Source organism: Phodopus roborovskii, unplaced genomic scaffold, assembly GCF_943737965.1.
Source record: "Phodopus roborovskii unplaced genomic scaffold, PHOROB, whole genome shotgun sequence".
Taxonomy (NCBI): Eukaryota; Metazoa; Chordata; class Mammalia; order Rodentia; family Cricetidae; genus Phodopus; species Phodopus roborovskii.
In genome coordinates, this window is record NW_026126541.1 from 22,450,678 (window position 1) to 22,594,856 (window position 144,179).

General features: G+C 39.8%; 1 protein-coding gene across 2 annotated transcripts; it reads right to left on the reverse strand.

Annotated features, from left to right (window-relative positions):
* Window positions 1–13,106: 13,106 nt before the first annotated feature.
* On the reverse strand, window positions 13,107–83,033 carry Hectd2 (HECT domain E3 ubiquitin protein ligase 2). Of its 2 annotated transcripts, XM_051199594.1 has the most exons (21): window positions 82,793–83,033; window positions 70,608–70,737; window positions 55,019–55,157; window positions 54,077–54,179; window positions 52,276–52,365; window positions 50,491–50,555; window positions 37,918–37,963; window positions 36,135–36,244; window positions 34,463–34,611; window positions 33,760–33,883; window positions 31,377–31,473; window positions 27,864–27,971; window positions 26,857–26,989; window positions 25,675–25,763; window positions 22,646–22,804; window positions 20,554–20,628; window positions 19,778–19,865; window positions 19,586–19,692; window positions 18,124–18,239; window positions 17,550–17,693; window positions 13,107–14,363 (listed from the first exon to the last, which is right to left on the reverse strand). In XM_051199594.1, exons 1-21 carry the CDS (start codon window positions 82,928–82,930, stop codon window positions 14,243–14,245), a joined length of 2,331 nt encoding a protein of 776 aa, XP_051055551.1. In that variant the 5' UTR covers window positions 82,931–83,033; the 3' UTR covers window positions 13,107–14,242. The 2 variants fall into 2 exon arrangements, with proteins under 2 accessions (XP_051055551.1, XP_051055550.1); XM_051199593.1 differs by lacking the exons at window positions 70,608–70,737; window positions 82,793–83,033 and adding an exon at window positions 66,853–66,928.
* Window positions 83,034–144,179: the final 61,146 nt, after the last annotated feature.

Below are 144,179 nucleotides of genomic sequence, written 5' to 3' on the forward strand. Positions count from 1 at the left end.
TGCTTCTCTGCCTGCTGCCTGTAGCTCAGGATATAAAGCTCTCAGCTACTGCCCCAGGACCATGCCTGTCTGCTTCCTACCACGACAATCAGGTCCTTACTCTCTAAAACTATAGGCAAGCCCTCATTTTTAAATGCTTTCCTTTATAAGAGTTGCCTGGGTCATGGTGTCTTTTCATAGCAATAGAGCAGTAACTAAGACATCTCATGCCCTTCAGCAAGTCAGGTCCCCTTTGTGGTTCACATCTTCTAACATTCATAAAGCGATTCCTTGAATGAGTCGAGAGGAAGCATGGCGGTCTCTGGCACAGCTATTACCACCCCCCACCCCAGCCTCAGTTAAGCCTTGTCATGCACTGCACACACCAAGGCAGTCCCTTCTTGATCATGAGCCCTAAGCAACGCCAGGTCAGAAGACCCTCCAGGTGGACACCACAAGTCTGTCTGTGTTTACCATGCTGGCACAATCTCTGAATTCAGCCTCGCAGGGCAGCTGTGAGGATCAAGATGTTGTGCAAATGAGAACGAGATTGTTCATGCTGTTATAACACTCAAGGGCAAGACTGCAGTCCAGCTGGCAGAGGGACTGCCTTGAAGTGTGGGTGATGCCACCAGTTACTCACAGCTGAGCCTGTAAGCTGTCCACTGGGAAACAAGCACAGACACACAGTTTGCAATTCACAAGGCCAACAGGCTGAGTGTTCAAATTGGTTACACAAAGGAATATGCACAGAGTTTTGGCAAAATTGGACAGAGGAGCCTCATGATGAAAGGCCTCTGTAGGAGCTTCTGGTGCTGTGCTGTCTGCAGCTCCTATGAGAGCTTACCTTATGCCCAACATAGACCACTTAAGTTGGGGCCAGAGAAGCCCTGGCTATGTGAACTCCCTAGTTGGGACAGTTCCCAGTGCTCTGTGAGTGCAGTGTCCTGTTAACCACACTATAAGTTTGTTCTGTTTAGTCCTCCCAGTAACCTTGTTGGTTGGGTCCTGTTCACATTCTGATGGTATAGGTGATAATTAAGACAGAGCTAGCCTATAAGAAACTAGTACCTGGCCAACAGCTTTATATCAAATACAGAGTCTCTGTACGTTATTTGGGGCTGGCGCGGTGGTGGGCAAGACCGGCGATGGGCGGAAAAACATATTCCTTACATGTGTGTGTGTGTGTCTGTCTGTCTGTGTATATGGGTCCATACACCATGAAATAGGTATGGAAATCAGTTCTCTCTTTCCACCAGGTGGGTTCTTGGGGGGGGGGTCAAATGAAGATCCCCAAGTGAGCCAGTCCAATATAAAGTTGTGTGATGGGAGATGTCATTCTGTATATATGTTTCTTGTATTGGTTAATGAATAAAGCACTGTTGGCCAATAGGAAAGCAAGATAGGCAGGTCTAGGAGACAAGGGGGATTCGAGGAAGTAGTAGGGAGTCAGCATGGAGAGACTGGAGAGAACAAAGTCTACTCTCCAGTAAGATGAGACCACGTGGAAATACTTAGATTAATAGAAATGGGTTAATTCTTAAGACAGAGCTAGCCAATAAGAAACTAGTAACTGGCCATCAACATTATATCAAATACAGAGTCTCGGTGTGTTATTTGGGGCCACATGGTGGTAGGGCCGGCGGTGGGGGGAAAGCTACTCGTAACAGTTGTGGTTGAAAATATTAAGTCTTCATTCTCTATAATTAAACCATTATGCTTCTGTCAGAGGATAAAGCATCCCATGTGCAGTAGAAACACCACAGTTCATGACATACAGTAATCTCACATCTGAGTCCACGTGTCTCAGGCATTTGTTGACACTCTGTGATGTGACAGCCTGTGCCACAAGTGCTTGCCCAAAAGCAAGCCTGCAGTGATGTTATAGGATGCAACATATTTGAGGGCTTCCAGAAACACCTAAGACCCAACGCACATTTGATTCTGAATTTTTGGCCATTATGCTCTCAGAAAATTGAATAATGCTGATTTTTACTCCCTCCCCCCTGGGTCCAGTTAGTGACATGGTCCCTTATGGGATGGTGATCCACAGTTTAAGAAGCTGGACATTTCATTTCCCATACATAGATAATTTCAGACCGAAGACACTAAAAAGCAAGACTTCAAAAAGGAACTTTCCTCAAATGTCAGCCTTCGTCTTGGTGCCCTGTTTGAGAGCATTTCTATGGCCAGCACACTGGGATGCCCCAGTGAACGAGCTATGAGGGTTTCTCTGGCTCCCTCTTCTCCCTCACATGCATACACTTTTGTGGTCCTACCTCGAGTCCTGGTCTAGCTTAGCTTCTTCCATGCTCCTCTCCATAAGAGGAAGACAGCAAGATAGGCTGGTAGTGACAGTTTGAGTTTGAATTTGTGGCCCCAGCTTGTGTGTTGGAGGCTTGATTCCCATTACAGTGTTTCAAAGTAGAGACTGAGGGAAAGTGATTGAATCTTGAGGGTTCCGACCTCATCACATTTACTTTGTTGATGGATTCATAACTTGTACCACTGAGAGATGGTACAAATTTGGAGGTATGCTCTGACACACTTTGTTTCTGGTGTCTCCTCGTCTCTCCACTTCCTGGATGCCATGAGGGCAGCTTTCTTCTAGCATGCTCTTCTGCCATGATGTCTCTGCCTTACCACAGCTTAAAAGCAATGGAGCTATTGGGCTATGGACCGGAACTCCGAAACCATGAGCCCAAATAAACCCTTTCCCCCCTGAAGTTGGTTTGGCTGTAAATGCAGGCATTCTCCCAAGAGAGTCTTAGACCCCAGTGGCCATGAGATCACCTTTTTCCTTTGTGATCTTCCCCGTGAAGTCCTTGATGCTTATAGGAGCTGCTCAATGATAAAGCTTTAATGGGCTCAGGCTTTGTTTGTAAGTCTGTACTTGTCAAATGGGTCCTGGGGGGTGTAACACAGCAGCACATCACACCACTTGCTAGTGCTATGGTCCTGACCCTCCTCTCCTGGATGCCTTGTCCTGGCTGGGTGAGAGTAAGATGGCCACAGACCTCCAGCGGGGTCCAGGTAGAAAATGCCAGGTAGTCCCTACAGTCTCAGGTGGGCTGAACTGCCTTTCTGGGCATACTTCTGATCTCTGGTGATCACTGGGGCAAAAGCCTGAATCTTCTCATGCTGAGCTGTGTGGCCCTTGGGTTTCTTGGAATGTGTCTCTGCTTGGCGGGTGAGGGGACCGCTCCTGGTGATCTGGGGGAGATGTTCACACTTGTCTGCCCTGATGTTCTCCCTGGGTTCACAAATCATGACATCTTTTGTTAAAAGAATAGTCTGGCTGTATAAGGCTGCACTGGTAACACGGATGGTATGGCTTCGTAGTAGGACAGCCCAGTGGGCACAGGTGTGGCTATTACTGCCATGTCCTTCTCAGGAGCCCAAATCAGGTCCCAGGAAGACAACAGTATTCTGTCCTGGGCCATGGGCAGCTGAGCAGAAGGCACAGCTTCGCACAGCTTCGGGAGTCCCACCCTGGCTTCAATGGCAACCTTGTTTGCAGTTTGGTGACTCAGCTCTGGGCCTGAGGAAATGGCAGTGGAGGAAGGGCTTATTTGCTTTTCTCTTTTGAAAGGTCTAGATTCAGCCCTGAGAAGTAGGAACTGTTCTATTTTTTTTTTTTTAATGTACTGAAGTTTTCCCAAAGTAAACAAATGCTGGTTATTGATTACCTGACCTACATTTCTCGTGACTGCAGTGGCAGGTGGCACCTCTGCAGGGGAGGGCCTGGGAAGCAGTGATGGGAGACACCTGATCCCTCAATGAAAGCCAGAGTTCAGATGTGCCCCCAATCTCTGACACAAACAACAACCAGCCTAAGTATAGAGATTGTCTTCTCGGCACCCTGGGGATAGCAGAACACCTGAAATTAGTTTTCAAGCACTTCAGATACCATTTAATTAAAACGCTACCACAGGAATAATAGCAGCAAAGCTGTGGACCAATCGGAAAGATTCAGTATGGCACTACAGAGTGCCCCTTCCTTCTCACTGTGCCCATTGTGTCTTCAGCGGGAACGCGTGGACTAAAACCACTTTTGGTGGTGGGCACAACAGTGACTCCCAAATATGTCCAGCTATCAGTCTGTAGATTCTGTGACTGTTACATGGCAACTGTGCCTGTCTGCATGGCATTGAGTTTAGAACTTTGAGAAACTCTTAGGATCATCCAGGTGCTACCAGTGTCAACCAGTCTTATAAATAAGATAGCATGCACAAGAGACCGTGCTGGGTTTGAAGTGAAGGAAGGTGTCATGAGCCTAGGAACGTGGGCAACTTTTACGACTTAAAAAAGGAATCAGATTATCTGTAGAGCTTCCAAAAGGAAGGCAGCCTGTTCGAAACCCCAGTTTTTGCACTGTGAGACAAATTTTGCATTTATGATCTTCACAGCTCAAGGCTGAGAAATGGGTGTTGTTTTAAGTCCCAGAAGTAATGTGTTAAGAGTGGTAATAGGAAAATAATATGCCTTCATTCATTGGTCTTGCATGTGGAGCTGTCTTTTGATTTGCCCTTCTCCAAACCCAGATCTGAATTCAAAAGTTCTGCTTAGAGCCACGCACATTATGGTTCCTGATGACTAAACCAGCACTCTTGGTACTGAAACCAGTAACTCTGTGGGGATCTGGCAAAGTTCTCAGAATCAAGAAGAAAAGTAACAGGCACACCCACCTGACCTCCATATGCAAGGACCCCAGGGTGTATAGACTACAGACTTTTCAAAGATGCCAGGGAGGTAGATGGAGGTGATGCTTGTGTCTCCATGGTTGATCATGAAGGCTCTGGAAGTCACTTGCCTAAGGCCACAGAGTAGGCTAGGGCCGGAGCAAGGATGAGATGGTCTTTCTTCCCTGTTGCAGCTTAGTGGATGCACCTGAATTTACTCCCTCTGGTAACTCTATGAGACACAGCCATTATGGCCCATCAGAGGACCATCTGAAAGGTGAGATTTGCTTTGTCAGGACTATGGCAGTTTGACTGCTGCCTGATTCTTTTGTCACCTTCTTTTCATGGGTCTTGATTCCTAATACCTTTGTGTTTCCCTAGATTGATGGCAGCTTCTGTTTCCTGAGCATTCAGACTCATCTCGAGGGACAGGTGGGTCAGGGCAGTGTAAATGGAAGTGGTACATGCTATTTTGGGCTTGACTTCTCCATTATACTTTCTTCTTTAGCTCCCGGGATTGGGTCTTCAGAGATGCCCTACAGCAGTGGTTCCCAACCTTCCTAATGCTATGACTCTTTAATGCAGTTCCTCATGTTGTGGTGACCCCGAAAATAAAGTTATTTTCCTTGTTACTTTGTAACTGTAATTTTGCTACTTTTATGAATTGTATGAATTGATATATATGATGCTCTTAGGCTACTCCTGTCAAAGAGTCATTTAACCCCAAAAGGGTCACAGCCTGCAGGTTGAGAAATGCTGCCCTACAGCATGGTAGGCCTATAGGATGGAAGTAGCTGGGGTTAGGAAGAAGAGATGCCTTGCTAACTTGAGCATCCTTGCACAACTCTTACATGAGTTACAAATGAGCTTGCATTGTGCATAACCATCTGTTTGCTAGGTCAGCTAATCTATACTTGTCCCCTCATCTCATCTACCTCTTTAGATACAAATGGTGGAGTTCAAGAAAAGTGTCTCTAAATAGAGGGGGCACTCAAGGGCTTTCTATGGTAGACTTAGGTTTAAGTCAGAGATCCCCAGACCAGATGGTTACACAGAAGGACAATTCCTGGGGCAGCTTTTGTCGAGATAAACTCAATTAAAATGTAGTAAAATGCTACCAAGTTGTTATCAATTTAAACAGCAGTCCCCTGGGATGGGGGGGGGGGCAACAATCATAGAATAGGGATAGTAAGTTCTCATTCTAATAAAGAGGAGAATAAAAACTTCCCTCCCCTTTTCAATAGGCCAGGGATGGTGCAGAGTCAGTTCTCTTGCCTATGGAACCATCTATTCCTTTCAATAATTCACAGTGACAGATGGAAGACACATGGTATATAGCTATATACATTGTATGTAGCTAAAAGGTAGGTGGAGATCAAAGATGGGTGAGGGATGGTAGACATGTGTAGATAGGGAATACATTGCTGTCTAGGTGGATGTCTAGTGTATAGATATAGAAGACATGGAGGATAGAGACACTGGGGTCTGTTCTCATGGTTATGAAACTAGTACCTAGGGGTGGGGTGGGGGTAGGGGTGGGGCTGGGCATGGGTGACTACAAACTGCTGGAGACCTGGAGACCTGGCAGTGTGGTAGTCATGGAGATCAGACAGCTTCTCTACTCATCAAATAAGAAAAGACCCAATATAGCCCCAGAGATGGAGACGTCCTATGAAGACCCACATGACTCCAGAAGAGCAAGGGTAAGCATCCCTAAACCCAGCAAGGGTTCCTGAAGGAACCTTCTTTCCATGCCCTAACTAGGAACTCTCTCCAGACCATACAGTCCTCTCTTGAGCCTGTCCCCATTGCACCAGGGCATTGAGGGAAACTCTACATGTGAGGGTCACCAGGAAAGACTTCACAAAACTCTTGGGCTATGCCCCTATATCTTTAGTTATTTCTGTCACTTTTTAGCATCTAGAGTAGACATAGGAATACGACATCATTTGCTTATGCTGAGTAAAACAAAGGTATCTCTTGGGCTTGCAGCACCTGCAAAGAATTTTCTGTTTTTCAAGACAGGTCTCTCTATTTAGTCCTGGCTGTCCTGCAACTTGCTCTGTAGATTAGGCTGGTCTTGCACACAGAGATCTACCTGCCTCTACCTCTCTGTTGGGATTAAAGGCGTGCATTACCACTGTCCAGCCAGCAGAGTTCTTTAGCCACAAAACCAACCTATTGGCAAGAAGATTCACATGGGAGAGTAGCCCCATAAACCCCTCTGTCATCAAAACTTCTCATCATCCACGTACCATTCATTATACCTGAGGGCTCAGTACAAAATCTGATGAAAAAGTCTTCCACAACAGAAGCTTCCATAGCTACTGCACTATATCAACATAATGGATATACAGTATGCATGTATGTTTCTATGGTACTTATCCATTAAGAATGGATTTCCCGACTACGCTTTTTACTTATTGTTTCACTCCACTAAAATATAAGGCTAAAAAGGCAAACATCTAGAAAGTAGTGGGTAGTTTACATTTGATATTAAATAAAAATTTTAAAAGGTGAAAGGGTGTATAACCCCAGTGGCCATCATTAACTAAACGTGACAATCTTTTGGAACATGCACATGTACTTTCACACACATTTATACACACTCATACACATATGAACACTCAAAATTTGGGTCACACCAATTCCTCTGCTATACTTTTTGAAGTATGGGATGGCCACCTCCACCTACTGTTTTATTTGCTGAGTGAGCCACAAGGCAATTGAAGGTGGGCAGGTTAAGCCTCTAGAGTGGGGAGGTAGATTTACATTGATGGCAGTCAGGACAAGGGCTTCAGAAGGTATTTTCTTTAAAAAAAAAAAAAAGACTCATTTTGAATTATGTATCCATGTCTATATCAGAGTGTGGGTTTGTGCAGAGCATAGCGCCTACAGAGGCCAGAGAGGGAGGCATATCCCTTTGGAGCTAGAGTCATAGGAGGCTGTGAGCTGTTCAATATGGGTGCTGAGAAATGAGTTTGGGTCCTTTGCCAAAGCTAAGTGTTCTTAACTCCTGAGGCATCTCTCCAATCCACGGAAAGTATTTTCTTGAAGCTCCACACTAAGTCCTGAGGCGAGGGCAGGCATAGGTTTGTATGAGTCAATGCAGCAGGCTAATATTTTGAGGGAAGCCACTGAGCCATGTGGGTCTCTAGTTAATGTCACTGATTTACTGAATTGCACCTGTGTGGTCAAGAAGTCAGATCAGATTTTTCTGATTTGTGACTTTTCTGATCCCATACTATGTGAGATGTTTAGTGAGGACATAGGAAATACCTGTTCTTGAATTTGATGTGTACACACCTTACCAAATACATCTGAAAACACTCACACAGCCTGAGAAATGAGGACTGACAGGTAATATTTGCCTTTCGGCTAGATGCTTTGTTTGTGGGGTAGTGGTGAGTCAAGCTTAGCAGTAGAGAGTGAATTCTGGTTTGGGGAAATTACAGAAGAGACTGGAGTTGGGCTGGAGTGGACAGAAAATAGTTAGAAAGGAACAAAAATGATACCTAGGAGGCAGTAGGCTGAGTGGGAAATTGGAGAGTCAAATGAACACTAGAGATACCTTAGTATCACAGGGAGACAAACAATGGAAATCGAATTTTACCAAAGTTAACTATAGGCTTTAGGATAAAGAGTAAGCTGGCTATGGGTGGTTGAATGTCCCATGTAAACCGAGGAAGAGTCAAGGCTGAGACAACACAAAGACAAAGCTTGTTGACATGAAGGTCAAAGAAAAGGCAAAATAAGATCAATGTTCATAAGAATCTGGATAAAATAAGTTCAATGTTTATAAGCCATGAGAATCTGGATAAGATTGCTTGAGACAGAAATGATCAGGTAAAGAAAACACACTGGCAGTCTTTCCAATTCCCTATATTTAATGGGAAACATGGCACAAGATTGTCTTTGATACAGGCGCAACAACAGCAATGGCAGTATTAGCGATCCTAGGGAACACTTACCAGTTAGAAATAAAGGTAAGCCATTTGTAATGGCTAATCGTGGCTGAAATCAACTCAAAGACAAGCCTGTGGGTGGGCCTGTAAGGGTGTTTACTGGGATGATTAATGGAAGGGGGAAGACCCTCCTTCAGGAATGGGCAGCAGCTTCCAGTGGGTAGCCAGGTATGAAAGAGCCCCATGGGAAAAACAGTGGACTTCTGCCTATCCACCCTTGCTCCTTGCTGAATGCATCCACCCTGCTGCTGCCACTCCTGGGCCTTCCATTATGTACTAAAGACCAACAGCTTTTCAGGAACCCTCCAGGTTTTCAGCACCAGAATGAGTCATCTGGCCTTTGGATGGGTTATCAGTCTCTCCAGAGTACAGTCACTGTTGGACTACTTGTATCGTATAAGCCAATTCTCTGTAATATATATTCATCCTATTGGCTTGTTCTTTTAGAGAACCTAGTACATCATTCATAAACATATACTTGTATTATATAGCTGTATCTGATTTATTAATACTTGTAGAGTTTATTGAATTTATACTTTACACATATTGATATTGTATATTATGTGCATAAATACACATATATTTACATATAAATTTAACAACTATATTATATAGGCTGAGTATTTTAATTTACAGATAGTAAACTGAGGCTGTAACTGCTGTCAACAAAGGATTAATACCTAGAATAAAGAAGTAATTCCTAAAAACCAATAAATAAAAATGGGAAAAAAAATCTGAATGGCTTGTATAAATGGTGTTCAGTGTTGTTAACAAAGGCAAAATTAAACACAGTAGTCACATAAGCAAAACAAGAAAAACACACAACAACACCCCCATCTGCAAATCCCCTAAACATCCCACTGAAACCAAGTGCTAAGAATGTTGATCAACAAACTAAGGTGTGGCCATTTAAGAGACTATTCTGTGCATCAAGGTAGACGGATGACATCTAAGTGAATCATTAGGGGAACATCTAGGAAAGATAGTACCGATTAAAAAGTAGTTGTAGAAAGGCACAGTATCAGATAACTATGACTACTGTATACTGTACAGACACATCTACACATTACAAGCATAAAGATGACGTGGGAAGGATTCACTCAAACTAGAGGTTAAGGAGGGAACAAAGTGAAGAATATTATATATAGACTAGGGCACTCAGGGGCTGCAGAAGTGGTACCTGACTTTGATGCTTGGAACCCCCATAAAGGTGGGAGGAGAGAGCTGACTTATAAAGTTATCGTCTGACCTCCACATGTGTCTGTGGGCATGTGGGACCACACACACACACAATAATGATAAACAACGAGCATAAAAAGGAGCTTTAATCTCGCCTGTACTTTTTGTTTTGTTTAAAAAGTACTTGGCAAAAGTTAAGAGCAGCCAGACTGTGAAATCTCTGAAAATTTTCTTGTATATTTCAAATAATTCATTAAAGTACTCACTTTTCAACTTTTTAAGTCTGTTATACTGTATAAAGCAGCATTAAAAACTGTTGTGTAATATGGCATTGATGTAAGTTCTTTTTATTTTATATTTTTCTTATTTTACATATTGATCCCAGTTCCCTCTCCCTCCTTCTTTCCCTCCCTCCCACGGCCCCCCCCACCCTCCCATCCCATTGCTCCCCCCTCCACTCCACAGGGAGGGTGATGCCTTCCAGGAGGGGTCAACAAAATCTGTCAAGTCATTTGGAGTAGGGACTAGGCCCTCCCTCCTGCCTCAAGGTTAAGGGAGTATCCCTCCATGGGGAATGTGCTCCTAAAGTCTTTTCGCGCACCAGGGATACATCCTGGTTCCACTGTTAGACTCTTAAACCTGTGTGTAGAGTAGCATTCTCCTTATATATTTTTACGCTTCAAGAGCTTCTTGTGTTCTTTAAACTCTGGTTGAAACCAATGTATGGGACAAACCCCCAGCATGAGAGCTGGAGGGCTGAGAGGCTGTGGACTAAGATATAATCACCTCAGCACCATGCCACAGCCTTTCCAGGTGTGTACCATATGCCACACATTAACTGACTTCATTTTCCTTAAAAACTGAAGGTAGACTGGACATTTCCATGTTACAAATGATTTCTATTTTGCAATTGAGACATTGCAGTTAAACATAAGGTTAAACTGCCTTCAAAGCCAAGCACTGAAGTCTTGAGGACAGATGGCTAGCTCGTTTGACAGACCCATGTTCTCCTAAAAAACTCACCTTTGTCAGATCTCGGTTCAAACTGTAGCAACATAATGACTTAACAGAATCCACAATAGGAGCAGAGAGAAGGCTCAATGGTTGTAAAGGGCTTGCTGTGCAAGTTCAAAGACTAGTAAACACATCAGAGTGGAGGTACATCTGTAGCCCCAGTACTGGGAGAAAAGGGGGATCCCAGAGACTCATGGCCAGCCAGTCTACTGGAAATGGTGAGTTCCAGGGTCAGTGAGAGACCCTGTCTCAAAAATAAGGGGAAGTGTGATAAAGACACTTGACACTAACATATGCCTTCTGTTTCTTTGTGTCTCTCTCCCAACCCCAATACATAACTCCTAAAGGTCATTTATAAGGGGTCAAATGCCTAAATGTTAGAAGTAAATTTTTGTGCACATTGACTATCCACAGCATTCCCTCCTCATTTTCAGTATCTCCTCTCTTTCTTAAGTTTGGGCAATAAAGGCAGGAGAAAAAAGGTCAAAGGAATGGTTCTAAGGAAGAACACTGAATTTATGAAGTTGCCTATCTGCAGTCAATGAAATATTCTAGATGTCCACTTCTGGGTGTACTTCATTGCTACTATGTACTTATTTGGTAAGACATCTTATCTATGTGACCATTTGGTGGGGGATGTCCTTCTGTATATATGTTTCTCTTATTGGATGATGAATAAAACACTGTTTGGCCATCAGAGGCAGGAAGATAGGTGGGACTAGGAGATGTGGAGAACTCTGGGAAAGGTAGGCAGAGAGAGATCTCAAAGAGATGCCATGTAGGTCTGGGCATTCTCTGGTAAGCCAAGAGCATGTGGAAATACATAGATTAATAGAAATGGGTTAATAATTAAAAGCAAGCTAGCCAGTAAGAAGCCCTAGCCATTGGCTACCTGTTTTATAAATTAATATATGTCTCTGTGTGCTTATTTGGGGCTGAAGTGGCAGTGGGACCTGGTGGGACAAGAAACCTTCCAGCTACAACATTAAGATACTGGATATGTAGTCTCATAGTAAGAATATGCTAAGGCAACTGGTTATACTGCTTGTTAATTACATAGCTTTTGAAGCTGCATGTTTTAGAAATTTTCTTAATCACAACATCTTATAAAGAGCAGTATGATTTATATTTTAAACTTATTGTTTTAATTAATTAATTGTTCAGGGTTTAAAAAATGAAATGAAGCCTGACTAACTGTATAATTTTAATATTTGAAAATGTTTGTACACAAATTAACTTAATACAATACAGATTTGTACAAAAGGACTGCTAAAAACTTATCATACAGAAAAAAAAATAGGTCTTTTAAAAAAGGACAAGACATTTTATAAATACTAATAAACACTTTTCAATGCTTTAATTTACTATGGCAGATACAAAACTCAAGATATCATTAACAGATATACATTTAAAAAGCTACATGAATTTTCTAGCTGATTAAATTAAAATGTAACAGTAGTTGATTTTACTTTTAAAATGAGGTATTACATTGTAAACCAAAACAGCATAAATATATGACTTATTAATTAATGGTTATAAATTTCAACTTAATGAGACAACAGAAATCCCCAATATTTACGGACGTTGTCACTTAAATTTGGCTTGCTTGTGTACTTACTAAAAGTGACATATCTATCAATACACACACATCATTAGACATGCAGACCAAGCCAACACTATTTCCATGAGTCATCTCTAACAAATAAGAACTTTGTTTACATTTTACTTAAAACACTTAAATCTGGTTTCGTATACATAATTCTTTGTGCTTGTTAGTAGTAACCTACAGACATGGTACTTTCTAGTTCAAGCAGTGCAAGAGAGAAGCAGTTTTATTTGCATATGAATTAAAAACAATATATGAACCAAACCCAATGTGCCTTTAGCTTTCTGAGATTTTGAAGAACTATCCGTTTAGTATACTCAAATGGAAAAGTAGTCATTTGCGGTCTCAAGCGGCACAGGGAGGGAAGTTAGGTTCCAGCAGGTGTGGGCGGGTTTCAGAACTGTGGGCAAGCTGATGTGTTCCTGTACCCTTGAATTCTGCTGGTTGGGTGCAGGCAGCATAGCAATAAGGAAAGGCCTAGCTCGGAGAATATTTGGGCCAGGTATTAGTTGCACATGAATCATATGCTGGTTTCATTCTTATTGCAAATATTAACTTCAGAGTTTTCTGAAGAAAAGCTATCAAAGAATGAGAGAAGTCTTGAGATGGAAATGTTTGTAACATGCTAATAAAACTGCTTCATTCGCTATAACTTGAAAAAAAAACCTTGGGACTTATAAATGCAGTTTTTACATGCTACTTTATTAGAAGTAGAAAACAAGGGTACTTTTGAATTTACTATATTTAGAATCCAGTGAAAAACAAACATTTTAGCCAAAATTTCAAACTTCTCTTTTATACCAAGCACATCATTTTGACACAAATGTTTTTTATTGTATTTCACTTTTGTCAAATAACTTACCCCACATTTTCCAAAGATTAGAGTTTCCATATAACTGATGATCAGAAATATAGATAAGTTGTACATCAAAACATATAAAATGGCAGTTTTTTTTTGTGCTTGTAATTAATTAAGTAGTCAATGACTAGCTCAGTCTAATTTTCTCTAACTTGATTTTTAAGAAGAAATGACCATTGTAGAAACAGTACAGAATACTCAAGTAACCGATTTACTGCCAGGGAGCATGCTGACTAACAATACTTAAAAGAATATAACCTTGAATCCAATTGGTCTGAAAATACTCTTGTACAATCATCTTTATTGATTTGTAAAAGCTGTATACACATCTAAAACCCTAAATTTACTTTGTAAAAATAAATCTTTAGCAATAAATGGCACTATCAAAATCCCATGATTCTTAGGCTGTTATATAGTTATTTACATGCTTTTCAGCAACAGTTGAAAAGATCTTATAGGACCCCAAACCAATATATCAAAAGACCCTGTAAACTGCATTTGCAATTATACTGTTGTTTACCTTTGTATGAAAATATGGCTACATGCTTTATGGTAAAGATAATGTAGCTATCTGCTTTGCTACAGTGTGCTGCCAGCACACATTGCCACTGGGTTCTATCATGTCATAATGCATTCTTTACTGCATATGGCCATCCCAGTGGACACCTGTGATTACCCACATATGGAAAACAAAATGCTATAAAAAAGAGCACTGGACCCAGGCTTGTTTCTACCATATGCTCTTTTCTTTACTCTATTAATAAATTTCTGTTTTTTTTTAAATCATGCCTTCACTACACATATTTTGTATTTGAGTAAAATAAAAAAAAAACCCTCATAATTTTAAAAGTGGTGAGCTTTGTGAAAGTGTTTTGAAACAGAAAAATGAAAATGTTAAAGGCACAATAAGAGGGAAGTGAATGCTACATATAAAATATTGTATTTCAAGTCTTCTAGGTTACTCAAGTCCAAAACCTTCTGAATTTGAGATTCCAATTATCAGTTTCTGTTTCAGATCTTTTTTGCTCTTGTATGGGGGAAGGCAGAGTTGATTGAAGCAAGTGTGTGCCACAGGTAACCTGGGGAAAAATAAGTCTTTGAGGGATACTGTCTTAAAACACATACAAAAAATACTGAGACATTAAAAAACACTGCATATATTCAGATCTATTTTGCTGTCATGCATTGACTCAGTTCTTCTCTACTGGACAGATACTTATCAAATACTTAATTATCAAGTACATTCTAGATAGCAGGGACATGTGTACAGCATTCCTGCCTTCATTAAACTTCAATTTGAAAAGCATTTTGTTTGGAGTCAGACAGATGTGAATTTAAATACTGTTTCTCTCACTTACCAGCTGTGGAACTTTGTTCAAGTTGCCTAATGTCCTCAAATCTGTTTCCTCATGGATATGGTAAACTATGCACTTACATTAAAAGAATAAGACTGCAAGGTAGTAAACACCTAGCAGTATATTGTTAATAGTTCAGTCTTGATTGTCAGAAAGTCAAGAAAACTATTTTGGGCTTTCTTTCAAAGCTGTTGTTCTCTGCACATGAAGCCTTAGGTCCTTGAAATCTCTTGACTAGCGCCCACAACATTTTACCTGATGACAGTGTTATATCTTCATTCGAGTATCTGAAGGTATCTCAGATCCTTCTCTTCTGTTTTTTTAATGAATTCCACAGCATCACAATAGCTTTCACCAAAGTCAGTATGTAAAAATGGAGAATAAGCCAGAGAACACTTAAAGGAACTTTGTATGGTCAAAACTGATACCGAGAGACCTTACAAAAAGACAAACACTAGGTCAGGGGTTGTTTATGGAGCCTCTGGATTACCATTAGCACTGGAGCACACGTCTGATATGCATTGTTTCATTTGAAGCCCAAAGCAACCTACAACAGTTGCTATCCCAGTGTACGGATGAGGAAACCTAGACACGGGAATCTACAGATCAAGTATTCAAAGCTACAGAGCTGGAGAAGTTTGAGTTTCAAACCCAGGCTAGTGTGACTCCAAAACCAGTGCTATTTGCTAAGATGTAGAGCTTTGCCATTCAGACTCAACAGTATGAACACATCATCTTCAACAGTGTGCCTTATGGAAGAGATGAAAAAATTCTTAGTCAGAGGGAACACTGTCACTGTATTGGATGGAAATGTCATGCACCTTTGACAGTTATATTTAATCAATGTAAGGTTCCTGCTGGGACTCCAGAGTCAGAACTAAGCCATGTTAGCTCCTAAAATAATCTCTGAAGTAAAAATAATGGGAGACATTTATATTTAAGTTGCTATAAATATTCTAAAAAATTTATGTTGAACAAATAAATCTTCAAATGCAAAAACTTTTCTTGAAGTTTTCTCATTCCAGATCTTTTAATTACAATGCATACAGAAATTTCTTAATTGTATGTATGTATACACACACACACACACACACACAAACACACACACACACACACACACACACCTTTTCTTTGGCCAGGTTGGCTGTTAGGCAAGCCCCAGTGGTCTTCATATGCCCCCATCTTCCTCCAGCTCAAGGGTTATAAGCTAATGTGCCACATCTGGCTTTTTACCGGGAATATAAACTCAGATGTTTGTGCTTAACCTCTGGCCCTCAAGTATAATTTTGACATGGATTTAAATATTCATTCAATAAACATTCACTGCATGTGTGCCTACACAGCGAATAAGACACATAGGGCCTACCCTCTCTGACTTCAAGAGCTAAGTGACTACAATCTAACGTGAAACACAAAAAAAGGAATTTATCGAGAGAATGATGACTTTTTGGTGTCACAGAAGACAACATTATGGTGAATACCCAACTATGGTCATAGAACCTTCAACCAGTTATTGATGGAACCAGATGCAGAGATCCACAAGCAAGCACCGGGTTGAGCTCCAGGAATCCAGTTAAAGAGAGGAAGGAGGGAATACATGAGCAAGGGAGGTCAAGATCACATTAGAGAAATCTACAGGGACAGCTGAACCAAGCTCATGGAAACTCATGAACTCTGGACTGACAGCTGTGGAGCCTCCAGGGGACTGAACTAGGCCTTCCATATGTGGGGCAGTTGTGAAGCTTTGGATATCTGAGAGGCCCCTGGCTGCAGGACTAGAATCTATCCCTTGTGCATGAGCTAGCTTGTTGGAGCCCATTCCCTATGGTAGGATGCCATGCTCATCTTCAATGCAGGGGGAAGGGCTTGGTTCTGCCCCAACTTAGTGTGCCAGACTTTGCTGACTCCTCATGGGAGCCATTACATTGGGAGAGGAGTGGATGAGGAGGGGATTGGAAGGGAGGCAAGGTAGGGCAGGAGGAGGGGTGGGAGGGAGAACTGTGGTTAAAGGATCTTCATGAGAGGTAGCAAGCACATATCACATGCAAAGGAAACAAATCAAAGGAATGGAGGAAGTCAGGCAAAGTGTGTCTTAAGGATGATGCAAAACAGTGTGTGGGTATAAACAGAAATGATGGACTCTAGGAATGGAACTGATGGGGTAAAGCTACAATAAAGCTACTAATGCCCAGTGTGTTAGGGCCAGAGCAGTGTCATGGAAAAGAAGCTGCACAGGAACCTGGGCAGGAAGGCGGCCTTAACACAGCTGAATGAGGTGAAAAGTCACAGCACCAGGGTGGTGGCAACTGGGAAAACACAGGGCCAACTCAAGTTCTCAAATGGAAGGAATGAGATGGGAATTGAGAAAAGTTCAGTGTGTGAGCTATATTGTAATGGTTATAATGAGAGCTGTGTCTATTTCAAGCCACAGACTATTGGAGTAAGGGTAAAGAATACCAGCATTAACTACCCATTAACACCATGGTCTTTACCACTTCATATAAGCATGGGATTTAAAAGGTGGGGAGTACCAGGAGAACTTAAAGTACTAATACAATAGTTACCTCTGCCCCTTCCAAAAATCTCAACTTCATATATTTCCTAATAAAAAAACCATCTATATAAAACTGAGGGCTAGACAACATGCTACTACAAGGCAAGCGAGGTTCTTCTAAAAGAGACCACAGAGCAATCGTTGACCCAGGCATGTAAGAAGCAGATGGAAGGGGTGACCTGCAGTCCTGGGCCGTGTCAACTCTGCAGGGGGACATTCAGCCACAGTCTCTTCCATCTTAAGGTTCCATTGACCCTCAGGTATTTCACATAAAAATGACTTCAGACTAAAAGACTTTTGATTCCAAAATTAGTAATAAGCTATACATTAAAATAAAGTTATAATCCAGAGTTTACCAGTTAGTAGATGTTTCATTCTTTGAAATTTTAAAGTTCAAATCAGCCATCCCTCCCACAGGTACTCTGTCACTTCCTGTAGTGAAATGTAGCAACTTCTTCTGAAGATCAAGAGGAAATCCAAGCACAACATCCCAAAAGTATCTATAGAAGGAAATTTACACAGTGATGCAATCCTAATTAATTAGTGATACTAATAAAGTAAGCTCTGAGAAACCTTCTCTAATATGTGTTTGATAATAGTAAAAATAACATTTTATAGCATTATTTAACTAGTCTAACAGTGGGTAGCATAGAGCTCAGTTTTTGTTCTCTATATAATCTAAGTCTTATTTTTCAACATGGTGCCTGTAAAATTCTATTTATAAATTTAGCATATTTGAAAAAACTCTATACTTTGATAGAAAGTTATATAAGGGGATTGCTAAATGCATTCACATTTTAGTACTCCCTTATTTTTAGAAATGAACGAAGACAGGGTGGACTGCAGAATATTAACCTAAGAGTTCTAAGTTACACGAACAAGAAGCCACACTGGATTCTGTTCTCCCGCATCACAGCATCTGGAGCTCACCGTATAGTCGGGTCTGTTTTCGCATAGCCGTCATATTGAGTACTCCTCTGCAGAGCATGCATATCCAGCTCAGGACTTCCACAAACCAGAATTTCAACCTCTTCTGGACGAAGCAGCTGTCAATAATCATAAAAGCCATAATTTAAAATGACAGTCTTAAATGAAATTTGAACTGTTTTAATTGAAGAATCAAATAATAGAAATAAAAAAAAATGATTTTTGTTGAAGAAAATGCTTTTTGTTTATATTTTCCTACTGTAGTAAGGCATTTTATTTTAAGGGTTATATCTTACGAAGTGGTAATTAGTAGTTTGTAGAGAACAGAACCCAGCATGCAGCGACCTCATTCTTCTCCACCACGGGCGGAGCGCACCCATGTGTACAAGCTGGCTGCCCTGCCTGCCACGCTGTGGCTCCTGGGCACCGCAGAGCCTGCACTAGCCGGCCGTGTGTCGCTCACTAGCTCTCCACCTTTTAAGTGAGTTTGTTCTCACTTAGAGATTAGATCTGAGAAACAGAGAATACCATGCTATTTCATTTTTATTTTCCCTTTCTCCATCCTCCCACTACCGGAGTCATAAAAACGTAGTTACAGCTCAACAGCACTTTTCCAAAGGTACTTCTAGCAAACATGTTAGAGGTTATTCTAAACAATGGTTCTCAACCTTCTTAATGCTGCGACCCTTAATACAGTTCCTCATGTTGTGGTGACCCCCAACCATAAAGTTATTTTCGTTGCTCCTTCATGACTGTCATTTCGCTATTGTTATGAGCTGTAATGTAAACATCTGATATGCAGGGTATCAATATGTGACCCGTGAAAGGATCACTGGACCTAAAGGGCTTGTAATCCACAGCTTGAGAGCCGCTGTTCTAAAACAAGCCGTAAAGAACCAAGCTGCTTGCTCCTGCACCCAAATTAGCTTAATAGTCCATGTCTTTCTTCTTTAAAAACAATTCATATGAAAGGCTACTCTAATCATGATAAAACAGAAGGGAATACGAAAGGCGTGGTGGCATGTGCCTGGATATATGAGGTGAAGGAATCATATGATACTTAGAATACGGCATTCTAACTCTAGTTAGCACCATGAGTCCACCATGCTTCTGGAGAAGAGCTATAGACCCCAGGTTGCTGGGAACACATTCCTTACTCAGTGAGAAGGGATTTCCCCTGGAGCTAGGCACCGACTCTCCTTCTGTGCTCTGCTCCTGAGTTTCAATGTCCACTTACAGCTTTTAAAGTCCTCATTTAAGGCACAGCAGAAGGAACAAAGACCTGAAGTCACACTTTTCTCTCCCGAGAAGAAAGGCTGAAACAGCAGCACTACTGTCATTTCTAACTAGTTTTTAAAAGGAGAAAATATTTTCTAATCTAAAAAGCTCATCTACCAAGATACTTAAGGAGTTACCTGTTATACCATCACAAAACCTAACTGAAAGCTCAAAAATTTAAACTCACCATTAGGGCATTTGAAGCACACACACTATGAAATCCACAGTAAAATGCAGCAAACTGCTTATAGATGGATTTGTTCAAAAGGAAGTCTGTATAGAGTTGTACATATTCTGGAAAGCAATTTCACACCCGTTACATAGTCATAGTAAATGAAAAGTACTAATTCACTGCAATTAAAAACGACATCTAACTTACCTCTTCTATTCTGATTGGTAACTGGAATCTTATCACCCCCTGGCTTTAAGTTATAGGACTTAATTATTCCAAATTCTTCTTGAAAAACCTGATGGGCGATACCACGATATGTTTATTGGTACTGTTGATGAACACTGGGCTTCAGTGAGCAGATCTGTAGAACAGTTCTGTCCCTCCCTTTAAACACAAAACTGCCAAAAGCCTAAACTTTCTGTGACATTTATATATATATATATATATATATATATATATAAGAAGAGGTGTCATTCTCAGGTAAAAAAGCAGGTTCCTGTTAAATACAATGAAATACTTTAACGAAGCCCACAAAACTTGTATGGCAAGAGAGAGAAGTGGAAAGGAGTGTTTTGGTCTGGCTCATTAGCTTCTCCTAAACTTCCTGTGTAGAGGTGATGGAGTAGGCCAGTTTTGGTAAAAAGCAAACCAGTCACAGGAATATGCAACTGCTTAGCAGAGTGCCATGCCCTTGATGAATTCATTTCTGCATGCTCATTTGCACGTGTCTGTTCTACTGTCTCTATTACATTACTAGATTTGACCCTTTTCAAATGAACTGAGAGGGTCTTTCTGTGTGTCCCAGGCTGTCCACAAAAGCCCAGATTTTCCTGAGTGCCAGGACCCCTGCTGCACTACTACACAACACTTAAGATCCTATGTATGGACTGGTTCGCATTCATCCAATAGCAAGTGTTCAGTAACAAATGGCATTTTCATACTAAGAAGTACAGCCAACAAACAGAGTATGCTCTCATCAGTACCTGGAATGTTGAATAGAAATCTTCTTCAACATTGCCTTCATATGATAAGAGTTCCTTTAATCCATGAGCCAATTCCTGTAAGAACATGTGTGATCTGTCAACTAGCATTCCTTCAGATTGTAAGGAGGCAGACTGTGAGTCCCTTACCTGTGAGGCTACAGAGTAAACTCATATTTGAAAACAAATATTTGAGATATGATACTTGTTAATGATTTTTACCACCCACAACTTGGAAAAACTGAAGTTCATACAGGAGGAAATTACTTGGTTCACACTAGAGATCTAACCCTACGGCTCGTTCTTAAGCAAGCAGGTGTTGAGCTCGACTATGATTTCCAGTGTGATCCCTGGTTCTCGGCCACGTTACTGTTTATGGATCTGTAGTGCTTCACACAGACACACACACACACGTATGTGTGTGTGTGTGTACATATGTATATATATATATTTTCATATTCTTAAAAGTGTGCTACTATCTTAAGACACACTGTTTAAACATTAGTCATGCATTTCACATATGCTACGGGCTTACATTACACACTTTAGATATCATGTGCTCCTCCCAAGAAAAGCCTGAGTATGTTGTAAGAAAATATTTCTTCTTACAAGTTTAGTTATTTATGAATAAGATCATAAAAGTAGAACTGGCTCAATATTTAATTTTTTTCAAGCTTCATGAAAAATTACTTTTAGTCTATATTAAATTATTTGAAAAGATAAGTCATGTCATGGGTTGCAATAATCTTATATACTTTACATAATAAATTTCTATTCCATTAAAGGCACAGGACTGAGGGCCTTAGATCTGGCAGGATGGGGGTGATTTTTTCATGATTACTGCAATATGTATATGACCCATGACCACCAACTGTAAGAAAGACACAATGCAGTGGTAGCATACACAAAGAGACTGTGGAACTCTACCATCAGAAATGGATGGAGAGCAGGGCCCAGAACCTGACTGACAACACAATGCCTGCATTTCAACAAGGAATGATACTTCCAGCTCCACTCTCTGCTCCTCCTCCTGCAGGGTAATTGACCCTAATTCTTCCTAGTCGCCTGGGTCCTCATCTGGTACAGTGTCCACACCCCACATGGGAAGTCTTCCCATGACGCCAACAACAGGTCCTTCTCCTGGCATGATGTCTACAGGACCTGCTCTTGGAATGAGGCCTCCCATGGAGACCACATGCCCATAGTTCCCAAGTCTTCAATGATGAGACTGCCTGCTTGCCCCATGACGGTGCCTACTCATCCTGGCATGGCTTGACTGGATGGATAACAGCAGAGGGGCTCTTTATCAGTTTTCTGTTACTTGTTTGGTTTTGTCAGAAGATCACAGTGCTGCATCTGAGTGTTTTCTAGGGGTATGCCAAGGGAGACTTTTCCCCATTCCTAGCAAAGAGAATAGTCTTGCATGGGAGAAGTGGGATTAAAAAAAAAAAAGTAGTTTTCACTTGTATTGTAAAATGTGAAAATAAAATTGTTAATTTTTTTTAAAAATCTTGAAAACACACATTTTAATGCAAATCTAGGCTGGTAGAGATTTGATATGCCTATCACCATTAAAAAGATTTATTTTAAATTATGTGTATTTGTGTAAGCCTCTATATAAGCATGTGCACATGTGTGCTGGTGTCTGCAGAGGCCAGGTGTTGGATCCCCCAGAGGTGGCCTTACAGACAGTTGTCAACATTCTGATATGGGCACCAAGAATGAACCTGGGCATTCTGCAAGAGCAGTAAGTGCTCTTAACTGGTGAGACATCTTTCCAGTCCATCACTTGTTTTTATTAACTAAAATATCCTATTATTCAGATAAGGACATTAGTGCTCAGAGAGGTTACATACTCACCCAAATTCACAAAGCCAGTAAGTGGCATGGTCTGTATTCAAATAAATGATCATCAGACTTAAAAATCTGTTCTGTAAGCGCTTAAGTTCATTGCAAAATAGGTGACTATCTCCATTAGCAAGATGGAAAAGAGGTCTAAAAGGGAAGCTCTATTTTAAAGTAAGAATAGCATTAGAAGACTGTATGAAGAGGCATTTATCATTACATGACTACGATATGTTAGTAACATACTTACTGGCATAATCTGACACAAGTCATCAATGGTAACACTGCAGATGCCTACTGGTATATTCTGATCACTGGGTACGATGGGAGGGCTCAGCAATTTCTTGTAACAGCAGGGAGGAAAACGAATATCCAAGGTGATGCTGTTATAAACAGCTAGTCCCATGAGCTATGCATACTAAATGTTAAGTATTAACATAAAATCCATGACAACAAATGAGTTTTGAATTACGCATCTGTCTACTTCTTACATACTTCCTTCAGATCTAATGCTGACTTTCTAATTAGTCCAACACACCTTTCTTCTTTAATTTTTCTTTATTTACATACTATAATTCCTGATTAACAAAAACCATGGAAAATGTGTTCATTTAATACAGTTTAGTGATTTCAGGCATCACTATAAATTATTTAATATATAAAAATTGCTAAATTTAAGCAAGTGGTTTTATAAGCAGCACCAAGAATTCACTGCAGAATACAGCACTGATTTTAGAAATTGCCATATTTAGCCACTTAAAGCTCAAATATGACTATGTTAAAGGAGCTAGAATGAATAAGCATACAGATGTACAAATACTGCTAATGAGATAATAGTATAAGTAGACTCATAAAACTTGAAGGGCTCCAGTTCAGATATCTTATTTATTATAAAATTTGTCTACTCATATAGCTGAAGGTAACACCCATTTGCTCAAAGAGGGGGTTTAAATCAAATTTCTTAGTATTTAAACAGGCAGTTACCATATTAAAGTTACTTAAAAAGTAATTCATTTTAAAGATTCAAAGGAAACCCAAACACATGGGCCTAGCAAATTGCTGTAAACAATCTGGAATACTGTCAATCAATTTGCAAAGGCAGAATGAGGATGGCGACATAAGGAAACAGATACACTGTTTTCTAAGTCACCATGTAGGCTAGTGTGGAAGAAGAAAATACTGGAAATATTTCAAATATACTTATATAATCAGGGTAGTAGCAATGGTGATAACCATAATACAACAGTATTGTAATTTATAATTCTCTACTATGGCAATAGCTTCTGAACATTTTTCATTTAAAAATTTAGGTGCTAGATTCCTAAAGCCTAAAGAAATAGGCTTTGCTACAGAGCCCTCTCACAAACAGAAATACTTTATTTCACACTAAATCAACCAATTCTCGCTGAAACAGGGATAGGATAATTTTTCTATTGGTGTCACTGGAGTGACAGCCCTGTGCTGTCAACACCCTGAAAACTTACACTGTACTATATTGTCTCTACTCTCAGTTTCTATATCTTTTTTGGTATAGGCAATTTTACTTTCAAAATGTCACTGTATTAATGTTCTTGATATAATCTTTATAATAACTTACCATCATTATTTTGTGTTTTATTGCTCTATTTCTTATAAACACCTTATCATATTTAAAGATCTTACCATGCTGAAAAATAACTGTAATTATATACTAAATAATTGTGTGATTATAATTTTAGACACATTTGTTCAACCTGAGATATACATATAAGAACATGTTTCTTATGATCTTTTGGGTAGTAATTGAATAAAAACTACCAATATTGTGAAAGATGACTGCAGTTCACAATTTTATGAATTGTACAATTCCAAAAGTGTAATAGCTGACTTTATTAAAAATATTAGGAAGTCAAAATACATCTCTGAGCTATGACATAAGGACTGCAAGGAATAATAACCACAGGCATCAAGAAGTCCAAATAGGTCAAGTTAGTCAAAGGTACCAGGGACACACTCCAGTGAGAACTGTAAATGACGGAACACAGGAATCCATGCATTGTTCAGCATTCTTGGGTATCATGGAATCTTTTGCTTTGGACCTTGGATAGGGTAATCTATAAAACACTTTAAATTAACTTGCCTATCTCAATGTATAGTATTGTTTCTTGCTACTTTTTGTTTTGTTTACTCTATCATATACATCGTCAGAATTTAATCACAATTAATACAACATGGGCCTTAAGTGGGTAGCTGCTCAGTATTTCCCAAAAGTTCCAGTGTGATTGCTGCCTAATCCATAACAACTCAGCCTTCTATTACCTTCATTATCCTCTCAGCTTAAGTTCCTATCTTTTCCAGGAAGAATATAATACCACATCTTTTCCACCTCAGGACCACATCACACTTACTTTTATGCTAATCTTGGTTTTTAATGAAGTCACAAACCCTTTAGTACTTATCAATGCCATGCTGCATGGTCCTCTGACTGAGAATTAACCGCCCTACATTGACGGACATCTATTTGTTTAGATGCTAAACTTCTCAAAGTTGAATTTTTCTCTCTTAACCCACACATCTTCAGCACTTGATCATCTATTTTTTCTTCCTTTATTTCCCACAATTATATTTCTTGGAATTTAAAAAGCTAATGTACAAGACATCTTGTCTAATATCTAATGTCTCTTGAACTCTACCAATGAAGGAATAAATTACACAACATACCTGAGATAGAGATGACAGGATGGTAAATGGATTCATAAAATTAAAAAGTCACAAAATAATAATGTATGTTCTAAATATTGCCCATTGCATTTACTTTTTACTTTTTAGGGTCTCAGGATTTCAGGTACATTAAAAAAAATAGATTTAATTCTTGCAATTAATTTCAATTTAGTAAGCTGAGCAAACTGAGCACACAAACACAGACACACACAGACACACAGAAACACAGAAACACACACACACAAAACCAAGAACACAAAATACTTTATTACAAATGGAAAATACTGTAGATTTAAAAACAGTTTTATATTTTTGATATTTTGATATTAGTAATCATTTTGAGATGAGAGAGAAAAATGTTAAACTCAGCCATTTTTATTAATGTACTGAGCCTATGGCTATGGAGGTGTGATATTACATATTAGACAGATTAGGGAAAATCTAATTAATAAATTTGATAATGTTTAATTTTCTAAAACAACATTTTTCTAAAATACAGATTGAAAAACAAACAAAAAAAAATCTTAAAAAATATCCCTTAGTCTAGTAGCACCTCCTAGTGGAAAGTTTAAAGGATACAATTCCAACCAATCGGAATTCAGAATAGTTATCACATTTAAAGCTGCTAAACCAATGGCAGTTCGAATCCTTGTGGTATGTAAACATGCCTGCAAAGAGGAAACACAGTTTGTTCATAAGACAAAAAGCAATGGTAAAACATGATATCTACCAAAAGTAAATAATTCTAGCAACAGTTCTGTTACAAACCATCTTTTATGTTAAAAATTTCACATAATATATTTGCAAATCTTAGTAAAATATACACAGAAGGCATTTTACTTTTCTTTGATATTTTGAGTTGAGGATAAAAGGTATAAATAAATAACTTCATAAAACTATAGTTTTATAGCTTATGAGCAAAATAAATTTTGAGCATTATGTACATAAATACTTCAATCTATCTTTGCCAACTCTGTCTTATATCATCAGATTTTACATATGTACCTATGATATCTATAATATGTATGATTTGTGTACCCTATAAAAATAGAAATTCTCCTTTGAAGGAAAACATTCAATAGACACCAATAATTATGTAGGCAGTTTCTCTATACAAAATAAAATAAAATTTGAAGACTTTTGTCCTTAAAACAATTAACTTTTGTCTGTTTGTGCTATATACATGTGTGCACACATGTTTGTGTGTGTGTACCTGTGTGTTCACATGTTCATATGTGTATGGATGCTACAGTTTCATGTCAGGTGTCTTTCTCAGGCACGTTCTACCTTATTTCTGAAACAGGGTCTCCCACTGAATCTGGAGTTCACCAGTTAAGCTAGACTCATTGTCTAGCAAGCTCTAGGGACCTACCCATCTGTCTCCCCAGTGTTGGGACTACAGAGGAGTGATGCAACTTGCTTCTCACATGGATGCTGGGATCTAAGCTGAGACCCTCAGGCTCACATGGCCAGCACTTTACTGACTAACCATCTCCACAGAACACAGACTTCTATTTCTTAAAACAACTCACCATTTAATGAAAGAAACTTCACAAACTGTTGTAGAAGAAAACGATACACTTGTTTTAAAATACTGAATGTTCTTTACCTCAATGGCACACTTTTATGCATTTGGTTTATTTAAGAGATTTTCAGTTAACTCTGAACAAGTTCTTTATTTAAAACTCATGAAAATGTCAGGGCTGCTACTGGATTCCAACAAGCCCGGGGAGACACTGGTCACAAACATTACACACTCACCATAATCTGGATGGAAAATCTGGCGAATTAGAAGAAGGAACCATTCTTTGGTCAAGCCACCCATATCCAAACCAGCTTCACCTACAAATGTAACTTTCAACTTCTTCTTCAAGTCTGCTCTTTTCCGGGTTAACTATTTGAAGAAGTTATGTAGTAAGGGAGAATAAAGGGCAGTGAAAAGGAAATTCATTTATTTTTTAATTTGGGGAACAATATTACACAGACTTTAGCTTATTTTTACTTCCATAAACATCCATCCATCCATCCATCCATTCATCCATCCACCCATTCATTCATCCACCCATCCATCCATCCATCCATCCATCCATCCATCCATCCATCCATCCATCTATCCATCCACATGTTGCTAGACATGATAAGCTAGGTATTACTATATTTTATAGATTAGAAAAAAGAATTAGAGGTCAGATGCCTTAATGAAAGTTACAGTCCCCAACAATTAGAATGCATCCAAAATTTTAATTTAGTATATAATAATATAAAATAACTTTTTATGCCCACTTTCTTTTTCAGCACTACATTAAAAAATGACATGAACATATATATCAGTCACTATCTCATCTTAACTACATGATGGTCTGACTGCAGCATGTACATGCAGGAAACCTTGCAATATACATATATGGGTCAATGTTTGCAAGAATCTAAATATGTCCAATATACTCCTATAGGTCAGACCTGTAAGTTTATAGATGAGCAATCTGAGATCTGAAGAATTTAAAATGACTTGTTACACATCTAATCAGAAAGAAAGATGGGTGGGTCTAGAACCCAGGTAACATACTAAGAAACATGAATTATGCATTTAAGTAGCCTATATTAACTCCTCTAAGGACTTAATCAACTATTAATAAGCATTAAAATGAAATAAATCTTACTTATATAAAATTTAACTATATCAGAATTTTTGGAAGCATATATATTGACACAGAAATAATAACTTAATAAAATTTTAGCAATAAATGCCATTTTGGAATAAATTATACCTCATCAAGTGAGTCGCTAACCAGATGTGTCCGCCTTACTTTCATATTTAGGAATAACATGTTCATGTCAGGTCTTTGTCTTCGAGAAACTTTATCCACCAGACTTTGCTATTTAATAAGAAAGCAAACATTTTCACTTTTATTTAAACTATAACTTCATTTAAAACATATTAGTCAAGATAGCTCAACTCTTGATTATGCTATCTCTCATAAATAATCCATAGATGACTCATAAATCAACTACATACATTTAGCTTGTGAAACATTATTACTTTATTTTGGGACAATGGGAGCCAGTGGGCACCAAAATCTTGCTCAATTTTTATAGTGAGGAGGCTGCAATGCAATTTCCACAGGTCTAAAGTTTTCTGTGTAATAAAAGGGGGGCATTCAGCTGGGTGGTGGTGTCACAAGCCTTTAATCTAAGCAATTTAGGGAGGCAGAGGCAGGCAGATCTCTGTGAGTTCAAGGCCAGTCTGATCTACAAAGTGAGTTCTAGGGCAGCCAAAGCTACACAAAGAAACCCTGTATCAAAAAATCCAAAAAGGGGGAGAGCATTTAAACCAATTCAGGTATTTCTAATGATAAACCTGGGCTTAATCTATTTTAGATAGTGAATTTATTTGAAAAAGAATAGTCTAGAAAGTAAAGAATTAATGTATCTACAGATGTCAGAGACGTTAGCAATGTTCGGACCTTTTGCTTGACTAGATAGCTCCACTTTTGGGAAGTTTAAAGATTAGAAAAATATTTTAGTGGTGGATCTCTACACCTGCTTCCATCAGTTACTGGAAAAAGGCTCTATGATGGCAATTAGGGTAGCCATCAACCTGATTAACTCCTGGAGTCCAGTTGTAGAGAGGGAGAAACAATAATATGAGCAAAGGGGTCAAGACCATGATGGGGAAAACCCACAGAAACAACTGACCCAAGCAAGTGGGAGCTCCATGACTCTGGACTGACAGCCGGGGAACCTGCACAGGGCTGAACTAGACCCCCTGAATGTGGGTGACAGTTGGGGGGCCTGGGAAGTTTATGGGCCCACTATCAGTGAGACCAGTATTTATCCCTAGTGTATGATCTGGCTTCTTGGAGCCCATTCCCTACGGAGGGATAACTCTCTCAGCGTAGATACAGGGGAAGGTCTAGATCATGCCTCAAATGGTGACAGACTTTGATGTTTCCCCATGGAAGGCCTCACCCTCTCTGAGGATTGGATTGGGGGGGTGAGGTGGGGAGAAGGTAGGGGGAGTGGAAGGCGAGAACTGAGATTGGTATGTAAAATTAGATTCTTTTAAAAAATAAAAAAAAATTAAAAAATATTTTATTTCACAAGATATCCATAAAAATATTAGTCATACAAGCAAAGGTTAAGAATTAACCTAAGTAGATCTAGTTAATGGCATATAATGCAACTACTAAAAATGAGTAGGAAAACTATGCAAACAGTTCAAACAAGGATCAAAATTATGTATATAACACTGCCTTATCTCTGTTGACTTTAAAGACTACCGAAAGAAAATTTACCAAAATGTTAACAACAGATATACCGGGTGATACAGATATGAAGTATCTGAAAAAAATGAATTTTTTATGCTTCTTCAAAACTATAAGCACTGAGTATATAAAAACCAACATATCAAAATGTATAAGAAATATATGAATATAATATTTACTTATGTAGATAGTGATTACCAGACTATTTCACTGTCTTTGGTGACAATGAGGATGAATTCTGTGCAGATAAGAATGAATATTTTAGACATCTGAAGTATAGTAATTGCATGCCCAAATCTATAGAATTTGAGACTTCCTCCAGGCCTCTAATCTCCAATGTTAAACGCAGAAGCATTTTGCTTTTCTGGGTCCTGACTTACCAAGGAAGTCTGTGTTCCCGGACAGTGTCTATGTAACAGATCTTTTGCCTTACCCTTCTCTTCCTGTCTTTACCGCTAAGTAGCTGTCACATATCAACATTTACCCTGACGCTAATGGAGACAAGCTTAGCAGTTCTTTCCCCTGGAAACATGTATCTGCCACAAAAACGCCCCAAGTAAAAGAGGTCAAGGAAGGTAGAAATTTTGACAGTTTTATAGAACTTATTTCATTTTGCAATTTTAGACTATAGCATAAGCTGTGTCAAAAGAGTCACCATCATCAATTCAAGTGGCATGATAGGAAGAGCCTGTGAGAACTAACAATACCTCCTGAGTCTTTAGTCTCTACCCTCTCTCCTGCCCATGTTCTATGAAAACATATCTGCAGCTCTCCTTTCCAGTAGAAGAAATGCAGCACAGAATAACATATGATTCTTTAGGCATGAGTGGCATGGAACTGCTAGAGAAATCTGGATGAACTGGCCCTATCTATTTTACTCAAACTATAACAAACCACATAGCCAAAGTGGAAAAAAAAAAAGAAAAAAAAAAAAAAAAAAAAAGACATGTGACATAGAAATAATGCAACTAAGCCAAAATGTCCAGATGACTAGCCATACAGATTAACCCTTGAGCCAGTATCTGGTGTTGAATATATCCAATTAGACTCATTCTAATGGGGCTGTGTGGCTTTGGAATTCTCTTTGGAGCCATAGGTAATACAATTTCTTCTAATGTCCTCATACTCAATGCAAGCTGATTTTTGGGGCTTATCAGGCACCAAAACCTTTGTCCTTGTCCGTGAGAGAGAAAAAAAAAAATCTTGGAACTAAATTGCTGAATAAACAATTCTTATTTTTATATTTTGAAATATAATTTATACTTTGCTCTTATGCTCTTGAACAAGACATGGAAATAATTTGTTTACTCTGTTTCTTTCTATTTTAAGACTACAGCCAAGCTTTTCTTTAGTTTTTAAAAGTGTATAGAGTCTTGTTACACTGTAGGAGCCTGAGATGCACAAGTGTGTACATGAGCAGTCTGGCTCTTACTTCCTGTGCTATACTGAACACAGTGCTAGGTAGTACTGAGGCCCAGGAATAAACTTCATTTTGCTGCACAATTTTCCAAAAGTCTGTCCTATTTTTTTGTAGGTTTTCCATGCACTGAGAAGCAATAAAAATACTTGACTTTCTTTGAGCATATTTCTTAGACCTCTAAGACAAATACTTAGGGTTATATCATCTAATGTTTTGGTTGTTTCTGATTTTCACGAATTCCAGAGAATGCTATAGGGTGAGTGATTCGTGTTAACGCCCTTCTGGTCCATCATGATTTTCAGTGATACTTCTCTAGCTACCTGGAATAGTAGCTCTATATAAAATGAATTCCAACAAACTCTTCAATTTTGGGTCTATCAGAAACATTTCCACTGTATTTATAACATAATCAGACGCTGACTAGATGAGGGGTGTTCTATCACCCATATTGTGAACAGTTACCTTGTGGGAGTAATAACATAAATTATATTTTCAACAATTCCTGATTACACTAAAACAATCACAAGACATTTAACTTATTTATTATTTACTATATTGATTATAGTCAGCATAAATAGGTTTCATAGCTGGCTTACCCTTGCGATGCTTATCATCTGTTGTTCTGAGTCTCTCTGAATAATGATTTTTTTTGCAGCTATAGAAATAACGAATGGGTACTGACAGAAGGAAAACCTGCTCAACAAGCGAAAACAGAAAAGGCAAAATGGTGCATTTTTAGCAAAATTACACTAAGGGAATCTAAGGTACCCTCCTTGCATTATAAAACATTCCTTTTGTATGGTGTTTTGCCATTTACAAAAGATTTTATGTGCATGATTTTATATCCACAAACCTATGAAAAATCATTCCTAGAAGTGCAGTGCCTTAATTCTCTATAGGAAGCCACAGCTAACTTTCTAAATATGTGATAGTCACTTACATTATTCACACAAATCATTTCCATTTTCATAATCACCTATCATCTGTGAAAAACATGGCTAACAGCAGGATCAGGAGGCAAAAATGTTGAAGTTGGACAAAATATTTACATGTTCAAATGACTGTGAAATTTAATATTCAAGGACTATTTCTGATGTACAAACATCAGAAATAAAGAACTATAGCAATAATTATAGCATACAAAAGCAGTCAAATTTAAGAGCAATATAATAAAAAATTAGAAAAATGTTAGCAGTACTATCAATGATATAAAAATATGAAATGCACCTACATAAAGATATAACATTGTTATTCAAAGGGTATGGAAATAACCTGGCTCCCAGATCAGAGTTAAGTCTTACACTATATATGAAAGCAACAAACTACACATACATAAATGCATGTGGAAAGAATGAATACAGTAGCAGTGATACTTTGCGAGTTGGATTCCCACCAGAGGGGAATGCAGTGTAGGCTGGAGTAGAGCTCAGTGGCAGAAGTAACTGCAACAAATGCATCAATTTTGGTTGTAACTCATCAGAACATAAGAGGTGGTATATCTGTGACCACTGGTTGCAAAGAAGACATGAGAAAGAAGAGACAGCCCCATGTGCTGAGCATTAGATAGCTTTGATTCTGATTCCAAATTGATAATAAACACAACTTTCTAGCACTAGTAATAATAGTAGTAATAACAGTAGTAACTGAATGATTAAAGCTAACTAAAAGTCTAGAAATAAAAGAAAAAGCAATAAACTTAAAAAGAATATATGTTGGTTCATTATATACTTTAAAACAGTGCTTCTCAACCTTTGTCATTTTGGTACATACACATAAAAAAAAAAAAAAACAACCAAAAAACAAAAACAAACTATGTTCGTGAAATACCTAGATAGGCACCTCTGGGTCAGTAGTGATTTGCCCTGAGGTCCAGGTGCCATTCTAGATTCCGGCTGACTGCCAATGGCAGATGGGATCAACTGGAACACCTGTGGGGCACTGTTGGGACACTGCCCTGTGACTGGAAGGAGCTCTGTGTTAAAAGTGTCAAGGAAACAATGCAACTCTTAGTTGTTTTATGGCCACAATTATATAAAAAGATGAAGGAAAGCATCTTTGTAAAAGAAACTCTACCAAGAAAATATTCCTCTGACTGACTACAGTCTTGAGAAAAAGTTGCTTTTCAGTTTTGATTGTTCATATGAGCACTGAGATTTGATCAGAGGGCCATTATAAATTTTAGGCCAATTCTGGTAGAGTTCCTGGAAAGCTTAACCAATCCATGGGTTTATCTGGGCTCTATATCTATAATTATATCTCTTCACCTCCCTAAGAAAAAAGAAATCTGCACATTGCATGTTTGGGAAATAAATTATTTTTGGGATAGGACTGATAATTTAATCCAAATGTGGATAAAAAGTATAGAGCTTTCAAGAATTTTGCCAAGCAGTTTGAATATTGGTTGCATTAAATAAACTGTGAAGCTCCTTTTTCTGAAATATCTATTCTTTCTACAAATAATTCACAATCACTATCTGGGTGCAGACTAAGGGAGAAGGAGTGAATGCGCATTAAGTGGCCCAATGTGTGTGACAATGAAGTAGATTAAGCCCTGGTACATTATGTCCTCCAAGACAGTGTTTGTAAAGTAATCTGGAACATTCACAGCTATTCATTTGCAGTTCAGTTGCAGAACTGAAAATATTTATCTTCTAGTCCTTTAGAGAAAAAAAAAATAAGCAAGTTGCTCCTTGTGGTAGATGATAGCATATAGAGTAATAAGCTCCAAAGATATTGTATATCACTGAAGAACCATGCTGTTCTTGAAAAGACATTAATTAAAGCAAAACGATATTATCATGTGTATAAACTGAAAATGTAGCAAAAGTAAAACCCTGATGGACACAATGACATTTAAAGCTATGTATCTAAACAATATATGTTTCTATGTACAGGATTTATATTATTTATAATATAGACTTAAAATCCAGTTTTTATTTTAAACAGCATTTTGTTAGGTAGATGAGCTGTTGATCCTACCTGTGAGAATTTCCAAAGCTCTGCCAAGTATGATACTCTTCCATGAGATCAATGTGATCCAAGGTAGAATTATAGAAATCAGTGTAAGGAATAAGGGGGGGATGAATCAAATTGTTGGCAGTATCTGTGAAGAAAAATTTTCATATAGTGCTCTTTTCCAACATGGGATTCATTCTAATAATAAACACATTATTTAGTGTCTATTGGCCAGCTCTAATTTAACCTACTGTTTTAAATCCAATGAGTAAAGCTATTTTTAACACTGGTCAAAATGCAGCTATTCCTTACTTTAAAGAAAGCTTGTGATGAGGATCACAAAAGTATTTAGAGGAAAGTGCAGATGCTCATCTACTCATCATTTCCCCACCAGTGCTGTCTCTTGCAGGGCTCCTCAGGATTAGTGCAGGGCTTCTCAGGGTTAGTGCGAGCTCATGTTTTCTCAGGGATTAATACTTGGTGGGTCATATGTTCTTAAGACCATAATATAAAACACTGCAGACACAAAAGCTTTTTCCAGTTTGGTAAAACATTTGTAAATTTAAAAATTACATACTGTGAAATTCATAAACAAAACAGAAAATGATTTTTTTATTCAAAATAATGGTTTAATAGTTAAAGCTGCCCCTCTGGTACTCAGAGACCCTGAAGGTGTCTCTGCTACTTCTCAGGAGACAAGTGAGCGTGAGTGAACAGCAGAACCTACTGAGTAAAGCCAGCACTTTGGAGGCTGATGGGATCCACCAGGAACACTTTGTCAGAGGTGGAAATTCTTCCGGCTTTGCCGGAAACAGGCGCAGAGAAATGAACTGCAGGAGCCTCTCTACCAGCTGCTTGAATTTCTTCTGGGATAATCTGGTAAAGATTTAGAAATAATTCCAATCAAAATTTTCATTTACTTTGTCAAAATATTTGTTAGAGATCAAACTACATCCTATACACACAGAATATAGACTATTCATTCAATCCCTCAAATTATATTTATTAAGTTGACAACATTTCAAAAGATATGAAACCCTACCATGAATGCTACTTCTCACATAAGAAATGAACACTGAAATTACGGCAGTGTCATTTATATAATTTTACGGTTCTCGGTATTCACTCAGTTTCATTATTCACAGACCCTATACTTGAAGACTAATCTGGATGCTAACATTTATCCCTTACCCCACAGGTCAGCACTTGTGCTTTCGTGGCTGTTTGTGACATAAAACAATGGTGAGAACGCTGACTCGTCTGGCATGCCCAAATGAGGGTCAGCAAGGCAGTGCTAACACTGTCAGCTCTCAGATCGGAACCCAGTGTCCCTCTAGTGTAGTAACAGGGCTTTCATATTTTTTGTGCTTTTTTGATGATTCTGTTATTTCAAAACATGGTCCTCCAGGCAGGCATGACAGTGTACACCTGTAATTCCTATAAATGAGTTAGAGGTCTGTTGGGATACATGGTAAGCTCTAGGCCAGCCTGAGTTACAGAGAGCCTGTCTCAGAAACCAAAACCAAAACCCCAACTCCTACATCGTAACAATTAAGTACTGGCCAGTTCTGATGAGCAAAGATGTGATGCTTTACGATGTGGTGTGTTGTATAAAGAAAATGTGTGTGTTACAGCTGTACTGGCATGGCTTATAGTGCAATCATCATGATATCAATTTTACCGGGAAGTTTATGTGGGATGAAGTCAAGCATCAGCACTCACAAAGAGGATGCTCAGGGAGGGAGCAGACAGGACTGAATCAGAGGCACCTAATAAACCACCTCTGAGCAAAGGCTCAGTGATGTCTGCCGCCTTATCACTGACGGTGACTTTGTAAGCACAACTAGTGTGAATAATGAGAACCGACAGCATTTAAGTTAATTTGGAAATATTTTGCCCTTTTAGCTTTTACCCACCACAGAGAAAGGTCTGTTGATGTAAATATAGTTCTGAGGGGAAGAAGTAATATGCTTTTGCAATCTAGTATTTTTAATAAGGCAAAGAGACAGTATTACATATATAGTAAGATGTGTTAAATATTAACAGAGAGGAAATAAAAAGATACACAGTAAAACAATGGCTGAGTAAATCCAGTTGAGATGTATAAAAAAACCCCATAAATATGCTATATAAAAATCACAAGTGGTAGATATTTCAACAATTTTCACAAAAAACATGGTTACTTAATTAAAATCAGATTTTTATGTATCTTTTATGTATTACTGAAGTATACATTTTATAACTGGCTTTTGAAGCATTTCAAAGTATAAACATCATTCCTAAAAATCTTCAAAATATTCAAATATGATAAAGCTTTACAGTAGTTTATCATAAAATTAATAATATCACACTTAAAGCTGAGAGACTATGACAAGTCTTAATATTGCAGAATGGTTTACTTTTTAAGCCAGTGAACTAGGAAATGATGGTCAGCTTCCACTAGGGTAGCTATCTGTCGTAGCAAATGAGCATAGATGACGTATGTAGATGTGATATTAAATTGAGGATTCTGAAAAAGATATTAAAGATAAGTGTGTTAAAATTGTGTTAACAAGGAAACCATAAAGCTTAATGAGTTTTAAGTGGCAAATTCAGGAAGCTACATTTGAGCTTCTGCAGTTCTTTAAAAACAAGTGACTTGTTTATTGAAGCAAGACTAGTGTCACAGGCTTTGCACTTATGGCAGATCTAGGTCTGAGGGATGATCCTACCACATATTAGCTGTGTGCCATTAGGTACAATTTTAAAACTTTACTTTTCAATTTCCACAGCTGTAAGATGGAAATAACATCTACCTCAAGAGTTGTTTTGAGTTTTAAAAAAGAAAACACATATAAAGCACTTAGATTCATCTTTCATAAATGCTGGCAATCACTATTATCCAATTAAATAACAAGAAAATAATGTGGGTTTTCTTGACTTAAAAAAAAAAAAAAAGGAAAACGGATAAATGCTAGTTGTAAAACTTTTGCACGGGGAAATGAATCAGCTGTATATGTCACAAGAATAAACATGTACTCTGACCACTTTTCAGTGTTAAAGGACTGAAAAAATAATCTCAACTAAGCAAAACCCAATGATTATCTTTCTAAAGGCCCATGCTCTATGACATTTCAGAAATGTCTGTAAAAGTCACTATTGTTAAAGTCAGGTGCTGGCTGGAGAGATGGCCTGGTGGTTTAGAGTGCCTGCTGCCTTCCAGATGGCCTGAGTTTGGTTTCAGAACCCAGAGCTGTGTGCAATGCTAGTCCCGGGTATGTGGGTAGCCTTCATGGGCACTTCACGCATGCAGAATGCACACACATATACACAAATTAAAAAGTAAAACTACATCTTTAAATATTAACCCAACCACGATAATGATGAAAAAGAGAACACTGTTTTTTAAACTGACTGACAAGCAGGAGTGAAATTAGGTGCTGACCACTTACTCCAGCTACAGCTCTGGGAAAGGGTGATGTGTGGGCAGAGCTTACAGTTGCTTAACATACTGTTTTATTATAGCTGAGCTTCACGGTGTCATTTTCTCTCTCTGCATGTTTCCTGTTTTTCTTCCAGTTTTGATGCTTTTCTTATTTTTTTCTTTATCTTTCTCCTCATGCTTTCCCATTTTTTTTATTTTTTCTTTTGTCTTCCATGTTTCTTTTATTGAACATGATACTGATAATATCATAATACTGAGATAAACACTGGAACTTAATATCTTTATCTTTAAATGAGTTAATATACCCAAATAATTTGGTAAATTATAAAGAATGATGCAAATATGTTAAATATGATAACATACTTTTCCAAAATAATTCAAAATTAAAATTTGTTTTTTTATATTTTTGAATCTGCCTCTCTCTGATGAGGAAGCAAGCATCATTTTGCTTTGTAACAAATATAACAACTTTATGCTTCTACTACAATTCTAATAAACCTTACTGAAAAATATAGACAAGTTGGAAACTGAGGATATGGGAAAATTCTGCAGCCTGTCCCATCCATTAATTAAAGGAAAGAGTGTGAGTGGAGAGGGAAGTACATTCATTCTGTTTGTACCCAACACTGGAAAGTAGGCAAGAACTCACTTATAATTTAATACCTCACATAATTTAGCTTCTGAGGATTTGTTATAATGTTAGTCTTTGAGTTGCAAGTAACTATTACTCTAAAGAGTATTCAACAGTTCTCACTTACCTGTAACAGTATAAAATATGCTCTAAGATCATCTTTTGTTCGTGGGCTGAAACAGGAACATGCATGACTGATTACAGATGAATGCTTAATTTCATAGTATCTAACAAAGACATGACCATTACATGTGTTTGTAAGAACTGAGAAGCCAAAATGAATTTGAATGTACATGCATTATTCTTATTGACATAGTAGCATGTCTCTAGTAAGCTGAGAAAGTAGTAAGCTGGTTCTGAGTACCACTTATAGCCAAAGTTCCTCTGGAAAGCTGTAGCATTTTAAGGTAAAAGACTAAATATAGAGATGGTTAAAAGTGTAATAAATAATCAGCAATTTAAAAATATATTTTGTTTAACACAGATTATTTTTTCTTGTCTATTCATTAAAGAAAGAAACGGTGCTTCTGTTTATAGCCCACTCCTGGGGTGATAGAAATGTCTAAAACCCACAACAAGTAGGCTGATGGTGGATCCATGCCTCTCCTTCTGCTCCTCCAGATCCAATGTCACAGTCTCATCCTGAGCTCTGTAGCAGAAAACCTCCCTTTCATTTCTGACCCCACCCCCCAATGGATCACAATCTTCTCCAACCTCCCTTCCCCAACTTATCTCAGTATCCTAGCCCCTATCACCAGCAGGCATACCCTGGGAACACACAAGCTGAGCAGGTCAGGGAAACATCCACAGAAAATTTCCTACCAGGCAGCACTCAGCCACCACACTCTCCTAAAGTCCTGAGAAGAAACAGAAGCCAAGGAACAAAACATCCACCCAGCAAAGACAGATTCAGAAATCAGCACTTAGACCAGCAGTTTACAACCTGCGCTATGTGACCCCCTTTAGGTCAAATGACCCTTTCACAGTGGCCATAAAAGATATGCTGCATATCAGATATTTAATTATGATTCATAACAATAGCAAAAGTACAGTTATAAAGTAGCAATGGAAATAATTTTATGCTTGGGAGTCACCACAACATGAGGAACTATATTAAAGGGTCACAGCATTAGGACCTAAACCCTGTCCTAAATCTATAATCATCCCAATCCCAAATGCCTAAAAACCAACGTAAAAAACTCTCAATAACAGACAGAGCAGTATGTCTCCACTAGAGCTCAACCATCCTACCACAGCAGTCCTTGAATTTTTCCAATACAGCTGCAGCAGAAGAAAAAGATCCTAAAACTGTCTTATGAAGGTGATGTGTTTTTTAAAAGAGAAAATTAATAAATCCCTAAAAGAAATCCAGGAAAACACAAACAGTGTGAGGAAATGAATAAAATTTTTAAATATCTGAAAATGGGAATAGAGTCAATAAAGAAAACCCAAACTGAGGGAATTTCAGAAGTGAAAAAATTTAGGAATTCGAATAGGAACTAAAGAGGCAAGCTTCACTGACAGAATATAAGAGACGGAAGAAAGAATCTCAGATGTTTAGGATACAATAGAAGAAATGAAAGTGTCAAAGAAAATGTTAAATCTAGAAACAAAACAAAGCTAAAAAAAAAAAAAAAAAAAAACCTCCTGACACAAAGCATTCAGGAAATCTGAGATGCCATGAAAAGATCAAGCATAAAAATAATAGGAATAAAGGAAGGAGAATTCCAGTACAAAGGCTCAGAAAAAAAATTTTAAACAAAATTCTAGAAGAAAAATTTCCTAACCTGAAGGAGATGTCCCCTCAGCACATAATAATCAAAACACTAAATGTACAGAACAAAGAAAATTAAAAGCTGCAAGGGAAAAAAGACCAAGTAACATAACAGGCAGACCTATCAGAATCACAGCCAGTTTCTCAATGGAGACTCTAAAAGCCAGAAGGTCCTGGATAGATGTGCTGCATACTCTAAAAAACCACAGATGCCAGCTCAGACTATTATACCCAGCAAAACTCTCAATCACAATAGATGGAGAAAATAAGACATCCCATGACAAAGTCAAATTTAAGCAACATTTATATACAAATCCCTAATGGTGGTATTTTGTTTATGATCTAATAAAGCTTGCCTGAACCTAACAGAATAGAAAGTGGGGAATAGCCTTGAACTCACTGATGTAAGAGAAGACTTCTGGGACAAAACACTGATGGCACAGGCATTAAGATCAACAATTAATAAATAGGATCTCATGAAACTGAAAAGCTTTTATAAGGCAAAGGACAAGGTCACTGATATACAGTGGTAGTCTACAGAATGGGAAAAGATTTTTACTAACTCAACTTTTTATAGAGGGCTAATATCCAAAATACAGAAAGAGTTCATGAAAATTTATACATACATACATACATACATACATACATACATACATACATACATACAACTCAAAATATGGGGTATAGATCTAAATAGAATTATTGATAGAGGGAACTCAAGTGGCTGAGAAATACTTAAAAAGAAATGTTCAGTATCCTTAACCATTAGGGAAATGCAAATCAAAACTCACTTGAGATTTCATCTTACACCTGTCAGAATGGCTGATATTAATAAAGCAAGTGACAGTTCATGCTGGTGAGGGTGTGGAGTAAGGAGAACACTCCTCCATTGCTGGTGGGAGTGCAAACTTGTACAACCACTATGGAAATCAGTATGACTGAGGAAATCAGTTCCTTAGAAAGATTGGAATTGATCTACCTCAAGACCCAGCTACCCACTCTTGTGCTTATACCCGAAGGATGCTTCATCCTATCACATCCTAACACTTGCTCAAACATGTTCATTGCTGCTCTATTCATAATAGCCAGAAACTGGAAACAACTTCAATGTTCCTCAAAAGAAGAATGGATAAAGAAAATGTGGAACAGTTACACAGTGGAGTATTTCCCACCTATTTTTAAAAATGACATTATGAAATTTGCAAGCTAATGGATAGACAGAACTGGAAAAAAATCATCCTAAGTGAGGTAACCCAGACCCACAAAGATAAATATGATTTGTATTAGCTCATATCTGAATATTAGCCATTAAATAAATGGCAACCAATGATAGGAGATGTCATTCTGTAAATAATGTGTCTCTTATTGGTCATTGAATAAAGCACTGTTGGCCAAGATAGGTGGGACTAGAAGAGGTGAGCCTTCTGGGAAACATAGGATGGAGTTGTGATGTGATCTCAGGAGGAGAGGATGTGTGAGTCTGGTGTTCTCAGTAAGATAAGACCATGTAGAAACACTTACAGTGAAAGAAATGAGTTAATATTTAAGACAGAGCTAGCCAATAAGAAAACCTAATCACTGGCTAACAGCTTATAATTAATGTAGTATCTCGTGTGTTATTTTGGGGCTGAAGCAGTGGCGGGACCAGGCTGGCAGGGAAAGTGCTCGTAACAAACCAAGCTATAATCAGTAGACCCAGAAAGTATAGAAGAAAGGAGTATGGGGGTGGCAGTGGATTTCCCTTGGAGGGGAAAATAGATTTTATGAGTGGATTGGAGTGAGGGTAGGGGATGAGAACAGGAAGATAGGTGGGAAGGGGGAGAGGTAATGAGGTTGAGAGAGTGAATAGGGTGGAGATAGCTAGAATGGAAGGGCATATGAGGGGTGGTATGGAGTGGAAACTTCCTATAATACTGAAGGTAATCCTAATGAAGTCTCTAAATAATCAGGGAGAGGGAACTGCTACTAGTCATCTCTTGTCATCAAAGATTCCAGTGCCAGGACTGGGTTTCGTCTAATTGAATTGTTGGCTGAAAAGGTTCCATGGAAATTCCTAAACAACCCAAACTTTTTCCAAGACAATAAGATGTTCTTCACAAATTGATAGCAAGATCCCATTGATGAATAAAACAACATCTAAACAATTAATTGAACATAGAAAGGTCAAACTGGTGCCTACTTAAACGTTTATCTCCATGTTCTAGTACCTGTGACACAGGAAGGTACTCTGTAGGCTACCAAAAGAAAAACAAAAACACCAACTCAATTACAAACCCTTTAATATACACTCTGTCTTGCCTACAAAATATGTTAAGACAATGGTGACCCAAATCTTGTGGAAGTAACCAAATGATGTCGTGTTTGATTTAAGGACCACTACATGAGATGGAATCCATTCCTGACACTGGATGGGCAACCAAGAACCAGACTAGATAGTCCAGAGACCTAGGGTAAAACCAAACACTACTTGTCTTAAAAAAAAAAGAACAATAAAATTATTCCTAATGATATTCTGCTATACACATAGGTTGGTGCCTTATTCAGTCATCACCAGTCATCACTCCTGCAGCAGATGGGAATAAACAGAGACCTACATCCAGACACTACACAAAGCGAGAGAGACCTTGGAACACAGCTCTAAATAAATTATCTTCATCAAATCCCTCCCTTCAGAGTTCAGAGAACTCTATGGAAGAGTGGAGGAGACAGAGGGGATGGAGGACACCAGAACAAGGTTCTCTAAAACAACTGAGCAGAGATCATAAGAATCATAAGAATTCAGGAACTGAATTCAGAGCAATCACAGGGCCTACACATTTCTGCACCAAGACCTCTGCATACACACTACAGCTTCCAGTTCAGTACTTTTATGATGAGTCCTGAATGTGTAAAGGACTTGGTCTCTGATTCTTGTGCCTTCTCTTTGGTTCTTTATTCTCCTATTGGCTTGGCCTGTCCACCTTCAATATGATGATTTTTGCTTTATCTAATTCTATTTTGTTGTTATCTCCTAGGAGCCTGTTCTTTTCTAATGGCGGACAGAAAGGGAGTAGATCTGGATGGGAGAGGAGGTGGGGGACTGAGAGGTGTAGTGGGAGGGGAAACAGTATTCAGATTATACTGTATGAAAAAAAGAATCTATGCTTAATAAAAGGGGAATAAATGTCTATAAACCAATTCACATTTAGCTGCTAACTAAAAGAATTTTACTTTTTTCAGTGTTAATCTTGTTTTTAACATTATCAGTTTTGAAGGAGATTTTTAGTCTCAAATCTAACCAGTGTTTCTCACATATTCAAGGTTGATATTACACTGTTACAGATGCACAAAAGGAACTTTCTGATTTCAAAATGATTCATGAACATGAAATTATATATAATCCAAGATCCTTGACTGGATCCCAGATTAAAGGCAGAACTCAGATATTAAGGCTTTTGGTGGTATTAAAAGCTAATGAGTGGGAGTGTCTGAACTACCAGCTGGACAGCCCTGCTCTCTGGGACCTAGCTCCCTTGTGCCACACCCCCACATACCACACCCCCAGTGACCAGGCAGCAGTACCTTTCCCCACCCACCCCCACCATACCTGCTACATCAGCAACCACCTGGGCCACAGGCCCTACTTACAATTGGAGAAAGAGGCGAGTGCCTGTGATCTTGGCTAGACAGCTCTATTCACTTGTCCCTAGCCCCTGAGGGCACACCTTGTGCCCCATCCCCTCACACACCACAGCCCCAGTGACCAGGCAGCAGCATCCTCCCTGCCCAACCCCACCATTAGTGACTACTTGAGCAACTTGCCTCACCTACACCAGAGCCACAGGCCCCACCTGCACCTACTACAGGAAGAGATGGGTAGCCAGCAGGATAAGAGTACATTCAGCAACATTAAGTAAGAGCAATATAGCAGCACTAGAAACTAGTGGGTCTACAATAGCAGGACATGAACATCATAATGAAGATGAAGCAGAAGAAAACAACCTTAAAAATAACTTCATGGGAGACCTGGAGGCAGAACAAAGAAAGCATCCAGCATCTGTCTCCATTCCTTTCTTGGATCCACACCCACCAAGAGAGATGAGTACAGGGCTCCTCCTGCCTATCTTTCCTTGTTGGAGACCCCTGACCTGCGGCCTCCAGACCTATCCTGCCACTGAATTCCCCAGAGAGACCTGGAGGCAGAACAAAGCATCCAGCATCTGCCACCATTCCTATCTTGGACCCACACCCACCAGGAGAGGGAGAGACCCTACCTGTTCCCATTGAAGAAGAGATGGGAAGACAACAGTATAAGAACACAGTCAATAACAGAAAGACTTACATGACACCACCAGAGTCTAGGGATTCTACACCAGCAAGGCCTGAATATCCCAACACAGATGAAGCAGAAGAGAATGACCTTAAAAACAATGATAGAGGCCCTCAAACAGGAAATGAGAAAGCCCCTTAAAGAAATGGAAGAAAAGACAAACAAAACATTGGAAGAAATAGAGGAAAAGACAAACCAAAGCAATGTAAGGAATCAACAAATCTCTTAAAAAAAAAAAAAAAAAGCAAGGAAAGCCAAGAAAATGAAGGAAACAATTCAAACAGTTCAAGACCTGAAAACTGAAACAGAGACAATAAAAACACAAACTAAGGGATACTGGAAATAGAAAATCTGGGTAAATGAACAGGGACTACAGAAGCAAGCATAACCAACAGAATACAAGAGATGGAAGAGAGAATCTCAGGTGTTGAAGATAAACTAAAGGAAACAGAATCATCAACCAAAGAAAATCTTAAGTCCAACAAATCCTTAACACAAAATATCCAGGAAATATAAGACACTGTGAAAAGATCAAACTAAGAATAATAGGCATAGAAGAAGGTGAAGAAGCACAGCTCAGGAAAACATATTCAATAAAATCATAGAAGAAACCTTATCCAACTCAAAGAAGGATATGTCTATGAAGGTATAAGAAGCTTACAGAAAACTGAATAGACTGGACCAAAAAAAGTGCCTCACCATATAATAATAATAAAAACATTAAACATACAGAATAGTAAGGGCTAAAAGGAAAAAGGACAAGTAACATATAAAGGCAAACCTATCAAAATCACACCCAACTTCTCAATAAAAACTCTGAAAGCCATAAGGTTCGGGATAGATGTTCTACAAACTCTAAGAGACCACTGATGACAGCCCAGACTACTACACCCAGCAAAGTTTCCAATAACCATAGATGAAGAAAACAAGACACTTCATAACAAAACAAGATTTAAATAATACCCATCTACAAATTCAGCCCTACAGAAAGTACTAGAAGGAAAAGTCCAACCCTAGGACACAGGTCTGCGAACCTGTAACAGTGGCAGAAGTAGAAAGAGGGAAGTATAAGGCATAAGGCATAGGGCATGGTCTCATTTGAGCAGGTCTTTTTCTGGTGGGTCAGCAGATCTGGTAGGAAGGGCAGGGAAATGTTCAGCCATTCTTTGTATTTTGCTGTGTAACTGTTCCCTAATAAACACCCATTTATCATTTATCTTGGGTTTAGTGATATCATTACATTTTCACCTTCACCAGGAAGTTAGCTGCACCCAGGAAAACACAGCCAATAGATAACCTCACAGCAGCAAACCCCAAAGAAGGGCAATACACAAATACTACCATCACCACCACCTCAACCACCAAAAAAAAAAAAAAAAAAACCCAGGAATTAACAATCACTGGTCATTAATATCTCTTAATATCAATGGACTCAATTTGCCTCTAACAAGACACAGGATGTGTATGAAAACAGGACCCATCCTTCTGCTGCATACAAGATATACACCTCAACATCACAGACAGACATTACCTCAGAGTAAAGGGTTAGAAAAAGATTTTCTAATCAAATGGACCTAAGAAACAAGCTGGTGTAACTACCCTAATATCTAACAAAATAGACATCAAACTAAAATTAATCAAAAGAGATGGAGAATGTCATTTCATATTTACCACAGGAAGAAATCCAACAAGATTAAATCTCAATTCTGAACATCTATGCTCCAAAATACAAGGGCACACATATTTGTAAAAGAAACATTACTGAAGTTTAAACCACACATTAATCCTTATACACTAATAGTGGGAGACTTCAACATCCTACTCACCAATGAACATGTCAGCCAGACAGAAACTTAACAAGGGAACTAACAGATGTTATGACTCGAATGTACTTAACATATCGACCACTTACATGGTAGCAAAGCAAACCTCAGCAGATACAAAAAAATTGGAATAACCCCTGTATCTTAGAAGATCACCATGGGCTTAAAGTTAGAATTCAACAACAACACTAATTGTAGAAAGCCTACAAAATCATGGAAATTGAACAATGCTCAACTGAATCATCAATGGGTCAAGGAAGAAATAAAGAAATTAAAGAGTTCCTAGAATTCAATGAAAATGAAAGCACAGTATACCCAAATTTATGGGACACTATGAAAGCAGTACTACAAGGAAAGTTCATAGCACTAAATGCCTACATAATGAATGTGGAGAAAGCTCACACTATTGATGTAATAGCACACTTGAAAGTTCTAGAACAAAAAGAAGCAAACTCACCAGGAAGGAGTAGACACCAGAAAATAAAATCGAGGACTGAAATCAATAAAATAGAAACAAAAAAAAAATTACAAAGAATCAATGAAATAAAGAGTTGATTCTTCAAGAAAATGACAAGATAGACAAACACTTATTCAAACTAACTGAAAGACAGAGAAAGAATAACCAAATTAATAAAATCAGAAATGAAAAGGGCCATATAGTAAATAGTCACTGAGGAAATCCAAAGAATCATTAGGTCATACTTTGAAAGCTCCACAACATTGGAAAATGTAAAAGAAATGGACAATTTTCTGGATAGATAAATCACTAACAGGTAAAGATTTTAATTAGACCTATAATCCCTAATAAAATAGCAGTTATCAAAAATCTCTCTATCAAAAAAAAAAAAAAAAAAAAAAAAAAAAAAAAGAGCTCAGGGTCAGATGTTTTCAGCTCAGAATTCACCAGAATTTAAAGAAGATCTAATACTTCTCAAATTGTTTCACACCAAACTCTTTTTATGAGGCCACAGTTACCCTGATAACCAAACCACACAAAGACAAAACTAAAAAGATAATTGTAGATCAATCTCCCTGATGAACATTGATGCAAAAAAATACTCAATAAAATAGTATCAAACTGAATGCAAGAACACATCAAAAAATCATCCACCATGATCAAGTAGGCTTCATCCCAGAGATGCAGAGATGGTACAAACATAGGAAAATTGGTCAAGGTAATCCATTATATAAATAACTCAAAGAAAAAAACCCCACATGATTATCTCACTACATGCTGAAAAAACTTTTGACAAAATCCAACACCCCTTCATGATAAAAGTCTTGGAGAGATTAGGGATATAAGGAACCTACCTAAACATAATAAAGACAATATACAGTAAGTCAATTGCCAACATCAAACTAAATGGAGAGAAACTCAAAGTAATTCCACTAAAATCAGGAAAAAGACAAGGCCGTCCATTCTCTCCATATCTATTCAATATAGTACTGGAAGTTCTAGCTAGAGCATTAAGACAACAAAATGAGATCAAGGGGATAAAAACTGGAAAGGAAGATGTCAAACTTTCACTACTTGCAGGTGATATGATAGTTTACATAAATGACCCCAAAAACTCTACCAGGGAACTCCTATAGCTGAAAAACACCTTCAGTTATGTGTCAGGATACATGATTAACTAAGAAAAAAAAATCAGTAGCTCTCCTATATACAGATGATAAATAGGCTGAAAAAGAAATCAGAGAAACATCACCCCTTACCACAGCCATAAATAACATAAAATATCTTGGGGTAATTCTAACCAAATGGGTGAAAGACTGTATGACAAAAACTTTAAGTATTTAAAGAAAGAAATTGAAGAAGATACCAGAAAACGGAAATATCTCACATGCTCTTAAATAGGCAAGATCAACAGAGTAAAAATAGCAATCTTATCAAAAGCGATCTACAGATTCAATACAATCCCCATCAAAATCCCAACCTCAAAAGAACATTACTCAAATTCATATGGAAAAACAAAAAACCCAGGATAACCAAAACAATCCTGTACAATAAAGGAACTTCTAGAGGCATCACCATCCTTGACTTTAAGCTTTACTATAGAGCTATGGTAATTAAAACAACTCGGTATTGGCATAAAAACAAACACATGGATAAATGAAATCAAATTGAGGATCTTGATGTTATTCCACAAGCCTATGAACACCTGAGTTTTGACAAAGATGCCAAAAGTATACAATGGAAAAAAGAAAGCACTGTCAACAAATGGTGGTGGTATAACTGGATGTCAACATGTAGAAGAATGCAAATATATCCATATCTATTCTCATGCACAAAACTCAAGTCAAAATAGATAAAAAACCTTCACATAAATCCAGTTACACTGAACCTGACAGAAGAGAAAGTGGAAAGTTGACTTGAATACATGGACACAGTAGACCACTTCTTAAATACAACACCAGTAGCACAGACACCAAGAACAACAATTAATAAATGAAACTGAGAAGCTTCTGTAAAGCAAAGAACATGTTCAACAAGACAACATGGCAGCCTACAAAATGGGCAAAGATCTTCACCAATCCAACATCTTAGAGGGCTGATTTCCAAAATATTTAAATAACTCAAGAAACTAAACACCAAAATACCAAATAATATAACTTAAAAATGAGGTACAGATCAAAACAGAGAATTCTCAACAGAAGAAACTCAAATGGCCAAAAGACATTTAAGGAACTGCTCAACATTCTTAACCATCATGGAAATGCAACTCAAAACAACTCTGAAATACCATCTTACACTTGTCCGAATGGCTAAGATCAAAAACTCTGAGGACAGTTTATGTTGGAGATGATGTGGAATAAGGGGAACACTCCTCCACTGCTGGTGGGAGTGCAAACTTGTACAGCCATTTTGGTAATTAGTATGGAAGTTTTTCAGAAAATTGGGAATCAATCTACCTTAAGACCCAGCAATACCACTCTTGGGCACATACCCAAAGGATTCACAATCATACCACAAAAGATATTTGTTCAACTATTTTCATAGCAGCATTATTTGTTAATAGCCAGAACGCAGAAACAACCTAGATGCCCCTCAACTGAAGAATGAATAAAGAAAATGTGGTACATTTACACAATGGAGTATTACCTAGAGGTAGAAAACAATGACATCTTGAAACCTGCAGGCAAATGAATGGAACTAGAAAAAAACCACCCTGAGTGAGGTAACCCAGAGCCAGAAAAATGAACACAGTATGTACTCATTTATAAGTGGATATAAGACGTAAAGCAAAGGATAACCACGCTATGATCCACAACCCCAGACATGCTAGGTAAAAAGCAGGACCCCAAGAAGGACACACACAGAGGGCCCCAGGAAAGGCAAATAATTAAGATCTCCTGGACAAACTGGGAAGGGGAGTAGAAGGGAGGAGATGGGAACATTAGGGGCTCACCTTGAATTGGGCGAGGGATGGAGAGGGGGAACAATGAAAGAGATATATTGATAGAGGGAGTCATTATGGAGTTAAGGAGAAACCAGGTGCTAGGGAAGCCCCCATAAATCCTCAAGGATGACTCCAGCTAAGACTCCTAGCAATAATGGAAAGTGTGCCTGAACTGGCCTTCCCCTATAATCAGATTAGTGACTACCCTAATTGTCATCATAGAACCTATATCCAGTAACTAATGGAAGCAGATGCAGTGATCCACAGACAAGCATTGGGCTGAGGTCCTGGAGCTTACTTGAAGAGAGGGAGGAGGGATCATATCAGCAAGGGAAGGTCAAGATCACGATGGAGAAAACCACAGAGACAGCTGACATGAACTAGTGAGAGCTCATGGACTCTGACTGACAGCTGGGAATCCTTCATGGGACCAAACTAAGCCCTTTAAATATGGGTGATAATTATGTGGGTTGATCTGGGGGGGGGGCTGGCAGTGGGACCAGGACTCATCCTGGGTACATGAATGAGATTTTTTGAGCCCATTCCCTATGGTGGGATACCTTGTTCAACCTTGATATAGGGGGGAGGGGCTTGGTCCTGCCTCAACTTGGTATACCAGACTCCCCAACAGACTCCCCAACAGAAGCCTTACTCCCTTGAAGGAGTGGATTGGTATGGGGGATGAGGCAGGGGGTGGGAGAAGGCAAGGGAGAGGAACTGGGGCTAGTATGTAAAATGAAAAAAGTTAAATAAAAAATGTTTTGCAAAAGAAGAAAATCTGATGCGTGACTGGTGTATGCTTAGGATTTGGGTTTTTATCTATTGCGTTTGTCTCCAGTCTTTTCCACTCCACTTGGACTTCATCAAACTAGCAGTGTCACTTATGTTTACATGGGTTATTAGCACAGGCAACAGAAAGTATCTATGAGCTTGTCTTCTTATCATCTTCCTGATGATGTTTCTGTTGGCATGCTCAGGAAGGAGCCAAGGCTCAGTTTGGCCTGAGGTGCTTATCTGAGTTTTCTTCTGAGTAACAGGAGTTTTCTTTAAGGCTAGTAACTTATTTTTTGAGAAAATTTACTACCAAGAAGCCTAAGGGAACTGATTAGTACTCATCCAATATCTGCATAGCAATATATCTGTACACAAAAATATTTACATACAACTTTGAAAGATTCATTCATTTCCTTATGCTTATTCACTGATAACAAATCACAAATCTCAGCAAATTAAACAGCTTTGTTTCATGTATTCTATGATCTTTTCTCATACATGCCAATATTAAAGCTCATCTAAGATATTTTCCTAAGAGTGAAACATATTCACATATATTAAGGATACACAAGATAGATATCTAAGTCATCTATACAGATTAAATACAAGTTATAATTACCCTTTCCATTCTCGTAACAGGCTGTTAATGATTCCCTTCAATACTGACTTTTGAATATCTTGAGGCTGGAGGCAAAAGAAAATAATAATAATGGTTAGAACATTTTGTGATTTTTTTGACATTAATTTTACTTACAGATGTATTTGAATAATCATAAACAGAGTTAATGACTGTAGAATGTTTCCAAGAGCAGAATCTATTTCACACTTGAGAATTCCAGGAAGCATTAATGACAAAGATTATTATGAGGCTGCTCTGTGGGATAAGCAGAGCACAATCTGCAGAAATATATATGCTGATCCTTTGATGACTAACAACAATTTCATGTAACTGAAAGAGAATTTAATTTTTCTTTCCTTGAGAGGACAAAATCATGAACCCAAGTCCAACAGTATTGTGTTTATTAATTTAAAATGGTTGGCATATATTTTGGATATGTACACATAGATTCAAATATACTTTACTTTTTGTGCCAAAGGTTTCAGTATGCAATCCAGGCTGGTCTTGAACTTTTGCTCTTCCTCAGATTCTTAAGTGCTGGGATTACAAGTATGCACAATTATACCTGGCTATTTGTGATACACTTAATCCTAACAAGTTATGCTTGGTAATTTATCAAGTGCAACCAAGTTATGTTCTCTTAAAATTACATTTTTCTTTTGATATTATAATGTAATTACATTATTTCCCTTTTCCTTACTTCAAACCCTCCTCTATAGCCCTCTTAACTCACTTTCAAATTCATGGTTTCTTTTTTCACTAATTGTTACATGTGTATAATAACACACGCTCATACACACAGACACGTATAAACTGCTCAGTCCATATAATGTTATGTGTACATATGTTTTCAAGGATGAGCTTTGGAATTGAATAGCCAAATAAGTTTTTGCCCTAATACTTCAAACAAACAAGCAAAAACTATAGACCAATTGTTATCAACCTATGGGTCATGACTCCTTTGACAAACTTCTATCTCCAATACTGTATTAAAGAACTGTATTAAAAGGTTGCAGTATTAGGAAGGTTGAGAACCACTGGTATAGACCAATATCTCTCTTAAGCACAGATGTGAAACACTCAACAAAATATTCACAAATTGAGACAAAAATATACAAAAAGAATTATACACTATGGCTGTGTAGAATTTATTTCAACTTTTCAAGGCTTGTTTGACCATTGAAAATAAAAGTATATAATTAATAATATTAACAAAATAAAGAAAATTCTTAATTTCTACTCAAGATCTACTGTCTGAGATGGTATTATTAAGCACTTCCTGTGACTCAAAACTAAATTTTGAGAACCACATAAGTAATTTCCTTTCCCTTAAGTAAGTGGAACATGAGTTTAGAAAGTCTTTCTAAATACACACTGGAATCATAAGTATTTTCTGTTTCATTCTCAGTTAATTAGAAAACAAATGACCCAATTTTTTGAAAATTCCAACTCTATTTACCACAAAATTGTACTAGAATTTCTACTACAATTGCCACAAAGTGGCTACACTTAAAAGAGAGGAGGAGCTGAAGAGATGGCTCAGTGGTCAAGAACACTTGTTCCTCTCCCAGAGGACCCGAGCTCAGTCTCCAGCACTCACCGGAAGCTTAAAACTTCCTGTAGTTACAGTCCAGGGTACTCTTTTGGCTTCTGTGAGCACCCTTACACAAACAGCATGCATTCACAAAACATACATAAATTAAAAATCAAAACAATTAAAAAAAAAAACCTTAAAGAACAGACATAGAATTATACTATAGGAATATGTCCATAAACAATACTTACAGTGTTAAGTAAGGCATCAAATACAGCATTCACCAAATCAGCATTAACCCCAGAGTCCTCAATTGTATCAAATGAAGCAGTGGCATCTTTCTGTAAATTCAATTAGAGAATTAAATATGTTTGATATTTCATGAATTATTCTTAATAATATACGAACCATACTTTGTTTTTTAATAATCCCAACTAATCTTGCTGTGTGATGGTCCCTAAAATGTAATGAGTATATAAGGAAGGTTTTGTTTTTTAAAATTCAAAGAAATAAATAATAGTGAAATAAATAATATTTTGATGCACATGGTAGTTTGAATGTATTTGGCCCTCATAAACTCATAGGGAATGACACACACTTTTAATTCAGACCTTGAGGCTGGGAGGCACACCTTTAATCTGGGCTACACACTCTGTTGAAAGTGTATCATTGTGGGAGTGGTGCTGGAGGCCATGGGAGAACACAGCAGGTGACAATTAGTATTCAACAGGTCAACGTACCAGATGAATAACTCTGTGATGGGGAGCCCCACTTGGCAAAGACCATGAGGTCACTGATTGTGAATGACTGGTTGTTTCTGTCTGTTATTTCTCTCACGTGTCAGCTATGGGTATTTTTCCCACTGCTTGTATGTTTATCTCATGAAAATATTTCATCTGCTGGCCACACATATAGCTATGGATAATCAGGAAGGTGATTTCTGCTTAACTTGTATAATTCTGATGAATAGAAATATACTAAAATATTTTTCATTACTCAAACTAACATAGAAAAGTAATAGTATTCTCAGTCACAAAGACAGCAAATTTTAGATTTCAGAACAAATTCAAAGCAAACTGGCTGCCCCTGGAGACAAACTCACAGGACAATTTCCCAGGTATTTATTGTTGATATAAGGTCTGGCACAAGGCAACTTTAGTAGTTATAACTTTCTCAGCAATCAACTTTTTGTACGTACTCCCAACCCAAAGGTTCAGCCAACTAACTGTTCACTGTTTAAGTCCTGACTTCCAATGTTACGTTCTGTCTGGGAACCAACTGTGACTGCTCAGAGCTACCTGCTTACTTTACTCACCAGGCCTGATCAGCATGACCTACCTCCCTAGCCTGAGAAAAACTGTGTGATCAGTTTGGCTGTTTCTTCCTGTTTACTCCAGCAGTGCTGTGTGACCCTGAAAACGTGACCCACATCTGCCCAGCTTTGTGTAGAGGGAGCAGTAGGAGAGAAATGTGAGAGGGGTGTGTGCTCAAAGGGAGCTGTAGCTGAAAGTGCGGAAGCGGAAGCAGAGTATGACAAGTGGAGAGAGTGATCTGGAGCTGTATGGACAGACATGCTGCTGTGTGGAAATGGAGAGGTTTTTTAAAAAGATGAAGTAAAAGAGAAAGTTAACATCACAAAGTGTATGTTTCCTTGTTCATTCCTCAGACAGAAAAGTCTAGGCTTGATGCACTGGTGGGTTTTTAGCATACCCTGGGAGCGGTCTTCGAGTTGGCTCTATAAAGACTGCTTTAGGGTGGACTTTGAGGTCTTTTTCTCAAGCTTCACTCAGTGTGACAGTTAGTTGACTTCTGTTGCCTGCAAGATGTAGGACACTTGGCTACTTCTCCAGCACCATGCCTGCCCACATGCTGCCATGCTCCCCACTATGATGAACTGAAACTGTTTTCTTTGTAAGAGTCTCCTCACAGCAATAAAAACCTACGATAATACATATAATTAAAGAACACATGCTGTTTAAGTCAATACTAACTATAAAATAGAGTCTTGTTTTTTATTTAAAATTATAAATGAATTCATATATTATTCATTACCTTAAATGCAGCATTTAATTCTGGGAAGGAATCAAATGCTGTTATATAAAAAGTGTGTATTGTTTTCCAATTTCCTGTTGACTCAGCTTTTTCTAAATCTTCCCTAAAAAACAGCAAAACAAACAAAACCATGTATTAATCATAAGTGCAATGAAACAGCATTCAGCTAAAACAGCATTTCTTTTTAAAAATGAATGTCATATAATTTTAAATAATGACAACAATATAAATTTGTTACAGCTGATATAAAATAGCATATAAGTATACAGTTCTTAATTATTTTAAAATATTAATTCAGCTTTAACTTTTTTCATTTACCTATTTTTTTCCCTCAAGAGAGTCTTGTTCTGTAGTCCACATTGGTCTAAGATTTGGGGTGCTCCTGCCTCAGGCTTCTGAGTGCTAGATTTATTGACATGTACCATCATGTCCAGCTAGAACAATTCACCATTGGCATATGCCTTTACTCAGTCATCCCTTTCCCTTCACAGTCCAGCTTCTGGAGCGTTTGTAATTTACAGCTTGAGTCTCTCTACTTATTCTTGCCTTTGCATTTCAAATTATGGATTTTGATTTTCTGAGTGGTGATACCACTTTTATAGTATGGTTACACAGTAGATGAATTGTGTGTGTGTGTGTGTGTGTGTGTGTGTTTGTGTTTTAATGGTAGAATTCACTCTCTTATTGCCACCCATTTGGGCCAATACTGACTTAAGATCCTCTTAGTGCTTGCTTTCTTTTCTTACAACATATCTACTATCCATTATTCACACATTTATTTATAGCTTCAACTTGAGATAAGTTTTTGTGTCTTCACTTTTGTCTGGTATCTTATAACAATCTACAAGTTCAGCCAATTTTTCAGGTAAAGATGTTAAGCTATGTAAAGTACTGACATGCAGATCACTATCAGTCTACACAAAAGAGTGCGTTGGAACTTACTCAAAGTCTTTCACACTTTTGGGTTGACTAGGAAGGGTAGGTTCTGGAAGGGCTGGGACCTTCACTTCAGATGGTAATGCATCCATAGACATACGCTGTTTTTGTCTAACATCAAGACAAATTGGTGGTAGGTCTCTCACTGTGAAGTGAAAGAGAATATAATGCAATGAATCAAAACTTTTACAGATTAGCAAATATTAAGAGTAATCCAACATGGACAAAAAACAGTATTTTACAATGTGTTCATTTTGGGATCATATAACAAAACCCCATTTCAGTGAATGGCACTTCCCAGGCATTTCACTTCCAACAGCCATTAGACCATGTCTTCAGAGCTATATGACTATATCTTACATAAACAGTTTACTATCTACTTCCATTTCTCCCCAAAGCCATTTATCAATGAAGTATCTAGTTCTTTTTCTCTTCTTCCTTTTTAAAGGTGTCTTTCAAGGAGTATTTCAGTGAAATTTAATATTATTAATACTTATTAACTTCTTAGAAACATGCAAATCACTTATACATGTCCTCTATAATTTTTAAGTCTTAGTATGTTCTTATCAGTGTCCATAATAAGACCTTATACCCCTGTTCCCTTATTTTTGACTTTTGTCTTGACCCATGTTTGTTCTTTCAAGTGTTCTATTGTCTTCTTGAAGCAGTTACATATATTTAAGACCTTACTTATTGTGAACATGCATTTCTCATGTGCCTTCATGGTCATTCCTTAGTTCCTTGTTATAATAAAAATTTGTAATTGAAAATTACAAAATTTGATCATGATCCTTTGTGTTGCTAATTTTTACCTGCAAATGTTATTTTTGAGCTCTCAGAACCAAGTGCATCTCTGTCATTTGCTGTTTCTGTGTAAAATCTAAACAAATGGAAGCTTGCTTTCTGAGATCTCCTATTATTTTGAAACTCACTTATTCCAAGGTCCACCAAATTTGCTCCTGATATATTCTGCTCAGCAGCTAATACCAGGGAGAACTAACATTTTTGGTCATTTGTTCTGCTTATCTTCGGGGGTTTAAGGGGCATCTTATCAGTTAATTTTATTGTAAATTATGTTCATGATTTCAAACACTAATACATAGTTAACCTATGTTTTATGTAATGATTTAGGGACACCAAAAAGCTGTGCTGTTTCTGCTACTATAATCACATAATCTGGAACTTGGCCTTTAATTTTTATTTTTGAAAACACAAAATTCTCTCATAATTGCATTAGCTGATTTTATCTACTTTTCCTTTTAGTACTTTATATCTTTATAATTAACAAACTTGCAATCTAAATCTCTTCTAATGTATTTTTCTTCACTGAAGGATATGTAAATCCTAAGAACAATGTTCAGTAATCAGTAAATGACCATTAGGGTGCTGATGCCATCAATGAATTAATTTACTGATGAGATTTGAGTCGAATGGACTATTAGGAGGTAAGGCCTAACTACAGCAAGAAGGCTACTCTTTTAGTCATTGTTCTATGGTTGTAAAGAGACAAATGACCAGGGAACTCTTACAAAGGAAAGCATTTAATTGGAGCTTGCAAACAGTTTCAGAGTTTGTTCACTATAATGGTGGGGAGCATGGTAATATGCAGGTAGACATAGTGCTGGAGGAGTAGCTAAAGTTCTACGTTTGAATTTGCAGGCATCAGGAAGAGAGAGCCACTAGGCCTAGCTTTTGGACTTTTGAGACCTCAGAGTCCACCTCTAGTGACACACTTCCTTAAACAAGGCCATGCCTCCTAATCCTTTTAAATTGTACCTCTCCCTGGTGACCAAACATTCAAATCTATAAGCCTATGGGGGCCATTCTCATTCAAACCCCACCGGGACTTCCTGGAAGTGTGTGCCTTCAAAGGAGTGTATCTTATCCCCAGGCTCACTCTCTGTCTTTCACCCTCTAGCTTCCCTGAGGTGAGCAATTCTATTTCTCCATCTTTGTCCCATGTCTGACAAGAGACTGACCCAGTGATTCAAAATGAATCTTTCCTCTCTTCAAATTGCTTTTCTCAGGTTATTCCATCCTAGTTATAAAAAGATAACTAAGATAGTCTGTTTTAGAATAAATTTTCATATTAGAAGATAGAGTTTCCATCTTTTCATACTTTAGAGAGTATGGCTTTCAAGCGTGAAACCCTGATGGCTGAGCCCTCCTTAGAATCTGCAATGAAGCAGGCTGGGATAGGACATAAGCGTTTGATTTCTAACACGCTCTCAGGTGATGCTGATGCTACTTGTCTAGGAATTACACTGTGATGTACTATTCAGTGGTCTAGGAATTACACTGTGATGTACTATTCAGTGGTCTAGGAATTACACTGTGATGTACTATTCAGTGGTCTAGGAATTACACTGTGATGTACTATTCAATGATGTGAAGTGAGAAGAAAGTGATGCTGACAACATACAATAGATTATTACATTTATTTGTTTCCATAATTATTTTGAACTTCTTACTAAATATGTAAATATTAGATCTAGCAATTTGTAATGTAAAAAAAGATTTGATGAAAGTTTGATTTATTAGCAAGTAAAATGAAATATTTCCATAATGACTTCTTATATTTAGAATTTTTTATTAACAGGAGGGGGGCATTTTAGCAGAAAAGAAATAAACCCAGTCTTGTTACAATGATATTTTTATGGCGCTTCTAGTTTTTCTCATTCTTTACTAGGCTTATCCTACCCTATCCCTTCCCACATACTTTTCCCAACCTGGCTATAAACACCCACTATTAAACACAAACAGACTCATTCAAATGTAAATTAACTTATTCACAAACTAAGCCTATATGGATGTATTTTTTTTTATACCCACTCGTTTTTATTAATACCATGCTGAGGTAAAAGAGCAATGAAATCAAGTTAGTAAGAGGACTTGATTTTGGCAGAGCCCAAGAGAGGGGGTAGTCTTATATAAGAGAACTAGTAATGCTAAGACCAGGAAGATTGTCCTGTGAAGCTGTCAGAGCTTCTATTGGTTCTATTTTTTTAGTTTCAAAGGTAACTCGACTAAAAAAAAAAAAAAAAAAAAAAAAAACCCACAAAACTGCAAAATGTTAACATATAAGTTAATGAAATACAAGTTTGAAAGGGGCTGAATCCTGTGTGAAAGCCAAATTACAGGATGTGACATTCAGCTATTAAGGAAAGAAAAATAACAGCTCACAGCTGCTCCTATGTCCCAAATATCAAGGCATTGTTTCTAGAGATAGGCTTTCTGCCTTTACCCACAGATGGTTTATTAAAATTTAATTCAAAAGAGAAAACCAATAACTATGGTGATTAATTAAACCTCCTATTGATATCATAAATAGAACTGGAAAATCTCTGTCCTGACGTATGCAACTCTGCAATATAGGAAGCTATTGCAACACAATAAAAAAGCAAAATTGCATTTGCAAAAATCTGCCATTTAGGTTTCATTCAGTCAATACTTACTTGGGAACACTCTGTGCTAAATTGATAAGCAGTAATTATTTTCCTTCCTTTTAATAAACTGATGCCAATTTTACTTGGTTGCTTAGAAACAATAAGTAAAACACTTAGAGCTAATGTAAGAAGAACACAATCATGGTGAGGTCTGGTGGTATATTAAAATGTGTGTGGATTGTAATACAGTTTTATATAAAGGTATGAGATTATCAGCAAAATTTTGTCATGTCACTATTTCTGTTGGTTGACTCTGGTTGAAAATGGTGTATGTAGCTTTCAACAACTGCAGTAATCAAGTAATCAAAACTGATATTTTTATTGCCATATAAAGACTGTTCTTGCATAGCCATGAGATATAGCAAAAGTAGCTCTGAGATAAACAAGGGTGTCTATGTAGATTGTGTGTTCAAGAGACAGAACCTGGGTCTATGTGCTGCTGACAGGGAAGTAATGGCCTACAAAGAGTTGCTGCTTTTAATACAGAACAGCAAAATTTTATGCTCCAAGTTTCGTAAGTAATGGAAAAGCACAAACCTTGAAAACAATGAGCTGGATCTATCTATTGCTTCCTGAGTTACTGTTAACCTCAGATAGTCACTGAAGCTCTTGGAACCTCAGCTCTGACATAAAATGAATGAAATGGTCAGTCATTCCTAATGTTTCAGAGAACTTGGAAGGCCAATGTTACTGAATGGACTGCTTGACTGGGAGTAGCTCATCTTTTACTTAAGATACCAGCACTTTGGGAGGGAGGGAGAAGGAATTGGGATCGACATGTAAAATAAAATAAAAAAAATAATAAAATTAAAAAAAAAAGGTACCAGCACTTCAAGGTTCTTTATATTGTAACTATCTGTTTTCTGTTCTAGTGGCACACGCCTGGGAGAGCAGAGCCTAAAAATGAGGTGGGCTAAACCCTCTTGCTTCTAACAGGGAGGTGCTTAGTCTTACTTCAACTTGAGATGCCATGTTTTGTTGATATCCATAGGAGGCCTACCTTTTTTTGAATAGAAATGGATGAGGAGATATTACGGGCAGTTTTCCCGCTAGCCTGGTCCCAGAGCCATGTCAGTCCCAAAAAACACACAGAGATGCTGTATTAGATATGAAGCTGTTGGCCTGTTACTAGCATTTCTTATTGGCTACCTCTGTCTTAAATATTAAGCCATTTCTATTAATCTAAGTGTTTCCACATGGTTTTGTCTTACTGGAGAGAGGGTCGGACTTCTTTCAAGTCCTTACATCTTAACTCCTCTCCTACATCTCCCAGAATCTTCCTTGCCTCCTAGTTCTGCCTATCTTGCCTTCCTATTGGCCAACAGTGTTTTATTCATTAACCAATAAGAGAAACATATTTACAGAGTGCCATCTCCCATCAAGGAGAAGATTGAGGGGGTAGGGGGTCAGGGGAGGGACTTGGAGGAGAGGAGACAGGGGAAACTGAAGCCAAGGTGTAAAATAAATAAAATTTAAAAATTAAAATAAAAAAGATGGAATCTAGTTGCTATCCCTTTGAATATGGGCATCTTGATGAATTCCTGTCAATAAAATGTAGTATAAGACTTGACAGTAAAAGGACATACAAGTTTTGTTTGGCTTTCTCTTTGGGGATAGTCAGTCTTATAATTCAGTTACCATGCTGTACAGAAGCTAGGAAGCCTCTTAAAAAGGCCACATGTAGGTACCTAGTCCAAGTCCAATCTACAGTCCAAGATTCCAGGTACATTAATGTTCAGCAAGCCTTCAGGTGACCCTAGGTCCCTCATTTTTCAAGCAAATTCAGATGATTCTCAGGAGAAAAAAGATCCCTTTCCAAATTACACATTTATGAATTAAATAATAATTGACATTGTTTTAATAACTAAGTTTTGAGGTGGCTGTTACAATGCAAATAGATAATGGTAAATGTAACATTGTGCAAATCATATTTCAGAATTTCATGACTCATCTTTTAAACAAAGGGAGCTGAAGGAATGACTCAGAGTTAGAGACAACTTGCTACTCTTGCAGAAGACCTGAATTTGGTTCCCAACACCCACATCTGGCAATCATAACTTTTCTGAGATGGTTCAAGGGGATAAGATACCCTTTTTTGGCCTCTGTGGGAACTTGCATGTATGTCGTGTACATATACATACACTTGGGTACACACATACACAATAGGTGTTTTTTTTTTTAAGGAACAAATGGATGCTTTTCAAGATAAACAGCCAATTGAGTAGCCTTTTAATTCTTCTCGAAATTCCATTAAAACTACAACAAAATGTTCTTTATTACTTTCATGATATAATTCTGCAGATTCAGAAGGAATAAGCCAAAGGGCTACCTAGACTCAAAGGTAAAAAGAATGCATGAACACTGACTTAGAAGATTCAAGACAGCTGAACACCAAGACTCAATGATGTAAGATAAAATGGAACTTGACTTACATTACTGAATTACTGAAGGAGACAGAATCTGGACATGGCCATTTAAATAGTGAGGCTGAAATAAGAAGAACTGAAGAGAAAACTAAAGACAAACTTAGAGCAATAGTGTCACTGGATCACCATCCCTCCTCCACTCCTAGTCCAACAGAAATGTGGAGACTTATATTCTTTGGAGAGAATAACAGGGGTACTTTGTACTGGGGAAATGTCAGACAGATGATATGATAAGCACAGCAAGAATAAGTAAGGGTAGTAAATAACTAATTACTAAATTCTAAAAACTATCAGTCAATTAGGAAAACACTTTCACCCCTGTCCTCAACAAATCACATACTCAGTTTGAGCTTTACTCCACAATGGCCTCCCTCACCCCACACCCCAGGGGAAGATCACACATTTTCACAATGGCCTCCCTCACCCCACACCTCTGGGGAAGATCACACATTTCCACAATGGCCTCCCTTACCCCACACCTCTGGGGAAGATCACACATTTCCACAATGGCCTCCCTCACCCCACACCCCAGGGGAAGATCACACATTTTCACAATGGCCTCCCTCACCCCACACCTCTGGGGAAGATCACACATTTCCACAATGGCCTCCCTCACCCCACACCCCAGGGGAAGATCACACATTTCCACAATGGCCTCCCTCACCCCACACCCCAGGGGAAGATCACACATTTCCACAATGGCCTCCCTTACCCCACACCTCTGGGGAAGATCACACATTTCCACAATGGCCTCCCTTTTGCATATTTCTTGAAGAATCTGACTTGCCTCAAAAGAAATAATGATGTTAATTAATGAGACTTCCCTGAACAGAAGAAGCCCACCCATATCACCTTATGATAAAGTTTAAAGTCAATAAACCTTAGCCATGCCTCAGATTTCAGCCTTTTGGTACTCTCCTGCAAATGATAAGCAGAAACTAAATATAAGCTTTTGATTGAATGTCTTCAAAGTGGAGGATAAGTGACAAAAATGAAGACAAATAAAATTGAATTAATCAAAATCCACAAAAAAGGAAGGGTAGAAACCCATTTTAGAAACCTACCACGATTTTTCTTCTGATGAATTAAAACAAAAATTATGACATAAAGTTCTGTTAAAAAAATATTCAGGGTATGACAAAGAATTCTTAACAACTAAAGGCACAATTAATGAAACTAAATACTCTATAGAAAGGACCTTCATGCTCCTGAGCATGGGGCAGCATGCCCACTATCCCAGCTATGCAGGAGGCTTAAGGAGAAGAGTCATAGATTTGGGTTAATCTAGACCACCTAGTATGCTGGAAACTCTACATTCAATCCCCCTCAATCCTCCATGATGGTGGGAGAGAGCGGGAGACAAGGCCTAGTATGCTGGAAACTCTACATTCAATCCCCCTCAATCCTCCATGATGGTGGGAGAGAGCGGGAGACAAGGCCTAGTATGCTGGAAACTCTACATTCAATCCCCCTCAATCTTCCATGATGGTGGGAGAGAGCGGGAGACAAGGCCTAGTATGCTGGAAACTCTACATTCAATCCCCCTCAATCCTCCATGATGGTGGGAGAGAGCGGGAGACAAGATAGGAAAGAATTATGGAAACCTCCCGAAGTACAGACCAAAAGTCAGGAAGGGAAGAGAAAGGTGAGGAGTGGGAAATAAATGGGAAAAGAGCAGTGAAAGGGGAGGGAGGCTCAGAAGCCCTGGCTTCTGAACTACAGGACATCTAGAGATGAAGGACAAGAAGCGGAGGGAGAAAACACCTACAAGCGTTTTCTAGAATTTAAATACAGGACCTGACACACAGAAAAGAACACACCATAACAGATGTATTTAAAAGGACCCCATCTAAGGCATACTACCCTGCAGTTTCAAACCCTGAGGGACAAAGGAATGGTTCTGCAAGTCTTCAGAAAGTAAGCTATGGAGACAAGGTAGAATCCCCAGAGACAGTTGTCTTAGAAAAAGGGCCAGAAATCATGGTGGTCCAAAGGAGAGCTTATTCTGCAGAGTGGACAGTGTATGTGGAGAATTAGAAATTTTTGACACTTGTTATCAAGATCTTGACTGCCTTGTGCTCTTATGAAACTGCAGACAGACTGAACAGGAAAACCCAGCACAGGCTTAATACTCTTGGGTGGCCTGCCAGGGTCAGGTCCCTGCATTCCTCCTCTAGTTCCACCATCTGAATGAGCTAATGATACTCAGGCTGCTCACACTTTTGTGCTCAGTACCCTGGGCATTGAAAAGGCCATGTGACTGCTAGATATCAAAGACATTGATCACACAATCACCCAAAGCTGTTCATTTCACAGGGTTCAGATGGAGGTAACTATAGACAAGGAGACAGTAGTAACGTCTGAGAAGGGCAATACGAATGGACTGGGCTCACTGAGGCCTGCTGGTACTGTTCTTGATTAAAGTGCTAGGCCTCAATTTAACCACTGCTATATTCAAAATTGTAACACATTTGAATTGAAAACATTGTGCTCTCAGTTGCTCATGAAATTTCAAGGGATAACAGAAATTCTGCTTTATCATAATCCCGTCTGCAATTCTGCACCATACAAATTTATACAGATGTAAACTTGTAGTGATATATAAAGCCTTTGTGTCTGGCTTAAAGCACAACGTATAATAAATCCTCTGCATTTGGCTCTGAGGAAATGTTTCAACAAAGCCTTTAGTATGTTTGGGTCTATCAGTAGAGGCTGAGAAATTGTTTTGAGACTGTTTGAAGCTTGAAGAAATGTCGTCTCTCTGGAGAATCTGCACTTGGTGCTATGTGAGAGCTTGTGGCTGCACCAACCTTGGTCTGAAGACATTCCTGGCAGCCCTGGACTTCTTACTTTTGATTATGGCTGCCACATCAATAGGGACTGAGATTTGTGTGGGTTGTCTGCTTTCATGGACTGTAAGAGCAAGATAACTTTGGAAGCTGGAATCTTCCCCAACCCTAATTAACTTTGTATATGTTTGAGTAAAGTAACTGGAACGAGGTAGCTTCTCTACTACATCACCTAAGACCATCAATAACAATATAAATGTAAAATTTTATTTATCACTTAATTTGCTGAACTTTATATGAGGTAGCCTCTCTACTCCGGCACCTTTTATAAGGCATGCAACTGAATGTTTTAAATGTTTTCTTTTCATGTATCCTTGTAACTTTTCAGGACAGCTTTTTATTACCTCATTTTACAGATGGGGAAATAAATAAAATGAGATCAAGTAACCTTTTTAGAATGGCAGTTTGTATATTACAGAGCCTGGATTCAAACCTAGAACAAAAAGCTATAAATCCTGGATTATTTCCACTGTTGAACAGTGGCCAGTCTTCTATCATGAATAAACCAAGGAGCAAAAAGGAGACCTACTTGAAAACAGGAGATAATAAATTATATTATGTTTCAAAAATCTCACCCCAACAAGAATGAAAATATCCTTCAAAGATCAATAAAAACCAATATCCTGGCAATTCCATCTTAAATTTTATTTATGTTATAAAATTTGGGGGCAGAAGACAGCTATGATCATTAAACAAAGGCCCACGAGGGTTAGGTGGTTAAGAGTGCACGGACAGTTGCAGGTAGTCAGCTGACAGTGTGAGCACCAGGCAAGGCATAAGGGAACAATCTGAAGGCTCCCTCTCTGAGTGCGGTTCTTGTGCTACTTTAGATTACTTCAGTTCTGGCATGAAGCAGAAACAGGGAAAGACCAGAGTAGATTAGTCATAACAGATGGTGTTTACATCACAGTCTATAAGAGTACTTTTCTGATCATTTAGCAAAAATAAAGCCAAAGGTGGGAGAAAGGAAGAAGGTGTGTGTGTGGGGGGAACCCTGTAAGTCATAGAACTTGAGCCATCAGAGCCAAATAAAGCAATGCATTCACTGGTTTTAGAGATGGACTTTTTTTTTTTTTTTTTTTTTTACCAAGTTCAGTGAAGTAGATGTAAAACTAAGCATGAGTAAAATGTTCTTTTAAGGACTTCATCATAAAAATACAAGTTATTTCTATAGACACTCATCTATAATGAAACAGAGGCTTCATACTAGATTGTCTACAGAAAAGATTAGAGAAGGATTTGATACCACAGTAGGGCAAACAGGCCAGCCTAGAAAAAGTGCCTCCTTTTCCTTTCCTTAATCAATACATTATCACCAAGTTCAGACTACATGGGTCATGGATGTTGGGCCCTAGAGACAGATTGAGATGAAAAACTCGAGAAATTTAGAAATACATATATGCCCAGATCTGACAGTCACACTTCCATGAGTATCTTCCAAATATTTTGTTGATGAACAAAATGGCATATGTATAGTCACTTGTAATACTGCCTCTGCTTAAAAAAGGTGGATACAACTTATTTTTTTAATGGGGTGTGAATAAAAGTGTACACCTAATATAATAGAATATAGTTGTAGAAAACAAGAATGATAACTCAAATAAAACAACTGAAAACAACGCAAGGTTGGACAATGTACATGTCGTTTAAGTGGGGAAATAATATATATAGGTTTATATTTACATAAAAGAATACAGGAGACAGAACAAAACAATGTGATAGTGACGCATACAAAGCTCCCTATTTTTATAGCTGTTTTTAAAAAAACTAGAATAACTCTACTAATATTTAAAAGAAAAGCCTCAGGGCAGATAAATTATAACTCTCAGCAGTTGCTCAGAGGAGGAAAAACAGAGAAAAGGAAAAGGCTGTGCTATTTGAGTTCAGCTGGCAGGGAGGTCAGCTGTGTGGTGGTAGGCAGCCACGTGGCTGGGAGGGAAGGGCTTGAGGAGTGAAGCCAAAGCACTGGAAGCCCAATGTGTTAGGAAGGATGCTTAGAAAAGAGAACAGGAAAAGGGAAAACTGCTTCCAAGTAACTCAGAAAAGCAGGCAGCCTTCTGAAGCTGGTGTCTGTGGTTCTGTAAGAGACTGCCTGCTGTGGGGGTAGGAATTCCAGGAAGAAGTACACTATCTCATTGGAGGGATGATTATTCTACCTTCTCTTTAGGACGGCTTAAGGTGAGTCTACTTTTGAATCACATACAGGTGACATTCAAATGGTTAATTCTGATCTAAAACCACAGCCCTTTCTCTCTCCAAAATATATACTTAAGGAGCAACGAACAATAAAAAAGTTAGGTAAACTAATGCAGCAAAATATTTTTTCAGCTACACGTTTCTCCAGGAATAGTTAAGAAAAGAAAATAACTAAGGCACTTATTTTAGCTTAGGGGAGGACAGTAGAGATTTAGTTTAAGATCAGTTCATGTTTAAAGGAAACCTGGAGTTTAGAGTCATTTGAGGCCTTGGAGACTTCTCAAGGTAGAAATCCTAAACTGGTATGTCCTTTGCTCTCCCCAATCAGAAAACCCTGTACTGGGTTTCCTCTAACCACTTATTTTGGTCTGCTCTTCAAACTGCTCCTAAATGGAAACTCTGTACATCAAATACATCACAGAGCCCTCATACAGAACTAATCACTGAGTTAAGACCACCTTTTCCTTTGGCTATTTCAGAGTGACAATGATGCATTTCTCAAGCAAGAACTCAAGAGCTCGTGTCACACCAAGGCTCTGCCAAGAATAAACTCATGAAATCTGTGGAGCTGGCTGGGAATGAAACACTGGCCTCCAGGTAAATAGGAGTTCTATCCACTCTTTCCTGAAATACCACAAAAGAAGAGATATTTCCAAGGGCTTGAGGAAGAACCACTTTGCTTTTTTTAAAAGCGTTTTGTGCTTTTTTTTTTTTTTTTAAGGTGTTTTAAGTGAGTCTAAAAGGGGGAAATAAAAAATAAAAAAATGTAGGGTTACCCACACAAGTCCACTCCTACTATACTTATCTTCTAGGTCTTTTTTTTTTTTTTTTTTTTTTTTTTTCGAGGATGCATCATCTCTAGCAGCCGTTATGGTAGGTAAAATACCTACTTTTTCAAAGGACAACCAACCTCATATGCTTACCTAGTCATGTCATCTACAGGGAGGAAAGGATCCCTCAGCTGTTAGATAACTCATGCTGGGCTTCCTCAGCTTCTCTTGGAGATCAGATGGGAGAAAAGCTGTTAAGAGAATACCTGGCCATAAAGGGGTAATAACTGCTAAGAATCAAACTTCGGGAGAAATAACCTTATGGACAATTGAGGGAGTCTTCTCAAGAAACCAAAGAATTATCAGAACACCTCCATACTGAAAACTTACTCCAATTCTCATTCAATAAGAAAAAATTCTTCCTGTAGTACCTATAAATGTGCGAACACACCAGGACTAAGTTGATATTCAGTCAGAATGGCCAGATGTCTAGATAGAGTTCTATTGAGGTAAGACCTAATCACCTAGAGTGCTATGTACAAAAATTCTAAGGCGACTGAGCTTGGGCTAAGTCCAGATTCCACAAGACTGGCTCCTATGAGAAGAAAACAGGCAAGAGGTGGGAATTCTGCTAGGTGGAACATTAAATTTAGAGTCAATGAATCTATCTACTCAAAAACCTGTAGGTACATGGGGTGCCAAGCCTAGTTCACAAATCAAAGTATCTGTACAAGAGACAGGCACGCACACACAGTACACAGGCACATGCAGGCTGAACACCCGTACATAAAACAAACATCCATAAAATAAAATAAAAAAGAAAGGACTAGGTAGAATCAGAGAATGGAGACTCAAAGGTTAAACAATTTAAACAAACAGTCCAAACGAAGGTTACCACTATCTATCATGTTTTGATTTCCTATCATTCTCCATAGCACACATTTCAGCTTTCTTAAGGTTTACCAGGTCTCTGCTGTGCTGAATTGTGTCCCTGTATCCTCTTAAATGGTATGTTGAAGTCCTAAACTGCAAACCTGTAGACTTGTCCTTAAAATAGGGAGACTATGCAGGTAGGCAAAAACCAATCACATCCCCTTAGGAATGGATCTTCCCACTGGCTGCAAAAGGCAAACCTGAAGAGACTGAAATCACAAAAAGATTCAAGGAAAGGACCCTGCTGATGACCTTGAAAGAGAAAGCTTCGGTATCACTGGGAAGGCACATGGCAGGAACTGTATGTCTATAACCTGACCCAGGAAAGATAATTGCAGACCAGTCTTACAAACAAAACAATCAATTTGCCAGCAACTAAGGGAGCTTGGAAAAGAATATCTGTGCAGAGTCCAGCCCAACCAACATCTTGATCTCATTCTTGAAAGGAGTCTAAGTATAAAACCTAGCTATAACCATTCAGATTTCTGACCTACAGAGCTGTGAGCTAATAAGTGAGTGCTGTTGTAAAACCATTAAATCACCACAATTCATTATGTAGCAATAGAAAACAAATATGAGATTTTATTTGACTATTTTGAGGGTTCAATAAAAATTCTTTCTAAATGATATAAATAAGTGTTATTATCCAGTTGATATTTCTAAACAGAAATCATTTTCCATAACTCATCTAATTAGTCTAATTTTCTTTCTTTCTTTCTCTATTTTTATAGCTTTGTCTTACTATGTTGTGGAATGGTATAAAATACATACCTCTCTGGGATAGGACCCATGTGTGATGAAACGTGTATGTGAGGGTGTGGGTGTAAATAAATCAGAGGAAGGAAGATGTTATCAAAGGTTAGTAAGTAAAGTGCTATGGATCTAACCTCTAAGACTATACAGTAGGCCTAATGTTAGCATGCACTGACAAACAGAAAATGTTTGTAAGAATAATTTATCACATATGTAGTTATTTTGTTTGACATCAAAATTTCACAGATTTGTTTTGTGTTTTCATAGTGTAAGGGACACGGAAGAAAACACAAAATAATTTATATTTTCTATGATACAATAAGTTATATAAGACTAGGTGGTGGTGGCCCACGCCTTTAGTCCCAGCACTCTGGAGACAGAAGCAGATTTCTGTGAGTAAGAGGCTAGTCTGGTCTACAGAGCTAGTTACAGGACATCCGGGACTAACACACACAAAAACCCTGTCTCAAAAAAAAGTTACATAAAGAAACACTAATAACATATACCTAACCCTCCTAATGGAAACTACTAACAGACCTGTGAGAGCCTTATAAAAGAATCGAAATATATGTTCAAAGTACAAAAGGTTTCATCCACTTCACTTCAAAATATGGGAATCGCCAGGCAGAGGCAACGGGCAGTGGCGGTGGTGACGCACACCTTTAATCCCAGCACTAGGAGGCAGAGGCAGGGGGATCTCTGTGAGTTAGAGGCCAGTGTGGTCTACAGAGTGAGTGCCAGGACAATCAGGGCTGTTACAAAGAGAAACCATGCCTAAAAATAATAATAATAATAATAATAATAATAATAATAATAATAATAATTTGGAGTCACAACCTGCCTTTCATTTTATAATTGCTTCTTTTAATTTTATAATGTACTATGGGCATTTCCCCCAGTTATTTTATATCCTTATAACATTATTTTTTAATAGAAGCACACTAAAAATACAAATTGATACAATTTAATTAACCGATCTACTGTTCCTACTATAAGCAATGCATCTTTTCCCTTCTATCTTTGTACACAGATGATGTTATTTCCTTAAACTAAACTCTTGCAAGTAGAATTACTAGGCTGGCAAGTATCTCTGCATAGTTAAATCTTCTGCATATTCTTTCAGTACTTTTATAATTAAAAATGGATTATTTTTGAGAGGTCTGCCAGTTGTTCTAATTATGCTTTTTGAGTAATTCAATACCATTTAAGGCATTCTGAGGGCAAGTGTCTCCTACATCCTTTTGGACATTTATTTGTATAAATCAAGTACAGAATGATTTTGCCAAGGATTCCTAAAGAACTGTTGAAATTATTAAATATGTAGAATAAACTGGGTGATGCTTCTATGGTTTTTCATTCAATTTTTTTTTTTTTTTTTTTTTTTTTGTCTTTTGATAGTTTCTTATTTTCTCTATATATGTCTTGCCTATTTCCTTTTTGGGTTTAGTTTTAGTATTTCATATACTTTCCTCCATGTTTTCTAATAATTTACTGCTCAAATACTGGCAGTATATTAAACATTTGTATCACATTTATATGCTGTCATGCACTGAGAATATGAGGTGCCCCCACAAATGACCATGTATTGAAGACTCAACCCTTAGGTGGTGACAATGCTGAGATGTGAATGGGTTGTGAATGTGTGAATTTCATCAATCCCTTAAATCCACCGGTGAGTTTATACTAAAGGGACTCTTAGAAGGTAGGGCACAAAGTAGATCACTGGAGGCATGACTTGATCCCTTCTTGACTCTTTCTCTCTGCTTCCCAGCTGCCATAAAATAATCAGCTATTGTTTCACATGCCCTCCCACTGCAAGTTCTATCCCATCACAGGCCTAGAAACATAGAACCAAGTAACCCTAAAGTAAAACCTCTAAAACCATGAGCCAAAATATAAATCTGTACTCATTCAGCTTGTTTCTCTCAGGTATTTTGTCACAATGTCAGAAAGGTTAATTCAAATGTATCATACAAAGATACATAAAATATATTTTACATATGTATCATATTCTACATATATTATAGCGCTTTCTCTAACCAAACTTTACTATTCATTACTTTTTAATTTTATTTTTACTCTAGATAACACCTAAAATTTTAAGGTTAAAAGTAATAATTGTCAATCGTTTTGTAAATATTTACATAGTCTATTGCTTAAAAACGCATTTTAAGTCATTTAATACTATAACACACTTCCAGCCAAGATACATAGACCATTACCATTCCTGATGTTAGGGAGAGCCAGATGGGTAGGTGAACTTCTATTTTCAGCAGCTTCTTTCTTCTGGGTAACTGTCGAAACAAAGCTGCTCAAACTGGAAATCTGGCTCTTGGATCCTCTGTCCAAGCCCTAAAAAAAAATCATTTAAAATTGTGACATAATGTCTCCTGACTGTAGTTAAGTAATTTTATTATAGGAAAGTGTTATCATAGATACTTAGATTTTATGACAGAAAGACGATGAAACTATTACATATGTAACTGACCAAATTCTCTTAGTATAATCAAACCCTGTCAATCATCTAAGTACTTACTGTTAGTATTCAGGCAACTCTACTGGCCTGTCTTTGGGGTTCTGACAGGATACACCCTCAGCTGTAGCCACTAAGAGCACCACCTGTGCACATTCACTGTGTTCCCTTAAAACAGGGCCCTGTCCACCTCCCATCCTTCTCTCTCTTTTTCTTTCCTTCTCTGTTTGTCCCTGGTCCTTTCTTCTACCCTGCTGCTCCTGTCTCTGGAGGCTGGTCTCTCTCCCTCCCCTTTCCCCCTTTGATGATCACTTTCTCTAATAAAAAAAAAAAAAAAAAAAAAACCCACTCTGCTTGAACCCTGTAGAATGGCATCTTTCTCTCCTGCACTGCTTTTCTTAAATTACAACACTTACAAACTGGTAAGATTTAGAAAGGGGACGGTGGTAATATATTTATTTCATAGTTATGACAGTTAACAAATTCTCCTCACAGAGTAGTTACTACTCCTTCCTTGTACACAATGTATACTCCATAAATCTTAACTATTTTAACTATGTATTTAGATAATACTGTTTTTATGAGCGCCAAATTTATAAGTTTTAATATTTTATGAACTACATTACAGGTTTATTAAATTTTTTTAATAATCATCTACTCCAACTTTAAAAATTCATATAAAATGGTAAATCCTTTAGTGTTGTTTTTTTCCAAGCATTATAATTAAATTGTGGGTATACCAGGATTAAAAAGTGTTCTAACCATGTAGGATCCCTTAGGTAGAGACCATAGAGCACTTAAAAAAACTATCCATTAACACATTTTCTACCCCAACAACTCCAAAAATTCTTAAAACATTTAATTAACTCATATTGTTATATATATATATATATATATTATAAACACACACACACACACACACACACACACACAGAACAATTAAGCAGCAGGGCTGACTTTAGGCCTTTTCTTAGGTCTTTGATCGTTATGAACGTATGTTTCCAGACCTTAGGTTGTTTTGTTTTGAGACAAGACCTCACTATGTATCCCTGCTGACCTGAAACTTGGTATATGGCTTAGACTGCCCTTGGACTCCTCCTGTCTCAGCCTCCCCAGTGTTGAGATCACAGATACACACCACCATACCCCACTTTTAAGCTCCCAGAATCTTGAGAATAGTAGTTAACTTCTTAATATACTTTGCTCACATCGTGTGTGCGTGCATGCATGCATGCGTGCGTGCGTGCGTGCGCGCGCGCGCGTGCGTGCGTGTGTGTGTGTGTGTGTGTGTGTGTGTGTGTGTGTGCAGCCTCAGGGAATCTGCTCTCTTCATCCACCATGTGGATGCAAAGTGAATGAACTCAAGTCAGCAGTCTCAGTGGCAAGCACCTTTACCCACAAAGCCATCTTCCCAGCCCAACATCTACTTTTTAATCTAACGGTAGTTTTATTTTCATAGTAGCAAAACAGTTTCTTTTTTTACTTCTTTAATTACTCACCAGATTAGTTTCATTTACCCTTTTAAAACCAATGTACACATAATACAGCAGAAGCATTTGTGCTCACCAAATATTCATGTGCTCTCTTCCTGTCCTTTTCTAGAGCCATCAATAACTCTGATGGGCTACACGTAGAAATAACATCTATCAGTTCTGGAAAGAAGTGTGGACACGTGTAAGACTGGTGGGGAATCCCAGCTCTCTGCTGTCTCCTAGCACTGTGGCAATACCAGATGATAAGAGCTGAGGTTCTGGATTATTCATGAGCTTGGGTCTTGAGTGATGGATTATACAGAGCAGAGCCACTTCTGATCCACAGGCTATACACAAACAATAATACAACTTTTCCCCCCTCAGACAGGGTTTCTCTGTGTAGCTTTGTAGACCATACTGCCCTCGAACTCACAGAGATCTGCCTGCATCTGCCTCCCAAGTGCTGGGATTAAAGGCATGCACCACTACCATCCAGCTAATAAAACTTTTTTTAAACACTGAAATTAAAAGAGCTCAAAGAAAATAAATTGGAGACACTACACACATAGTGTTTACATTTTTGGATATAAGCTACTTTGTAAATCTTATTTCATATGAAGCAAAAAAAAAAAAAAAAAAAAATCTAGGACAGCTAAAACAATCCTGTACAATAAAAGAACTTCCAGAGGTATCACCATCCCTGAATTCAAGCTGTACTACCAAGTTAAAGTAATAAAAACTACATGGTACTGGCATATAAACAGGCAAGTGGATCAATGGAATGGAATCAAAGACACAGACATAAATCCACACACATATGGACACCTGATTTTTGATAAAGAAGTCAGGAAAACACATGGGAAAAAGAAAGCAACTTCAAAAAATGGTGCTGGTCTAACTGGATATTGACATGTGGAAGAATGCAAATAGATCCATACTTATCAAACTGCACAAATCTGAGCTCCAAGTGGATCAAAGACCTCAGCAAAAAACCAGACACGCTGAACCGAATAGAAGTGAAAGTGGGGGACAGCCTTAAACATGCTGGCACAGGAAACAACGTCTGAACAGAACACCAATAGTACAAGTACTCAGAACAAAAATTAACAAATGAGACATCATGAAACAGAACAGCTTCTGTAAAGCAAGGGTCACTGTCAACAGGACAAAATGACAGCCTACAGAATGGGAAAAGATTTTCACCAACTCCACAACTGGGCTAATATCCAAAGCATATAAAGAACTCAAGAACTAGATAGACATCAGCAAACCAAATAATCCAACTAAACAATGGGGTGCACATCCAAACAGAATTCTCAACAGAGGAATCACAAATGGCTAAGAAATGCTTAAAGAAATGTTCAACATCCATAGTGATCAGGAAATGCAAATCAAAACTACTAGCAGGGGGACTGAAATTATAAAAATATTATACCCTTTCTTATGCTTAGACCTGCCACACATACTATAATTGACTTTCAGGATTTTGAGTCTTGTCTGGAGTTCTACCGAAGAACACTAGAGATGAAATTTTGGAATAGGGCCAGCCAGCCTGAAAACAGTGGGCTGTATGTGTTGAAGAATAGACAGCAGCAAGATACTCAACCAGCTGTTACAGACTGAAGCACAAAGAACCGGGGGTGGAGGGTGCAGGGGGTTGAACTTTAAAACTTCATTGAGAAAAAAAAATATACTCAAAATATTTCAACCTAGTAAATAATAGGATTCATTCTCTGGGCAGAGATGGCCCATGAATTTACTAAACAAGTTCATATTTCAAGCAGCAAAAAGTTTTATGTAGTAATTATAATTTTTATTTTGCTAGTACCAAACATGGGCCTCCACAGTTTTCTGACTACATACGCATGAAGGATATATGTAACATTACAATCTTAAGTAATATTGTACGACCCTCAGAATGAGGACTCTTCCAGGTTCGGTCTATACCCCAAGAACTCAATGTCCAGTCCAGCTGCTGCAAAATGCAAGAGGCTTTAATGAACAGGAAACGTTTGCGCAAACGGGCTCCTCCAGCGCACAGGCTAGAGAGAAGCCCCCTCCCATGGGCCCAGGTGTTTTTAAAGGCAAACCCACAAGCTTAGGGAGGGGGTGGGACCCTCTGTCCACTGAGTACATGACCCTTGGAGGCCGGACTCGCTATTAGGGTCAACAGTCCTTAGGGCCTCAGGGTGTGCTGATTAATTTTGTCTGGGCAAACCAGAGTTGCAGCTATCTCTTGTTTCCTATTCACCACCTGCTGACTCACAGGAAAGGAGGGGCAGTGTGAATTCTTCTTATCTCAGGGCCTTGTGAGAGGAAGCTAGCAAATTCCAAGGAACAGATATTGGTTTCCAGGTTAGTCCATCATTAACATTACTTTTTAGGTCTTTCAATATCAAAAAGTTAAATAGACAAATGCTTAGAATACCTACTCTGCTCATGTTAACATATAATGATGCATTTTCTTTTTCTTTTATAATGATGTATTTTCAACCTTATTTTCTTTGAATATTCGAGTCCTACTTTAAAAGTTTACTGAGGAACAATATGAGTCAAACTTCTAATTTCTTAAATCACATTTTTCTATTAGATGCCCTAAGTGGAAGTATTCAGGCTTCACTGATCACTTTTAAGTACTAATTTCTGTTGTGTATTTGATTTAGTGCCTCCAAAAACTGCCTTAGAAGATAAACATTTTTGCGTCTTCTAAGACAATAAAGGTATAATTGCCTCTGTTTCATCACACAATGCTATAAAATGGTTATATCTCCCCCTATCATACAGTCTCTGAAATAAAATATTTTAAATTGAATTTCTATGTCTGCAAATCCAACCTTCACTCTCAAGGAATCCAGAGTAGGCCACCTATAATAGATACAAGATAGATAGAAGAGTAAATGGTTTCCTGAGGTATTCAGTGAAGGTTATTATGTCAAACAAGTAGCAGGCAAATACATCTGTATGCTCTAAGTTAAATAAGCAATCCTTAGGATCTCTTGCTTGTCGATTTCCAAAACAAACTCTCCTAGCTACCAATCAGGAGCATATAAGATGTATGTGTATTCAGAATCCATAAAAGAACTATTTGGGGTCTTGATAGCAGATATGTTCTCTCTCTCTCTCTCTCTCTTTCTCTCTCTCTCTCTTTTAATTCTTTCCCTACAGTTAAGATGCTGGATTACAAAATACCAAGTACTAACTTTATATTTTTAAATCATGAATTTTCAGCTACTCTTAAGCTGTGAACTCTTTTTTTCTAAACTAAATAGCACCAGCCCTCAAGAAGAATTTTAATATGAACTGTATCCTTTAAAGGAGAGTAATAAAGATTTTGAAATAATTTCATTATTGCTTAATTGGCATAAGGTTCACTGAAGATACAATTTGACTTTTTTTCTTACAAGACTACAAGCTAGAACTAAAATTATTTTCCACAATAAAAGTCACAATGCAATCAATCTTAGAGACAACCAACCCTTAAAGGTACTAGCACTTAAGCACAGAACTTTAGTGCTCAGTTAACATCAGGAGGCAAGGTGGCCTCTGAGATTTATTCATGTGCTGCACACCACACACACACACACACACACAGAGTAAAGTTGCATAAAGATATTAGCCCTACACATGGAAATGCTTTGAGGCTTTATTTTTGTGTGCATGCCTGAGTGTGTCTGTGTAATTAATATGTGGGTATGTGTGTAGGTGTACAGAGGCAAGAAGAAGGCATCAGATCCCCTGGAGCTGCAGTCATAGGTCATTGTGAACCCTCCAACACGGGTGCTGGGAACTGAAATCCACTCCTCTGGAAGATGGCTCTGAACCACTGAGCCATCTCTCCAGACCCAAATATTATTTTTACAATAAGGTCACAATTCTACAACTAATTAATAAGAATCTTGTTGTTCTTTGGTTAAAAAAAAAAATCTAAATTAATACCAAGTTAACTTTATTGTACCTCTGATAACTAAATTTCAGCATAACTTTTCAATTCAGCCTAATCAGTAAAACTTCAATATATTTTATATTTAAAACATGCATTAATATTCATTCCAGTATTTGATCTCTTCTACCCCTGGGAATGGAACATGACTGGGAACACGCTGGGAAAGTGTTACACCACTGGGCTACATACTAGCCCAACTATATTCATTCTTAATATTTTAACTGCTATCTAAAATGTTACATAGATTTCTCTTAAGATAGGACTATCAACTTAAGAACAACTAATTATTTATTTAAGGCTCACTGTAAACATTTTTCCATACATTTAATTGTAATGCTAGAAAAAAGTAGGTGAAACTCAGAAATCAAAGCTTCTCAAAGCCTGCTCAGCTCTGCCCACCTCCTCATTCATCCATCTTTTTCTTCTCAACTCTAAAAATAAAGGGGATCCTTTTAAAACACAAGACCAAAAGAAGTTGCTATTTCTGGTAACACTACACTAATACCCCATCTGCAGCTATTTTTTCTTCTTCAAGAAGAAATTCATATGAAGTCTCACATATATCAGTGTTGGAGAGTTCAGAGTGCAGGGCATCCCTTAGCTCTGCGAGGATGGGGCAGGGATGCACTGGTAAAGGCAACAGATACAGAGCTTACATTTGATACAGAGGGCTGAGAAGAGATACCAAAGTAATAGGAATAGCAAGGGCTGGCTGACTTACAATTTCTCAATACAGAAGTAGATTTTCATGTGTATTATTTTAGATTTTATAATATTTTGTGAGTAGGGTACTATTATTATTTTCCTCACTATATCAACAAAGAATTACAAGTATCAAAGTGGTCTCACCCTTAACATTTTTCAGGCATTTTCTGGCTCACAATTTAGAAACACATTTTTCTTTGATTTAAATATAGTCAAATTATTTTTGCTTTATATCTTGGATTAAGCAAGAATGGGAGAATACGCAGATGTGCATTCTGGTTTTGCAGCCAAAATAAAAAAAAAAAAAAAAAAAAGAGGTTGAGAGACTTTATAATCCACTCAAAATTAGACACCCAGGATATGTATTTATAAAGCTACCATCTCTCTCTCTCTCTCTTTTTTTTTTTTTTACTGAAAACTCTTTAAGAACTATTTTAATCTCTCTGAGAGGTTATTTTTACTTTATCAGACTGTTTTGTTTTATATAGAATTTAATTACATATTCATAGCATAACATTAAACCCAAATGATCAAATATTCTAGAATATACTTTTTCCCCATACTATTCTATATTTGGAAACAAGTTTAAACATGTTGCTGGACCACATCCTCTTTTCCAAATTGGAAATGCTGCTTTAGGTAGAGGCTCTTTGTGCCACATGTTGCTGCCAGAGATGGATACGGGGAAAGAACATGCTTTTGAAACTACCTTAGTATCATTTTACTCTTTAGCAAGGTATAAGAAATCTGACTTAAATGTCTGTCCTGAAAAAATGGGATAATAACTTCTACATTGGGTTATTGTGTGATTGTTGTTGGTTGTGTTAACTGACTAAATGACACATGAAAGATGCATAGCACAGAGAGAGTATGCACTTAAGAGTTGTTATTATATACATTTCTGAGAGAAAGAGACAGGGAGGAGACAGAGGAGAGAGAGACAGAGAGAGACTTACTTATGTAGTCCCAACTCTCCTGGAATTCAAGAGACTGGTCTACTTCCCTCTCCCCACAGTGCTAGACTGAGAGCGCATACCACCACACCAGGTCACATATTTTTAAAATCTGTACTTTATTAAATTATGTAAGATATACTCACCATTATTTAGAATATAACAGACAAAAGGCTAAGGCAATTCCATATATAAGACTGTTCCAAATGCTAAGCATTATATACAACCACACACACACACACACACACACACACACACACACACACACACACAGAGTTTTGAAATCTTACTGAACTGCTTTTTGCCTTTTTTTTTCCTTCTGGGAAACTTTTTGTTTGATTTTCTTCACACTGTGTGGACTCTTCCACCCTGGACACTTTATTCTGTGCTCACCATCTCAAGCATGAACCACAGCCGTCCTTCCTTCACTTTCTTCCTCCTCCCTCCCCCAGTCTAACTATACACTACCAGGAATTTCATTATGCTGTTCTTCTATTCAAAGAGTTCCAAAGGCTTCCCATTAACCACAGGGGAAACGGCCGACTTCTCCAGCCCCCATGCATTTTTACTTACCTCCCACAAGTCCCCAGCACACTTCCCCTGGGCCTGTTTTATTACTCCCTAATTCTTCCCTTTAGGCTTGCTCATGTTTTTTTACCCACTGTTTACTTTGCATACTTGTTTTTGCTCATCCAGATCCTATCATTCCTTGAATGGCCAGCCAGCTTTTTTTAAAAAATTACTTTTATTTCAAGGCCTTTCTTCAGTTGTGCTCATAATGATATCCTACATTACAAACTGTTTCTGTTTCTGTAGCTTATTGTGATGCTTACATATTGATTTGTTCTTTATCCATTAGCCCCAAATCACCTGAGTCAGGACCTCATCAGTAAGCTTTGTCTTTCAGTGATAGGCAGTTCCATCTTGGTTCAAAGGTTCCAGTGACCCCATTTATACAGAACACAAACTTGTCATTCTCATCCTCCATATATACATTTTGTGTCTTCCATCAAACTCTTCTCTCATCTACTTGACACAATTCTTAGTCTTTTATTTGTGGGCAAAATTCCCTTTGAAATTCTAAACTAAAGAAGGAGATGTAACTCAGTGGTAGAATGTATGTGCACAAAGCCCCAAGTGATCCTCAGCAACACACACACACACACACACACACACACACACACACACACACACACACGGAGAGTTTAAATCGATTTCTCTTTACCTCCCCAGTTTATATGAAATTTACCTTTCTTGAACCAATTTTATTCCTTGGTATATCCTATTCCATGGAGAATCTCTCTCCTGTTCAGCTCATTAAATATCAAATCAAACTCATCCCCTCTTGCCTCAGTTAATTCTGCCTCTCCTTTAGAGTATTTTCTCCTTTTATGTTTTTCTAACATTGTATTAAATCAGTAATGAATTTATGACATTCATCCATGTCAACTTGTGAACCTTGGTGAATTCAGTATCTCCATCAGCAGCCCTTCACAGGCAAACACTACTTCAAATTCTTTATTACTCTCAGCTCTGGGCTTGCATCCCATCCACAGCACAAGGCGGAGTCTCCAATGCTGACAGTGCTCTGAGGGCTCTATCTGGGTTTCTTGAGCATCTCTCACAGGGTCACTGTAATAGCCATTCCTTTGAGCAGCACCACCCCAGCATCTCTCATGCAGCCACTATAACAGCCATTTCTAAGTAGTCTTGGCATGAGGGTGGAGTTTAAAAACACAGATCTTCTAATTCAGTGTGTACAGCATCAGTTTTCACTCTTAGCTATACCAAGGAGTTAAAAGAAAAATATAATGCCTCCACTTCATTCTCTGAATTTCTGATTTAAGGAGCTTGAAATGTTTCCCAGGGGATTTTATTGTGATTTCATCAAAGGCTGAAAACTAGGGTGGGTTGTAGGTTGGCCCTCACCGTGCAACCAAAGTAACTCTATGTGTCAGGGTCTTCTGAGTGCAGCTGCACTTGGCATTGAGGTAATTTCTCAGGTTCTAGCATTCTCTCTCCTATCCTACAAGGAGAAACTCATCCCCCCCCCCTTAAATCTTCAGAATAAACTTAAAATTTTAACCTTATTTAGGATCAACATAATTTGGTCTCTTCTTTGTTTTAGAGAGCTGTCACTCTTACTTGTTTCCACAGTCATAACCATGACACATTAATTTTCTGAAAAAGTCATGACTACAGGGCTACTTGAATTGAAACAAGCTCAACCTGGAAAGACAGAGCAAAAAGAATTACTAAAATGACACCTCCCCAAAGCTACTGATGTCAGTGAGGTTACTAAACAAACCTGGGTTCTGCTTAACGAATAAGGAGTCCAAAAACAACCTAAGAGGCAACCATCTTTCCCAGCCCACCATATTCCACCAAGCCTTTCCCCACTCACTGGAGAAGTCAGTCACCCTGTTGCCAGCTTCCCGGATCTTCAAGATCAGCCTGATTTTTCCTTAGGCCTCTTATTGTGATGCCCCAAAAAATTTCAGCTCTGAATATGTCCTTGACAGACAGACAGACAGACAGACACACACACACACACACACACACACACACACACACACACACACACACACACCTACCTACCTCTTAATGTGCCTTAAAGTGCCATTTAAATATCCAATAGCAGTACCAGGGTTGAAAGACCCTTTAAGTCACCACAGAAAATGTCTTCAGAGTCTCAAGTTTTTGATTCCAAACTGTTTTCTCCCTTAATATTTACTTAAAGATTTAAAATATTCTTAAACTACAGTCTTTTTTTTTTTTTTACTAGTCCACAATCCTGAAATAAATGTCTTTGCAATTCATTTGGTGGCAAAAACATGAATCTGACTTGAAATGATATGAGGCCTTATTCTATTTAGCACAATCAGACAATACATTTTCTACAATTTTTTAAATACCACTGATTTTGGGAAATTGGCTGGGAAGTCACTATAGGTATTACATGTAGTATATGTACTTAATGACTTTCTCAAAATCTGAAAAACTTGAAATTACAAAGATGTATGGGCTTCAGATATTACACATTAGACTTACATTCACACTGTTTCAACTTCTGTGATTTTTTTTTCATTACAAACCTTTCTTCCAGTTACATTGCTATAAATATAGATTTGAGGAAAGGTACTTGCCTTTAGAAACTAAAATCATTCATATAATTGCTTCTAAAAACAGATACATCTTTCTCCCTTAATAACCACCTTAGGAACAAAAACTGACGATGAGGTGATGGCTCAGCAGGAAAAATCACTTGCCCCCAGGTGTGGGGTACAAGTTCACCTCCTAGACATGGGGATCTGAGTTCACATCCTCAGAACCCAGGCAAAGATGAGTTCAGTGGTGTGTCTGTAATCCCAATACTCGTATAGATCAATACTAGTCAGTGATAAGAGAATCCTGGAAACCTGGTTTATGAAGATTCAGAAACAAGTGCCCTCGTCTCAAATAAGTTCAAAGATGAGGGCTGACACCAGAGGTTTTCCCCTGACCATTATACTCCCCGGCTCCCCCCCCAGACCCCCCCCCCCCGCACGCCAGACACACTCGCGCGCGTACACACACACACACACACACACACACACACACCCTAGACACATGTACACATTTGAATGACAAAACAAAACACATCGGTGTTAAGAAATCCTACTGAATAAACTCTGAAAACCCAGGGTACCACCAGTAGGAACCAGGACTAAAAATGGAATGACAAATTGCTTCACAGCATTTACCAAGGTAATCCCTAACCACAGCTGCAATTTACCAATCAGCTGTAGCCACGCTTTCAAATGTGTCACTGCTGTCCACGATTTGCTGCACTGACAGGATAAAAGAGTTGTCTTTAACAATTCTCAGTTATTACAGGCTTTAAACGTTTTTGAGAAACCTACCAAATCGTAAGCACTGACAGGATAAAAGAGTTGTCTTTAACAATTCTCAGTTATTACAGGCTTTAAACGTTTTTGAGAAACCTACCAAATCGTAACATTATTCCAATACTAACACTTTATAAAGAGGAGTGAGCTATTTTAGGTAAATTCTTAGTCATTTAAGAGGGCGGCTTGAAGAAACTAATTGCAAGTAGAAATTTAAAAATGTATAATATTCCCTAAACTTTTACTATTTTGTCATGTACAGATGTGTGACAAGTCATAATCTTTAAATACATGAAAGCAAACTTACCCAAAGTATTTAAATTAGTATGTCAAATAAAAATGTCAAAGTCAGAGAGGTTAAATGATTAGCAACCAGACTCACAACCACCAATAAAAACGGGGAAGGGAGAGAAGGGATGATGCCCCATGACATCATTTGGCAGTATGCAGTTTGAAGGCTGAGAGCGCCTTCCAAATAACCCTTGAAAATCCAGCTGGCAAATTACCCCTGTTAAGCATCGGTAACTGAGTTTTCAAAGAAGAAAAAGCCCCTCTCCTTTAAGTCACATGTCTGTACCACATGAAAAAAACCACAAATAAATAAAAATAAAAGCATCAGGAATGCATCTGCCTCCCACTACCCAGACAGTATAACCGAAAGGTCAGAATTAGGTGGAAACTCGCCTCGGAGTCTGCTCCATCTAAAGGGAGGAGAAAGGACAGAAAATAGGCAAGAAGCGAGAAGCGCTGCCTCGGCGCCCCCAGGGTAGGCTCTCCATCCCGGGGGACACAGTCACGGCCGCCCTCCAGACATCTAAGTGGGGAGCCAGACCCCAGAAAACAAGCGAACGCCCAGCGTCGGGCAGCGGACCACACTCCCCGAGTGTGCAAGGCAGGGCTGCCAAGTGTTGGCGCTTGCCCTCGAGGCGCGCCTTCCCCGGCCGGCGCTCGCGGTGTCCCCCGGCCCCCGCCGCACCTACCGCGGCTGCGCCGGCCGGCACGACGGGCGGCAGCTTCTCCCGCTCCGGCTCTTTGCCCTTCTTCTCTTCCGAGGCGGCCGCGGCCACGGCCGGCGACGCTCCGGGCGAAGGATCCCGAGCCGCCTCACTCATGTCTGCCCGGGCGGCTGGGGGGCGAGGCGGCGGCGGCGGCGGCGGCGGCCGGACTGCAGCCGGGGCGGGCGCTGCTGCTGCCGCGGCCGCGAGAGGGCTCTGGGCCGCAGCTTCCAACCGCCGCCGCCGCTCCGCCTCCGCCCGCCCGCCCGCGGCCCCGCGCACGCGCGCCCCCGCGCGGCCGGATGTCGGCGCGCGCGCCCGAGGCCGGCCGGCCGCCCGCCCGGCTCCGCCGCCCCCGCGCGCGCGCGCCCCGCCCGCACACTCGGCCGCGCGCCGCTCCTCGCCGCGGGTCGTCTAGGGCTCCGGCCGCGGCCTCGCGTCTCGAGCGAGGACCCGCAGCGGGAGGCGGCGTGGGCCCCGGGGAGGACGGCCTGGTGCCGCCATGTTGTTTGCGAGCTGGCGCTTGAGGCGAGGAGCCCGGGGCCGCGCGGTGGGGCTTCCCGGGAGGGTCTGGACCCCGGAGGGCCACAGGCCCGCAGAGGCTCGGGCTCGGACACCATCCCCGGCATCCTTGCATCTGGAGCGCCGGGCGAGCCGGGGACCTGTGACCTGGCCGCCGGCTGCGGGTCACGGCTGCTCTTGACCTCCGCTGCCCCGAGGCTGCTTGTCCGAGCATCCCTTCCCTGTGTGCCCGGCAGTAAAGCCTCATCCTACAGAAGAGCCTAGGGTCGGGAGAGGACAGTGCGGCACCGTGCTCCCCTCCCACACACACACACACACACACACGACGGGGCAGGCAGGGCGGCCAGGCCACACTTTTCCATTTCTGAGCCGCGGTCCTTAGCGACTGCCAAATCCGCCTCTCGCTTTCCGTGCCCACGCGCCTACATTTCGCTCCTTCCCCATCCTCCGTTCCCTCTTATTCCCTGTCCCCTTCCGTTTATAAGTTACAGATGGACATACCCAAACTGCCGAGTAATCCTTAATAAACCTCGTAATAAATGATGGGTAAGAACGTTAAAAATTGAATTGTTTGAAGTCATGCTGTTAAAATATCCCCCACCTCCACCGCTGAAAGACGTAGACAATTTCCTTTCTCTCCGCGCCCCCTCCTTTTCCTTTTATCAGTCTGCTGGAATGGCAGAGACACCTGCTGATGGAGGGAGAGGATGGAAGGGAGGAAAGTAGTCGCTGTACCACTTACTAAAAATAGAGAATTTCTCGACATTGAGGTCCTTGGCTTTTCAGTTGAGACTTCGTTATTTTATTCATGGCGAAGTGAATTTTCTAATCCAAGAATACTCAGATCCAAATACAAGAAGCAAGAATATCTCTGAAACAAACTCAAAGGGGATTTGGAGGATGTCATTTTATATAACTCGGAGTCGACAGAACTGAATATGAGTTGCAGTTCTTCATGGCACAAGACTTTTTTTCAAGTCCAGAATTTGCAGCAAGCAATAATGTGACTAGGATAATGCCTCCTGTACTGCTTTTTGAAATGATACATTTTGCTTTTCATTCATGGGAAGGCTTTGTAGTTTTAATATAGTTGCTGTCACCGAATATTTCCCTATTAATTAACAAAAGGTGTGGAATAAGTATCATAAAGTAATCAACAAAAAGTATTTCAGTACTGTTTGTCTTTAGAGTCAAATAATGATGTAGGCATTACTTTGTAACATCCTTTCCCATTTCCTTTTCCTCTCTTCATAAATCTCAGAAATAACTCACAGAGTTACTTCTTTTAGCATTATTATTTTCTTTTAGCACAGGTCAGCATGTTGAAAGCTGACAACAAATATTGTAAAGCTGACCATTTTAAGTACACTTCAAGATGCACTGTGTGTGTAGGCTACTGAAACAGTGGTGGATTATCTTTCCTATTGTCCTTAACTAAAGTCAGTAGTTTACTATTAAAGTACTTGGCTGAGAAACGAGTTGGATCGCATGCCTTATGCTTCCACTTTTCATGTGTGAGACAAAATAAAAGTGTGTCTGTACATCTAGTCACACTCAATAGAACAACATATTTAGATATTGGCCAAACCTGGTAAGTCAGAAATGTTCATTTCTACTGCATCTGATAAGATATGCCAACTGGAAGACATCCATGGGTTTATCCACCCATTATATAGAAAAAATAAGCAATGTGTTAAATTTGTTTCCACTTCCTACTAAATAGATGCCTCTCAGTGAACCACCTAATGTCTTTTACACAAGCCCTGGGTGGGAAATGGGAGGCAAATGTGGATGCTCTTGGTATGCTAGAGTGATAACTCTGGATGTGGGGTGGACTGGGGGTTGGGGTGGGAGGATGGGGAGTAGCTTAGAGGCTTGAAAGGCAACTGCCACTAAAGACTTTCTATGTGTCCAGTGTGGGATTGGGTGGTGGTGTTGGGACTCATCCAGGGTTCTGGCTGTTCTGTATAAACGCACACATTTGAAAAACCAGCAGAGTCCAGCGCTACTGACTCCCTGGCAAGGTTGCCTTGGCATAGTGAAGGACTTAGAGCATTTCTAGTCTAAGAAGTATGGAACAAGTTCACACACCTGCTGTTCAAATCATGTTCTTTCTTCTTCTTCTTCCTCTCCTCCTCCTCTCCCCCTCCTCCTTCTCCTTCTTCTTCTTTTTGTGCTGCAAAGGTTTTCAGCTTCAGCTTACACACACACACACACACACACACACACACACACACACACACACACACATCAATTCTCTGAGCTTGAATTTCTCAGGGTCAAAAGCAGGTAAGAGCTGTCCCAGGTGGCACTGTCAGCACAGCATCTTTGTAGCCCCGGGGGAGATGTGACTAGAAGGATCCTGGGCAGTGCTAAGAGGCAAGAAGGCTGATTTAGGAGGCTTTAAATTCAGAGAAGGGAGAAGGGGAGTTAGTTAGTGCATGGTATTACATTCCCAGATTAAAATCCTACATTGATAAACCAAAATAAGGGTAGGTGCAGGGAATTAATAGCCTTTTTAGGGTAGAGCCAGGATTAATTGAGTTAGCACTTTCCCCAAGTAAGCTGTGGGTGAATTTGGGACACCCAATCTCCTTATCAGGAAAGACTAAGAATCAAACAAGCTGGAGTGTAGCACCCCTATCTTGAAGGTCTGGAATGTGATTCATGTGAAGGACTCCCCTTACCAAATGCCTAATAGAAGATAATTGCAGGGAGGTGGCTTCTAAGTCTGTCTCAGGGAACGAAGCAGAGATTAGACTGTGGGGACCAAGGTTATTGATTGATTGTCTCCTTGACTAAAATTTCTCACCAGAGGTCCCCCAGAGTGTGTGTGTGTGGGGGGGGGTGAGCCAATATGCTAGTATATGGGAAATTGTGTTCAATAATCCACACACTGCTGAATCTTGCACCAAAAGAGCGTGCTTATGGCTTCACAAGAATAAATATCGTGTGTAAGAACAGCCATTATACAAAAGGTGGCAGACCCAGTGTCTTGCAACTGGGTTCATCTCCATCACAATGCATTCATTCTGTTGGGTCAACCTGCTTTATCAGCTGAAATCTCACTGCATAATTCTTGTGGACTGAAACACATACAGAAGACACTTTTCAGTCACACTTGTGATGGTCAAGTACAAACTCAATAACCTTGAAAGAAGTGGGGCCCTTCCTAAGTCCAGATGCAACTGGACGTCATTAAACGGGTTTCCATCTGAAGGTGATATATCTGAAAGGAAACAGGGTGTGGAGGCAATGAAATGGGATTTAGAGATGCTATTTACAAAGGGGAGTGTCAAAGGTGGAGTTAGATGGTATGGAAAGTCTAACTCGCAGAAAACTTCTACTTTAACCACACACAGTACTAATGATGTACTAAACAATAGCAAAATTGGCTCTGGAAGAAGATTTAAGAATGGTTTGTAACCAGTCATTATGAAATCATGTAGTCTATTTTAAAATTTTTTCTTCAGTCTTAGTTTCGTTATAATGATTTATTGTGTGTGCTACATTGAATTAATTAGAAGACAATTTGTGTGAGTCAGTTCTCTCATTCTACTGTGTGGGTTCCTGAGGATCCAGCTCAGTTTGTCAGGCTGAGCAGTAGGTACCTTAATACAGTGAGCTAACCCAACAGCCTTGCAACATATTTTTAAAGACAGCCTCTTTTTCATATTCCAGTTGGGTATTGTCCTGAAGTAGTAAAGTTGGTAAATATACTTCTTTCAACCATGTTGACACACTTCCTTAGCTATAATGATTGTGACTTTTTGGGGGAAAAATCAAATCTATTTCATTACAGAAAAAAAGTAGAATATGCTGGCTATCAAAAGGAAGCAAATAACCAGTAAAGGTCCTGTTCAACTATAGGTGTGTATGAAGATCCTGGTCAGTAGGTTTACAATGTCCCATAACCATGTCTGCTTTCACACACAAAGACACAATGCTTCTTACATGATTTTTAAAAAAGAAACAAAAAGCTGAAACTGTACCAAGACACTGTATTACATCTGTGCAACTCATTCTTTAGACAGCTTCAAATGATGAATAGTAATGAGAGAGAAAAAGAACATGTAGTTGGTTGGGTAAGGAGATGGGGAGGATCTGGGGGAAGTAGAAGGATGGGAAAGGCTATGGTCAAAATGTGTTGTATGAAAAAGTAATAAAAATGTACAAAACAGCAATCAATGGCAATGACAACAGATAGAGGTCAGAAGATGGGGGAATGGAGAGGACAAAGTTGAAGAGTGACAAAGCAAAGAAGATGGATTGACTCTAGCAATGACTCTATTCACCTGTGGGGCAGGGCGGGGGCTTTAAATGGATGAGCTGCACAATATGGGATTATGTTTCAAATGTATGAAACTGTTTAGAAAGAATATAGTACCACAATTCAGAGTAAATGCATACAATGCTGCATATGTCCAAGACCTAGGAATGGAGTGGTGATAATCACACTTCCCACTTTTAAACCCGATGCACCTTATCCCTGATTCATCAGTGCTCCCCCCCCCCATCTTAAATCTTACTCTTCTCCTGCCTTGAGTCTTGCCTTCAGTGTCTTCCCTACTCTAATTGCTACCAGAATGACCTCTTAAAATACATGCAATTCTTTGCCAGTCCTTTGTTTAAAAACACCGGAATAGCCATTCAAAGGCCTTACAATAGTAATTCAACCCACCCCACTCTGGCATTCACCTGAATTCTTTGCAAACAGGGATTTTCAGAATGCCCCAATTAGACTAATTTTTCTTCTTTCTGCTCCCAGAACATATTGTACATATTTACTTTGCATTAAAAGATTACATTGCGTTTTTGTTATGTGTTCCACAATAAATTCATGGAGAAGAGGGAAAGCTCCATGTCTAATTACTCATTGAGTCCCCAACTGCAGGGAGCAAACTATCGGGAGTGTGATGCTGAGGTAACTCAATAAGCTCAGATTAATAAAGCAAAATGTTTCTTTGATGTAAAGGGGCTCTGATACTGTTCCCAAAGAAGAATTAGAAAAGTACTCTGCATAATAGGTTACACTTACATAGAGGATTTTGTCCTTGTATGGTTGCATTTTAATTTAAATTTTTATTTATTCATTTCGGAAACAAGGTCTTACTGTACAGCCCAACCTGGTCCAGAACTCCCTATGGAGACCAACCTGGTCTCAAACTTATGTTGATTTCCCCGTCTCTGTCTCCCAAATCCTAGGGTAACAGGTATGTGCCACCCTGGTATTGCTTTGTAAACCTCTCAATTTTAAGAACAAGGCTTTCAAAGAACTTTCCATGATGCTGTTTCCAGCATCTGTACTGTCCCATGGAGCAGCCATCAATCTTATTTCATGCTCATCACCAGAATAGTGTGCCCTGTCTAAATGATCTCCACTCTGAGCCTTATTCTTCAGAGTGCAAGCAAGTCAATCTTCATCAAAGTAATGAATATAGACCTAAATGCTCCAGGATCAAGCCTAAGAAGCTAAATTACTCCCTGATATTTAGAGTGTCTTTTCAGAAGAGTACTGTTTTCACAGGAGTTTGAATTTATGGAACACAAATTACATTTGACTGCATCTTATATTTGCCTAAGGCTATGGAGAAGTGCTCTAAACTGAAAACATTAACAGCAAAAAAAGTGGCAAGATGGCTGTACATGTTCTCAAGTTGATTTTAGATTGTTTCTTTTGACACTTCTAAAGGAATATGTGTGTATACATATATTGCTCATACCTAGTAAAGGGTTCTCCTTAAATACCACTTGTGTAATTTTCTTAATTGTCTTACCTGTATATATTGATAACTTGTATCTTAATTCTATTTTTACACTTGTCTTTTTACTTGCAAGATATAAAAACAATAAGATAACAAATGACACATCAGAAGCATCCTTTACAGGATATACCTATTTACAATTTTTTTTTTAGTTAAAAAATAAATATTCCAAGGAAGCTGAAGACATCAAAACAAATCAAAATGGCAGCCATTGCTATTCATTCATCCTTTTGTCTTGTTAGACAATTAAACCAATTAAAAGTGTTTTCTTCTCTGGTCTTTCATTTAGCTAGTGATATGATTCTGCCCCATGAAGTATATTTTAGGGAGAGTATTTGCCACTGTTTTCTGCCTGAAATGAAAATATAATATTTGGATATGGCACTAAACTCTTTAACAGGAGTCCAGGACATCCCTGAAACTGTAACTGCTATAGCCGCTTTGACTGCCTGTATTTGGATTTCTTGTTTTGCTATTTAATCAATTCCGTACCTTGTTTAAATCCATATTGAATGGTGCTCCTGTCATTTGCAGTTAAATATATTCCTGTCATTTTCAACATGTGCATGCATGTGTATGAACACATGCACACACTTCATGAACACATACACACCACACAAACATACAATCCACAAATGCATATATACCACACATACATACATGTGTAGTGATATGTAAAATAAAGCCTTTGTGTCTGGCTTTAAGTGCAATGTATAATAAACCCTAAAAAGCCTTTGGTATGTTTGGGTCTTTCAGTAGAGAGTGAGAAATTGTTTTGTGACTGTTTGAAGCTTGAAGAAATGTCTCTCTGGAGAATCTGCACTTGGTGCTATGTGAGAGCTTGTGGCTGCACCGACCTTGGTCTGAAGACACTCCTGGCAGACCTGGAGTTCTTACTTTTGATTATGGCTGCCACAATTAAAAGGGACTGAGATTTTGTGTGGGTTGTCTGCTTTCACGGCAGCAGGAGTAAGATAACTTTGGTAGCTGGAACCTTTCCCAGCCCTAATTAACCTTGTATATGTTTGAATAAAGTAACTGGAATGAGCTAGCTGGCTGAGTGTCAGTCTTTTCCAAGAAGGCTGAACTCCTCTGTTCTTTTGGAAAATAGAGGTTTAGCCTTCTCGTGAGCTCTTCTCTCTACTGCAATACCTACAGCAGACATCAAGCAAAATTGATGCACACACATACACACAGACACACACTCTCCACATACATACACATATACACACTCCACAAACATACAAATACACACTCCACAAACTCAGATTTCTAAATTTCATCTCAATTCACCTAAACCATTAAGTTAGTTGAATTTTGACTGATACAACTTGTATCAATCAAATCATGCCTCCAATTGAGTAAAATATCTTAATCTTACCTGTGTCAAAGTTCAGAAACTCTAATAACTTTTATAAGCCACTGATGCCTACAGATTTTAATTCCATACATTAGAGCTGTGAAAATTGACTTTAGTTCTATCTATTCTAATTTTTAACTAGGTATATGATTTTGGCAAAATTGCTCTTTGAGTTAATTCCCTTATACTTGAATGGGTGTTGTGAAGAAAAAGGAGAAAATATACAAAAGGGCTTTGTGAGGTATAGCACATTTTAATAACTGTAACCTAATGGGCTCTGCTGGGTACCAGAGACTGTGCTCAGGCATCTGTGTTCTTCTCAGAAATCCACTTTAACACGTATAGTTGTAGAATAGGACTTATTCCATTTTATGGGCAAGAGAACTAAGAAATCATATTTGGTATACTGTTTGTTCAGAGTCATCTTTTACTCGCCTGTTCTACTGAGGAATAATTTATTAAGCTAAGATTGGCAATTAATTATGTAGATTTAAGGTATATAATGTGATGTTTTGAGACACATCACATGTGCACGCTGTGAAGAGATAATCATGACCATGGCAACTCTTATAAAGAAAAACATTTTAATTGAGAATAGTTTACAGTTTAAGGTTATGTCCATTTTTATCATGGTGAGGAGCATGGTGACATGCAGGCAGACATGTTGCTGGAGAAGGAGCTGAGAGTTCTACATCTGGTTCTGCAGGCAGCAGGAAGAGACTGCCACACTGTCATAGTTTGAGCATATGAGACCTCAAAGCCTGCCTCCATAGTGACACATGTCTACTCCAAAAATGCTACACATCCTAATAATGCCACTCCCTAGGGCCAAGCATTCAAACACATGACTCTGTGGGGGCCATTCCTATTCAAACCACCACAGGGACATTACAAATTTAAATATATACACACCAAATATAGGCATCACAGATTTAACCCAACACAACAATAGTGGGTGATTTCATTTACCCCACTCTCACCAATAGCCAGGTCATTCTGACAAACATTAAGAGAGAAATACTAATTCGATGGTGTTGCTCATATTGACCCAATAAGCATCTACAGAACAATCTACTCAAACACTTCAGAATGCATATTCTTTTCGGTAGTGCACAGAACTGTTCTTAAAATGCATCATATAATAAGACATAAAGCATGTGTCAACAAATATACAAAAATCGGAACACTTTCTTATATTATTTCCTACCAGAATGGAATAAAAGTAGAAATCTATAGCAAGAAAAACTCCAGAATACCCAGAGAAACTCATGGTGATTAAATAGCACACTACAGAATGATGAATGGGTCATCAAATAAAGCAGGAAGGAAATTTTTTAAATTTCCTGGAATCTAATGATAATGAAAGCACAATACCCAAAATCTATGAATTCAATGAAGGCAGTCTTGAGAGGGAAGCTTACATTAAAAAAAAATAAATCAGATCTTAAATAAATGATAAAGCTTTTTAGGGCCTTGGAAGAACCAAACCAAATCACAACCCCAAACCTAAACAGAAAGAAAGTAAAATAAAGGGCGATTTCAGTTAAATGGAAATTTACAATACAAAGAATCATAAAAAAGAGTTTGTTTATTGAACAGATAAACAAGATAAACTCTTACCCAAAATAAGCAAAAGGAGGGATAGAAATACACACACACACACACAAACACACACATTAATTAATTAAGCACATATATGACAGGCAATGTGAAGTAATAATTAAAACATCTCCCAACCTAAAGAAGTCTAGGCTCAGATGGAGTCAATGCTGAGTTCTAACATGATTAAAGAACTTCGGGCTGGAGATGGCTCAGTGGTCATGGGCATGTACTACTCCTACAGAGGTCTTGGGTTTGGTTCCCAGCATCCATGCCAGGTATCTTACAATAACTTCAGCTCCAGGGAATCTGACCTCTTCTTCAGCACCCCCAAACACACATGTTCTCTCTCTCTCTCTCTCTCTCTCTCTCTCTCTCTCTCTCTCTCTCTCTCCACACACACATACACACACACATTTTAAAAATAAGGAATTAATAGCAGTCCTTTTCAAATGATTTCACTAAATAGGAAAATATGGAACTCTTTTTTTTTTCGTTTTAATAAAGCCAGGATTACCCTGATACCTAAATCAGATAAAGACACAACTACAAAAAATACCATACATCAATCTCCCCGATGATCATAGCTGTAAAAATTCTCAAAAAATATTTGCAAGCCAAAATAGAAGAACACATCGAAAAGATCATTCACTGGTGATCAAGGTGTCATCAGTTTTGAGATCCAGGAATGGACTAATGTACACAAATGAATAAATGTAGTGCATTGCAAGGAGCTAAGTTCTGAAATAACACGGTCATATCAGTAGGTGCAGTAAAGTCTTCTTAACAAAATCTAATATTCCCTTGGAATAAAAGCCCTGAAGAGACTAGAAATAGAAGGAACACATGTCAACACATAAAGGCTATATATGACAAACCTCTATGTATTGAGTCTTTTTCCCTCCCACCAGCCAGCTCCCAAATAATGACACAAAGACTTATTACTAATTATTAAAGCTCAACATTAGCTTGGGCTTGTTTCTAACTAGCTCTTATAACTTCAATTAACTCATTTTATTAATCTGCGTGCTGCCGCATGACTTGTGGCTTTTCCCTCTGCTCCTACATGTCCTGCTTTCTCTGCTACCAGCTGGTGACTTCTGCACAGCTCCATCCCCTCTTCCTCTTCCCATCTCCCTGCTTGGAAGTCCCATTACACCAGTCACAGCAACACATCTTCACACATTGTGTAAATATTCCTCAATATCCATAACCAACATTATATTAGGGGGAATCTCAGTATTTCCACTAAAATGAAGAACAAGATAAGCTTTTCTACTCTGTCCATTCTTACTCATCATAGGTTTTGAAGACTTAGATGGAGCAACAAGACAAGGGATAGACGGAAACAAAAGGGATAGACAGGAGAGAAGCCAAAGTATCCTTACTTGCTGATAACGTGATTCTATAAATAAGGCACCCTAAACATTCCTCTAGAGAACTCCTAAATCTCATACATGTTTTAAACAAAGTGCCAGGATACAAAATCCATATCTTAAAATCAGTAACTTTCTGAACACTAATAACAAGTGTGGTTAAAACAAAGAAGCAGGAAAACAGTTCCATTCACAACTACACAAAGAGAGAAAGAAAGGAAGGGGGTAGATTGACAGATAATAGAAAGATTGATAGATGATAGATAGATAGATAGATAGATAGATAGATAGATGGACAAATAGATAGATCGATAGCTCGATCTTGGAATTAACCTAACCAAAGAAGTAAAAGACCTCTACAATGAAAATGTTAAAATATTGAAGAAAGAAACAGGAGAAAACACTAGAGGATAGAAAAACCTTCCATGCTCATGGATTATTTAAATTAATAAAATTTTCCGTTCCACCCATTTTCCTGAAAGTGACAATTTTTCATTCATAGTTAAACAAAATTCCATCCTGTATATATACTATATTTTTTATCTGTTCATCTTTTGATGGAACCTAGGCTGATTCCAACCCTTGATATCATGAATTGTGTGAAAACAGACATGGATGCTTCACATCGTGTCCTTTGAAAGAGTATGTGTACTACCTGTGTGGTTGAAGAGTCTGAAAAGGACAGTAAGCATTGTAGTCTCCCCCCAAACTGGTTTCTCCCATCTCACAGACCCTCCTGCCAGATTCTTCCTGAATTTTAGGGAAAGATGTCTCCATGTCTCATGTTAAATGTGGGCATGTTACTCATGGTCAGTCAGTGAAAGTTCAGCTTTCATCCAGAATGATTAGTTCCGTGATGGGAACGTGACCCAACGCGGGTTAGCAAAAGGTAAGAAAGTACTTTCAGAACTTTTAAGGGAGAATGCTTCTTTCACGGAGAATCTGCAGGAACAATCTCTTCTCTCTCTTCCTCCCCTCTCCACCCTCCCCTGTCTGTCTCTGTCCCTCTCTGACTCTGCTCTGATATGGTGGCAGTTCTGAGGGGATACGCTTCATGGGTGACAAGCAAGGGAGAAAATAAACTGGATTTTCTCATGCTGTTGATGACTAATTACAACTTCTTCCTCATAAGAAATGAATGGTGTATATTTCTGTTATTATTACATATAGCCAAATAAGCCCTAGTCAGTATGATAACTTTGGGGGCAGGTCCAGGAAAACTTCTTTGAAATTAGCTGTTATGGGTGACTCTGGATTACATGGCAGTGGGCCATATTCAGAGAGATTGCATTTTCGGAGAGCAAAGGTACTTGCTTCATTAACTTAGTTCTCCAAACTTTTAAGTAAAATATGTAGGTTAACAAGAGTTTAACTGAATCACATTTAATGAATTGTATTTTGACAGCTTAAGTCATTTGTCTATAATACATCTGCCAAAGATAAATGCTCTTGAAACTTAAAAATCATACATTTTCTGCCTTGCCGTCATATGTGATTTCATCGCAGCAACAATGACACCAATTTTATGCCTTTTATATAGCAAAGTAGAGAAAATGGGTCTTAAGTAGTCATTACGCAGTAAGAATGGAGCTGTCACCCCAAATAGTCAACAGTCAGAGCCAAGAACTTAAACAAAACCAGCAGTTCCTGTATTCTTCCTCTACACACAAGTAAAAAGAGCTGCATAAAATTGGAAGGCATTGTTGCAATTTTCAGACATCGATCAGTCACATCTATCTACATTCTGCTGATGAATTTGTGAAATGCCAACTAAACATGGACAGAAGTGTCAGCGAGATGGGTAAAGGTACCTGCCATAAAGCCTAAAGAGTTGAGTTCACCTCCAGGGCGCACAGGGTAGAAGGAGAGAGCCTACTCTTGCTTGTCTGTATGTGTCTCTGGGTGCACATAAGGCATATCCACACTTGTTTTTGTGGGGATGTGCACCTCTGAATGAGTTTGGAGGCCGGCAGAGAGTATCGGTGTTCTCCATCACTCTCTTAGTAGTCTTTTGAGACAGGGTCTCTCTCTGAACTTGGTGCTCAAGTTTTCTTGGCTAGAAGATCCTCCTGTTTGTGTCGACAACAGAACTTAGGTTACAGGCATGCATCAGATGCCTAGCTTGTTGCATGGGTACAAATCCCAGCCTCATGATTTCCCAACAGGGGATATTGACTGCTGACCCATCTTTCCAGGCCCAGCAACAACTTTTCCTAGGGACTAATGGACCCCCTGATACCTGGGCTCCCGCTGGAAGGTACTTCTTGATCTGCGGGGAGGGAGGGTGCAGCATGGGGCTTTCCACTGTCGGTTAATCCATTCAGGAAATACCCTTACAGACTCACCCAGAGGCATGTCTCTTAAGTTTATTTAGATCCAATCAGGTTGACAACCAAGATTAACCTCACAAAGATGTCCAGTGTACCTGTTATTAACATTTTGCCTACTTAAGAAGATGGTATTTGAGGTTGGAGGGATGGTTCAATGGTAAGAGCGCTGGCTGCTCTTTCATGGGACCTAGGTTCAGTGTCCAGCGCCCACATGGCAGCTCACAAATGTCTGTAATTCCAGTCCCAGGAGATTCCATACCCTCTTCTGGTCTCCTCGGGCACCAGGCCTGCATGTGGTGCAGACATACATTCAAGAAAAAACACCATACACATATAAATAAAAATGAATAAATCTTTTAAAAAGATATTGTATAAGGCTAAGACATGAAGGAGAGGGATAAAACCAATCTTCAAATAGTTTCTGTGGCATTTCAACTTGAACTTTTAAAAGGACATTAATCCATTAAATACATAAATCTATTATCTATGGCAGGTGTCTAGAATCTTCCTGTGTGGGCACAAAGTTCTCAAATGACTGATTCCTTGAAGCATAAATGTCACTGGTCATCAAGGTAGACTGAGCTTCTAACCAGTCCCTAAACATGCCACACCTTCTTACCAGTCCCTGTAATATGATGAGCTTCCTGTAGCTGTGGTATAGTTTGATACAATTGACTTAGGGTGGAGAAAGTGCCTGGGCAATCCTCATCTAGACACATGGACCATGGAAACTGGAAAGTGGCTGGCAGAAATCAGAGAGACTCACAATGGGGTTGTGTGCCATCGGTCCATTGTGGGTAGAAGCAGGAGCACACAAGACTAAATGTAAGCAGCCTTTTAAAGAGCTGAGGAAGGTCACTGGATGTGGTCACTAAACAAGGACTTCTCTGCCTTACTATTGCAAGGAATTGCATTCTGTTAACAGAGTCCAGACAGCGTACTGACCTGAGCCTCGTGAACTCTTAGAGAATCCAGGCAGAGCTGCCTCCTTCTAACCAATAGAATGGTGAACTCATACACGACTGCTGTTTTTAGCTGTTAAATTTGTCCCATTTTTATGTGTCTGTGTGTCTGTGAGTGTGTGACAGGGGGGAGGGAGATGAAGGGAGGGAGGGAGACAGAGTTGTCTATGCACACATGGTGGGGAGGCAGTGCACATTCCTGCGCACGCAGAAGCTGGAAGAGGGTGTCAGGTGTTCTGGCCTATCACTCTCCATCTTAATTTCTTGATATAGAGTCTGTCATTGGACAGGAAGCTAGCCTGGACCACAACAAGCCCCAGCAATCCTTGAGCCTCCACTACCCACAACACTGGGTATGTGTGGCCATGCCCAGATTTGTATGTGACCATTGGGATTTGAATTTATGCTTGTGCAGCAAGTACTCTTACCCACAGAGCTATGTCCTCAGTCTTGTGCTAATTTTGGCACCACAATAGAACAGAGTATTTAAAGGGAACCCAAGAACCTCCACCTACAGGGTCTGCAAACAAAGTGACAGAGGAGCAGATATTAGAAATGGTGGAAACACAGCTGTGTGTGTGTGTGTGTGTGTGTGTGTGTGTGTGTGTGATGTCTTGCCTGCATGTATGTCTGTGCACCACAAAGGTCAAAAGAAGATGTCAGGTTCTCTGGGACTGGAGTTACAGATGACTGTGAACTGCCGGGTGGGTGCTGGGAATCAAACGTGGGTCCTCTGGAAGTGTGGCCAGTGCTCTTAATCCCTGACCTATCTCGCCAGGCCTTATTTCAAAACTTTCAAAGTCCTCCTTTAAGACACACAGGTATCGCCAAATGCTGTTGCACAGGCTCATGGAACCCTGACACGTTGTATGTGCCTTTGTCTTCATCTTTGCTGGAATGCCAACACCACTTGGGCGGCAACCATCACTCCTTTGTTCACCCTATACCAATGCCAAGAGCAGATCTTGATTCCCAGTAGGCACTTAACGAACATTTATAGAATAAACAAATAAATTATTAGGGCTAGAATTATACCAGCCAGCATTATATCAACACTCAGCTGCCAGCAATTATTTATGCTTGAATTCATTAGAAAGATTATAATAAGCTTCTTTGAATGTGCAAATAGAGTTAAATTGGCCAAAACATTCAGAATATAGATCCTGGGTGTGTGGTGATGCAAGCAGTTAGTCCTAACAGTGGGGAGGCAGAAGCAGGTGGATCTCTGTGAGTTCCAGGCCATCCTAGTCTACATAGTGAGTACCAGAATAGCCAGGATACCTAGAGAAACCATGTCTCAGGAAAAAAAAACGGGGGGGGGGAGACCAAAAAGGCTTTATGAGAAATATAAAATTATAAAAGGTATATTAGCAATTATATATATATATATATACATATATATATATATATGTATATATATGTTTATGTTTTTCCTTCCTAAAAATACAGATGAGGTTACTGGAGGGTAGTAAGGTTTGAATAATAGGTATATAACTGAATTAAATTATGATGTCAGTTGTGAATGTTTATCAAATTTTTTAATCATATAAGAATCCATTCATGTTTAGAAGTGATGATGTAAAAACAGTTAAAAAAAAAAAAAACCCAAAACAGTAAAAAACCAAAAACAAATTAAAAAAAAAAACCCCAAACCAAAAACAACAAAAACCAGACAGGCTTCAAATTCGTAGTAGCTAGAAAAGAAATTCGATTCCAACCTATTCTGTGAAGAAAGAGACTATTAAGTTTTACCAAAAATTCACTCTTGCGGTTATAAATATGAACAAACATGCCTGGCCATCCAGGAGTTCCAACCTTGGAGAGTCACTAAGCCATGTAAAATACAAAGCTGAATAAAAGACCTTATCAGAAGCAATGAACCATGGGAGTGAAACTGACAGAGATTGAAGTTCATGTTTTTTGTTTCTCTTTCTTGGAAAGTTGAGCAGAGAGGTTGCTGGGAGGCTTTTTACAGAAGTCGCATCCAGCAATGGGAGTAGAGAACCTACCCCTTGTCTCATTAATGGTTCTGAATCCACGCCTCAGATATAAACTCCTCTCCCTCTCTCTCTTTTTCTCTCTCTCTCCCTCTCCCCTTCCTCTATCCCTTTCCCCTCCCTTCTTCCCTCCCTCCCTCCCTCCTTTCCTCCCTCCCTCCATGTCTCTCTCTCTCTCTCTACTTAGAGACTGAACTCACGCATATGACAAGTATTTGTCCACTGAGCTATACCTCAAGACCTGTCTCGGATATAAGTACGTAGAATCTTCCTACACCCCAAGTCGTGCTTCATTACCTCTTTCCCAGGACTCACACGGACACTTGGTCCCGTGTGTGCCAGTTTTTCATAAACGCGGCGAAGAAACATGTGGAGGACAGAACATTTTGAAAGTGTTAAAAACATATGACATGTTATCAGCTGCTTGCGTGTGAGGGAGATACAGAGGAACCCCTGTCTACTGGTAACTTCACCAGGGCAGGGAATTAATCCCTACGCTTTCTGATGCTCTGACAAGCCTCTATTTGAAATGTTCTTTTTACCCTGTGAAAAGTCTTTTTAAATATAGAACTGATGAGAACGTATGGTGAAATACAGAAAGAACAAGAGGAGTTTTTAAAAAGCTGTTTTTGTGATTTCCCTAGAACCCATTAGTGTCTAAGTGCTTTTGATTACATTGCCCTCTAGTGGCAGCTTGAGGTTCTTAGGGGCAAAACTCGTTTCCCTTTCCGTAGATTGCTAACGTTTGAGCACTCATTACATGATTCTCACTGCGATGTCGCTGAAGAAGCTCTGATGATGAAGACTCGTGTTCATTTCTTGGTCTAACAAAAATCTTCCTTTTGTCATAGTACAGTGTGAGAAAGAAACTAAAGCAGTAGGTACAAAGAGGAGTACTGTGGTGGAAGAGTCAGCTCCCGGAGTCCTAGGAGGACTTCTAAAACATGTTACATCTTTTAAAATCACTTTAAAAGATTTATCTTGTTGCTTATTTAGTGCGCGTGCGTGCGTGCGTGCGTGTGTGTGTGTGTGTGTGTGTGTTGTTCTAGGATGGAGGAACATCTTGAGTAAAGGACACTAGCCTGCAAAATGCACAGTGCATCTTACAGTCAAGTGTCTTTCATTTGATTTTCACAACATGCCTCTGCCAGTGTTGTCATCCTGACTCCCCAATATATCCACAAAATATAAACCATGTACATATTAGAGAGGCCAAGACAGACGGATGAAATAGCATCACTATCAGCCAGTTACTGTGCAATGCTGGCAAGGGTCCTGGACTCAATGACCTCCAGTTTTCTCATATGTGAGAAAGATATTAATGCTCATTTCTAGGGTTACTGGAGGGGTTAAAAGAATATGAAAAAAAGTTTGGGACAGATAAGGTAATTCTAAAAGAGTAATACTCCCCTCAATCTTTGAAACAAGCATTAGCTACACCATACTGCCATTTAAGTGAAAGTACAGCAATACAACAATGTGCATTCCATTTTGCCCAAGCAACCTTACATCTAGAAAGGGCTTTAGCATCTGAGACTTCACAGCCTATGCCTCATTTCCTGGGCTTCTCAGGCATCCCAGCTGTTAGGGCATCTTAACATCTCCCACTGTTTACTGAGGCTCTGCCCTGTGTCAAGCAGATCCCTTAGCTGCAGCCCTCTGCTGAGGTGGGAAGAAGCAAGTGATGCTGCCGGCTACAGCTTGAATAGCTAGTGCCCTGATCCAGACAAGAGGAAGGCTGTACATGCACAGGACAGCTGGGGAGGATGGAGGGGATGCACTTTCCCGAGAAGAGGAAAGGAATTACTGATGGGAAAAGACTAAGTGTACATTTGTGATGAAATGGGTCTTCAAGGTCATTTCATCATGTGGGTGTTCTTTCCATTGTTCTTAGTCTGAGGCAAATGTGCTCTGTAGCCCTGGGAACTGGAGTGCCTTAAGACATTGCATCTCTCTAAAGTAACTGCACTGTGTTCCAGCTGAGGACAAAGCACAATCATTAGTTGAATCAGCAGTGTGATTTAGAGAAGGAATGATTGTTGGTGGAGGTGATACAGTCACATGTTTCATATGCACAAGTGTTTCCTTAAAGAAGTGAAAAGAAATTAGTACATTTTCTAGATCACAAACCTCTTTTTCAATCATCATCACCATCAACACCATCATCATCACCCTCACCATCATCATCATAACCATCATCATCATAACCATCATCATCACCATCATCATCACCACCATTATCATTGCATGTATGTGTGCATTGCCTCGGCACCCATGTGGAAGGAAGAGGGCAACTGCATGGGGTTTGTTCTCTCCTTCAACCTTTACATGGGTTCTAGGGATCCATCTTGGGTTTCTGGGTTTGCATAACTATTACCTTTGTCTACTGGGCCATCTCATTGGCTTCAAACCTGCTATTCATTGGTTCATTTGGGAACAATCTTCCTGTGTTGCCATAACTGGCCTGGAACTTGCTATGCAGACCAGGATAGCCGCAAAGTCACAGAGATCAGCCTGCTTCTGCCTCACTGGGTTTAAAGGTGTGCGCCCATTTAACATTTCTGCTTGTTTGTTGCTCAACAACTTTCGGTTCACTCCGATGTTTTATCTATTCTCTGTTTATCCATGTATTCCGTGCAAACCAGATCTGCAGCAGATGTGGAGATCTTCCTTGTTCTCGGCAGAAAACGAAGCTCCAAGCATCAGTATGCAGTTGTGAGGGAGAGGACACACACAGCAAGCAGCATTCTTGGCACTGTGCTGAGAGATGCACACAGATTTCTCCTCCCCCCAGCTGGGCAGGGATGAATTATTCAACACTGGTCACTGGCGTGAACAATGAAGCAACTGCTTTTTTAGAGTCTTCTCTGGGGTATATACGAATATTTGGTGTGTAGGACTTTTCCTCCAAGGATAATTTTAGCCCTGAAAACTCATCAAATTATTTTAACTCCTGGCAAGTTTCAAAATATGAGTGGGTGACTTAGGAAAGGTCTATTCTCAAGAAGTAACAATGGTGTCAGTCCAGTGCAAGAGCTTTGGAAAAGAATGTGAACACACACACACACACACACACACACACACACACTGAATCACTTTTTTTCTCTCTCCCCTCCCTCCACTCTCTGAGTCCCCCCCCCCCATTCTTTTGCTTCCCAGAAATTGAAATGGATTTAACACATTGAGAGTTTTTTGGGGGGCATTTCTTTTCAAAGCCAAGGAATACGTTTACACTGGCATCGGGGCCAAAGAGTTTTAACCCATAGAAAAGAGGGCAGAGTTTAGTATTAAAAAACAACATAGTGAACCGGATTGTTGTTGACAACGAAACTGCTATCTACTTGCCATTTGTTTCTTTCCTTTCATGGGAGCCTGCTCTCAACAACCCAACACAATCACTGGGGCTAGTATTGAATGCATACCAGTCATCCTGTGCGGTTTTAGACTGTACATTTGCAAGGACAACAAACAAACAACACACCCCCACATTCCCCTCCCCACCCACACACGCAAGCACCCACACACACGTGCGCAAATACCCTAAAGGAATAAGTAACTACACATTTGAATGCATAGTTCCTCATAGTCTCCTTCCTGCCTCCTAGGTTTGAAAGAGAAACATAAGACATACTTTTCTACAAATAGCCTCTTTCTAGGTGGATTGCCAGTGACCTCACTGAGAGTAAATAGGCTTGAAGTGATTACTGTAGTTCTGTGTGTTTTACAGTCTGATGTTAAGATCTGGCCATTTTCATGATGAAGGTTAATCCACGGAGTCAGAAATGCTCTTGCTTTACAAGCCCATCAGAATCCTTTCTAGAAGGCACAGGAATAATACCTTAACATTTGTCATTTGGGTGCCTCACTTGTGACCCCAGCAGGAGGTCCTCTTCTCCTTGCTGGACACCTTTCCAGTGACAGTGAAGGTTGTCAGAGCCACTGGGGGCCATTTGCCTCCTGGCTCATCCCTTTAAAACTGTCCATTGAGGCTCTTCAAGTTTTCCCACTTCTGCATTTTTTCAAGCACCTCTCAGCAGCCCCACTTCATCGCCTGCGTCTGCACCTGAGGGGTGTGTGTGTGTGTGGTGTGTGTGTGTGTGTGTGTGTGTGTGTGTGTGTGTGTGTGTGCATGTGTATGAAGGTAACGGATAGACAGGAGAAAAGAGCTACATGAAAGGGTATGTGCCATCACAAACAGATGTGCTCAACATGGGGCAACAACACCCACTCTTGCTAGGAGAGCGGCTGTCTATTTTTACCAGTATGTCAGGCAACTTGATTTCAACTCTTTACGCTTCTTTCCCCTCGGCCTCAATGGTCTATTTCTTTATCTCTCTGAGGAAGAGATACTCTTTGTAGTGCGAAGTGCACAGTAGGCAAGATCTTGTCCTCTCACCATAGTTGAATACATCTGACTTGATGCCAGAGCCTGGGCAAGACCAGACAACCTTGATGGGAGATGTCATTCTGTAAATATGTTTCTCGTATTGGTTAATGAGTAAAGCACTGTTGGCCAATGGGAAAGCAAGATGGGTGGGACTAGGAGACTAGGAGGAGAGAGGAAGTAGTAGGGAGGAGTCAGCATGGAGAGACTGGAGAGAACACAGGTTTGGGCCCTCTCTCTGGTAAGATAAGACCATGTGGAAATACTTAGATTAATAGAAATGGATTAATATTTAAGACAGAGATAGTCAATAAGAAATGCTAGTAACAGGCCAACAGAATTATATCTAATACAGTGTCTCTGTGTGTTATTTGGGGCTGGCCCAGCTCAGGGACCAGGCTGGCGGAAAACCTGCTCATAACACAACCTACTTCTCCTTTTGAAATAGTAAGCAAGCACAAAGATTGTACCTAATGTCTGTACACAACTTTCACCCTGAAACTGCTGCAGAATCAGGGGTGGGGCTCACAATCTAGGTCATGTGCTAGGGAAGCACAGAGTAGAAGGATGAAGGGGTAAGTAGAGATCAGGAAAGGGACATATAAGACCACAGAGTGACCAAGGCATAGGGAGTGGCTTGCAAAACACTGGTCAGTTTCTGTGAGGCTAAGCTTCCAAACTAAGAATTGGGATGTTCTCTGAACCTTGTTACCAAGCTCCAGAATTCCCTTGTGCTAGTTCAAATGGCATCTTTCTGTTTCATTATGGACAAAGGTTTCTCAGCCTTGGTACTATTGTCTTTAGGGCAAGACAATTCCTAGTTGGGGAGAAGTGGCCTGAGCACCATAGGATACTTAGCAGCATTCTGTGGCTTTTCCCACTAGATATCAGCACCTTCCACAGTGTCTCCCAATCCTAAAGCCAGGGGAATGGCAGATACAGGGAATTGCCCTGCCCGAGGCAGCAAGGGACCCTGGAGATTAAGTGGTTAGGGGAGTGAAGTGTTGGGACTATATGATCTGTAGAACAGGTGGCATACATACCCTAGGAGCTAGCTAGAGTCTGGACTGGTTGTTTTGGCATTTAAAAAAAAAAATATGTTCATTTTCTTTCCTAATCAAAAGTCTGATTTTGGCCCTTCTGTCTCTCCATTTCCCTGTAATCTACTAGGAGATACAAGGCTAAGGATGGATATAGCAGGAATTCTAATTGGTCTTAATAATAAAACAGTTGGAGTCAGCTCTCAGGGGTGAAAGCTGAAGGATCAGAGCAGCAGAGCAGCAGCTACTAGAGTTCTTACCTCTACCAGCACTCAGAACAAAGGGGCGATCCTATCCTCAGACTGCTGTTGTCTCTATGTACCCTTGATTGCCTGAGTTCCTGCTTCCTCCTTATATTCCTCTCTCTGCCCAGCCATATCCTCCTGTCTCAACCTCCTTAGTGCTGGGATTAAAGGCGTGTCGCTCCAAGTGCTGAGATCACCTTTGTGTGAGCTCTGTTTCTCTTTTAGACAGATTCAATCTCATGTGGCTCAGAGTGGCCTTGAACTAACAGAGATCCTCTGCCTCTGTCTCCTAAGTACTGGGATTAAAGGTGTCTGCCACCACTCCTCGGCCTCCTTGGCTAACTAGTGGCTTGGCTCTGTACTCTGAACTACAGGCAAACTTTATTTATTATAGCATAAACAAAATATCACCACAGATGAAGACAAGATGGGTAGGGCTGGGGGAGGTGGAGGCATGGAAGTAAAAATTCAGGGGCCTTGGATACTCAAGTTGTCATAATGGAGAGTTTGAGACAGCCCAAATCACATGTGGACAGTAGGGAATCGGGTCTGGGAACTGTGAAATGAAAGCAGAACATGGAGTATCTCCTGCTCTCTATAGCATCGGACCAGGCAAACATCATCCAAGGGTCCCTGTTGTGGGATTTCTCAAAAATAGATCCCCAACTTTCTCTGCCATAACCTGTGCATCACTGACCCTGCCTATTCACCCATGCTATCAGGGTAGGCTGAACATGGATGGCAAAGAGCAAACACTTTGACATCTCTGCCCAGAGAGCTGATAGCCTTCCCAGAATAGCAAAATGTGTTCCTAAGACAATAGGGAAACATCACACAGAAGTATAACATGTTCTAAAGTGAATACAACTAAGGATGAACAGGAGGAGAGAGAGAGAGCAAGGTAAATCTATATCTATTTAAGCAATTGTGGCAGGCCTACTTTTGATCTTATGCAGAATATTGGCACTCATGGAGTTTTTGTCTTAGTTAAACACCCAAATTATATACATGGGAAAGAGGGAACAGATGGGTTAGTAGACAGCGGACCTGTTTGCAGGTTATAGGTAACAAACATACAAGATAAGAGAGTCCCATCATCCAATTACCTTAAACGCACAGTCAACTTGTGTGTGTGTATGGAGCATCTGTGGAGACAAGCGACCTTGGGCCTAAAATTATGAAAATACCGCCTTAGCAATGATTATTTTCAGACTTTCTTTTCTTCTTGTCACTCTTCCAGAAACCTAAGAAAATAGGGCAGGTGAAAAAGAAAATGTGAGGGCTTATAGGTTGGAGATCTCCAGATGGTCTTGGGACACTGGACCACGAAGGACCTGAGTACGGATGGAGTGTGAGGAGAAGTTTGTTGAGCTACAGAAGCCTGAGAACTGCGGCATGTATAAACATGTCACATATTTATATAATATATACGGCATATAGAAATCTCTTGAGAGCCAGCAAGTGAGACCATGACAGTGCTTCGCAGAGACTGTTCTAGCAGGGGTGAGGGAAGACGCAACACAGAAATCAGACCCTTCCAGTAGCTGGGATGTGAGAGGTAATGAAGGCGGGAACAACGTCGGTGGCAGCAGAACTTGGCAGGGCACAATGACAGTGGGAATAAAGGAAACGCTTAAGTAGTGGGTTCCTGAAGAAAAGGGGCTGCTTGGGGCTGCCCCTCCTCTGATGAGGTAAATAGCTCAGAGGGCAACTGCCAGTCATGGGCAGCTGTTAAGAGCTCAAGATTGCTCCAGGAGGAAGATTGGTCTAATCTAGCTTAGCTTTTCTTCCATTCTTTTCCTTGAACCCTGCAAATGAAGTTCAGGCGATTCACGGGGGTATTGCTTTGGAAAACCAGCCGCTGCCAAGACAGGCACAGGGTGACATTCACTGCTTAACCGAGAAAGATCTGGCATCAGTCCTGTTGGCAGGATGAGGTTTTGTTTCTCTCCCCCTTTTCCTTTCCCTGGGGCATGGCACACACCCAAGTCTCCTCTGGTATCAGGCAGGCAGTAAGCAAGGGTAAGAGAAAGGGGTCTTTTGTCAAGCCAGACCTTCATCCACCAGCAGGGACTAGAAACTCCTGGAAATTCTTCTGTTCCAAGCAAGGAAAGAAATAAAGAAAAGCAGATGGAATGAAGTGATTGACATCGCAGACCGGAAACTAAGGGAGGGGAAGGGCTGAGATCAGAGATCTAGGAGCAGAGCAATTAAAACACAAGGAGGTGGTAAGGAACAAAAAGTCTTCCATACAGGGGAGGGGCTCCCAGGACCCTGGGAAAGAGGTGACAGTGTGGGTGGCCCTGGGAGTTGAGAACAAAGGGCAGGAGGGGGATGGGGGCGGGGGTGGAGCCCTGGGAAGCTGAGCTGCTATTGGCATTATAGCAGATGGTTTGAGCAGGAAGCTACTGTTCAGAACATTCTTCTGGACGTGTCGTTGCATGAGGATTGATCAGCTCGGCTTTATCTGCACCCAGAGAGAAGTTGTGCCTTCCAGGAGAGGCGCGCGGTAGCCAAAGCCACAGAAATGAGGGATGCGTGCGAGCCCAAAGGTACAGGTTTCATAATGAACAAGACAGCGGTCCACGGCAGTGTTCATGTCCCCAGTTACCCCCTTGCAGGCCAGCCAGGAAGGAAGTCTAAGATGGCCCAACGGTGCAGTTGAGCCTAAGACCGGAACAGAGGTAGCCTGCTCCATAACTCACCATGCAGAGGCAGCCTACACAAAGATACTTTCTCTATGTACAGTGTTTAAACGACTTCAGCAGCTTTTGCAGATTCGAATTCCCTCCCTTTTTGTCTACGCCACCGAAATTACCTGTACCCAAAGTCCCTGGGGACCTGAAGTGTCCAGATAGCTAGGTGTTTTCCAGGCTTTCCAGAATTAATGTCTCAATGTCCCGGAGTCAGGAATTTCATCAATGAACTCCGAACAGAATTTACAGAGCCTGAATACAGTTGGTGGCATGCTAACCCTTCGGTTTCTTTTCAGTCTTTGAGTGCAACACATTTATTTGACTAGGTTTGCTCAACTGCATTTATGATCTGAAGTCTACAAAGCCAATCATTCATCTGTTTCCCCCACTGGGAACTTGTGCCTAGTAAATTGTCAGTATAAGAGGGGAAACAGGAATCTAAGGGTTGGGTGTTGGTTTTAGTTAATGCTCTCTGGTCAGTGTAAGGATCCAGGTATTATGCTGGCCAGAATGCACTCAGGCAATACCCTGGTCAGCCCGGTGTTGTATGACTACTTGTCTGCACAAAGGTGCAAAGGACCCCTTTAAAAGTGAAACCCCTCCTACTTACACACACACACACACACACACACACACACACACACACACACACACACACAGAGCTCCCCTGGGGCACACAGGACTTTTTCTGTCTTCCTCTTCTCTTCTGTCCTCTCCCGGTCTCTGAGTCTCTTTTTCCCTTTCTCATTCCTTCCTCCCTTTCCCTTTCCAATAAAACTTCTCACTAAGCTCTGTCTGCCTGACTTGTTTGTCCTCCACCTCCATCGCCCTTGCCTGCCATGGAATCCACCAAGGTTCCCCATGTGCATTATTCATAACAGTCAGTCTGATTGATAGTAGGACCTACAACTCTCTCTTAGAACTCGGACCTAGAGCTTGAACAGGCCTGCAGCTGGAGAACAGGAGGGAGGCCCTGCTTATGCTTATGGAGGGTTCTTCGTGGAAATGGAGGTAGGGCTGGGTCTAGAGGAACAAAAGATAGGAACTTGGATAATTCTAGAACATGCTCAGTTAGTTGTTTTTCTATGACTATGATAAAACACCAGGGCAGAACCAATTTAAAGAAAAATGAGTTTATTTTGGCTTATAGTACCAGAGGGAGAAGAGTCCATCCATTGGGGCGGGGGGAGGCATGGGAGCAAGTAGCGGGCCTGGCATCAGGACCGGGAAGCTGTGAGGTTACATTGTCATCCACATTCCAGAAGCAGAGAGTGGACTGCAAGGGAAATGAGAAACTCTCAGATCCCACCCGTAGTGATGTACTTCCTCCATCAAGGCTGTAACACTTCCTGGAGCATTGCCACCAACTGGGGACCAAGTGTTCGAATACCAGAGCCTGTAAGGGACATTTCTCTTTCAAGCCACCACATATGAGAACCCTGTCTGGCAGGAAATCTTGACCCCTTTGAGGGTCCCATATCCTATATCCTGCATATCAGATATTTACATTACATTCCTGATGGTAGCAAAATTACAGTTATGAAGCAACAACAAAGTACTTTTATGGTTGGGGGTCACGGCAGCATGAGGAACTGTATTAAAGTGTCTCGGCATCGGGAAGGTTGAGAACCACTGCTTTAGAAGAAAACGTGGCTGATGTCAGTCTGAGAAAATCAGGGTGGCCACACAGAGGATGGGTCTCTTCCAGGTGGCATATGAGCAGATTTTTGTACAGGGCATGCAGCAGTCATTGGCACAAGAGATGAAATAGAAGAGTGTGAAGAACAGCTGAGCCAAGGGACAAGTGACCTGAGATGAGGCTGGCATGTGGACAGGGCACATCCTAACGTAGCCTTCACTGTGCCGCACTAAGAACTGAGAGCTTCATCCTGTTGACAAGGGTTTCCAAAGTGGTTTCTGCATATCTCCCATTGGGGGTGTGCAAGGTAAGCTATTGAGTGTTTTAAAAGATTATTAATCAAATTCACCAATGAAAACAGCTATTGATGTGTTCATAGTATCTTTTTAACCTTTAAAAATTAAAACAAATGGAACACTTTGCCGTTTGAAACATTTTCCTTAGGCCGAAGTAGTTAGACCTTGGGTCTCCAGTTGGGGCCGATGTGCTTTGCTGGGTCAGTAGGATGGGAACAGCGCCACAATGCTTCTCTCAATACTCTAAAAAGTTCCCCTAAACATTCGTGGACCTCATCGTAGGCTAAACTAGGATCCGTGGCGTCAATGATGAAAATAATTTCAGACTTACTGGTATAGTGAAGCAAAGTTAGAATGTTTATTAATGCTGTTATTTATACAGGCCTATGCATGTAGTTAAGAAAGAGGCACTCAGAAGAAAGTAAGACACACCTGAGTGGGGGGATGTGTTTCCCAAGGGAGAAAAGACATATCCAAATGGGTGGTTGTGGGCTCCTCAAGGGAAAGTAAGCAATTAATTGTCTTGGCCTTAACTATATGTACCAAGCTGAATTTTCAAAGGTTGTTAGGAAATCTGATGGGAGATGTCATTCTGTAAATATGTTTCTCTTATTGGTTAATGAATAAAGCATTAGGAATAAAGGCCAATAGGAAAACAAGATAGGCAGGACTAGGAGAGAAGGAGGATTTAGGAAGAGAGAGTAGGAGATTCAAGATATAGAGACTTGAGAGAACAGTAGTCCGGACCCTCTCTCCAGTATTGTGGAAACACTTAGATTAATAAAAATGGGTTAATATTTAAGACAGAGCTAACCAATAAGAAACACTATTAACAGGCCAGCAGCATTGTATCAAATACAGCATCTCTCTGTGTTATTTAGGGCTGACTTGGCTCTGAAATCAGGCTGGTGGGGAAAACTGCTCGTAACAAAATGGCACCTGCCACGTGGGTACTAAGAACTTCCACTTAAAACAACAAAATCTTAAAAATGGGTTTTAGAAATAAAAGAACAGAGACAAGCGAGGCTTCTTGGTAGCAGCATTTTTCTCGGTTGAACTCTGTTTTACTAGAGACAAGCAGAGATTTGCGAGACTCCTTTAAGGGAGATTTCCTGACTCAGCATAGTGGCAAAAAACCATAAGGCTTTTAAGAAGCACTGCTAACAACTTAATGGTGTGTACGAGAGCTGGCAATAACCACATCTCCAAGCTGGCAGCATGCTGCTGGATGCAGTAAAGACCAAATCAGTGAGCACAGCTCTCAGTCCTGGAGGTAAACATACCCCCTCCCCCAACCCCAGCCATCTTGGATAGACTGAGGCTAATATAGCTGGGCTTTAATTTTAGCAATGTTGTTTAGCAGATAAAAGTCTCATGGCCAGAAAAAGATAAAGATTTACAGTAAAGTCAGATTCAGACAAGGAAAAACCTCTAAAGGTTTACAGTGTTTTTAAAGACTTGGGAGAGAAAAAGAAACAGGATAAAGTGGTTAAAAAAAAATAGAGAGATTAGCTGGGTGTGGTGACACATGCCTTTAATTCCAGCACTTCTGAGGCAGAGAAAAACAAATCTCTGTGATTTCGAAGTGAACCTGGTGTACAGAGTAAATTCCAGAGCAGCCAAAGTTACACAGAGGAACCCTGTCTCAATAAATAAAAAAATAAAAGTAAAAGAAATAGAGTAATAAAAAAAGCCACATAAAAGAAAAATACACAGTCTGGATACTGTATGCTATTGTGTTGTCTTTGAATTGCTCAGTTGTTAAGGAAGGAACAACAATTGCTACGATACACTTGATTATCAATGCTGCTGAATTAATCCAATTTGTATATTTTAAAAATGCTTTGACTTTAAAATTTAAGTTTAGGTTACTGGGGAAAAGAATTTCAATTTTTGTTTCCACAGAAAATGAAAAGCTGTGGATTTTCTAGACTAACTTCTAGACTAACAAGGTTTGATCAAGAAAGACCCCCTGAAGCAGTGTTCCAGGTGATCCAACATTCAAGACAGCTGGGACAAGGCAACCTTGCAGACCACTACAGCCAGGATTTCTGTGTCTTCTTAGGCTTCCAAAGACAGTGCCCCCTACCAGCAGGAAGCAGTTTGGAAAGAATGATGCCCAAATTCCTAAATATTGTTTATGTTTGTTTTCATTTAAATGGGGTTGGTTATAAATGGCTAATGATCTCAAACAATCTCTTTTTAAATGTAAAAAGGGGATTTTAGTATAGAAATGAATACTTTGGTTTGGAATGGATTTTCATTTATTGATACAAATTTAAGGTCAATTTTGTGATATGTATATTTCTCCTCTTGTTTAGGTATTGTGTTTATATAGCTCATTTAGAAATGTAATGTAAAATTTAGCACAGATTATAGATAGTTACCTATGATAGTCAAAACTTAGAGTTAAGTTAGTTAGGTTTCCTAGATAATCAGATATATTTGAGATGGATAAATATTCTTCAAACCTTTCAAAAAACCTACAGAATTTAAAATGGTTCAGGGCTTTTCTTAACAGTGAGGCATAACTGCTTCTGGGAACACCACCTGTATCAGAAAGGAAGCTGGACATCGAAGAAACTTGTTATAGATTTTACTTTCAATATGGCGAGACTGGCCATTTGGGCAAGATACTGCTCTTGTCTGGGCTTTTGACTTTCTTCTGTATAAACTGGACATGCAGGATCCACAAAAAAGTGACTGCTAAAACAAGATGGATAGTGCTACAGGGTTCCTCCTTCATGGAAGAGTCTGCCAGACATTCTGCAGGAAACAGAAAAGTGACTGACCAGCTGCCGATACAGGTGGACATTTTAAAGTTTCCTGCTTTACTAAGGGGTCTGACAGACACACTATGGCCTATAGGCTAAAGATGGAACATTAAAGAAGAACTTCAGGTGACTGACCAGGTATGGAGATGTCTCTGTTATTTCTAGAGTTTATTCTTCTGAGCTCTTTGAAGGAGTTGAAGACAGATAGTATGGTTATAGTTTTCCTTAGTTAGGATTAAAGTTGAGTTACATATGACTTTAGACTCACAAAGATAGGATAGATGATGGAATATTTTCTTTAAATCTTGCTAAATGTTAATGGACTAAATATTGTTAACTAGTTCTTATTTGATAACTGTTTTTTAAATATATTTTACTATGTTAAAGTTAAAACCTTTTTATTTAGACAGAAAAGAGGAGATGATGGGAGATGTCATTTTGTAAATATGTTTCTCTTATTGGTTAATGAATAAAGCACTGTTGGTCAATAGGAAAGCAAGATAGGTGGGACTAGGAGACAAGGAGGATTCTGGGAGAGGTAGTAGAGGAGATTCAAGACATAGAGACTTGAGGGAAGAACTCCGGACCCCCTCTCTGGTAAGATAAGACTACGTGGAAATACTTAGATTAATAGAAATGGCTTAATATTTAAGACAAAGCTAGCCAGTAAGAAACACTAGTAACAGTCCAACAGCTTTATATCTAATACAGCATCTCTGTGTGTTATTTGGGGCTGATGCAGCTCTGGGTCCAGGCTGGTGGGAAAACTGCTCATAACAGAAATCTCCCTGCCCTTTTTTTTTCTCCCCTTTGATAAGTGAGGTGGCTGTGAAGATGCCATGGATTAAATTATAGTCAGACCAGGTAAAGCAAGGATCTAGTAGGGACTCAGTACGTGTCTTTTCCTGTAAATGGGGTCTCTGGTGAGATTCCTAGGAAACTGCTGGTTTGTGGCTGAGAAGAGAGAAAAAGGGGCCTCAAGCTGTAGTAAAGCTCCTGCCACCACCATGCCATCTCTGTCACTGTGACTGTGTCTGGACTGTGTCTTCGTTAGGGTTACTATTGCTATGTCAAAACATTATGATCTGTAGATGGATTTTAATTTGGGCCACCAACTCACAGAAAATGACACAGAGACTTATTAATTGTGAAAGCTTGGCTGATAGGTTAGATTTGTTTCTAACTAGCTCTTATAACTTAAATTAACCCATTTCTATTCATCTACGTGGTACCACATGGCTGTGGCTTTTATCTCTCATCCTCATGTCTTGCTTCTTCTCATCAGGCTAGCAGCTCACATCTCCTTCTCAGTGTCCTGTCCACCCTTAAAATCCTGCCTAGCTATTGGCTGTTCAGTTTTTTTTTATTATTATTAAAATAATCAGAGTGATACACATTCATAGTGTACAAAAAAGATTGTTCCACAACAATGACCAAAGCAACTTGGGAAGGAAAGGGTTTATTTGGCTTCCACTTCCAAATTGTAGTCCATCTCTGAAGGAAGTTGGGACAGGAACTTAAGCAGTGCAGGAACCAAGAGGCAGAAGCTGATCCAGAGGCCATGAGGGGCAGGGTGCTTCTTACAGGTTTGCTCACCTTGGCTTGCTTAGCCTGCTCTTTTACACAACCAAGGACCACCAACCCCAGGATGGCCCCACCCACAGTGGGATGGACCCTCCCTCACCAATCACTAATTAAGAAAATGCCTTACAGCTGGATCTTTTGGGGGCATTTTCTCAATTGAGATTCCCTCCTTTCAGATGACCAATTTGTGTCCAGTTGACATAGGACCAGCTAGCACAGACTGTATCTCCTGAGATTCTGAGTCTGAAGAAAGCTCCTCTCCCCTATGTCAAATCTGTTGATCATTTTGTCACAGTGATGACAAAAGTAACTAATATAGATTTTAAAACTACAATGTACAGGTTGACCTTGGCTTTCCCATTCAATGTATGTATCTAATGTGTCACATAGAGGGTGAAGTATTCTGAGAGTTAGGTTGAGATGGAACTATGTAACCCAAGGCTATGGTTAGTGTCTTTAGCCTTTGTTTACTTTTACTATGTAACACATTGCCTGGAAAGATTTATATTGTATAAATGGGCTTAAAAATTATTTTGTGTCTTAATTAACTTTGCAAAGTAGGCATATGGCTCAAGATAATCTTCCAAAGAAATTACAGTTTGCTTAAAAACATTTTTTGTTTTTCAAAATGGTCTGGGGTACTGACCACTCACAGAAAATGACTTTTAACCATATGTAGAAATATTCAGTCTAACAGTGGTAAGTACAAACTGATACTACAAAGGTAAGACTCCTCACCCTATCAGATCTGCGAAAACCCAGAAATTTGACTCAACATTCTTTCGTTCTTTCTTTTTTATTATTATTATTTTTATTTTACATGTCGATCCTAGTTCCCTCTACTTCCCTCCAGCTCTCCCTCCCTCCCTCCCTTTTACCCTCTCTGCCCCCTCACATGCACCCTGACCACCCTCCCATCCCATCCTCCCACCCCAATTCCACATGTAGGGCAATGCCATCCAGGTGGGGTCATGTAAATCTGTCAAGTCATTTGAATAATTTGAAGTAGGGACTAGGACTTCTCTCCTGTCTCTAGGTTAAGGGAGTATCCCTCCATGGGGGATATGTCTCCAAGGTCCTTTTGTGAACCCATCCCTACAGAAAGTTTTGGAAAGAAAACTTCAACCCAAGGAAGTTAACTAGGCTCACAAAGACATAGGCAACAGATAATCCCACTACACCGGAAACCAAGGGTAAAGCAGGTCAACATTCTTTCTTAGTTATTTTCTATAGCTGTGATAAAGACACAATGGCTGAAAGCAATTTGGAGAATAAAGCTTTTATTTGGCATATATGTCCTGATCATAGTTCATTGTTGAGGGAAGCCAAAACAGTGTAGGAGCCTAGAGGCAAGAATTGAAGCACAGACTATGGAGGAATGCTGCTTATTGGTTTGCTGGAGATGGCCTGCTTGTCTTGCTTTCTTATACTACTCAGGTCCACCTAGCCAGAGGTGGCACTGCCCCCAGTGTGCTGGCCCCTCCTACCCCAATCACTAACCATGAACATGGCCTCCAGACTTGCTCACAGGTAATCTGATGGGAGCATTGAGAGTCTTCTTCCCAGGTCACTTACCTTGGGTCCAGTTATCAAAAAAGCTAACTAACCAGGACAATGGGGTTCTAAATAAACCAGAACTTCTTTATTCCAGAGGGAATGCTAAATGGTGCCATCCCTCAGAGAATTTAGGATAGCTAGCATAGTCACATAAGCCTTGTTTTGTCAAAGCAGATAGGAAGGCAGATGCTAAAAACAATAGGGGTCATGTCATAAGAACTCAGGGGCCAACATCAACAGGTTACCACTGGCCAGGTAGGGAACAAATTGAGTATCAGTAACAACCGCAAATTCAGAGACTAAGGCATATTAAATAAATCCATGATTTTATAAGGATACAAAAAAAAAACTTTTTTCCAGTCCTTTACCAAGATGGAAACAATGATATTAATTAGAGATGGCACAGGTAGGGAAAGATATCTACATTACCTGTGTGTGTGTGTGTGTGTGTGTGTGTGTGTGTGTGTGTGTGTGTGTATATGTATATATATATATCCCAGTAAGACATTAATGAATAATAGTATGAAACGTTGATGATTGAAAACATACTTAAAATTATAAAACTTGCTATCCAGAAATTTCTGGTCATGATGGAGCAACATTGACTGGACTCTAACTCTTGGATTAAAGTGATTAAAAGGCACACATGATATGTGGGTTAGTGGCTCTCAGACATTTGTCAGGAAGCAGTACAGGACAGTGAGCCTTTAGATAATGGAAATGAATAGAGTAGGCCCTATATCTACCAAGCTTCTTGTTCAGGGTTTCTGGACTGCTGGATATGGGGGAAATCCCAGAGAAAAGCTGGGCCGCATCTTCAACTTGAGTAACAGAGTTGAGAATTCATATGGACCACAGTGGCTAGAATTCACAGGGTAAATTAACATGAATTTCTCCTTCAGCTCTTTCATTAAATGTTTCTGGTTTTATGTTCGTTCATTTTGTTGATATCGGTTTCTTAGTATAATTATGAATGCATATTATTTATGAGCAGAAAAATACAGACATTTCACTATTTTTTTTTTCTGGCAAGGATGAATAATTAGAATCCTGGAGATGGTCATTTTGGCTGATAAAGACTAATTAGAATGTTTGAATGGAGACAAATATTTTAGTTTTTGTTTTGGCTCTTAGACAATTGCTTGCGAAGCAGTAGAGATCCTGGGATGAGATCAAGCTGTTGAATGTGAGCTTTCAGAATTCGACACGATTCAAGAACCTGTCCATCTATACTTTGTGTGGCTCTGGAGACTAGATTCAAACAAAAGCACATCATATCTGGGTAATTGTCTTTAAACCTTTGGACTAGCCACAGTCCAAAGAGCACAGAAATGAGCAAGTGCACATTTTTATGGCTTTGGAAACCAGCAAGATGTATTTGTTATTTGTCTAAAACTGCTCAGCTAACTGGACTGTGGTTGTCAGGCAACTGTGTTACTTGCTACTCTGTGAAGACACTACCATGCATTTCCAGTAGCAAGATCACTCTTAGTCGTGACATCCTCAAGGCTCCCTGTCCACTGTGCAGAATCTTTGTCACTATATGACAGCATAGATCATAGCACCAGCCAATCCCATGGCTCCTTCAGTTTTTAATATACTTAAAGAAAACTAATGCTGTTCTTTGCCTGCATAGGTAAGGACATTACTTTGTCTTAAAGGATTAAATAAATGTGATATTGGAATAGGAAAGATAAAACTCTGGCAAACCCTTCTAGAAAGGGTTGTTGATTGGCATTTCTCCCTAGACACATTTGAAATCCCCTGTAATCAGCAGAAGGGAGGTGGAACTTTCCAATCTCTCTACGAGTACAGCTGATCTGACCTGCTACCACAAGAAGGGCCTTTCTAGCCTTCTGCTTCATAAACTAGATGAACCCATTTCTTCCCCCAAAGTCTCCATGGATGCTTCCCAGCTCGGGTCTTACGACAAGTTCCTCATCCATGTTGAACTTATTTCCTACAGGGTAGCATTATTTTCCTGCCTAAAACAGGAATTTCTGAGTCCCTCATCACCAGGAAAACACACACACACACAAATGATTCCAAAATATTTATTAGCTGTTACTATTTGGAATGAAGTTTTGAGGCAGAAACACTTTATCTTTATCACACTCAATCTTCAGATGGACAGAGAGGGCTTATGGAGATGTGCATCATAGTAGAGTAGGAATGGGGTGGGGATGGCAGGTGAGGAAAGGAGAGAAGGGAGGAGAGAAGGCAGAGCCAGAGACAGACACACAGAGAGATGGAGACACAGAGAGAATCCCATATTATAGTATCTGTTTCCAGTGTTGCTAGCCAGCCTCAGGTACACCCTCTCTTCTTCCCACCACAGAATTCCAGGTTCTGAAAACATAGGAGTTGGTTGGGAGTACCTGTATTTGAGATGTGAACTTGGTTGTTTCAAATAACTAAATCTGAAAGAATGATTTCTGGAAGAGAGAGATAGAGAGAGAGTTTCAAAGAATTCTGGCAGAAACTCCAGTCCTCATGGGAACAAAATCAGGCAAACGATGCCAGAAGATGCTTAAGGCCCACAAGTTTATACCACATAAAAGGTTTAGACATCATCAGCGTGGGAGAGTGGACCACAAAAAGACAGCAGAACGAAGCAAAACAACAACAAGAGAAGAGAAAAGGAAAGGAGATGAGAAGAAAAAACAGAGGCTCCCAGCCCTCATTTGAAAAGCCTCTTTTCGAAGAGAATCCTGGTTAGTACCATGTCATAACCGCTCCAAGTGCAGATGAAAAGTGACTGCAAGATTCTCCATCACAAATGGAGATCAGCTTCACTCCGTCGCCCCACTGTCCCTACACCCCAGGCTGGGAGAACACCAAAGAAGCAGTGATGAGCTGTTGAGTCAGAGGTAGGGAAAGACTGATGCGAATCTGTGTCTTCTTGGCATGGCAGAATTGATGTAATCAAAGAAGCTATGGTTTCCGGTACAAGACTGACATCACCTTTACTTTATTTAATAGCAACCCCACCACTATCACCACACACACAAGGATAGTAACGTTTGCAAGTCAGATACACCAAAGAATAACGGGTTGCCTTCATGTATCGGTTTATATCCTCACAAGAAGTGGTGTGAACAATAAAGAAGTTGCAGGGGAGATATCATATCTACACAACAATTTTGGTACAGTAGTTAGACTTACATCTTTATGAGTTGCTGGTGTTAATCTTTCTGTGCTGTTGTTACTGGTTGAATCTGGAGTGCCTCCCACAGGCTCATGTCTTGAGCACACAGCCTCCAGCTTATAGCTCCATTTGGAGGGCTATGGAGCCCTTAGGATGTGCAGCATCCTAAGGCAATAAAGTGTAATGTCCTCCATTGTGCGGGTTTTGAGGCCTGAAGAATGTAAGTCAAGAGGGCTCATATCTTGTGGAAGACAAAACCCTGTGAGGCCAGGCAATGTCTAATAAGGTGGGATTCTCTGCAGGTTATGCATGAAACTGTGATGGTGCTGCTTAAGTTGCAGAGGAGACCCCAGGGTACCAGAGATACCAGAAACACAGGGTCCCTGCCAAGACATGTCTCAGGCACTGAACAGAGCCAGCTCCACTGAGAAGTCATGTTTGCAGTAAATGGCAGGGCCACAGGGGATGAGACTGCCAAAGGCTGTTGGAGCTCATATAATGCCACCATGTGCTCCAGAGGCTGGCCACAGAGGCACATATTTTGATGCTGCCTTGCCTAAATCCCTCCTTGATGTCTTTGTGTTAATCCCTTTTTGGATGGCATTAAATGCTGTGTGTGTGTGTGTGTGTGTGTGTGTGTGTGTGTGTGTGTGTGTGTATCTTCCTCTGTGAAGTATTCATGACTCTGGTGTTGTATATTAGCTCTACATACATTTCTTTTTTACTTTACAGAAGCTTACAGTTAAGAGTTCGCCTGAGCTGGGTATGGTGGCACAGACCTTTACTTATAGCACTCAGGAGACAGAACTCTCTGAGTCTACAAAGAAAGTTCCAGGACAGGCATGGCTGTTACATAGAGAAAAACCTGTCTAGAAAAAAATAACAATAAAGAGTTTGCCTGAGTCTTAGAAGAGACTTGGGAGTTTTGAACAATGTCAAGATAGTTAGGACTACAGGGAGCTTTGAAGTGATCTAAATGTATTTTGCATTGTGAGATGACCAAGAGCCTTTGGGGGGGACTGTGTTTGAAATTTCTGGTTTGAATCTATGGTCTTCATAGTGACTAACTTGTGGCACTGTTTGACGTCTCATGAAACCTTTTAGAAGGTGAGACCTGGCTGACAAATGTAGATTATAAAGGGTGCACCAGCGGGAGTTACACCTGGTTTCCCAAGCTTTCTCTGCTCCTGGCCCATGACTTGTGAGAAAGCCTCCACACCAGGCTCCCATTGTCATGAGTTAAGCTGCATGACCTCCCCACTATGAGGGACCGAAATGTCTGAAATCATGAGGGTAAACAAACCCTTCCTCCCTTACACTGTTTCTGTCAGGTAACCTTGATAGAAAAACAATTACCACATGGATACATAACTGCAAAAATAGTACAAATGAGTTCGGTTCAGGCATTCACTGGAGATCATGGAATGTGTCCTTCACACATAAAGGGAGACCACTCTATTATGGAGTTTGCCAGGTTTTTTGTTTTGTTTTGTTTTCCCCACATGAAAGGAGACTCATGTCTGCCTCTCTAGGAAAAAAAAGGGGGGGGCCTACAGTGGTTGCTGGCTTATAGGATGGAGGAGACAGACAGAGGCCTCTGTCTCCAATCTCCAGAACACAAAAGTACATATCCATTTTGGTCCCTTCAGGTTCACACAGGGTGGGGTTTGAAAACTGTAGACAACAGTGTTAAAACAACTGGGTTAAAGACGAATATGCAACAGAGGGATGCCATAGAGCTGGGTATTACCTGGTGGCCAGGTAGAAGCATTAGCATCTTACCAAAGGTTCCTCTGTGGCAAGATAAGGTTCTTAGGGTTGAGATCCTCAGCAGTGGGTGTCTGCTCACATCCCTCGAGCCAGTAGATAATGAACTAGCTCAGCTAGGACCATAGACAGTGGTCTGCTATCTAGTCACGATGGACTAGTGGCGACTCATAAGCCAGTAATGTTTATAGTCAACAGATCAGAGGCTGCCACTTTCCAGACGCAGTGACATAAGAGAATCTTTACCCACCTCCCAGCTGAGAGACAGTCACAAGGACACCACAGAGGGCAAGAGAGAGTAATGAGCACTTAGTGGCTACACTCATGGCTTTGTCACCAACCACTGAAAGTGAAGCTCCAGGAGTCAGAAGAGATTGGCTTTTCTCAACAACCTAGTGGGGATGGAGAGAAGTAAGATCAAAGTGAGATGCTGTGAGGACTGTAACACCCAGCTGACAACAGTCATTTGTGTAATAAGGCAGTTCCATGTTTATACCCGCAATGAGTCAATATGTCTCAATCAAAATGCTTTAGAAAAGGAAAGAACCATTGTAAAATCAGCACAGCGTCAGAGAGAAAATGCAATCCCAGGCACAAAGTGAATACAATTTATTTTGATCGAATGTAATTTCCTCAATGAAGAGGTACTCATGAGCTTTTATGTTCTAAATGACATACAATGAAGATTTGCAAAAGATATTTTGAAGGATTACAAGAAGAGAATTTATAATGCTGTAAATGTAAGAGCCTTTAATACATGCCCAGGCAATTAAGGCTTGGTGAAGAATGCTTTCTCACAGGCATTCAGCAGAACCTAACCTAGAATCACCGGTACATGAAACAGGTTCACCTATGCTGGTTTTTATATTGCCTACCCGAGTCCTTGAGACAGAACATATAAGCTCTAAATTAGAGAAAGTGGATTTATTAAATTGCTTTGACTTTCCCACCACAAGGGACTGAAAAGTCCCAAATTATGAGGGTAAACAAACCCTTCCTCCCTTAACTGTTTCTATCAGGTAGCCATGATGGGAAAATAATAAATACATACAAAAATGCTACAAATGAGTTTAGTTCTATCCACTAACAGATGGGATGAAAGGGAAGAAATAAGTTGAAGATGGTTGTGGAAATTCATTCAGCCAATAGCTTTTGGGGTACTGGCCCTTTTGGGGGCATGGTCTGAGGTGCCATGAGTGGACTGATAAGCAGCAAGAAGTGCATGCTCCCTCTTGTGTGGTGGTTGGAGATCTGATCGCAGCTCCCAGCCCCCCTGGGCAGAAGACTGAGTGTTCCCCAAATAAATATTTGCTATCCTTTATTTTGGGTTCTCATGGACTCTCATTCCATTCTCTCTAGAAGATAGATCTTCCTTGAGCAAGAAAGTTGCCTGGGTGGGCGGGGCTTCAGCTGTGTGCTCCTCTGCCTCCTCTTCTCATGAGCATGTAAGGTGTTCCATACCTCTTGCTATTTGCCTAGTGGGTAAAACTTTGAAGGGCATTCTTCTCTTAGTGGACAGAGAAACAAAGCCTTGGCTGTTCCAGATAGTTCCTCCCTAACTCAGGTTGTTGCATCACCTAAGAGGAACAGGTTTTAGGTAGGTCCTCTCTCACAGGCACATTCTAATCATCCATGAGAACTGCAGGGCCCTCTGGAGAACTACCCTCTGCATTCTTTGTATTCTAAAGAGTTGATTTGCTCATACATGCCCAGGTATATGTGGCACATCTATGTCAACCTTCTTTCCAAGACCCAGTGGACCACCCAGAAAGAGTGGAAGAGTTGGGAGATGGGAAGGAGACACATAAAATACTATCCTCTACTCATGTCATGGCTATTTCACTCTTGAACATACAACTGTGGTGGCTATCTGCACAAGACCTGCACAAGATCAAGCCAGTAAAGAATTCTAGCATGAAGCAGGTAGAGCTACAGAGGCCCTACTTCCTGCTGAGGAATTAGTGCCAGCTGAAGAGCGTTGGAGGAGGATGTTTCTTTAGGGGTGTGACTACTGGTAGATTGCTCATTCCCCAGTGCATATGGGAAACAGTAATTGGACTTGGTGTGTGTGTGAGAGAGAGAAAGACAGAGAGGGGAGAAGGAAGGGAGGGAGAGAGAGAGAGAGAGAGAGAGAATATGGGTAATGAGAGAGAACAAGTATGCGAGGGGGTTAGAGTGATTGTGACCAAGATACAGTATGGAATTTTCAAAGAGTAAAGAAACAAAACCCCCGAAGAGCAAATTTTTCCCGTTGGCCTGTGCACACTGTATACACAGCTGAAAAATGAAACACATCCACACAACTAAAGTCAGACCATTTGGGGATATTCTTTTGTTGATTACAAGACACATCAAAGAGGGTTGTCGTGATTATGCATAGAGGGTACTATTGCCTAAAAAGGCAGAGTACCTTTGAAAGGGTGAAGCAGATTAATTCTTGGACTTCAGAAATAATTCTTCCTCCTTAAAGCAAAAGCAAAGAAATAGCCAAGCAGCCCTCAAAGGCAACATCACCTCACTGGGTGCGAACGTGACCTCAATTCACCAGCTGAACCCAACTCTCCTCCCTCTCTCCCTTCTTTTTTTTCAAACACTTGGGGAGATAAGCAAAATCAAAAGGGAAAACTGCTTTCCTCTGGCCTCCAGTAGCCTGGCAATCAGGCACAGACCAGACGCTGAAAAACACAGCGTCTCTTTAGCTGTTTTTAGAAAGTACCAAAAGAACAAACTGCTCTACATTGTAACAACAAAAGTACCAGGCTGAGCATAGCATTCTCTTTGTAAAGTCCTTCCATATATAAAATCAGCACTTGGGAACTATGTAAATTCCAGTGATGGAAGGAAGGAGGGAAAAGATAAATAAATCTCACCATCTAGTACACAAGGCATTGGAAAAAAAATATCAGAATCAATCATTGAAAACTTCTAAATGGCATAAAATGAATACGAATCAGACAGGCCAGCTGTACTTGTATTGACTCTGTAAATTGCATTTGAACTTGTGGATCTTTGTTATTTCTGGGAAAGACAAACTGAGAGGACATATTTTAAAGGAGCTAAGTTCTGCTTGCTCTCTGTTATTCACTCATCTAACTATGAGCCCAGCCTCCCCATTCATCACTAGGGTGAGCCTTGAGTGAGATCTGGGGTTGCCTAGAGCAGTAAGGTCTAGTGTCCTGTCTATAACGGATGACAATGCTTGGTCCCTCTAAGTGTTTGTGACTAAGGTTTACTGGTGAGGTTAATCTCACAGACCAGCAGGCTATCTTTAGTGTTCCCATTCTCTTAAGTTCCTGTCTATAAACGTGTTTTAATCCAGTGTTTTGACTGCTTCTCTTTACAAGTCCAATTTTCTTGAGACAATACTACCATGTTCTATTCTGTTTTCTTCTGTTGTAATGTTTTTATTATAGACAGGGAATTCTGTAATAATGTAACTTACTTCTCATAGTTTTAGAGGTTGGAAAGTCCATGATCAAGGCACTGCTTGCCACATTACCACATGGCAGAAGGTGGAAATGCAGGAGAGGGCAGACATGCATTGTAAAGGTCTATTCAACTTCTTGGTGCCACCCTAAAGGTTGCATTCCCAACTCGGTTGCCTTTAGGATTATGATTTAACCTGTGGGTTTTGAACAAAAATAATGAAGCCATAGAGTACTTCATACATTGCTGTATATCAAGTAATTAAATTGCTTAATTTCTATCATGTAGCTATATGGCTGGGTAACAAACTATTTATTGGGTAACCAATGGAATAATACTGAACAAGTGAAAATATATAACATTCACTCTCCTGTAAACGCAGATAAAACTAAATCAAATAATTAAGTAACTGAATAAAAATATTCAAAAACTAAATCTTCCTTCCTTTCTTTCTCTTTCTTTTTCTATTTCTCTGCCTGCCTGCCTATCTCTATCAGTGATATCAATAGAGTTATTATTTATCTAGAAAACTTAAAAAAAAAGGCTTTTAGTTAACTTTCAATATCCATGGATCACGGTGCAGGAATTGAATATTGCTTTCTCATTAAATGAGAAGTTTTGTCCTGAAATGTGATCTGGTTGTTTGATTTCCATCAAGAGGGCTGGCTTCCAGTGGCAGCTTGTTCTGAAAATACCCTGTACTTTAGTTCTGTAAATCTGGTTCTGTTATCTTTTAGGGAGCAGAGGGGGTGGGGCGGGGTGACTCAGGCATGCAGGAATAGGAAAGAACAGTGATTTCTTAGAAATAAAAAGTTGAAATCAAATTCTTTGAGTCAACAGGGAAGTTGCTGCAATTGTGGGCATGTGCACACATGCAGGTCTATGTTTAGAGACATGATTCAGAGCCAGGAAGATCCAGATTTTATAATCATACCTGTAAGATGCCTCCTCTCCCAGCTTCCCGTGGATCTGGATGAGAGAATGGGCATTTTCACTTCTCATGTAAACACTCACATTATATCATGCTCACATTCTTCCTCATAGTCTTTAGTAATGAGTGGAATCTTAAGAAGTCCAAAGAATGCTCCAGAAGTGACCTGGACGTGTTCATTTGTCACTCCTTGAAGGCGATAATGACATTTTGTAGTGACATTCTTGTCTACACCAGCAGCCTTACTAATCCCGTTATTTTGTTTTGTTTTTCCTAAGATAATTTATCTCAAAGATGATAACTTCACCAAAGCCATTCTAGTTCACTCTAGCTCCAGCCCAGCCAGTATCTATAAGGAGCAAATTCAACCTGAGTAGGTTGAAGCCATCAGACTCAAGATGTTGGAATCCCATCAGAAAGTAGAGTGGACTTAGGGTCAGTGAAGAAGTTAAGATCTAGCTGCAGTACTGCGTAAGACAAAACACTGGATGCATTCAAGCTCCAGGCTAGAAATGCTCTAGATTCCATATTTTAGCCCTGTTATTACTCAGTTTTCTAGGTTCTTTCAGCCAAAAATTGACCCATCAATGACTTGCTTGAGTATCCATGGACTGTCTTGGGGAAGTAGGCCCCCTAAGCCTATTTATATTTGCTCTGTCACAGAGAAAATATATGTGGAGTAGTTGGTGTCTACAACCATGTACAGCAGCCCAGAAACCCAAAGACCTCTCACCTATTTGAAGCTGTAGGATAGGGTTAATTCATCTTGGAAATGGGACCCTCCCAACCTGGTTATTGCAGATGGAGTTCTCAGAATGCAGACTCTGAGACTAAAGTAGGCAAGGGAGAAAATTTTAAAGGGTTACTTGAGAAAATCTGTGGTAGGGATGGAAAGAAGGGAGGATTAGATGGAGGAAGAAACTGAACCATGGGCAGTGTTAACAGATGCTGAGCCAACCAAATGAGGAGTTTTAGAAGTGCGACAAAAGAGTAAAAGTGTTCCTGGATGGGGTTCCTTCTTCTGTGTTAACCAGTCATTAGAAACTGAAATCCTTTGGGAAGCAGATGTGATCTTGTTAGGCAGTTTCTTTAAGCTTGGTGACTTACAAAAGGGGGTGACGGGTGACAGTGGGGTGTTGGGGGAAGTCTCGGTTGCTGGGGATGATTGGTCCTTTATTCCTAAGATGTGATCTTGTTAGTTCATCCAGGGATCTCCCACACTCATCTCCCACTTAACCTCTAGTTCCCACTGCAAAGCAGGTAAATATTCAGGCCCTGACTAGTGAAGGACTGACTTGGTTGCCAAGTTCAAGACTAGCCCTAGGGAAATAGATTAGTTGCCAGTGGCCTTGCTTTCCTGTCTGGACTCCTTTGTTCCCTTCTCAGCACTTCTTCCCTTCTTATTTCCTTCCTCAACTGACCAGTCACTTGTAACTTGAATTCTAATTTTCTTAATAAAATAATGATGATGATGGTGTTGATGATGACAATGATGAGATGATAATAATAATAATAAACAACTCCGTCAGATACAGGGGTCAATGCTGAAGATTACAGAAGCAGAGCGGCTTCTGTACCAATGCTTAGACCAAAGGGAAGATCCTGCCCTCAGACTGCTGCTCAGACTGCACTGCTGATGGGAGATGTTATTTTGTAAACATGTTTCTCATACTGGTTAATGAATAAAGCACTGTTGGCCAATAGGAAAGCAAGATAGGTGGGACTAGGAGACAAGGAGGAAAGAGGAAGTAGTAAGGAGGAGTCAAGATGGGGAGACTGGACAGAGCAAAACACCAGCCTGCTCTCCGGTAAGATGAGACCACGTGGACATACTTAGATTAATAGAAATGGGTTAATACTTAAGACAGAGCTAGCCGATAAGAAGCTAGTACCTAGCCAACAGCATAATATCAAATACAGTGTCTCTGTGTATTAATTGGGGCTGGTGTGGCAATGGGACCAGACCGGCCGCAGGAAAAACCTTACTCATAACACACTGCTCTCAGACTGTATCTCTTGTCTCTTCCCCCTCATATTCCTCTCTCTGTCCAGCCATATGCCTTCCTGTCTCCACCTCCTTAGTGCTCTGATTAAAGGCGTGTCACTCCAAGTGCAGGGATCACCCTGTTTCTCTTTTAGACTGGATCAATCTCTTGTAGTCCAGGGTGAGCTTGAGCTAACAGAGATCCAGCTTCCTCTATCTCCCAAGCCCTGGGATAAAAGGTGTGTGCCACACTACCTGTCCTCTGTGGCTAACTAGTCTAACTAGTTTTGCACTCTGATCTTCAGGCAAGCTTTATTTGTTATAGCATAAACGAACTACCACCACACTCACTCATCTGCTTACTTCCCCAGATCCACCATCTGGATGGAAAGGACCTAATTAACCATTTCCCCAAACCTTCAATGACAGAAGTCTGATCTGCTTTTCAGTGTGAAACCTAAACTTAGGCCAACAATGTGGCATTCTCTTGAATTCTAGGTTGTCTTGGGTGACTGCGACAGCATCTTACATCTAGGAAAAACATGCTATTGGGACTCCTCTGGCCCTAAAGAGATCTGGGAAACTTGCTATGGATTAGACAAGGGAGGACAAGGGAAGAGGGGAGGGAGAGGGAACTGGGATTGACATGTAAAACAAGCTTGTTTCAAATTTAAATGTTTAAAAAGTACTCTTCCCATATAGTTTTGTGTGGATACATATAGTATATGAAAAACATTTCAAAGTGTGTTTTCCACATAGAAAATTATTCACAGTAAATGTTAGATGTTATTACTAAATATAAATCAAAATTGAAAATTGGGAAATGCTGTACAAATGTCAGTTAGATTTCTATTTCAATAGGTCATTGATGATTCAAGCTAAGCTTAATTCTAATATTGGAATTAAGGCTTTGTGATAAAGCAGAGAATTAATGATTTGGCTTCTGTGAGGCTGTGCCTCATAGTTGGCTATGTGTCCTCTCTATTCCTAGAGATAACCTGAGGCATGTATGCACAGAGCATAACTGGTGAGTTGATTCATGGAGGGTTTGCTTTCCTGAGTTACATCATCATCCACCTATGCAATTTTAGACAAAATTGTTAATATATTTGATTCTTGCTTTTCTTTTTTTTTTGCCAATGAGAATAATAATAGCTCATTGACTTTCTTGAATGTTAGAGAGGGGCTTGTTAAGATATTTAGCTGGGCAGTGGTGGCACACATCTTTAAATCCCAGCACTTTGGAGGCAAGGGCAGATGGTTCTCTGTGAGTTCAAGTCCAGCCTGGTCTACAGAGTGAATTCCCAGACAGTCAATGCTACATAGAGGGAGCTTGTTTCAACAAAACAAAACAAAATAAAAGGTATTTGGTATTCAAATAGGAGGTTGTTATCTTCTACTGACTAGTTTCTCTGCCATTTTGGTAGAACTTTTTCTTCATAAAAACAGTAAGTTGTTTAAGTGCATTTTTCTTTTTTGTTCAGTCTTCTCTAAGATGCAAAGCGGAAAGAAGACTAAGTAAGTTGTAAACTAAGGCTTAGACCTAAGTGGCTTATGTGGGCTGTGGAACCAGAGAGGGACATTTTGACTGATCATTCAGCCTAATGGCCAATATGGAAGATTATGGTGCTTTTGAAAGGCCATGTCAGTCTAACCTGCTCAGTTTTGAGGTTTAATATAGTAACTCCTTAATGAATCAAACATTTGTACTCTGACAATATTCTATAGATATAAATATGAATGTTACAGACTTGAACAATTGGATGAAGAATAATGTATAAGATTTTACTTTTTATACTTTTTTTTTTCTTTTTTATTCTTTGGTTGCAACTGTGGCTTGATTCTGCTTGCATCTAAAACGGAATGACTGGTGTTAGAGCATCACTCCAGTGGTTAGCAATCACAGCACTGGGCAGAATAAAGAGTAACTACCGTGAGTCACTGGAAGTCAGGCAGTATAGACCATGATGATTGAGAGGAACACTTAAGACTCCCTTTGCTGTAGATTTCCTATTGGGAGACATTTTCCTAATGTAGGTACAGGGAGGGTGATGTGAGCAGAGTGACATCATTCTCCGGAGCCGAAGAAACACCAGTCACGTTTTGGCATAGGGAGTGGCTAGAATCTGCAAAGAAGAGAGGATCAGAAAGGAGCCTCAGAGTTGGGGTGTAACCAGAGTTCTTGGCTAACACTTTCGAATGAACAGCCTTGTGGAAAGCAACTGTTACATAACTATGGACCAGAGACCATAAAGACCTAGAAGTGGTGGCCTCCTCCAGCTAGAAGAGGGAGTCCATGTCTTGTTACCGACCTAAACTTCTACCTTTGTGATCAAGGCCTCATCTTAGCCATGAGGACCAGTTCATAAGGGGTGTTTCCCAACTTGCTCTATGAAATATAAATCTTTCACAAGAAGCCAAACAGAGGGCTTTCCGAAGATCTATTCTATGAAGTCTGAGGCCAAAGATATGCAAATCCAGGGTAGATAGCCAATAACTGATTTGCATGCTTTAAAAAAAAAGTAACAAAATGTAACAGTCTCTCAAGGACAGAAACAACACAAAGTTTCTGTGTTATACCATGGGTAACACATAATGGTAAAAAAATTTCCTGGGTTTTCAAAGAAACAAGAAAACAAGGCCTTAACTATTGTAATAATCAAGACAGGAAGAAACAGATGTGAAACAACCCCAGGATTATGTAAGTGTAGGATTCACCACGTGTGATAATTAGTGTCAGCTGGGAAGGAAGTCTCCTGAGGGATTGTTCTCTTCAACAGGTTGGCCTATGAACCAGTCTGTGGGGAAATTGCCCTGATTACATTAATTAGGGTGGGGAGGTTTGGCCATTGTGGGTAGCGCAATTCCCTAAGCCCTGAGAGCTAACTTGAATGCATTCTGTGCTCTCTCTTTCTGATTACAGACATGATGTGACCAGCTGCATCAGGTCCCTGCTGCCTTGACTTTCCAGCCATGATAGACTGTCTTTCTCCCTTAAATCAATTCTGCCAGAGTATTTTGTTACAATAGCAGGAAAAGAAACTAAGATGCCCTGGACAAACTTTAGAGAAGCAATTCTAAGCATATTAAAAGAAAACAGGAAAATATGCTTTAATGAGTAAATAAGGCATTTCAGCAGGAAATATAGAAATAATACACATATAAGTGGAAATTCTAAAATCAAAAATATAGTAACTTTTTAAATATAAAGCCCAGATAGAAAAAGTGAATAAAAATAGACAGAACCTTAGGTACCTGTGGAACAAATGATTCAATGTACATGTAGATGTGATAGAAGTAAATATCCTTTATTTTTTTTTTTTCAAGACTTGGTTTCTTTGTGGAGCCTTAGGCCTTAGGCCTTAGATATCCTTGAACTTGCTCTGTAGAACAGACTGGCCTTGAACTCACAGAGATTCCCTTGTGTCTGCCTTATGAGTGCTGATATTAAAGGCATGCACCCTGGTGGAAAAAAAACTGAGAAAATAATGATCAAAAATTCTAATATTAAAAATTTTTGAAATTAGATATGAACTAAAGATCTAGGGAAGAACTCAAAGTTCAGGCAGTAAACTTATACCTAGACAGGGTAAACTGAGACTTATCAAAGGGGTAGACTCTTGAATCAGGGAACTGAAACATGTGATACATGAAGGAATGCCAGGGATAATATACCAGTACTAAAATGAACACAGAAAGCCAGAAGAGAAGCAAAGAAAACCCCTATCCAGCCACATTCTAGAGCTAGAAAAATGGTTTTCAATAAAACAGAGGAATATTTGTAGAGGTAACAAGCTTAAGGAATTCATAGTCAGCATCTGTATTATGAGAAGTGCCGAAGGATGCTCTACAGGCCAACAGAAAGTGGTTCAGAAGAAATGGATCTAAGTGAGGAAAGAAGAGGTCTGGAAGTGGCAAGTAAGGCCGTGTATTTAAACTATGGCTATTGTTCACTTAATAGTTTCCCATTAAACCAAAAGCAATTATTATTTAAAGATGCTTTCTAACTTGTACATAAAGGAAAAGGCGTTAGAATAGCAGTACAATGGACAGGGTGGATGAAGGGATGGGATTGCCCTTTCCCAAGGTTGTTGCATCTGTGGAGTGATCCCTGGGAGACACAGAGTGGGATGGGACAACAACTATAAAGTGAGGAGGGTGAAGGGAGGTTGAAGATCAGATTTGGAGTGTGAAATCTGAAGACATGAAATATGGGCTCCAAGTTGACTTGGCTAAGGATACATTTTATTAGCCTTTGAACAATCACCCAAAAAGTTAATACAAGAGATATAAGGAGTTGAATTGTGAAAATGAGACATTTTTTTAAAAATCCAGTTTAACCCCATAGAATGCTGGAAATAAGCAAGAGGGAAACAAAGCAAATAGAAAGGATAAAATAAAAATAAATGTCCAGAAGGTTAGTTTAAACCTCACCCTATGGCTAGCTTCATTAACTGTAAATGGCTTAAACAATATTTTAACTACAAGGTAGACATTTTCTGGTAACATTAGTAAAACAGTAGTGTATGATATCTACAAGAGATACACTCTTAATATAAAGATATCAGTAGAAGAAAAAGAAATATATCACATAAAAAGTCATCAAAAACCTGTTATATTACATCAGATTAGTTAGATTTCAAAAGAAAAGTACTAGAGGAGGTGAAGAGTAATTCATAATAATCCTTAACATGTAGCTCCTAATACAAGAACTTTAAAATTCACAGGGCAAAAATTGACAAGCAAAACCAAGTAGGTAAATCTACAGTTATAGCCAGCATTCTTTCTGGCATCCCTCTGCCAGTAATTAAGAGAATGAGTAAGTAAGAAAACACCAGCAAGGATGTCGAGGATCTTAACGATACTACCAATCAATGTGTTCTACTGAGCTGGACGTGCTGCCTGATACCTATAATCCGTGCAATTAGGATGCTCAAGCAAAAGTACTGCTACCTGTTGGAGGCCAGCTTAGGGTATAGAGTGAGACGCTGTATCCAAACAACAGTAACAGTCAGTTGACACAGAGAACTATACTCAACAATGAAGAGTGTAAGTTCTCCTGAAGCACACATGAGGCATTTCCACAATTAGACAGATGCTGTGCCACAAAATAAATCTCAGCAGGATGGAGAGATGGTTAAGTGGTTAAAAAGCACTTCTGCTCTTGCAGAGGACTGCTTCTGCTCACAGCACCCACACCAGATGGCCACAACCTCTGGTAATTTCAGAGGATCTAAACCCTCTTTTGGCCTTTGCATACACCTGCACTCTTATGTGCGCGCGCGCGCGCGCGCACACACACACACACACACACACACACACACACACACACACACACGGCAATAGTTGTTTTTGCTATCATTTACTTGCATAATTTAAAAATTAAACATTTATGTCTATATTTTGCTATGTCAATAGTATATATTCTATATTAATACTATGGGTTTCTATGACAATATAAAGAGATACAAGTGATTCTATTCCTGGTTTCCCCCTTTACTTCCAACATAGATTTAACATAATTTAAAATATTAGCACTCGGGCTTTATAATGTGAGAGCTGAAGTACAATTTACTGCTGAGGTCTAATCATGTCATATGGAATTATCAGTATTGTTTCTTTCATAACTTTATGTTAATTCTGGCTTTGTTGATTGCCAGTATCTTATCCAATAAAGATTTTCTGTTTATTTATTGATAATATTTCCTACTTCTTCCAACAGTTTCCCCTTACAAATTTCTGAACATAGGACTTGTGGAATAGTTTTCTATCCTTTTCATCTGAAGTAAAAGATAAAAGGAAGGAAGGAAGAACGCAGACTGACAGACAGACAGAAAGGTTTCTCTATTCAGAGTTCCCTATCAGTCTCGTTGTCATGCTGGGGCTTTCCTCATCACTACTCACTGCCATGCTGGGGCTTCCCTTGACACGCCCCCCCCAGGGGGTCTTCCCTCCTCTCTCCTGTTGGATCCCAGGAATTTTCAGAACTTTAATAATCTTCCTTCATTTACGTTATTGTGCTAACCTTGTAGAAACCATAGCGACCTCTGAGAAAGGGCGACTCATAAGTAATTATTTTTGTTTAACCTGCACATATGTAAAAATTCAGCTTTATCTTGTTTTGTTGCTTAGTAGGATATGGAGTTTAAATTTAGAAATGATTTTGACTTCTTTGTGTTACTGTCCCCACAGTTAACTGTTGAGAAGTCCTAAGACACCCTGATGATCCATGCTGTTGTCGCCTTGAAATTTTCTCAGACTTTAGCTGAAGGAGTAACAGGCTAGAGCACCCCCTGGTAAGATAAGACCACATGGAAATACTTAGCTTAATAGAAATGGGTTAATAATTAAGAAAGAATCAGCATCAGCCAAACAGTTTATATATAAGCATCTGTGTGTTTATTTGGGGCTAAATGGCTGCGGGACCAGGCGGAGAAAAGGATCCTGTATGGAATAGTCTGGTGTGAAAATGAATGAATAAAACCCCATTCTGTAGATAGATAAAGCTGTGGTCCGAAGTGTCATTTTTTACAATTCATGCCCTCGCCAGAAGTCCCTGTCTTAGGATTTTACCCAAGAGAAGGGAAAGCATATGTCCATGCAGACTTGTGTGCATTTGTTTAATCAGTATCATTCACAACAACCAAGAACTGGAAGAAATCTAAATGCTCAACAAAAAGCAAATGTGTGAATGAATTATGATATATTTAAATGATATAACACTTTTTAGAACTAAAAAAGAGCACGTCAAATACACACAGTCAGACTGACAAATCTCAGTCGCTTACACTGAATGAAGAAGTGAGGCACAAGAGATTCTAATGATTCCACTCATTAAATTTCACACCAGTCATATCCATTGACAGAAAATGAATCAACAGTTGTTGGGAGCCAGGCATAGAGCAAATGACATCAAAGAGAAGTAAGGAAATGTGTTGGAGTGATGGAAACATTCTATGTCTGTCTCAACTGCTATGGAAATGTATATATTTGTCAAGATTCATTGGGCCTTACCCTTAAAATGGGTACAATTTACTCTGTGTAGATTATACCTTAATAAAGTTATTAAAAATCCACATGGGGGTGTCCCTACATTGTAAGTTGCTGCTGCATTGGTTTCTACTCTTTGACACATCTTTTGCCACACTTATAATTTGACATACAGATAAAATAACTAAATGGCAGAGGAAAAAGAATAACCAAAGCTTATGGTTTCCAAATTTTGTTGTCTTGAATGTGCAGTGACATTCTTTGAAACCTTTGAAGGGTGAAAAGGCAATGAACAGTTATAGGAATGTCTGCCCATGCAAATGAATTCAGGAAACACCATTTTGTAGCTAAACTGGAGTCCTGCCCTGGCATGTGCCATTCTAAAAAGAATGGCAAGGACATGCATTACCTCTTTTCTTTCCTTTTTCCTCTTCTTTAGTCTAACACTCTCCCAACTGAGCTATTTCGGCTGTGCTTATTTCTTTCTCTTTCTTTCTTTCTTTCTTCTTTTCTTTATTCCTTTTTGTTTTGTTTTGTTTTGTTTTGTTTTGTTTTGTTTTTTTGAGATAGGGTTTCTCTGTGGCTTTGGAGCCTGTCCTGGAGCTAGCTCTTGTAGACCAGGCTGGTCTCAAACTCACAGAGATCTGCCTGCTTTTGTTACCTGAGTGCTGGGACTAAAGGCATGTGCCACCACTGCCCTTTACCTCTTTTCTAAGGATGAGAAGTTAGACAAATACTTGTACATGGAAACTCTGTTGCAAAGGGTTGACTCTTTGATGACTCAACAAGCTTGTCGTTCTCTGAGATATTATTTATAGACATTGTGCTAAGGAAGAAAAGCAAGCGAATATCATCAAGAGGGACATATTTGCTGCTTATAAAGACTGTTGGAAGCATAAAGGATCAAGTCCAGTGATAGTATCCCAGGAATGGAAGAGGCCAGTGTGTGGGTTGCCCAAGAAGAAAGCGCCCCCCAACTTGATGATGCCAGATGTTTTCCTAGTTAACAAGCAAGTTGAAATAAGTAATTTGTATTTCCTTAGAAATGGCACATTATTTTTAAAAGTCTTGGAATTTTCCTGTAAGCATAGAAAAAGAATGGGAATTTAGAAATGAAGAATAGATAACAACTGAGTGAAATGTGTTAAAATATATTAAACATATTAAAATGTCTGGCCTTAATCACTTGTACCCTGATTAGAAATCAAGCATAAAACAAATGAGGTATTTATAGGACAAGTAGAGAAAAAAAATGAGAATTAATGGACTCTGGATCAATAGAAATTATTTTCAAAAGTTGTTCTTATGTAAATACTTGTATATATTGTAGGCAATAACAATATTCATAGATAAGCTGAGTCAGTGTCTGGCATCTGCTGCTGTATGATATACGTAAGGAGAAGTACACAACTTAGGCAACTTTAACTTGATTCTTACACGATAGCAGTTCATGGAATTCATTACTAAGGATTAATGGGAAGGCTGGTATTAGTCCTCTGGGCAGGAAAGGAGGCCTCACAGTGCCTCTGCTTGAGGAGTCCCTGCCTCTGCTCCCTTCCATGGTTTTACAGTCTCTGTCTTCTTGGCTTGAGTCTTGGCTCTTCTCTTTCTCTGGGGCTGACTCAGGGCGGTTGGTGGGTGTGGTCCAGTGCCACACTTTCTTAGCGTGCCATCTCCAGTAGAGTCTCCTTTGTCTACATGTTTAAGAACCACAGCACCATGGTCCTCAGCCTCCTGGGTATAATAGTCCTATAGGAGCTTCTGAAGACTTTGTCTATTTGATGATGTACAAAGAAAACCCATAAACAGAACTGATAGCTGGCACTTAGGATTAAGAGAAAATGGTGAAATTATGGCTTCATTCTACCAAAGAACCTAGCAAGTAATATTACAAATCTCATATAAAATAATCCCACAAAACTGCTATTTGCTTTCATTTTGGATTTCCTCAGAATGTTATAAATTGACACTGTTTTGAATCAAAACATAAGATAATTTTTTTTTGTTATGGCCAATACCCCAGGGAAGATTGAAAAGCCTTAGGAATATAATTCCAGTATGCAATAATCAAAAAACAAAAAAACAAAAAAACAAAAAAAAAAAAAAAAAAAAAACAAAAAAACAAAGGGATTCAGAAAAGAAACAAAATGACTAAATGAAAATGTCTTTCTATTCAAACTGTCAATATTCAGTCACCTAAATCAGAGAATGAAACTATGCCAACTTCTTAGACATCAGAAGTGACCCCAGAACAAATGTGTCCTTTTGTGTCACCTGAGAAGCTGTTCTCCTTCCTTCCTTCCGTCCTTCCTTCCGTCTTTCCTTCCTTCTGTCCTTCCTTCCTTCCTTCCTGGGGGAGGGTGTTCTCTTTTGTGACTTACTGTGGTTTTTGTCTATTGAGTCTTAAACCCTCCCACATTTTTTTGTTGCTGTTGTTACTTGATAATTGCCATTTTTAGACTGTTACCTGTCTATTTCTAGGTGCAACAATTAGGGTACCAGCCAATATGATACCAGCTGACAGCAGGAAGACTGAATGAGGCTCTGAGATTTTTAGCCATGGCGCCTAGTGAAGAACCCATGGTGAGGACACAATGAGGTGGCATTAGTCAGGCTGAAGATCAGACATCTAGAGTCCTGAGAGCCTGGCTGTATGCCAAGGCCATGTTTAGTTCAAGAATGTGTGTCCTTTGAAAGCCCAGCAGGTAGGCACCTGTACATGCTCAGCTAATGAAAGGTATGTTTACTCTTGCAGCTCTAGAGTGGAGAAAACAATCCTCCTCTTGCCAAAAAAGAACTTTCATAGTGCCCACAAATCATCCAAAATCTGTGACGCTCACCGCCTCTTCTTGTCTGAGTGCTACCTTGGGATGAGTTTATGTGTTTCCATCCCTTTAAACAAAGGCATTAGCCCAGTGCTGGGGGTGTAGCTCAGTGGTGGATCTAAGTGCTTGAGACCCTGGCTCTCTACCCCAAGATCACATTAAGAAAAGTAATGAAGTCAGTTTCCAGCTGGAATGGTACATTGAAGAGCATAATTAAGACGGAGAATCTACCCCAGAATGACATACAATGAAGATTTGCTCAAAATTTGATTGAGGCGATAGAGGGCAAAAACCATGAAATGACTGAAAGAAATGGCAAGTACAGCAAGGTAGACCCTATAAGGAATGGAAATCACACTTATCAGATGGCTTCACAGGGTGACTTTATTGGTAGTGAGTCTGGGGCATGAAGGAGGCCAGGCCTGCCATACTGAAGGCGGAATGCAGAGAAGCTTGGCATGGCTCCTCTGAGCAGTCAGCCATGATTCACTGGGAACACAGCTGGGGCCTCAGGCAGATGGGAGAGAACTCAGCAGTGTAGGCACTGCGGCTTCCTGGGACCACAGACATTCACAACTCCATCATCTCCGATGCAGAACACGGCCTTGCCAAGCTGTCTTTGCCAAGGGAGCAGAGCCTGCTCAAGTTCACATTTTCTCCTCTTTGCAGATGGCAAATGAGGTGGCAAGGATGGCATTTGGGACAGTCCTGGCAGAGAGGGCATCGCCCAAACCCTGTTCCCTCTCTTAGACCTTGCTCTCTTTCAACTCACTCTATTCCTGCTATTTGTTGCAAGAGCCTGGAAGGGCTTTGGATGGACCTGTGTTCAAGTCTGCCCTCTCTCCTTACTTGCTGTGTGTCTTGGAGGAAACCACGGGCACCTGATGGCTAAACCTTCTAGGTAGAGTCCCTAGCAAAGTGTCTTGTGTCAGATACATTTTGAGGATCATTTCTCTTCAGGAAGTTTGTCACATCTGAGAGTGAGTTGACACACTCCCCCAGGTTGTAGCCTCTATCTGGTCCTCGCTCCTTTGACAAACAGTTAGCAGAACAGCTCCACTAAATAAGCCTGTGTCCAAGCAGAAAACAAACAAACAAACAACAACAACAATAATGACCACCTCTTGTCTGCCTTGTGGTCTCTGCCTGCCTCCTTATCTCTCTTAGGAATGTTCCTCTCACAGGGACAGAAGGGGAGCTGTGGCATTCCAACTAAGAGTCTGGCATCCCCAGGCTCAGAACTGTTTCCCATTGTGGTGGACATATTCCACAGAGTCAGGAGGAAATTACAAGCCATGCTGAGTAACTGAGTGAACCAGCTGTTCTTATTTTCCCCCAAAGAGGTGCCTGGCTCCAGTTGCTTTTGAGTAGGCTCTGAGTGATACATGCTACTTATCACCTTGGTGAGTAGCCTGTTCTGTGACAACAGGAAAAGCCTCAGCATCTTACTACAGTTCAGTTTACTTGAAATAAATTTTATCTCGTCTATATATGGCAGTTTTGCCTCCGTGTTTATGTGTACATCAGAATGTGTCATATCCCTTGGAACAGATGGTTGTGAGCTACCATGTGGGTGTTGGGAACCAAACTCCAGCCTTCTAGAAGATCATCAAGTGCTCTTAACCACTGAGCCATTTCTCTGGACCCTTAAAATGTATTTTATTGAGGCCAGTGACAGGATTCCTCCCTCTGGCTTGTACTTTGACCTAACTCAGGGTTCAAGTTGGATCAGTCTTGGACAGAACTGATCTTTGTTTTTCCTACTTTCTTTTTTATTATTAAGGATTGATTTATTTATCTTTTGTGGGGTGTTGGATGTGTGTACATTTGTACATGTGTTTGTGGAGACCAGAGGACAATGTCTTCCTTGATTTCTCTCCATCATATCTTTTTTGTCTTGATTTAATTTTTCAAGACAGGGTTTCTCTATGGCTTTGGAACCTGTCCTGGAACTAGCTGTTGTAGACCAGGTTGGTCTAGAACTCACAGAGATACACCTGCCTCTGCCTCCTAAGTGCTGGGATTAAAGGCATGTGCCACCACCACCCGTCTCCATCATATCTTTGGAGATAGAGTCTTGCCCTGAATCCTGAACTTACAGGTTCAGTGAAGCTGGCTGGTCATGAAGCTTCAGAGACCCACCTGTCTTTGTTTCCCTAAGGTTATGGGTGCACACTGCTGTGCCTGGCTTGTATGTGGTTGCTAGGGATCTGAACTGGGGTCCTCATGTTTGCATGGCAAATACTTTCTTACTGAACCAAACCCCAGCACCAGAACTGATTTTTCTGGTTATGAGCCTGAGTCTGTAAAGGCTGAGCCATCTCTCTGGCCTCAGAGCTCATTTTTTGTAATGGATCACCTAAGTGATAGGTAGGTCTCCATCTGCTGGGGAGGATACATTTAAAACAAGAATCTACAACTTGACTCTAGCTTGGGCATGATCGGGGACAGAAGGGCGAGGTGCAGAGTGGTCATGATAAAACTAGTCTGGTGCAGACTCTTCTGATTGGAAAGGTGTTTTTCTTAGAGTTCACTGGAGAGAGACAGCCTCAGTGCAGTGACATTGTGCTGAGAACCTGGGGACTCCCATAGCCCTCTACCTGGTGCACAGTCTCAGGAAAGAGCAGAATGGCTGGGTTAGACTTCCCATCATCATGACAGACCTGTGTGAAAACAACTGAAAAGACAGAATCACAGTTTTGTTTTGTTTTCTGTTGCTGACAGGATTCTCTGATAAAAGCACCTTAAGGGAGGTTTATTTGGCCCACAGTTCCAGGTTGAAGTACTTCATTGCAGGGAAGTAAAGGCAGCAGCAACTTGAAGAAACTGGTCATATAATAACCATGGTCAAGAGCAGAGAGCAGGGACTGGAAAGATGGCTCAGAGGATAAGAGCACTGCCTGTTCTTTCAGAGGTGCTGAGGTCAATCCCAGGGTGGCTCACAACCATCTATAATGAGATCTGATGCCCTCTTCTGGCATGCAGGCGTACATACAGGCACAACACTGTATACATAATAAATAGATGCATCAAGAAAAAAAAAAAGCAGAGAGCAATGAATTAATGATGCATGCTAGTGCTCAGTTCACTTTCTCTACTGTTACATAATTCACGATTTCCTGCCTGGGGAATGGTGTCACCCATAGTGGCACCTCCTCTGACCTCAGGTAAATTAGTCAACATAATCCATACTGTGGATAACTCCACATTGAGATTTCCTTCCCAAGAGATTCTAGCTTGTGTCAATCACCACAGGCAATAAATTTTTATTTTAGCTCATGGTTTCATAAGTTTCAGTCCATGGTCAAGTGGCTGAATTGTTTCTTGGCAATGGTGAAGCAGAACATCATGGCAGAGGGCAGGGAAGAGCAGAGCTGTTTGGCATCTAGGAAAGGCCAGGGCTGAGATACATCTGCAATGGCATACCTCTCCTCCAACAGGATTTTTCTACAGTGTCCTCACCTCCCAGTGGTCTATTCAAATTTGAATCCACCAATGCATCAATCCATTCATTAGGTTCAAGATCTCATAAGCTATCTGTGTCTTAAACTCACAGCCCTGGAACCATGTTTCACTGATCTTCTATATGCCTCTCAACCCAATGAACTTAATAATAAAGATTAACCATTACTACGGTTATAGACTTTGGCCCTAACCAGACTTTGGTTTGTATCTTGGTTCTGCCAAATGTTTGTTGAATGACTCAGACCAAGATACTTAACCCCATCTCCATAAAACAATGAAGTTTTTTTTTTTTTATAACACAAAGATACCATGAAAATTTCCATCCCCCCCCATGATTTGTTTTTGTTTATTTTGAGACAGAGTCTTGCTGTTTTGTCCAGGCTGCCTTCAAACTTACAGCAATTCTCCTGCTTCATCTCCACAAGTGCAGGCGTACATCATTATAACCAGCTATGGTTTCTTAAATTATGTGCCTGATAAATGCCAGTTGATAGAGTATCTACCCAATCAAGAGTTCAACTGGTCAGTTCTTAGCATTAAAAACAATCTGGTTCCTTTTCAGGACAAGAAAGTTTTTTACTATCACATGGAGGACTGGCCCCATGCCAGCACTTGACACAGTAAGTAAGACACAGAATTGGATTCAGTATGTCCATGGGTCCCAGGGTACCTGGATTTTCACTTCCTTGCCATATCATTCAGCTTCACAATGCAGAGTGAGCTGTAGCCCACATCTGAGTAACCGACATTGTCATCCAGGCCTGGCAACAGCAGGGGTGTGAAATGTGAGTCAGCTGTTTTATTCCACTCCCTAGCAGAGAGACAGTGCCTCATCCCATGTGAATGGAGTCATTCAGGAAGACTCTCCTCCAGAGTGTTATTCAGGCAGAGGTCAGGACTGCTCCTAATTAGGCACAGGCTGATTCAGGGGGCAGGGACCCAACCTAGCTAGCCAGCTGCAGCAAAGTGAGCTGTTCTGGGCCATCTCACCAGGCAGGCCTCTTACTCAGTCTCCTAGCACCTGTATCCCTCTAGCCAACAATGATAATGATATCCAGTGACCTATTTAGTTGTAGCAAAACAGTTTTTGCTATCATAAACAACTTCCTCCCACCCCCGTGCATCCATGGTGGGCTCCGGTTGCTGAAGTGCCGGTCTTTTGCTGCCAGCCTGCAAAGTTGGAAGGAGACTCAGTAAAGCTGCATTTGTCACCATGATGGGTGTGGGAGCAGAGGTAGGAAAAGGAAAAGCATGGATAGTGCGGTGGGGGTAGAGGGGGATAGGAAAGAGACACAAGACTGCAAGTTCAGGACAGGGCACAAGAACGTAGAACAATCAGAGTTGGAGATCAGGCTTTCATAAGAGACTTTGGAGCATTTTGCTGAGGTGTGATCTTTCTCTGGGGTTTTGTACAAGGCTGCACTATAAGATTTATATAGGAGATTTTGTGTGGGACTTTCCTGTGCAAAATCTTGGTCAGCATCTATGCTGTCCACTAATGTTTTTGGTACAGAGATGACAATTCATTTATGGGAAAGAAGAAAGATGTGTTGTGCTGTGACAAAGTAAGCTAGAGGTGAAAAGAGAGGCCATTTGTGTAATTCACATTATTTGTTTCTCAGTGACTTCGCTAGTACATGAGGATTAGGATTGTGTCTCTTATATAAGTCTATCCCTAGAGCCCAGCACAATGTGGCCGTCTAACAGGTGCCTAGAGTGTTTGTTGAATGAATGCATTTAAAAATTGCCTCCACTAATGGTTCCATACCACTTCTCATGTCCCTTGTGACTTTTCTTCAGACACACTAGAGGGCTGATGATTTAGGGAATGGTAAGTCTACCAGCAGGAGCTTTTAGGACACCACTTCTGGAAGGATGTTGTTCAGTCCTAATAAAGTGATGCTGTTGGCTGACAGCATTGCTGAAAACCATGTCCAGGAAGTAATCTGGCTGTGAGAAGCCTACCTCGTCTACTATGGAGGTGGCCAACCTAATTTCTGTAATTGCAGAAGTTACATCACTAGGTTTTTCACATGCTGGTCTATAACAAAGACAGTGAAGCTGTACTCAGAGAAATACATGCATTCGTTCGTTCTGTTGACCCTCTGAGAACTTCTATTGCAAAGAAGAATCGAGCTCCAGTCACGTAGGAACACAGAGGAACAAATACCAAGTGTTGTAGTTGCAACAACCTTTAATTTTTTCCCCATTTAAGCTAAAATGAAGCACATTAAATCACATTAAATTGAAAGGGGAACTCTATAGCTTTTGTGGTAGAATTGAAAGAAAATGGTTGTTTGGATAAGAAAGGTGGGTTGAAGGCCAGCCTAACTACTTACTAGTGAAGTAAACTCAGAGACGTAATTGAATGTTTGGGGCTTCAGTTTCCTTGTCTACAACATAGGAGTATAAGTATCATTGTATGTTTTGAAGGAGTGATTTTGATGCAGCTGCTGTGATTTTCCCATTTTCATATCTCCTAAAACATAGCACACCCTCTAAACTTATGGTTTTTTCTTTTCTCTGAGTTTTTTAAGTACCATGTACATGAACACCCTTAACCCATTCCTATGTACCACTCTAAGGCTGGTTCAGGGTCTCATTTTGCACTGCCGTAAGAGATTATGGCACGTTCATAAAGAATATACGTTCCTTTCTCACAGTACTAGAGCCTGGGCCGATATTAAGGGTATGGCAGTTGGGAAGGGAATTCTTGGAGAAGGTAGAAAGGGAAGGGAGAAGGAGGTGGAGAGATCGTAGGAAGTAGGAAGAACAAAGAGGGCCAAGCTCCCCATTGCAAAGATAACTCTCTTTATGATAATGAGTCTACTGCAGTGATTGTTTCATTCATAGACTCCACCTCCAGGGTCCACGCACCTATCATTAGACTCTACTTCCCACTGCCATCTCTGTGGGGACTAAATTTAATGCTTGATGGGGGGGGGTGAGTAATCCAAACATAGTGCCCAGCAAAGGACACTGGGAGTCAAGAATGATGAAAAGTTGGTGATTCCTGTCACACTTAGAACTTGGTCATTAAGGGGAAAATTGTCCTCACCAAAAACCACCAGCAAAAAACCCTGCAGCAGCAATTTCATCCTTGAGAGTGGCAACAGAATTTGTAGCAGGTGAGATGCTTTGTTTCCCAGAGGGCTCTGTGGAAGTAATCTCGGTATTAAAGCAAAGAGAACTGATGGGAGATGTCATTCTGTAAATATGTTTCTCATACTGGTTAATGAATAAAACACTGTTGGCCGATAGGAAGGCAAGATAGGTGGGACTAGGAGACAAGGAGGATTCAAGGAAGTAGTAGGGAGGAGTCAGCATGTAGAGATGAGAGAGAACAGCGGTCCAGGCCCACTCTCAGTAAGATGAGACCACATAGAAATACTTAGATTAATAGAAATAGGTTAATACTTAAGACAGAGCTAGCCGATAAGAAACAAGTACTTGGCCAACAGAATTATATCTAATACAGAGTCTCAGTGTGTTATTTGGAGCTGGCACAGTGGTGGGTCCAGGCTGGCAGGAAAAACCTTACTTGTAACAGAGAACATCAGAAACAAAACCAAACAAAATAAAAACTATTTCCTTTGAAAACTAAGTTAGGGAAATTGTGGCATTTCTCAATGGGCCTCAGACTTGAGGAAGGGCAGAAAGGCTCAAGACAGCAGCAAGTTGAGTCCTGGAGTGAACAAGGATAAAAAAATGAGCCTGTGTGCAGAGACCCACAGCCAGACATTAGGAATCCTGCTGAAGGGATGGAGGAAGAATTGTAGGTGCCAGAGGGGTCAATGGCACAACAAGAAAACCCACAGAATCAACTAACCTGGGCTCATAGGAACTCATAGAGTTTGAACCAACAACCAGGGAGCCTGTGTGGGACTGGCCTAGGCCCTATACATATATGTGACACTTGTGTGGGACTGTGTCTTCTTGTGGACTCCTAACAATGGGAACAGGGACTATCCCTAAGGCTTTGGCTGGCTCTTGGGAACTTATTCTTCATACTGGGTTGCATTGTCCAGCCTTAATACAGGGGAGGTGCTTACTCTTACTGCAACTTGATGTGCCCTGTTTTGTTCATAACAATGGGAAGCCTGTCCCTTTCTGAACAGAAACAGAGGAAGAATGGATTGGGGGTGGTGGGGGACAGAGAAGAAGCAGAGGGAGGGAATGGGGAAAGGAGGGGGACTGTAGTTGGGATGTAAAATAAATAAATTAATTAGATTTAAAAAGAAATTATTTATGATGGAGAAAGGGACATTGCAAATGTTCCAAATCTTACTTTAGTAACTAATTTTGGTTTTGTGTTCATTTTCAACTTCTGAAAGGAATGAATAAAGAGTATAATTTTAGTGTAGGACCAGAAATAGCTGAAATGCGAGAAGATAGAAAGAAAAACAGCAAACCAAGTGTTCCTAAGTGGTAATTTTTCTTGTGTTTAGGTTTCAGCCTTGTGTGCAGGGGCAACCTTTGTTTTAGACCCCATTGTGGACCAAGTATAGTATAGACATACTTCTTCCATGTGAAGACTTACGCTTCCCCTTAATTTTGAAAAAGTCTCAGGCTGTCTCTTTTCCAAATTCTCCCTCTTCTTTCTACTTTGTTCTTCTTGCCCAGTGGACAATATGGAACTTTCTCTGAGGTCTGTCTTTCTGGTACATAAACATGATCTCCAAATCTCCCCATTTTCTTGTGTTT

Excerpts from the sequence above, each read along its gene's own strand:
- Hectd2 (XM_051199594.1), bottom strand. The coding sequence starts at position 82,930 with ATGAGTGAGGCGGCTCGGGATCCTTCGCCCGGAGCGTCGCCGGCCGTG. Across the intron at positions 36,245-37,917 it reads CATATTTTATACTGTTACAG|AATCCTCAATTTAATATCAC; the intron begins GTAAGTGAGAAC and ends TATCTTTTTCAG. Across the intron at positions 19,866-20,553 it reads ATTTCTATTCAACATTCCAG|GTTTTTCAAGAAGAATTTGG; the intron begins GTACTGATGAGA and ends ATCGCCCATCAG.